At 44.3% G+C, this 144179-nt stretch overlaps 2 protein-coding genes across 2 annotated transcripts in view; one reads left to right on the forward strand and one right to left on the reverse strand.

Moving 5' to 3' along the window:
* Positions 1–50866: 50866 nt before the first annotated feature.
* Positions 50867–89181, reverse strand: si:dkey-238o13.4 (uncharacterized protein LOC560780 homolog). The gene is made up of 6 exons (XM_034175567.1): positions 89072–89181; positions 88203–88310; positions 83273–83412; positions 68906–69002; positions 67007–67131; positions 50867–51109 (listed from the first exon to the last, which is right to left on the reverse strand). The coding sequence occupies exons 1-6, from the start codon at positions 89154–89156 to the stop codon at positions 50933–50935; spliced, it is 732 nt and encodes a 243-aa protein (XP_034031458.1). The 5' UTR covers positions 89157–89181; the 3' UTR covers positions 50867–50932.
* A 9845-nt stretch (positions 89182–99026) lies between these two features.
* The window catches only part of spata2l (spermatogenesis associated 2-like), a 51978-nt gene continuing 6825 nt past the window's right edge, over positions 99027–144179 (forward strand). The window contains exons 1-3 of the mRNA XM_034175671.1: positions 99027–99165; positions 114466–114831; positions 124285–124575. Of these exons, the coding sequence (XP_034031562.1) occupies positions 114484–114831; positions 124285–124575 (639 nt within the window). The 5' untranslated portion in view covers positions 99027–99165; positions 114466–114483. The remainder of the gene's footprint in view (positions 99166–114465; positions 114832–124284; positions 124576–144179) is intronic.

Consider the following 144179-nt stretch of genomic DNA (forward strand, 5'->3'; position numbering starts at 1 on the left):
AGAAGGGAGCCTGTCGCCAGGAGCGGCTGGGCCCGCAATACAGACTTGCAGACTAGGCTTAGGTGTGGAGGAAATCATGGTCTTTAATTCAGGCTTGGGTTTGGTACATAAGTAATCAGTCAGCGCTGCAGAGGTACAAACAGGGTCAGGCTGAGACGCAGTCATACACAAGCAGGGTTCCGAGCCACAAGTAAACACCGACATCTGGGAGGAGGCGAGAGGCATGGTCGAAGAATACAGAGCAAGGATCAGAACATGGCAAGACAAAAATCAGGACTGTGAATGGGCGCTGGAAAGTGTACGAAGACAACAATCTGGCGGGGAAGTGAAGGACTGTGGGGTTTAAATGCATGTCGTCTAATTAGTGTGGAAGAGGGACAGGTGGTGTAAATGAGGTGCACGTGAGGAACTATCTAGAAGGGGGTGTGGCTAGTGAACAAAGATAACACACAGTCAAGATTGTGAGGAGGGGAGTGCAAAAACTGAAGTGATGTAATAGACAAAGATAAGTGAACAGGTGCCAAGAGCGTGAGTGAATGAAAACACAAAGCAGACAAAAACAAAGAAAGACAAAGACATGGAGCAGGTGCAGTGAAGTGAACATACACTCAACAAAAATATAAACGCAACACTTTTGGTTTTGCTCCCATTTTGTATGAGATGAACTCAAAATCTAAAACTTTTTCCACATACACAATATCACCATTTCCCTCAAATATTGTTCACAAACCAGTCTAAATCTGTGATAGTGAGCACTTCTCCTTTGCTGAGATAATCCATCCCACCTCACAGGTGTGACATACCAAGATGCTGATTAGACACCATGATTAGTGCACAGGTGTGCCTTAGACTGCCCACAATAAAAGGCCACTCTGAAAGGTGCAGTTTTGTTTTATTGGGGGGGGGATACCAGTCAGTATCTGGTGTGACCACCATTTGCCTCATGCAGTGCAACACATCTCCTTCGCATAGAGTTGATCAGGTTGTCAATTGTGGCCTGTTGAATATTGATCCACTCCTCTTCAATGGCTGTACGAAGTTGCTGGATATTGGCAGGAACTGGTACACGCTGTCATATACGCCGGTCCAGAGCATCCCAAACATGCTCAATGGCTGACATGTCCGGTGAGTATGCCGGCCATGCAAGAACTGGGACATTTTCAGCTTCCAAGAATTGTGTACAGATCCTTGCAACATGGGGCCGTGCATTATCCTGCTGCAACATGAGGTGATGTTCTTGGATGTATGGCACAACAGTGGGCCTCAGGGTCTCGTCACGGTATCTCTGTGCATTCAAAATGCCATCAATAAAATGCACCTGTGTTCTTCGTCCGTAACAGACGCCTGCCCATACCATAACCCCACCGCCACCATGGGCCACTCGATCCACAACACTGACATCAGAAAACTGCTCACCCACACGACGCCACACACGCTGTCTGCCATCTGCCCTGGACAGTGTGAACCGGGATTCATCCGTGAAGAGAACACCTCTCCAACGTGCCAAACGCCAGCGAATGTGAGCATTTTCCCACTCAAGTCGGTTACGACGATGAACTGGAGTCAGGTCGAGACCCCGATGAGGACGACGAGCATGCAGATGAGCTTCCCTGAGACGGTTTCTGACAGTTTGTGCAGAAATTCTTTAGTTATGCAAACCGATTGTTTCAGCAGCTGTCCGAGTGGCTGGTCTCAGACGATCTTGGAGGTGAACATGCTGGATGTGGAGGTCCTGGGCTGGTGTGGTTACACGTGGTCTGCGGTTGTGAGGCTGGTTGGATGTACTGCCAAATTCTCTGAAACGCCTTTGGAGACGGCTTATGGTAGAGAAATGAACATTCAATACACGAGCAACAGCTCTGGTTGACATTCCTGCTGTCAGCATGCCAATTGCACGCTCCTTCAAATCTTGCAACATCTGTGGCATTGTGCTGTGTGATAAAACTGCACCTTTCAGAGTGGCCTTTTATTGTGGGCAGTCTAAGGCACACCTGTGCACTAATCATGGTGTCTAATCAGCATCTTGATATGGCACACCTGTGAGGTGGGATGGATTATCTCAGCAAAGGAGAAGTGCTCACTATCACAGATTTAGACTGGTTTGTGAACAATATTTGAGGGAAATGGTGATATTGTGTATGTGGAAAAAGTTTTAGATCTTTGAGTTCATCTCATACAAAATGGGAGCAAAACCAAAAGTGTTGTGTTTATATTTTTGTTGAGTGTAATAAGCTGGATGTGATGAATAACTGAGACAATAGCAGGTGCAGGACTATGGAGTGAGAACATAAATAACAGGGCGTGAGGTCAAACAAAGAACAGAGCTAACACAGAATGTAAAATTACAAAAAACAGGAACTGAAATCAAACATGAAAACAAAAACTACATGGGAACTGAACAGGAAAGCAATACTAAAGCAAAATCTAACCAGAAACAGACTAAGAAATTAAAACCTGATATAAAAGTACAACCGAAACAAGAACAGCAAAAATAAGCAGATGTTAACTGAAAGATAAACAATGAAAACACAGACTGGCTGAACAAAACCAGAATGGAACTGAAACATGGCTAAAGTATAAAAGCAACAAAGAAAGAAAGTGATAAAGCAAAAACAGAACATAGAATAAACACATGATGAAAATAACTAATAAATCAGGAACAGAAGATGCAGCAAAGAAAGGGGCAAAAAAGGGATCAAAGCCTGGATCAGGGCCAGGCATGACACAAAGAGTACTTTGCAAAAGAAAAGATTTACTTTTAAGGACAAATAAAAGTGCTGCACTGGGGATGCCTGCAGAATGGACACTTAGCCTGCTCTGGGCGGTGAAAAGAGGGAGCTGCAGTTTCCCAAGCCAGTCTTGAAGGAGAACTGAGAGCTGGTGTTCAGGGACCAGGACCAGGTGGGATGCACAAATCCGAGACCAGGAACTGAAGGAACGAAGACACAGATGGTGAGTGATTGCACTTGTAACACTGGAAGCCTTAAACCAGAGGTCTCAAACTGGTTCCAGAAAGGGCCGAGAGGGTGCAGGCTTTCTGTGCAACCACCCACTCCAGCAGGTGATTTCACTGATTAACATCACTTTGAGCAGGTGAAATCAGTTAATCAGTGAAATCACCTGCTGGAGTGGGTGGTTGCACAGAAAGCCTGCACCCTCTCGGCCCTTTCTGGAACCAGTTTGAGACCTCTGCCTTAAACGATTCACAGCTCTCAGAAGGCTTACAATAGAATTGTTCACAGTTCTGGAAATAATGTTCTTGTCTTAGAAAATAAGGTTTACTGTTCAGAAAGAGTTCACAGTTCATAAATTGTCTCCAGAGGTCAAGTACTGCATGTTTGTGATGCAGTTACAATTAAGCAGGACTTAGACAGCTGCGCTCTTAATTGTTCAGAATTTATACAGTTCTTAGCGCAGTCAGTGAGAACAGAATCCCACTGAGATGAGAAGGAGCTTAACTGGCGTGAAGCAGAGCCACGCTCTGGGAGCCACTCAGGAAGGTGTCTGGATCACCAGGAAAGACAGTTCACTCTAATACGGAAATTAGAGAGTTGGCCAGGTTACCTTGAGTTTAGCTGCAGAGTTTCTTTCTTTTTTCTTTTTAATATTTATTTCATTCATTTAAAAGAAAAACAGAAAAGCAAAAAACAAAAGCACCACAATACCAGAATGAAAAGGAGCAGAAAGAAGAACAAGTCTTATGATTTCTGCCCCTTTTAACAATACAATCTTTCAATATACAGCATCATAGTCAACATTATTTAACAGATTGCATTTCTTTAACTTGTCACATACCACTGACCCATTTCATAATTATGACCATTAATTAATAGATTACATCACTGACAGGTTATATTTAAACTTAAGACACTCCAAACATTATTAACAGTTTACTTTTTTTTTTTTTTTTGACTTTCTTGCAGCCCACTGACTTACTTCATAGTTTCATACTTACTTAATACATCTAATTTAATATGTTTTTTAAATAATTTAAGTGACCTTAATTCTTTAATTTCTTTATTAAGATTGTTCCATAATTTGACACCATTTACTGCAATACTCCTTTCCTTTACTTTGGTTCTAAATCTTGGTTTTTTAAAGACTTCTATTCCTTTCAATTTATAACTACTTACTCTTTTTTCAAACATATTTTGAATGTTTGTTGGTAAAGTATTTTTATTAACTTGGTACATCGTTTGTAATATTTTCAAATAAACTAAATCATGAAATTTAAGTACCCTATACTTAATAAACAATGGATTAGATGGATCTCTAAAACCACTGTTACTAATCACTTTTAAAGCTCTTTTCTGCAAAATAAATAAAGGTTGTATATAGGTTGTATATGTTGATCCCCAGATTTCTACACAGTAAGTTAAATATGGGACAATCAATGAATTGTACAATGTTAATAAACCATAACTATTTAATGAATATTTTACTTTATGCAAAACAGCAATGGCTTTCGCTATTTTTCCTTTTATGTAATTTATGTGTGACTTCCATGTAAGATCTTCATCAATTATGACTCCTAAAAATTTCATTTCTTTTACCCTTTGTATATCCATTCCATCTATTTGTAATGACACATTATTTTCTTTTGCTCTATCATTAAACAATATGAAATTTGTCTTATTAATATTTAGTGACAATCTGTTTATATCAAACCAATGTTTAACTTTTTCCAACTCTGTATCACTTGTGCTACTTCCTGTATATCTGATCCAGAGTAAAACAGCGTTGTATCATCAGCAAATAAAATGCTGCCAAGCACATTGGATACATTCACAAAATCATTGATATACAAAATAAACAGTTTGGGTCCAAGTACCGATCCTTGTGGTACTCCATAAATAATGTTACACAATTCTGATTTGGTATTATTTATCTGAACAAACTGTTTTCTATTTTCTAAGTAGCTTTTTACCCACTGATGTGCAACACCTCTTATTCCATATTGTTGTAACTTGTGGAGCAATCTTGAGTGGTCTATAACATCAAAAGCCTTTTTCAGGTCAATAAAAATACTTACAAAATAATCCTTATTATCTATTGTTGTTGATATTTTCTCTATTAGTTCCATAATTGCCATAGCTGTCGAATGTTTTGTTCTGAATCCATACTGAGCATTATTTAAAATATGATGTTTCTCAATAAATTTATCCAATCTTGTTACAAAAACTTTTTCCATAATTTTAGAAAACTGTGGAAGCAATGATACTGGCCTGTAATTAGAAAAATTATGTTTGTCTCCATTTTTATATAATGGGACTACCTTAGCAATTTTCATTTCATCTGGAAAAACCCCAGTTGACAGAGACAGATTACAAATATAAGTAAATGGTTCAATAACAATTTCTATTATACTTTTTACAGTCATCATGTCTAAATTTTCATGGTCAGTTGATCTTTTGCTTACACAGTTTTTTACAATATTTCTTATTTCATCTTTTTCCACATTGTCCAGGAAAATACTATTGACCGTATTTACCAATGTACATAATTTATCTTCTATTATTGGTTTATTTCCCACCAGACTTGACCCTACATTTGAAAAATAATCATTAAACCCATTTGCAACTTCTTTTATATCATATATCTCTTTATTTTCCTTAACAAAGTAATTTGGAATAGTTTCTTTCGTTCCATCACTATCAATCACACTTTTTATAATTCCCCATGTTACCCTCATATTATCTTTACTGTTATTTAGTTTTTCACTGTAATAATCTTTTTTTTGTTTCCTAATTATTGTTAATAGTTTATTTTTATATTTTTTGTATTTATGTTCTGATTCCTTTGTTTGCAATTTTAAAAAGCACCTGTATAAATAGTTTTTCTTTGCACAAGCATTTTTTATTCCCTTTGTCAGCCATGGTTTATTTACTCTTTTCTTACTAATTTCAATTAATTTACAATTTTTATTGTATGATTTCATCAATATTTTCATAAATGAGTTATATGCTACATTAACATCACTGACATAAACTTCTTCCCAGTTTTGATTTTTAAGGTCATATTTTAATGCCTCTAAGGCTTTTACTGACTTATCTCTTTTAAAGTTTATATCAGTTTTTTTGTTGTACCTATTTTTATATTTAAATATTGAAAAAATTGGTAAATGGTCGCTAATATCTGTCATGAAGATCCCATTCTTGATAATTTCATCTGTTCTGTTTGTAAATATATTATCAATTACCGTTGCACTTTGCGATGTAATTCTGGTTGGTTTTGTTATCAAGGGGAATAACCCCAAACTATACATTGTATTCACAAAATCACTTGATCTTTGGCAGCTGGAGCTTTCTATGTTAATATTAAAGTCCCCACACATAAAAAGCGTTTTGTTTTTAATTTGATGGAATAATTCAATTATTTTATCTGTAAATTTCACAACACAAGAATCTGGTGCTCTGTATACACAACTGATTAAAATATTCTTAGATGTTTCATGTACAAGTTCCACTGTTACAATTTCTATGACATCATTCATAATTGTCATTTCTTCTACAATTGTACACATCAGATCTGTTTTTGTATACAGAGCAACTACCACCGCCTTTTTTATATCTTCTGTTTACAAAATACAGCTCATATCCCTCCATTTGAACTTCATCCATGAGATCATCTTTAAGCCAAGATTCAGTGATTGCAACAATACTAAATCTATGTTTAAACTGATTTAAATAATCTTTTATTTGTGACATTTTACAATACAAGCTTCGACTGTTTATATGTAAGAGTGACAGGGTATCTTCTGCAATTTTTTCACTATTCAGCTGTTCTACTGTATAATACTCACAACCAATCGTTTTTAAGTCAAATATACTTTCATCAATATTAGTGTCTATGTCATATATTTTATCCTCTGTTTCCATGTTTGATCTGATTTTTTGTTGGTCCAATTACCAACAGATGTTATATTTGATTGTCTATTCAGGTCTGTATTTCGTAAGGTCCTCCATGTTTTTGATTTGTATACCGTTTGTTCCTTCTTTCACTCTAATCCACACCCTACAATTCCAGACCCATGTAGCAACAATATGTTTCTGTTTTCTTAGTAGTCTTGCTTCCCTAGCAATATCTGCATTTTTTTTGTTAGATGCTCATTTATATAGACACTCGTTCCTTTCAAATTCTTTGCCTGTCTTAATAACTCATATTTATATTTTCTGCTTGTAAATCGTATAACAATGTTAGATAGTTTATTTTTTCTATCTTTAGTTGGAATAGTATAACAGTCTGATATTGTGTCTTGATGGATGACAACACCTTTTTGATATAAAAAGTTTGTAACTTGTTGTTCCAATGATTGTCTTTCTTCAGGTGGTGCATTCTCCCCACTGGTTACACCAGAATCCACCACCCTTGCATATGTCCGATGCCTTGTTTCTAGTCCAGATATTATAACGTCATCTTTTCTAGTAAATTGTTCAAGTTCATCTACATGTTGCTCAAGTTTCTTAATGATCTTGTCCTTCTCTTTAACCAGATTTTGGAGTTCTTTAATTTCCACCATCAGTTTGTCTAGATTAGACATGTCTTTTGATATATGGTTTAATGAGGTCTTTATCTCCTCTATATCTTCCTCGAGTTTATCTGTTTTCCTGGGTGGTGCCATGCCGACTGTCGTGGCTCAGTATGGCCACTATTGATTACAAAAACAATTCTCACCAGTAGCCTCCACCACCACAGGTCCGGTAGCCGCACCCCAACCCTCCCCGTTGCTAACCTCGTTCACAGCCGCCCCAGCCACGGTCGTAGCCGCCGCCAGCCCTGGACGTAGCCGCTGTTAACCTCGGATGTAGCCGACGCCTCGGGCCTGGATGTATCGCCGCCACCGATGCCTCGGGCCTGAATGAACCGCCTCCACCGATGCCTCCGCTGCTAGCCTTGGACGTAGCCGCTGTTAACCTCGGATGTAGCCGACGCCTCGGGCCTGGATGTATCGCCGCCACCGATGCCTCGGCCTGGATGAACCGCCTCCACCGATGCCTCCGCCACCAGCCACGGATGTAGCCGCTGCTAGCCTCGGACGTAGCCGCTGTTAGCCTCAGATCTAGCTGACGCCTCGGGCCTGGATGAACCGCCTCCACCGATGCCTCCGCTCTTTGCTTGTGAACCTATAGAAGCCAGTTCCGACGTTGTAGGCGCAATGGAGCAGCAAGAAGACGCGGTCAAGGTTACAGAGAGGAATTGGGCTCGGTCCACAGAATCATGGAAGCACCTGGAATCTCTGGGAAGAACCTGGCTGTGGGATGTCATGCAAGAATCTTGTGTAAGAATCTGGCAACCACTGATCTGAAAGTCTGAGTTTAAATGGACTGCCGCTCATCAGTCGTTTCTTCACAGCAGGTGTGGAACTAACCCGAGGGTGCCACCTGGAAGGAAAAACTCACACATGACAAGGTTAAAAACAGAATAAAACCAGGGGTCAGGGAGAACCATGACACAATTACTCTTAATTGAGAGCATGCACAGTACAGTTTGCTTCAATGGCGCAACATAAGAGGCCTTCCCAGTTAGCAGTGGGGTGAAATGGCTGTGTCCTTGCACTGATGTTCTTTGGAATCTTCTTCTTCATTCTCCTCTAGTACACCTTGAAAGATTGCAGCGAGGGAGTGTACATTCACACCAGAACCGATGGCAAGCTCTTCAACATCGCCCGACTTCACGCCAAGACCAAGGTTGTGGAGGTACTCATCCATGAGATCCTCTTTGCCAATGATGCAGCCTTGACATCACACTCCAAAGATGTTCTGCAGCAGCTTGTTAATCACCTCTCACACCTGCAAGGAGTTTGGACTGACCATCAGTCTGAAGAAGACAAACGTCATGGCGCAGTTGCTCCTTTGAACATTGAACATGGGTACAGCCTGGTAGTTGTGGAGCACTTCACATACTTTGGGTCAGCCATCTCTCACTCTCCATTGATGCAGAGATGAACAGCAGGATTGCGAAGCCAGCAGCAGTTATGGCAAGAGTAAGCCACAGAGTCTGGAACAACTCCAGCCTCTCAACAGCTCAACAGCTATCATCTGAGGTGCCTTAGATGAATTCTGCACATCAGATGGCAGGACAAGGTGCCCAACACAGAGGTCTTGGAATGCGCCAACATGAGCAGCATGTTCATCATTCTTGGCGAAAGGTGCCTTCGCTGGCTTGCCCATGTCAGGAGAATGGATCCCTAAAGATCTACTGTACAGTGAGCTGGCAGAGGGCACTCGTGTGGCTGGTTGACTATGCCTGCACTTCAAGGATGTCTGCAAGAAGGACATGAAAATGTGCAGCATCAATGTCAACACGTGGGATCAGAGTGCAGAGGACCGTACAGCCGGGTGCCTTACTGTCAGAACAGGTGCACAGAGGGCTGAGCAGGAGAGGAACCAAGGTCTCGCTGAGCAACGAGCGAGGAGGAAGGAGTGACAGCGATAGCCTCAGCAGGCGTCACAGCACATGTGCAAGAAATGCAGCAGAGATTGTCACTCACACATTGGACTGATACAGTAGTGTTAAGAATAATAGTAGTGCTATGTGACTAAAAAGATTAATCCAGGTTTTGAGTATATTTCTTATTGTTACATGGGAAACAAGGTACCAGTAGATTCAGTAAATTCTCACAAATCCAACAAGACCAAGCATTCATGATATGCACACTCTTAAGGCTATGAAATTGGGCTGTTAGTAAAAAAAAAGTAGAAAAGGGGATGTTCACAATAATAGTAGTGTGGCATTCAGTCAACGAGTTTGTCAATTTTGTGGAACAAACAGGTGTGAATCAGGTGTCCCCTATTTAAGGATGAAGCCAGCACCTGTTGAACATGCTTTTCTCTTTGAAAGCCTGAGGAAAATGGGACGTTCAAGACATTGTTCAGAAGAACAGCATAGTTTGATTAAAAAGTTGATTGGAGAGGGGAAAACTTATACGCAGGTACAAAAAATTATAGGCTGTTCATCTACAATGATCTCCAATGCTTTAAAATGGACAAAAAAAAAACAGAGACGTGTGGAAGAAAACGGAAAACAACCATCAAAATGGATAGAAGAATAACCAGAAGGGCAAAGGCTCACCCACTGATCAGCCCCAGGATGATCAAAGACAGTCTGGAGTTACCTGTAAGTGCTGTGACAGTTAGAAGGCGCCTGTGTGAACCTAATTTACTTGCAAGAATCCCCCGCAAAGTCCCTCTGTTAAATAAAAGACATGTGCAGAAGAGGTTACAATTTGCCAAAGAACACATCAACTGGCCTAAAGAGAAATGGAGGAATATTTTGTGGACTGATGAGAGTAAAACTGTTCTTTTTGGGTCCAAGGGAGAGAGAAAACTGACCCACCTTTCGTCAAAAAAGTGACAGCTGCCAATCAAAATCGACTGTCACTAAGCCCCGCCCCCTCTATGACGTCATAGCCAATCAGAATCGATGACGTCACTATGTCCCGCCCCTAAGCCCCTCCCCTAGTCCCGCCTCCAAGCCCCGCCCCTTATGACATCACAGCCAATCCTAATCGATGACGTCACTATGCCCCGCCCCTAAGCCCCGCCCCTAGTCCCACCTCCGAGCCCCCGCCCCTTATGACGTCACATCCAATCAGAGTCGATGACGTCAGTATGTCCCGCCCCTAAGCCCCGCCCCCGACTCCTCCCCTAGTTCTGCCCCTGGCTCCTCCCCTAGCCCCACCCCCCAAGCTCCTCCCCTAACCCCGGCCAAGCACCGCCTCCAAGCCATACCTCCCCTCCCACCCAGGGTCTAATATTTTAATGTCATTTTATTTCATGAATTAAAGAACGATTAAAAATACCTAGATCTTTTTAATGTATTAAAGAATTAACTAATTCTGAAATAATTAAACATAAATCAGTGTCAGTGTCCCTTTAATATTTTTAATTCTTAAATTATTACGTTTCCTTTTCTGTTTTTTAATTTGTAAATTAAAGAAGGGAAACAAATAGCCGTCTCTCGGCTGTAAGTCTTTGCAGCAAGACGGTCAAATACCCACGCATAGAGCCGCTCGCGGAAACATGACCCCACGGCTGTAAAACCTGTTGCAGACGCTAACTGTGTCTGTGTGAGTGCGTGTGTGTGGGTGTGTGCGTGTGTGTGTGTGTGTGTGTGTGTGTGTGTGGCGGGACACCCGCTGAGCGGAGATGCTGCCCCGAGGTGATGAACCCGAAGAACAATAAACAATGCTCCTTATCACTCACGCCAGATGATGTTTTCTTTTAAGATATTAGCCGATCGATCATGGGGCGCGGGACACCCGCTGAGCGGAGATGCTGCCCCGAGCCCGAACAATCAACAATGCTCCTTATCACTTACGTCCCTGGGAACGAGTCAGCGAGCATTTCCACTACGACCGGTGAAGAGTGAAGATGCCTGGACCCCCAGCTATGGGTATAAAATAGAATAAATTTGCGGAAAAAATCCTGGAAAACCATGTTGTTTAATTAAGTTTTCTTGTCTTCGAGCAGAGTGCGAAAACCGCATCAGCTTTCAGGGTAAGTGATTTAAGTAATCTGTTTTGATAGAAATGAGTGTTTTTAAATGATGCACGCCGTCTGAAACTGTCTTTTTTTTTTTTTTTTTTTTAGACAAAACCACGCAGACGGTCCAGAGCGCGTTCGGACCCGTCCTCGGTAATATATTTGAAATAGTACAGAATATCCGCTTGCGAGGGTGATGCTTTGTATTCATTTATTTATGTTAATTCTAGAAATCAAGTCAGAGCCCCCTGAAGAAGTTCGAAGGCTGGAAGCCCCGACTTCACCACGCAGATGTAAGTACAGCGATCGAGATTAAATCACGATTAAAACTCTGGAATAACCCGATTTTTTCTGTCACAGCCCATGGAGAAGCGGGTCAGTGGGAGAGACCCGTAAAACGATCCGCGGATGTACACGGTAAGGAGTCGGAGTTTATGTATTTATTTATTTTAAATAGTTAATAACTAACGATTTTCTCTTTTTTCAGCACGCGGTGGAGGGAGACCGTCTATTTTCCACCGACACGCAAGGCTCGAAGATATTCTGAGCTGGGATTAACCTCGTCACGCAACTTTCTTGAAAATGTGTAGTCTGTTTTTATTTTTTTATTTTTTCTCTTATTCCGATGGAACGGGAGAATTCATTTTGAAGAGGTATATTAACTGAATTTCTTGAGGTAGATTCTTCCTGCTACAGATTTTAAAAGATGGAAGGAGAGAATTCACATCGGGAAAATAACTTTGGACGTGTATTGGATTTAAACGCTTCAATAATCGACTCAGCAGGGAGCGCTCCTGGAGCAGATGGTCCATTACCCGAGGCGTTAAATTCGCCGCCTCAAAATAGCATCGAGTCCGGAGAGAGACTTTTAAGTCGTGTTCGTTTAACACCGTTAAATGAGGCTCTTAACAATTTAGCGGCTGAACGAGAATCGGAAGAAATTAACCCCTACATCATTTCTGTGATTAACACTATAAATTCGACGGTCCAGTCTGATACTGAAGAGCCCCCTGACCCCCCGCACACCTCACCTCCAGACGAGTCCGGTCCCGCGGCGTTGAACCAGGTACGTCTGACTCCGTTAAATAACGCCGTAAACCTCCTCGCGTGTGAAGTTAATCCTCACGTCCAATCCGCGGTGGATGAATTAAATCAAACGCCTAACGACGCTCGCGCTTTTTCACCTTTAAGAAGTCCCTCCCCGCGCAATGCGCGCGGAGAAGAGATTTTAAACAGAGCTTGTTTAACCCCGATAAACGCGGCGATCTCTGTTTTGATGGAAGACGGGGATGATGCACGACCGGGACCCAGCCGACACTCTCCCATGACGGGTGGTGGGGCTGCTAACGTCATCAGGAGACCTGCTTTTAACAATATCGAAATCAGGCTGCCTCTCAATTTCCAGCGCGCCGACGAAATTCCCGACTACGCGGAATTTTACCGTAACGTCGTTGGGGCTCTTCATAACTCGGTCGAAAAGGCTTTAACACACGCCAGGGCCGGGGACTTTATCCAAATGGAGATTCGTGGGGACTGTCTACAACGAGGCCGCTTTGATCAGCTCATATAACGACGCTGGTGATGTGACGGGCTTCCAAAATCTGTTAGAACGATTGATACAATCGAATTCCAACGTTTTATCCGACGAGTCTCTGGAATTAGTGGTTCAAGTCATCCGCAACCAGAACGGCGCGGGGAAGCGCAGAATAGATGACCTCCTCCATCACGAGGTTCTGAGGAAAAAATCCAAATGCCTTAATATCGTGTATAATCCTGACAACAGTTTATGTTTCGCGATAAACCTCGTTCAGTTATTGAATCCTCATCTGACTACGCACGAGGCGGAGCAGCGCGGACTGGCGTTACAAAATAGCGTCGGATTAACGGAAGCTACGCCGGTATCTTTAGAGCAGGTGGGAAAATTTGAAAACGCTCTGGGTTGTAAAATTGTGGTGTTTTTCAGAGCCGAAGGGGAGAGAAAGCTGACAAAATTCCAGACAGGAATACCAGCGCAGCAGAAAACTCTTTTCGTTTTTCTGTTTAATAATCATTTTTACGGAATCACCGATTTAAAGAGATTTTTGGGAGTGAAATATGTATGTAAGTTTTGCTTTGAGGGGTACAATAACCACGCCTCCCATAATTGTCCGTCATATTGTAAAATTTGTGAATCCACGCAGTGTTATGAGAAAAATAGCCCTGTATTCTGCAGCGAATGTAACAAGGAGTGTCGCTCTCCCACCTGTTACAGCCTGCATAAACAGCCGAAGTATCGTCCTTCCGCCGGTAAGTTCGTTAATGTGTGTGATAACAGAAAAAAATGCTCTCGATGTAAACGTGAGTATTACATAGCGTTTTCTAAAAACAGCGCTCCACACGTGTGTAAGCAGAAGAGGTGTCATATATGCGGCGAGGCTCTCCAGGAGCCGAGCGAGGGTCACCTCTGCTATATGACCCCGCTCAAAGCTGAAGAGACGCATTCAGAGAAATCTGTTTTTTATGACTTTGAAACGTATGTCGATAATAACGGGGAACACGTACCATTTTACGTCAGCGCTGTAACAAAGACGGGTGATTTTTGGAGCGCATGGGGGACAGACTGCGTAGCCCGCTTCTTTAAACGTTTTAGAACGAGAAAATTCAAAGAATACGTGTTCATCGCTCACAACTCAAAAGGTTTTGACGGCTATCTGCTTCTAAAGTATTTAGTCCAGCAGGGCGTAACCCCCGCTGTGATTATGACTGGGAGTAAACTATTACTCATGACAGACGCCGCCTTTAAACAGAAATATATAGATTCGTTATCTTTCCTTACAATGCGCTTATCTCAGATGCCTAAAGCCCTGGGAATCCGGCTGAAAGACGAAATCGTCCGCAAAGGTTACTTTCCGCACCTGTTCAGTTCAGAAAAAAATCTGAACTATGTCGGCTTACGGGGTCGCAAATATGTCAGAGGGAGAAAGAGAGGAATTTAACGCGTGGTACGTGCGGGAAAAAAAACGCAATTTTCGATTTTAAAGCCGAGGCCGTTATGTATTGTGATAACGATACAAAAATCCTGGCTGCAGCCTGCTCCAAATTTATGTCTGAATTCATCGCTGAAACACTCGTGGATCCTTTTACCTGTGTTACAATCGCCTCGGCGTGTATGAAAGTCTTCCAAACTAACTGTCTTGCTCCAAAAACGCTGGCGATCCCCTCCGCCGACAATTATAGAACGAAGCATAAAAAATATTCGGACGTGGCCGTGCAATGGTTAGAATGGGTTGCTGAGACGCAAAACATTATCATCGATCATGCTCTAAACAGGGGCGAGAAAAAAATAGGAGGTTATTATGTAGATGGGTATGCCCGGATTGACGGCCGGATAAAAGTGTGGGAGTTTCTCGGGTGTTTTTACCACGGGTGTGCAAGGTGTTTTACACAGCACGAAATAAACCCTCTCACAAACACCTCATTTGGAGAGCTCCACACAGCGTGTCAGAAAAAAATAGCCCTTCTGCGGGCTATGCCGGGCGTCACCCTCAGCGTAATTTGGGAGCATCAGTGGCTTGAAATGAGGCTGAGGGATGAGAGCGTTCGGTGTTTCCTCGCCCGCAGGGGGTTACCGCCGCCCCTCGAACCTCGCGACGCTTTATACGGCGGTCGGACTTGCGCGGCCCGTCTGAGGTACACGGCTGAGCAAGATGAGAGGGTCTATTACGTCGACGTGACCTCGCTGTATCCTTACGTTAACGTAAATTTCACATATCCCACGGGGCATCCGGAAATTATCGAGAGAAATTTCCGAGACCCCAGGACTTATTTCGGGCTCATCAAAGCCATCGTGTACCCGCCCTGGGGGCTAAAATTCCCCGTCCTCCCACACAGAACTCCTCACGGTAAACTGGTGTTTACTCTGTGTCGCACCTGCGCTGATGAAAATAATCAAGCTGGAGCGTGCACACACAGTCAGCAGCAGAGAGCTCTGTCTGGGACTTGGACGACCCCGGAATTCCACAAAGCTCTGGATACAGGCTATGCTGTAGCTAAGATTTTTGAAGTCTGGCATTTTGAGGAAAAAAGTGATAAAATCTTTGAGGGGTACATAAACACCTTCTTAAAACACAAGCAGGAAGCCTCTGGTTTCCCTCCCGAATTTGATAAAGACCCCGAGAGCAGAGAAAAATATATCACGGACTACTGGCTGAATCAGAAGATTCGTTTAGACCCAGAAAAAATCAGTCACAATCCGGCAAAACGACAGATGGCTAAGATCTGCCTCAACTCCTTCTGGGGGAAATTCGCCCAGAGGGCAAATCTGATGCAGACCGCTCTCGTTAAAAACGCTGACGATCTGTTCAGGTATCTGTTTTCTGAAGAGTACGAGGTCACATATCTAACATTCCTCAGCAGTCAGGCGGCTATGGTTCAATGGAGGTACGGCCCGCGGCACGTCAGCCGACCGGGTAAAACCGTCAATATTTTCATTGCGGCGTTTACAACGGCGTACGCGCGTTTGACCTTGTACGGTTTTATGGAGGCTGTGGCAAATCCTGACAGGATTCTGTATTATGATACCGATAGCCTGATTTACGTTTGTAGGCGGGGTGAAACCCTGCTGCCTACCGGTAATTATCTGGGGCAGCTCACCGACGAGTTGAACGGCGACGTCATCACAGAGTTTGCAGCGGCGGGACCTAAAAGTTACGCATATAAAACCGCACGAGGTAAAACGGTCATGCGTGTGAAGGGGATCACTCAAACCCACGAAAGCTGTCAGAAAATAAACTTTGACAGCGTCAAAGATCTGGTCGAGGGTTATATAAAAGATCCCGCCCTCGCTGCATCTATCATAACGCCGCAGCAGGGAATTAAACGTCATAAAAGCAGTTTCAGTTTGACAAACGTGTCATTTCAAAAATCCTTCAGGGTGGTGTATGACAAGCGGTGTCTTTTAAAGGACGGGGAAACCGAACCGTTCGGATTTTGAAACATGTCTCACTCGGGAAATACGGTGGAGTTTGACCCCAGACTTCAGCTCCCATTCTCCTGTCTCATCGTTGGACCGAGTGGTTCGGGAAAGACTGTGTTTGTGAAAACATTGCTGGAAAATTGTAGCCACGCTATGAGATATGTGCCTGACAACATTGTATGGCTGTATACGTCTGAACAACCTCTGTATTCTGAACTGAAGAATAAAAATATTAAATTTGTAAGAGGACTCCCTGACTCATTTCTGGACGACAGCCTTTTCCCTGAAGGTCAGAGCCATCTGGTTATTTTGGACGATCTCATCTTTCAAGCAACGGATCATCCTGAAGTTGTAAGAATTTTCACCCAGTACAGACATCACCGGAATATGAGCGTCATCATGATCACACAGAACGTGTTTCATAAAGGGAAATACAGTCGAACCATCAGTTTGAATTGTAATTATATGGTGCTGTTTAAAAATCCCAGAGACAAGTTACAGATGAACATTCTGGCTCAGCAAATGTTTCCCGGCAGAAAACAATTTTTTTTGGAGGCACTTGATGATGCTACGAGCGTACCTTACGGGTATTTATTACTGGATTGCACGCAGGAGTGTCCAGATCAGTTCAGACTGAGATCGGGATTACTCCCGCACGAGTGGCCCACAGTTTATTTACAGAAAGATAAACGGACATGAGCTCTCTTTTAAAAAGGAACGCCCCCGCTCTTAAAGCGCTAATCAGAGCCGGGGCAGGGAGCGTCACTACAGCCTGAAGACCTGCAGGCCGGAGCTTCTGAAAACTTTATCCGAGATCGCTTTGAATATATTAAAGGGGAATATCGCCTTGAGCGACTCTCAATTCCGGGCCTTGAAAAAACGAAAAAGAGTTTTACGTCTTCTGGCCGACAGAAAAACCAGTTATAAAAAGAAGCGGGGAGCGCTGATTCAGACGGGCGGCTTTCTCCTGCCTCTGCTCGCCGCGGCCCTGCCCGTTATAACGAGTCTAATAGTACCCAGAGGATAATGGCCTTCAAAGCGGCGCAAAAGATGTTTTTACTCACTCCACAGCAGATGCTTCAACTCGGTCATTCCGTTCCGCCGAGCGGAAATAACATCAGACAAACGGCGGAAAATGATTTAGACTCGCGAATGCGAGGTATACTGGAAGAACGTACTCACTCTCCTTATGAAAAAATTAAAAAGTATGAGGCTCTGCTGCAGCGCTATTTAACCCTGATCAAGCAGGGGGAACTCGAATCACGCGTTTCACCCCCGCAAGAGACTCGCGTCGCTAAGCAACCTGAGGAGGAGGGGGTGGAGGAGGAGGAGGAGGATGAGACTGTCACAGAGGTCCTGAAGAATATCCCCTCCAGAGAGCGTAGAAACGCTGAATATATTATGAGGAAATTATCGAAGGGTGATACGCGCTGGAGTCCGTCGGGGGAATTTATTTACAAGGGGAAAGTCGTGAGGGGGTCTCACGCCATAGATCTTATGAAACATCTCGGATCCTCGTTCAAGAAATCGAGCCCCCCTACAGGCTGGGTGAAGTTCCTCAATATTTTACAGGAGCGGAACATTCCGGTGGCGTGCGGATCAAACCCGCAAGCCCGCGAGCAGTTTCAGAAGCTTAAAAAAGGCCGGAGCAGCTCGCCGGATGAAACCCTTCTTTTAACCGATTCGCCGGCCAGGAAGAAACTTAAGAAAAAAAAAGACTTCCAACGCTGGGAAGGTTTCTCACCATAAAAGGAGGGTATCGAATTAAAAACTGACTGGATATTATGATCAAGATTCTTTAAAATACATCGCAGTCAGTCACGTTTTTGTATATTGTTACTAATAAAACACCGACTGAAACTCATCTCCGGCCTTCATCACTTTTACAACTTTCAACACTTCTCTACTTAATAACAACGATGCAAAAACATTAAAGGTATGATCAGGGGTGCATTTTCTACACATTCGGAACATTTTTCACAAAAAACACATAAAAAAAAATCAAAGGTCAAAGGTCAAAGCTTCTTTCTACGTTTAAAAACGGGGGTTTACATCATGCAAACGCGATAAAACTTTAAAGGTATGATCGGAAGGCTGCTCTCACACATCCACCCCGTTTTCAGGCGAAAAAAAAACACATAAAAAAAATCAAAGGTCAAAGCTTCTTTCTACGTTTAAAAACGGGGTTTACATCATGCAAACGCGATAAAACTTTAAAGGTATGATCGGAAGGCCGCTCTCACACATCCACCCCATTTTCAGGCGAAAAAAAACATAAAAAAATCAAAGGTCAAAGCTTCTTTCTACGTTTAAAAACGGGGGTTTACATCATGCAAACGCGATAAAACTTTAAAGGTATGATCGGAAGGCCGCTCTCACACATCCACCCCGTTTTCAGGTGAAAAAAACACATACAAAAATTAAAGGTCAAAGGTCAAAGCTTCTTTCTGCATTTAAAAAACGGGGGTTTAAATTATCCAAACGCGATAAAACTTTAAAGGTATGATCGGGAGAGCGTTCTAAGACGGGGGTTACATTTTCACACGGAAAAACATAAAAAAATAGGAACGCCGGTTAACACAAGCCGTGACAATATTTAAACTCATGCAGAGGCCCTGCTAGCTGGTTACAGGAGGTATTGCAGCTTTTCTTAAGGCAATAACGATATCTTTTCACAAAATCAGCAACCAAATCATCGTTCGCGATAGTATTTTCAGAGTATAAAGACACCACGTCCCGGTACGACTTCCCACTGGCTCTGTTATACAGATAATACACGCAGTGTTGTCCGCATACGTCGGATAACTTGTGGTGAAGCTGTTTGTTGTGATACAGAATGTTTTTAACATCTGGGAGATTCTCCAGATATCGCAGGATGCTTTTAGGGTAGTAATCAAAGTCAGGGCTGAGGCCGAACGAGTCAAAAAATGTGGCTCGACCATTTTTTTCAACGGTGAGCGCTAACCAGTGTTCTCCCGGTAAATGTCTAGGGTGGGTGTTTACAATGAAATATACGGGAGGGCCCGGCTTGATCTGGAATAACTCGTCAGACGCAAAAACACCGGCAAACAGGTCTCCTATTAAGCCCCTCATAACAGCGTCCAATTCCAGGGTGTTCCTCAGTAAAAATCCACAAGGACCTGTCGCTTGGAGTTAATCTCCAGGAGAGAATCATAACACGCGTACACTATCAGCGTGGTGGTATGCGGAGTCGCGACTCTGAATCTCATTTCAAGTCGCAGGGTGCCTGTGGAGACGTGGCTCAGAGCGCCGCTGTCCTCCTCCGGGTTTAAATTGAAGACGTACAGCGCGTAGCCGTGCGCAAAATCCTCCCGGTCTATACAGAGAGGCTGGTCTTTGAGGTGTCGTCCGGTCGCGGTGTAGAGATTGTAAAACTCCCTGACAGAGAGTTCGTTGTTAAATTCAGGCTGGAAAGCTTTAGCCGGCAGCTGTCTCCCGTTTTGACTGAGTAGGAGGTACTCCAGGTCATAGTGTGCAAATTCAAACGGGGACAGATCTCTTCTCCCACTGAATGCATTGTGATTCACCATACCCAGAACCACATATTTGGGCATGGTTCCTAAAAACAGGTTCTCCTGGTTGCATATCCTGGAATGGCTGGGGATCACGTAAGTCTTAACGTTGATTCGTGATAACGGGTACACGGCGTTCCCTTTCATGAGAGCCGCGGAGTGGCCCAATCTCACTGCAGGGGATACGGTGACTTTCTTAACGAATAGGGACGCGCCCAGAATTTTCAGCTTGAAAGTGGAGGCCGCCAGCCCCATCAGGCAGAAAGCATCGCTGGCTCGAATTAATTTAACTCTTAGATCAATGTTATTCAGAAGAAGCCTCTCGCAGAAAAATATGTCCGCGTGCAGCGGACCCTGAACTTGAAATTCATGCGATTCGGCGCTAAAGCGCGCTCTGCTCACGAGGCCTTTATTCGGGCCCGCGTCATCCACAGCGGTTGAATTGTGCTGACCCGGGGTGTCCTTGTAAAATAAACCGCCCGTGAACTGCGATTTCAATGAAGCGGGGGAAAAGTTCAGCAGCGTCTCAATCATTGCCCTGTACGGGTGCGTCGCGCTGGACTGGGAAATCAGCCGGTCACCCAGAGTCACGTCGACTTGTGAGAAAATCGTATTGAGAGGATAATTTATGACGCCCACGCGGGCGTCATTAGCCAGGTCAGTCCCGTCGGCGTTTGTAATTTTCATTCGCAGATAAAGCAGCGTATTATTGAGGTCTAAATACCTCTCACCGTCTCCGGGGATAAAAAGCTCGATAGGGCCCATGTCCGTCAGGGCTGATAACGGGCTGACTTCAACGTATTGGCTTTGCTCGATGGACAGCTGGGTCCCGGGGACGGCGAATAAATCCAATTCGCTCATGGTGCATTCGGGGGAATTATTTCGCAAAAGAGACATTGTTTAAGAGAAAATATCCCCGGACAACCTCCTCTTCTTATGCTTCCTTCGAACTGTTCTGCTTTTTCCGGGGGTCTTTCGCTTTTTAACCGTTTTGACCCGTTTCCCCGGGGGGCGTTTCCGGGGCCTTCTTGAGAGCACCATGATCCCGGACCCCCGCTGCTGCTCGGGCTCCTGACTCCGTCCGGCCCTCTCAACAACGCGGCTCACTACGTCGGAAGCGATGCTTCGGGCTGCGTTTTTCAGGTGAGTTTTGGCGATCGTGTATCCTTGTTTAATCAGCGGCGACACAAATTTGAACAGTTTCGAAAATATGTTCCCGAGCCCGCGCCCGTACATAACAGGAGCGCCGTGGAAGCCGTGAAGGCCGTTCCCGACTTGATTTTCATAGTAAGGCACAAATCTATAAATGTCGGCTTTGTGCGCTGCCCCAGCCATTTTTTTTTTATCCCGCCGGTTTAAAATGTAATGTGACAACCACTTTACCGTATCTGAAATCCACCGTTTGATCTTGATCGCTTTTGATTTCGATGCGTATTGTCTCAATATGTCTTTTGGAGACCGGGATGTAATAAGCGGGGTTGAATTTCTTTGTAATTATTTCCCCGAAACGGCCTCCAATTTCGAACGCTCGGAGGAGAGGAGCAAAAGCGTCACCCACCGCCTGAGGCTGTACAACGTCTGTATAACAGAACAGGTGATACATCCCTGCTTTTATATTGGGGTAGCGGGGACAGCTCGTGACCCCGGGTCCGCATCTCAGCCATTGATTAGGGTGTATCCCCAGCATGCACGCCGTCGGGGCTTCAAAATATACCTGGCTGGTACCGTCTCCTTCCCACAGAAACTTTTTCTGGATATCGTCATATTTTAAAGTCAGCTTCGGATCTATAGTCTTCAAACGAGGGTTTATCAGCCCTGCAATAACCTCAAAGTTATCATAATATCCCGTGTCAAAATATCGCGAGTGAACGGCGAGTTTGTTCTTGCCCGTAATTTTCATCACCTGGAACGTACAGGAAGGCTTTTCCGGGATATTTAACCAGGTGTGCGGATAAGAAATTTCCGTCAGTGCCACATCCCAGTCACCCTCTAGATCCAGGTGTCGAGCCAAGTCCACCTGGTAGCATGAAATTGTGTTGTCCGGGAATACTTTTAGGCTGGCGTTTGAAGGCAGAGTCATATAAAACCCGTGTTTCAGATCCCGATCCATTTCTCATATGTCGGTTGAAGATGGAAGTTCTCATATTTATACGGCCATCAGCTGGTCCGCGGGAACCCAGGAGTTAAATTTCTCGGGCCAATTTTTCCATCTGACAAATACAAATTTCTTTCCCTTGGTAAAACGTTCACGAATAATTTCTTGAACCTGATACGGTCTGTCTTTTGCTATTTTAACCTTCTGCAATTCTGGTTCATAGAATGAACCTTCAATGATCTCGCCGTCATAATCTTTCAATTTATAAACGGGCGGCGTACGTTGTATACATTCTGACACCGTGAACATTTCATCCGTAAAACTTTGTTCATATTTTTTATCAAAAACTCCCCTGAGCTTGGAGACCCTGACTATATCTCTGACCTTATATTTACACTTCGCAGGCCTCCTGCGTAGGGTGGATGCCCCATACAAATTTTGAAACACTTGATCGACATTTCGATCATTAACCTCATTCGGCCTCATCTTAATGCTTTTATGATAACTCTCGTTATAAGCCGTGAGTAAAGACGGTAGGACGTCGATGTATCTTCTCGTGTTTTTAGCAGTAAAATATCTCCACATTCTCGTCTTTAGCGTGCGATTAAACCTCTCGACAACCGAGGCTTTCAGATCACTTGCGGTGGCAAAATGTAGAATCCGGTGTTTTTTCATTAAATCCTTGAACGGTTTGTTAAAAAACTCTTTCCCGGCATCAGTCTGCATCTTCAGAGGCACCCCGCTGTGCTTTAAGAGCGAGGCAAAGGCCTGTGAGACTTCGCGCCCTTGCTTTGACTTCAGAGGTCTGGCATACGCTTTTTTTGAGAAGATATCGATAACGGTCAGCAGGTACTTGTACCCGTCGTTAAAATATGATAACCCCTGCATGTCGCATAAATCCGCCTGAAATTGGTTAAGCGGGTTTGTGACAAATACTCTATTTCTTGGAAAATGCGTCCTGGCAGGTTTGTGTAATGTGTATGCATCTTCCCCCGACAGGAAATCTCTGATATGCTTCATACGAATTTTAGAGCTGTGTTGATCATGCAGAGCCCTGCGTAAACGCTCCGGCCCTCCAAAACTCCCCGGATTTACCGGACTATAATATACATCCTTCATTAAACCCTCATCACCCATCTTTTAAGACGGATCTCTTCAGAATGATGAACCGGATAGTCCTTTTGCATTTTTATATGTTTTAGCGACCATAAATATTAGTCTTTTGTTTTAAAGTAGGAGCTCTTGGAAACGTTAAATTGAACTCTGATTCAGCACCGCGGAGAGCGCTCACAGATCAGCCTCGACCTTTTAATGAGACCGTGTTAAAACCCCTCATTAATTCATACGAGCACCTTTTTTCCACCAAAACCTCGTTTGTATGACTCTGTCTTGCAATATGAAGCGCCTTGAGGCAACTGTTTTGTTGTGGTTTTGGCGCTATATAAATTTGATTTGTAAAACATTTCACCCTTTTTCAACAATATTATAGGAAAGAACACAGGCCGTATAAGGTTTAGAATATATGCTTTATTACATTCATTAAAGTCACACAGAGAAAAAAGCAATTGTTCATGTTTATTAAACACAACATGCGTGAAGGAAAAAAGTATACGTTTTAAATAGGAGCTCTTGGAAACGTTAAATTGAACTCTGATTCAGCACCGCGGAGAGCGCTCACAGATCAGCCTCGACCTTTTAATGAGACCGTGTTAAAACCCATCATTAATTCATACGAGCACCTTTTTTCCACCAAAACCTCGTTTCTATGACTCTGTCTTGCTATATGAAGCGCCTTGGGGCAACTGTTTTGTTGTGGTTTTGGCGCTATATAAATTTGATTTGTAAAACATTTCACCCTTTTTCAACAATATTATAGGAAAGAACACAGGCCGTATAAGGTTTAGAATATATGCTTTATTACATTCATTAAAGTCACACACAGAGAAAAAAGCAATTGTTCATGTTTATTAAACACAGCATACGTGAAGGAAAAAAGCATACGTTCACGTACAAAACTGGAAAACTCTCAGTAATACATCTCCCCCGCATTTACGGTTTATTTCAGTATTCAGCTGTAAAAGTGTAGGAACAATCTCCCCTCTGGACACCCCCATCTGTTTCACCCGGCACGCTATCACATCCACAAACAGAGTGTATAATGTAAGCAGATGCATCGTATTACACCGTGTAAAATCATCAGTGGTCAAAACAGATATTTTCAGTAATACGTTGTACAGAGATTTTTCAGATGAATGGAGAGCCGCGCTGTAGATATGATCTGTCCAGACTCCGGGCCTGGGTCGACGTCTGATAACGTCGAAGACCCTCTCCAAAGCGCATGAAGGCGGGGCGTCTGGGATCTCCAGCCTGCGAATGACTACCCGCTCCAGCTTATACGAGAGTCCACGTATAATATAAACTTCCCGCAAGCTTTGAAAGAGAATCATCACACAATTACCCATGACTGTAAAACAATATAATGATATTTAAAAAAAAAAAAAAAAAAAGCAGGTTTTTCTTCAGTCGTCTGGGTTATAAACGGCTACCATCCCCTCCAGGTCGAGATCTGCGTCTTCACCGAAACATGTGTACAGTTCGTTGATCTTTGCTTCAAAATTATCAGTGTATTTCAGCTCAGTGAGGATGTTTTCTACCACCCCCTGAACCCTCGCAGCCGATGGGTTGAGGAAGCGCTGGGCTAGGAGCTTTACCACAGCCGGGATGAAGGTCGGTCTCCAAAGTCTCACCATTAATCTCTCAAAATGTCCGGTAAAGAAATATTCATTTAACGGGTCCAGGCATTCGTGCTGGCGCTGGCTGGGCTGATCGATCTCACACCCGTAACAGAGTTTTTGTCTGTAACTTTTGATCACAGCCAAAAGTAAGTGTGCCACGCCGACTTTCACCGTTTTCAGGAATTCCTCTGACAGGAACTTGTCAGGCCGGTCAGATGCGAAAGATGTGGCGTATTTCTCAGCCGGTTCGAGGTCTTGTACCTCCCGCGGACTCGCGGCCTCCGTGACAGCGGGAAGAGACCCCACGCCTCCCGGGCTGGAAAGCGCGTGAGAAGGATGGATCTCGCCCCAGACCGCCTCGAGCTGAACTCCCCACGGGCTCTCGTACCCACCGCGGGTCCGTGAAGCCTGGCTCAGGGAGGGCTGGTCTCTTCCACAGTCGAGCGCGCAGTCACAAGCGATGTCGTCGGCCGCTGCAATGGGAGAGGTTGAGGAGCTCATGCTGGTTCGTCGTCCGATGCTTGAATGAGATGTGGTCCCCTGGTTTTTATAGAAATCCCCGTGCATGCGGGGAGGAGCTACGTCAGAGTTTTTTTAATTTTTTTTTATTTTATTTTTTTATTTATTTTTTTAAGTAAAAAGAGGGGCCAAGTTTTTTCGGACTTCGATAACGTCCCTCCAGGCCAGGCACCTTGTAAAGAGGCCCGTAATCCTGTCGTTGCAGGTGTTGAACATCTCATGCCAGCTCTCAGCCGCAGCTGTGACGCTTCTGACGTGGCCGCTGGCACTAACCCGCTCCAACTTAATTTCACCCTCAGAGACAGTGTCAGGAGGTCCACGCTGGAATATCACCCTATAGCGAGGCCCCTGGGCGCTGAGCCAGGTGAGTTGGAAGCGTGTTTTCTTCTTTTCCGGCGTCCGATCTCCTGGAGGTTCAGGGTTGACCGTGTCGCGAATCATCGAGCCCGCCGCCGCGGAGAAGACACCCCAATCGGCGGAAGTAAGCGCCACCCGTGGGGTTCCTCGAGTGGCAGTCTCACCCTCGGCCAGAGTGAAGAAACTTACTTGGGCATAATACGGGTCGAACGTGTAAGTTAAACGTTCGTGCCCCTCCAGGCTGTACGTCAGATCTTCCTCCGGTATCGGCTGGCTCAGACGGCTGACGTACATCCTCGCTTTTTTTTGAGCGAGCGAGCCTTCTGTTGTCATGGTGATGTTAACCGGGGTCTCGCAGATGTAGCGGAGGATCGGAGTTCGTCTCGCCATGGTGAATGCTGTATGTCACTCTGTCGTCGGAAAGGGGATTTTTAAACCCTTCTTCGTCCGCGGGGCGTAATTCCTCACCTTTTGCTCTAAAAACACCGTTTGGCGTAAGTGATAAGGAGCATTGTTGATTGTTCGGGCTCGGGGCAGCATCTCCGCTCAGCGGGTGTCCCGCGCCCCATGATCGATCGGCTAATATCTTAAAAGAAAACATCATCTGGCGTGAGTGATAAGGAGCATTGTTTATTGTTCTTCGGGTTCATCACCTCTGGGCAGCATCTCCGCTCAGCGGGTGTCCCGCCACACACACACACACACACACACACACGCACTCACACAGACACAGTTAGCGTCTGCAACAGGTTTTACAGCCGTGGGGTCATGTTTCCGCGTGGGTATTTGACCGTCTTGCTGCAAAGACTTACAGCCGAGAGACGGCTATTTGTTTCCCTTCTTTAATTTACGAATTAAAAAACAGAAAAGGAAACGTAATAATTTAAGAATTAAAAATATTAAAGGGGAATTAAATAATAGACACTGATTTATGTTTAATTATTTCAGAATTAGTTAATTCTTTAATACATTAAAAAGATCTAGGTATTTTTAATCGTTCTTTAATTCATGAAATAAAATGACATTAAAATATTAGACCCTGGGTGGGAGGGGAGGTATGGCTTGGAGGCGGTGCTTGGCTGGGGTTAGGGGAGGAGCTTGGGGGGTGGGGCTAGGGGAGGAGCCAGGGGCGGAACTAGGGGAGGAGCTGGGGGCGGGGCTTAGGGGCGGGACATACTGACGTCATCGACTCTGATTGGATGTGACGTCATAAGGGGCGGGGGCTCGGAGGTGGGACTAGGGGCGGGGCTTAGGGGCGGGGCATAGTGACGTCATCGATTAGGATTGGCTGTGATGTCATAAGGGGCGGGGCTTGGAGGCGGGACTAGGGGAGGGGCTTAGGGGCGGGACATAGTGACGCCATCGATTCTGATTGGCTATGACATCATAGAGGGGGCAGGGCTTAGTGACGTAGTCAATTTTGATTGGCAGCTGTCACTTTTTTGACGAAAGGTGGGTCAGTTTTCTCTCTCAAGGGCCGCAGACAGTTTGTGAGACGACCCCCAAACTCTGAATTCAAGCCACAGTTCACAGTGAAGACAGTGAAGCATGGTGGTGCAAGCATCATGATATGGGCATGTTTCTCCTACTATGGTGTTGGGCCTATATATCTCATACCAGGTATCATGGATCAGTTTGGATATGTCAAAATACTTGAAGAGGTCATGTTGCCTTATGCTGAAGAGGACATGCCCTTGAAATGGGTGTTTCAACAAGACAATGACCCCAAGCACACTAGTAAACCAGCAAAATCTTGGTTCCAAACCAACAAAATTAATGCCTCATAGATGTGAATAAATCATGAAAAACTGTGGTTATACAACTAAATACTAGTTTAGTGATTCACAGGATTGATAAAAAAGCAGTTTGAACATAATAGTTTTGAGTTTGTAGCGTCAACAGCAGATGCTACTATTATTGTGAACACCCCTCTTTACTACTTTTTTTACTAATAGCCCAATTTCATAGCCTTAAGAGTGTGCATATCATGAATGCTTGGTCTTGCTAGATTTGTGAGAATCTACTGAATCTACTGGTACCTTGTTTCCCATGTAACAATAAGAAATATACTCAAAACCTGGATTAATCTTTTTAGTCACATAGCACTACTATTATTCTGAACACTACTGTAAATCATTTGCGCAGGTGCAGATAGAAACAAAAGAAAAAAATTTCCTGTATATTTGTATTGACAGCTGTCTGCATCATGGCCCAAGCAGTGGGTCGCCCCTTTGAGTCTGGTCTGCTTGAGGTTTCTTCCTCATATCATCTGCACAAACTGTCAGAGGGAGAGGGAGTTTCTTACCACTGTGGCCTGTGTTCTTGCTCTGGGGTTGGTAAGATTAGACCTTACTTGTGTGAAGCGCCTTGAGGCAACATGTTGTGATTTGGCGCGATATAAATGAAATAAATTGAAATGAAATTTAAAAAGTGTAGGAAAAAAACAAACAAAAAGCAAAAAACAAACTGGACACTACACCGTCATCTCCCACAGACAGACTGATGCCAGGAAGACTCTTAATGGTACTGCTTATCAGTCCAGAGCTTTAAAGGTATTCTGATCAGAACTTTAGTTTTGAGGAACAGCACTCTGTCTCTCACACTCCTCACTAATGGAGTCCATCATTGAAAGATGACCGAGTTCAGCCCCATCCTGAAGAGATTATTTTATATGAGGTCTGTGATGAAAAAAGCAATCCTTTTTATTTTTTGAAAAAAATAAAAAGGATTTGATTCATATGTTTTTACGTCAGACAAGCTTGAACCCTCGTGCGCATGCATGAGTTTTTTCACGTGTGTTGGTGACGTCATTCTCCTGTGGGCAGGCCTTGAGTGAGGAGTACTCCACCCCGCCCGTCGGAATCTCTTTGTCTGAATAGCCGCTGCGGACGGCGCGCGTTGCTTTATCAAATTTTTTCTGGACCTGTGAGGAATATCCGAGTGGACACTATTTGAGAAATTAAGCTGGTTTTCGGTGAAAAGTTTAACGGCTGATGAGAGATTATGGGGTGTTTCTGTTGGTGTAAGGACTTCCCACAGAGCGGGACGTCGCGCAGCGCTTCCAGGCGCCATCGTCGACCTGTTTTGACCTGAAAACATCCTAATTTAAGGCTTAATTCACCCAGGATGTTGTGAGAGAACAGAGAAGATTCAGAAGAGGCCGGCATGAGGACTTTATGTGGACATTCCACTGTTTAAGGACATTTTGTAATGAAAGATGTGCGCGCAAATTCACCGAGTCGTTTCCGTGACGACTCGGCAAATCTGTGTGCGCCGCGACAGGAAAAACACCTCCGTGTTGAAAACCATTTGTAAAATTCAGGCGGCTTTTGATGGCTTTCAACAAGTGAGTAACTGAGAAATTGTTTAACAGCTTGGGCATGTTCCAACTTGTCCGTTAAGGTTTCCAATGGAGGTGTTTTTCCTGCCGTGACCCCCCGCGGTCGGGTCCAGCCCGACACGCGACTCTGCCCGCACGTTCTTTCATTACAAAATGTCCGTTAACAATGGAATGTCCGAATAAACTCCTCATGCCGACTTCTTCTGAAAGTTCTCTGTTCTCTGACGACTTCCTGGATCAACAGAGCCTGAAATGTGGAATTTTTCAACTTGAAACGGTGAGACGCTGCCGCCTCGAAGCGCAGATCGCCGTCAGGCGCCGTGGGCCGTCCTTAAAGCAACACTACCAGACCAAAATCTCTCATCAGCCCTTAAAATTTTTACCGAAAACCAGCTGAATTTATCAAATGGTGTCCACTCAGTTGTGCCTTACAGTTTTGAAATAATTTTGATCAAACAAAGCAGCAGTCTCTGAGCCATTCCTAAACAATGAAAAAATCAAGAGGGTGGACGACTCCTCACTCAAAGACTGCCCACAGGCAAATGACGTAACCGACAGGCGTGATAAAACTCTCGCATGCCCACGAGGGTTCAAGCATGTCTGATGTAATCACACGTGATTCAAATCCATATGGTTTTTGAAAAAAATAATAAGGTCGGATACTTTTCTAATAGACCTCGTATAACGAGTTGGAGTAATGTAAATATTTTATTGTGACCGAAAAGTACAGGATAAGAAAATGAGTCAAGTCAAGTCTGGGAGCATGCGCTTTGCTGCATCCTTAACACCACATCACTGCCTTGGATCCTGGATGGCAACCACTGAGGCAGACATTCTCTAAAATAACCATCTATCTCCAGGTACTGGGGTCCTCGACTCTCAGGCACCTGCACATTGAATCATGCACAGAGAAACAGGCCACGTAGCCAGAAGGTTGAAGCTTACGCTCCCTCACAATGCAAGTCATCCTCCTCATCTCAGTCTCACTAAATAACCACACCTTTAAACAAAGTAATTCCGGTGGGATCCAAGGATCCTCCAAAGAGTGCCAAAGACATCCAGTCATTGCTTTATGTCACTGTTTAGTAGCCAAGTCTCACAACCATACAGCACAAGAAGCTCCAGGACCCTCAAGACTCTGACTTTTGTTCTCCTGTAAAGATATTGGCCAAATATTTCTGTCCACTGACCTCGTGACTCCATAAGCTCTCCCAGACACCTCTTGATCTCAAAGTCCAAAGACCCAAAGACATGAATGTCACTGATGAGATCAGTGAATGTCTCTACAAGTTCAACTCTTTCACCACATACAGAAGCACTTCTGATGGCAGAGTCAAGGAAGTCAGCAAAAGCCTGGATCTTAGTCTTGAACTAGGATAAGCTCAAACCCCGACACTCTGATTCCTCACTCAACTTCTTAAGTGCTGCAACCAGACAATCAGTTAATTACTCAAAGATCACAGCATCATCCACAAAGTCAAGGTCATAAGATGTTTCCTCACCAACAAAAACACCTAAGTCACTGGTTTCCACAAGCTGATCCAACACCCAGTCCAAGCAGGCACTGAACAGTGTAGGAGACTGTATAAACTCAGTACATATGAGCGAGTGAACAGACAACCTGGACCAGATTTCAGCACCTTCTTCTTTGATCTCAACTCTGAGAACATGGATTTGTCTTTACACATCTTCTGTTGGGTTTGTGTTTTTTAATTGGAAAGAATTAGAGATCCTCTCAAAGATAAATGTGTCATGCTCTGTGGTTGCTCGTCTCTTCTGCCATGTTTTATGTTAGTATTTATTTGGTGATTATGTCTTCTGTGTGCCTTCCCTGTCTCTTGGTGCTGGGTGATGGACGTGGCACAGTCTTGACCACACCCACTTCTGGATCCTTCGGCACAGGTGTTTCCTATCAGCAGCTCATCACCTAGGTGTATACAACCCCTGGCAATAATTATGGAATCACCGGCCTCGGAGGATGTTGATTCAGTTGTTTAATTTTGTAGAAAAAAAGCAATGAGATTTATAAAGATGACTGCCTGAAGAGAACATGTACATTTCCACAGTCATTGATGATATGGGGCTGCATGTCAGGTAAAGGCACTGGGGAGATGGCTGTCATTACATCATCAATAAATGCACAAGTTTACGTTGATATTTTGGACACTTTTCTTATCCCATCAATTGAAAGGATGTTTGGGGATGATGAAATCATTTTTCAAGATGATAATGCATCTTGCCATCGAGCAAAAACTGTGAAAACATTCCTTGCAAAAAGACACATAGGGTCAATGTCATGGCCTGCAAATAGTCCGGATCTTAATCCAATTGAAACTTTTTGGTGGAAGTTGAAGAAAATGGTCCATGACAAGGCTCCAACCTGGAAAGCTGATCTGGCAACAGCAATCAGAGAAAGTTGGAGCCAGATTGATGAAGAGTACTGTTTGTCACTCATTAAGTCCATGCCTCAGAGACTGCAAGCCGTTATAAAAGCCAGAGGTGGTGCAACAAAATACTAGTGATGTGTTGGAGCGTTCTTTTGTTTTTCATGATTCCATCATTTTTTCCTCGGAATTGAGTGATTCCATATTTTTTTCCCTCTGCTTGGTCTAAAAAAGTAACCATTACTGACTGCCACAATTTTTGATTTCTTATAGTGTTTCTTAAAGCCAGAAAGTTGCCATTTGAAATGACTTTAGTTTTGTGTCATGTCTGTGATCTGCTTTTTTTCTACAAAATTAAACAACTGAATGAACATCCTCCGAGGCCGGTGATTCCATCATTATTGCCAGGGGTTGTATAAGTCTCACTGGTTGCACTAGTTATTCGCTCAATCGGTGCGCCTTGTGCCCTCGCTTCTGGCTCTGAGTTGTGTGTATCTTCCAAGTCCTGTTTCCACGTTGTGTATCTGACCACCTGCCTGTTTGTACCAACCACGCTTTTGCCTGATGATCCTGTGTTGTTTGCTTGTTTTGGACTGCCTTATTGTGTACCGAACCCTACTGAGTTTCTCAGTAAACGCCTTTCTCAATCAGAGCTATTGTGTCGAGTCCTGCACTTGTGTCCAACCCTTCCTGTCTGACGCTCCTGATAAAATGAGCTGTTTCAAGAAGTGTGGGGACAATATATACAACAAGAACAGCAAGGTAAGAGCTTGTTTAATGACCGGAGGAGGTTAATTACACTCTTTGCACAGTTGTGGTCATATAACCTTCAAAACTGGAGGAGCAGCTTAACTTGTGTCTTTACTCAAAGTTACCCTTTATTCACTGTGTTTTATGTGTATAGTTTGTGTATCTATGGAGACAAATGTGTGTAATTTTGTATTTGTATTTTGACTTTTTTATAAAAAATCTGAAATCCAATTATGTTAATTTAAAAATACATACATGTTATTACACAAAATGGAATGGATGGATGTTTTTCATAAAAGGAAATTTCAAATCCAAGAAACACCCAAACCTCTGTAAGCTGTGAGTCATCACTCAGCTGCACTCAAAAATAAATACATTTTAAAAAGACCATCAGACATTTTTTCCATCACCTCAAAGGTTTGATTTTGTCACTTTAGCAGCTTTTCCATCTTCCTGTCTGACCTGTTTGTGGATTTGCTGAGACTCATGTAGGACACTGTGGCCTCTCATCAGCCCGCAAACAAAAGCCAGTTTTCTTTTCCTATGACAGTGACACAAGACACTGTTAGCGGATCCACACCGCCGTCTGTATTCGTGTGTTCGACTGTGTTCGTCCCCCTCAGGGCAAAAACAAAGGAAGAGGCAGGAAATGAGTCTCCATGTTTAATTGTCACACTGATTTAATGAGCTGACAGATAATAAATCCGAAACAAACACTTTAGACGCTTCCTGACCCGAATCCCCGTCAGCGACATCCAGAGCGGACCTCCTTTATCAGCATGGACCCTGTTATTGTGAAGATGATTAAAGGACAAATCATGGAGTCCCCAGTGTCTGTAGCAGGAGATGTTTCATATCTGAGGACACTCTAAATATCATCCAGAGGTTCTAGGCTGTCGAGGGAGCTGAGAAGGTGTGATGGACCTGACAGTGAACAAGGACGTGCTTGTTAGAGGAATCTGTGATCACATCATTTGTGGTCTAGTAACTCTTGGCCTGCTCACAAAGGAATCAAAGCACTTTGTTCCCTCATCCTGCTGCAGTGATGGTGGAAGGTGGTTCAGTTCTGACTGAATCCTCTGCTGTACTCTCACATTGGACCGGCTACTTTGAGTGGCTGAATAAGGCTGATCCTCCTGCTGAGCCGTTGGTCATCTTCAGCACCAGGGTTCTTGTGGCTGATTATAGAGTCAACAGCAAACCACTAAATGTTGGAGAGATAGCAGAGCCTGTGAAACAGGTAAAGCTCCAGGGATTTGCAGCCATGGAGCCAAACTCCTCCAGGAAGGTGGAGATGCTGTCCTCCTGACAGACAGGAATCATTCCAACAGACTGGAACAAAAAACTTTAGTTACAATCCGGAAAGGAAAGGGTGATCACCTGGATTACAACCACTACAGGGGTATCACACTGCTCTCTTGCAAGGATTGTTGTTGATAGTATTCAGTTCCACACACGGTGCATCTGGAAAGTATTCACAGCGCTGCACTTTTCCCACATTTGGATTTGTTACAGCCTAATTACAAAATTTTTGTCCCCTCAAAATTCTACTCATAATACCCCATAATGACAACATGCAAAGATTTTTCTTTTTGCAATTTCTGCTAATTTATTAACAATAAAAACCTAATAAATCACATGTCCATAAGTATTCACAGCCTTTGCTCAAAACTTTGTTGATGCACCTTTGGCAGCAATTCCAGCCTCAAGTCTTCTTGAATATGATGCCACAAGCTTGGTGCACCTATCTTTGGGCAGTTTGGTCCATTCCTCTTTGTAGCACCTCTCAAGCTCCATCAGACATTTTGGTCTAGGGACAACACCCTCGTGGGGGGCTCAGGGGGTAAAACCCCCCGAAGCAGAAGCTTTTTGGGGATTTCGAGGGGTAAAAAGCTACATAAATTTCATTTGAAAGCCAAAATGCATCATTTTAGGAAATACATTTTTATATACAAATAGTCCTTGCTTGGGATTGGATCAGTTGCCATAAGAACCATCCAGGAAGAACCAAGATAACATTAATGCAAACTTTATACCTGCCTGTCGGTTGCAAATGATGCAACCGACAGGCGTGAAAAAACTCACGCATGTGCACGAAGGTTCAAGCTTGGCTAATGCAAGCGCACATGATTCAAATCCATATAGTTTTTGCAAAAAATAAAAAGGTCAGATAGTTTTCTAACAGACCTCGTATTTAGCGGTACTAATATTTGCGTTTACATTATGAATATGTACGTATATGTACGTTATGTATTAAAATAGCGGTATTTAATTTGGCGACCTTGTTTAACTCGTGAAATTCGCATAATAAATCCCACACGAATATTTGCACCTTTACAGTATTTGCAACAGGAAGGAGAAGCTCCCTTTATTTCTCAGCTTATACATACAAACATGTTTTTACAAACCAGACAAGTGTAATTGTGTGTCTACGTGGGTATTTACAAGCCTACTAATCTGTTTGATATCCGAGGAGGATAGGGACCAGGGAGCAAAAATTCTCAACCCCCATGGGAAAAGTTTATCTAGCAGTTTCCCCTTTCATCACTTAAGGGATTATTCTGGCAGAGGAAATTGAAACTTGAGGCTGTGTGATAATAGCTGTGTAATAGTTAGTGCTTGTTGCTTATTATCAATGAAAAGAAAATAGATAACATTGATATCCAGATCAGAAAACAATCAGCAGAATTCTCGGCGGGGGTTCACCCCCTCTATATACGGGCATGGGTCTGGGCTCTGGCTGGACCACTCAAGGACCTTCACAGAGTTGCCCTGGAGACACTCCTTTGATATCCTGGCTGTGTGTTTAGGGTCATTGTCCTGCTGAAAGATGAACCACTGCTTTGGAGCAGGTTTTCATCCAGGATGTTTCTGTACGTAAAGTCATCCATGGAGAAATTGGGGAAACCAGAAGAAATGGTCCAGACTGTCTGTGATTGGACAGTTCAGTCTGTTTATGTTTACTGATCAAAATGTGGACAAAGAGCCTCGTATCATCATGTGAAAGAAAGAAATTTAAAGTTCCAGAATCCAGATCAAAGCAAATCATTTAACAGGCTCCGAATGCCACCACATCCATTGACCTTGGACAAGGTCCTTAATCCCAAAGGTGCTGGTGGTGCACAGGTATGACATCTGTGTGTGTGTGTGTGTGTGTGTGTGTGTGTGTGTGTGTGTGTGTGTGAATATGGGTGACTTTGTGAGGGGGGGGTGACTGTGTGTGTGTGGGTGTGTGTGGGTGACTGTGTGTGTGGGGGGGGTGAATGTGGGTGACTGTGTGTGGGGGGGTGAATGTGGGTGACTGTGTGTGTGTGTGTGGGGGGGGGTGACTGTGTGTGTGTGTGGGTGGGGGGTGACTGTGTGTGTGGGGGGGTGAATGTGGGTGACTGTGTGTGTGTGTGTGGGGTGACTGTGTGTGTGGGGGGTGAATGTGGATGACTGTGTGTGTGGGGGGGGGTGACTGTGTGTGACTGTGTGTGTGGGGGGGGGTGAATGTGGGTGACTGTGTGTGTGGGGGGGTGGGTGAATGTGGGTGACTTTGTGGGGAGTGAATGTGGGTGACTGTGTGTGTGGGTGTGTGGGTGACTGTGTGTGTGTGGGTGGGTGAATGTGGGTGACTGTGTGTGTGTGTGTGTGTGTGTGGGTGAATGTGGGTGACTGTGTATGTGTGTGTGGGTGACTGTGTGTGGGGGGGGTGAATGTGGGTGACTGTGTGTGTGTGGGTGGGTGAATGTGGGTGACTGTGTGTGTGTGTGTGTGTGGGTGACTGTGTGTGGGGGGTGAATGTGGGTGACTGTGTGTGTGCTTGGGGGATGAATGTGGGTGACTGTGTGTGTGTGGGTGGGTGACTGTGTGTGTGGGTGGGGGGGTGAATGTGGGTGACTGTGTGTGTGTGTGGGTGGGTGAATGTGGGTGACTGTGTGTGGCGGGGTGGGTGAATGTGGGTGACTGTGTGTGTGTGGGTGACTGTGGGTGACTGTGTGTGTGTGGGGGGTGAATGTGGGTGACTGTGTGTGTGTGGGGGGTGAATGTGGGTGACTGTGTGTGGCGGGGTGGGGAATGTGGGTGACTGTGTGTGTGTGGGGTGACTGTGGGTGACTTGTGTGTGTGTGGTGTGGGGGTGAATGGGGTTGACTGTGTGTGTGTGTGGGGGAGCGGTGAATGTAGGTGACTGTGTGTGGGTGTTGGTGGGGTGAATGTGGGTGACTGTGTGTGTGTTGGTGGAGTGAATGTGGGTGACTGTGTGTGGTGAATGTGGGTGACTGTGTATGTGTTTGGGTGACTGTGTGTGTGTGTTGGTGGGGTGAATGTGGGTGACTGTGTGTGTGTTGGCGGGGTGAATGTGGGTGACTGTGTGTGTGTTGGTGGAGTGAATGTGGGTGACTGTGTGTGTTGGTGGGGTGAATGTGGGTGACTGTGTGTATGTGTGTGTGTGACTGTGTGTGGGTGAATGTGGGTGACTGTGTGTGTGTGTGGGTGAATGTGGGGGACTGTGTGTGTGTGTGTTGGTGGGGTGAATGTGGGTGACTGTGTGTGTTGGTGGGGTGAATGTGGGTGACTGTGTGTGTGTTGGTGGGGTGAATGGGGGTGACTGTGTGTGTGTGGGTGGTGGGTGAATGTGGGTGACTGTGTGTGTGTGGGTGTGAGTGTGGGTGACTGTGTGTGTGGGTGTGTGTGTGGGTGGGTGAATGTGGGTGACTGTGTGTGTGTGGGTGGGTGAATGTGGGTGACTGTGTGTGTGTGTGGGGGGGGTGACTGTGTGTGTGGGGGGGGTGAATGTGGGTGACTGTGTGTGGGGGTGACTGTGTGTGTGTGTGGGGGGTGACTGTGTGTGTGTGGGGGTGAATGTGGGTGACTGTGTGTGGGGGTGACTGTGTGTTTGTGGGGGGTGGGTGACTGTGTGTGTGTGTGTGTGTGTGTGTGTGTGTGTGTGTGTGTGTGTGTGTGTGTGTGGGTGACTGTGTGTGTGTGGGGGGGTGGGTGAATGTGGTTGACTTTGTGGTGGGTGAATGTGGGTGACAGTGTGTGTGGGTGTGTGTCTGTGTGTGACTGTGTGTGTGTGTGGGGGGTGAATGTGGGTGACTGTGTGTGTGTGTGTGTGTGTGTGTGTGTGTGTGTGTGTGTGTGTGTGTGTGTGTGACTGTGTGTGTGGGGGGGGTGAATGTGGGTGACTGTGTGTGTGTGTGTGTGTGTGGGTGACTGTGTGTGTGGGGGGTGAATGTGGGTGACTGTGTGTGTGTGGGGGGGATGAATGTGGGTGACTGTGTGTGTCTGTGTGGGTGACTGTGTGTGGGGGGTGAATGTGGGTGACTGTGTGTGTGGGGGGTGAATGTGGGTGACTGTGTGTGTGTGGGGGGGGGATGAATGTGGGTGACTGTGTGTGTCTGTGTGGGTGACTGTGTGTGTGTGGTGGGTGAATATGGGTGACTGTGTGTGTGTGTGTGGGTGACTATGTGTGGGGGGGTGAATGTGGGTGACTGTGTGTGTGGGGGGGTGAATGTGGGTGACTGTGTGTGTGTGGGGGGGGATGAATGTGGGTGACTGTGTGTGTGTGGGTGGGTGACTGTGTGTGTGGGGTGGGGTGGTGAATGTGGGTGACTGTGTGTGTGTGGGTGGGTGAATGTGGGTGACTGTGTGGTGTGTGTGGGTGACTGTGTGTGGGGGGGTGAATGTGGGTGACTGTGTGTGTGTGGGGGGGGGATGAATGTGGGTGACTGTGTGTGTGTGGGTGGGTGACTGTGTGTGTGGGTGGGGGGGGTGAATGTGGGTGACTGTGTGTGTGTGGGTGGGTGAATGTGGGTGACTGTGTGTGTGTGGGTGACTGTGGGTGACTGTGTGTGTGGGTGACTGTGTGTGTGTGGGGGGGGGTGAATGTGGGTGACTGTGTGTGTGTGTGGGGGGGTGAATGTGTGTGTGAATGTGGGTGACTGTGTGTGTGTGTGGGGGGGGTGAATGTGGGTGACTGTGTGTGTGTGTGTGTGTGTGTGTGTGAATGTGGGTGACTGTGTGTGTGTGTGTTGGTGGGGTGAATGTGGGTGACTGTGTGTGTGTGTGGGGGGGTGAATGTGAGTGACTGTGTGTGTGTGTGTGTGTGTGAATGTGGGTGACTGTGTGTGTGTGTGTTGGTGGGGTGAATGTGGGTGACTGTGTGTGTGTTGGTGGAGTGAATGTGGGTGACTGTGTGTGTGTGTGAATGTGGGTGACTGTGTGTATGTGTGTGGGTGACTGTGTGTGTGTGTGTGTTGGTGGGGTGAATGTGGGTGACTGTGTGTGTGTTGGCGGGGTGAATGTGGGTGACTGTGTGTGTGTGTGTGGGTGACTGTGTGTGGGGGGGGTGGGTGAATGTGGGTGACTGTGTGTGTGTGGGTGACTGTGTGTGTGGGGGGGTGGGTGAATGTAGGTGACTGTGTGTGTGTGGGGGGGTGAATGTGGGTGACTGTGTGTGTGGGGGGGGTGAATGTGGGTGACTGTGTGTGTGGGGGTGAATGTGGGTGACTGTGTGTGTGGGGGTGAATGTGGGTGACTATGTGTGTGGGGGAGTGAATGTGGGTGACTATGTGTGTGGGTTACCGTTTGTGGGTGACTGTGTGTTTGTGACCGTGTGTGTGGGTTACCGTTTGTGGGTGACTGTGTGTGTGGGTGACCATGTGTTGTAAAGCCCTTTGAGTTTCTGATTCAGATGGAAAAGTGTGACACACAGTTACACCGCAGTTCTGCCTTGTGTCCTGGATGGCAACCACCCAGTTAGTTCCCAATCCATCCCCATGTCTCACAAGTAAACAGCTGACCACATGATACCTGTTCACTGTGATTGGCTGTCGCCATGTTGTGTTGCTCAGCATTTGCATAATATTGACTTCTAGTCTATTTTGGCTCCCCTCACTGGTGGCCTCCTCCCACTCTGATTGAAAGTGAACGGCAGGTTGTCGTCACGGCAGGTTGTCGTTTTGTCTCTGTCTCTTGGTGTCAAATGCGACTGTGACAAGTGAAATGTGGGCGTGTCCTTAGCCTACTCCAGCTGCTGGGATCCTCAACCTGGAGTCACCTGCGTGCTGGATCATGTTGGCATTTCTTTACCATCAGTCTCCAGAGGTCTCTGCTCATTTGACAAATGTCACATCCGGATCCTCTGAACTGACCTCCTCCCAATGGCATCCAGTCATAAAATACCTTCTGTCTCCAAACACCTCTGCCCACTGACCTCACGACTCCACAAGCTTTTTCTAGGTATCTCCTGATGTCGAAGGTCAAGGAGCCAAGAGACGCAGGTGTCACCCTCAAAATGTCTCTACAAGTTCAACATTTTCACAGCAAACAGACACAGCTGACGGCTGCGTCCAGGACGTCACCCCGAGGACAAATCCCACAGCAAGAAACCACAGACTCACTGATGTGGAACATGTGTTTATTGATACGAACTCTCAAACTCTACAGTCACTCATTTTCTCACAACTAAAATGATACACGTGAAGAGTTCATGGTGCACGTTAAAGACGTCATAAAGACGTCATCCTCAGAGAGTCGGAACAGCAGTCTCATGCTTCATATCAGATGCCTGACTTCCCCGTCATGCTCTGGACTCTTTGCTTTGTGTTTTGTTTTGCCATGTTTAGTTTAGGTTCTAGTTTTGTTCTGCCTCATTTATGTTTTGATTTTTTTGTCTGAGTGTGATTTCTCTTTCTGGGTTTTTCCTGCTTGGGCTTTGTCTGTCTCTATCTCTTGTCCATCTCTCTTGGTGTTTGGTGGTGGGTGTCACACTCTGTTTGGGCCACACCCTGTTCTGGATCTTTCCACACACCTGTTTCTAATCTGCAGCTCATCACCTGGGTGTATTTAAGCTCCACTGGTTGCACGAGTTCCCTGCAAAAGATTGTTGCGCCTTGTGCCTTCCCTTCCAGGTCTGTGTTCTATGTTTCGAAGTGCGGCTACCACATTATGTTTCGACCACCTGCCTGTTTGTACCAACCACGCCTTATGCCTGATGTTTTGGATTTGTTTGCTCATCTTTGACTGCCTCGCTGTGTACCGGACCCCACTGAATCCTTCAGTAAACGTTTTTACTAACCAGAGCTACTGTGTTGAGTCCTGCAATTGTGTTCAGACATTTCTGTCAAACCTAATAGAACGATCTGGCCAACCAAGGACACAGCGGACTCAAGTGCATTCCAGCTAGCGGTACGCCACCATAGCCGCCAGCTAGCACAACAAGAGGGCCATCTTACTGCACTAAGCTCCGGTATGAGCGACCTCGCTAAGCGGCAAGATGCCTTCATGACTTCCGTGAGTTCCCAGATCAAGCAACTTCTTGCTAGTTTCTCATCATGCCTCCACTGACTCTGCACCCACCTCAACCAGTCAACAACTTCTGGGGTTGAGTGCAGCCCCACTGGCATCTGCAGCTGTGCCTATATTCTGCAATCAGCTGTCACAACCAGAGCGATTCTCTGGGGAAACCGGAGACGCCAAGCCTTTTCTCACTCAATGTGAACTGCATTTTGAGTTAATGTCAGCAATGTTTCTGTCCTACCAGACGAAGATAAGATAACTCACCTGACCGGCCAGGCAGCAGCATGGGCGTTGGCAGAGTGGAGCAGGCAGTCACCATCATACAGCTTGTTCCAGGCTTTCAAGACCACGCTTCTGCAAGTATTCAAGCACACATCACCAGGGCCCAAGGCAACCCATTCATGATGCGGCTGAAACAAGGCAGCAGACAAGTTACCGACTTTGCCATTGACTTCCTCATCCTGGCTTCAACGAGCGAGTGGAACCCGTCCACGCTCCAGGATGTGTTCTTCCAGGACCTGTCCGAGCAAATCCAGAACCAGCTCATCGCCATTGATCTCTCCAAAGATCTGGAGGACCTCATTGCTCTTGCCATCCGCACTGACTGCGGTTTGGTGGACCAACGTCAACGGGACACTCGCCTTCCAGCTCAGCATTCTACTTCGCCTCCTGCTCGACCCACCATTCCGTCTCATCTTGGCTCCAGCTCTCCTCGTAATTCCTTGGAGGAACCCATGCAGCTGAGTCACACTCGGTTGTCTATGGAGGAACGGCAGTGCCATAAAGACCAGGGTCTGTGTTTTTACTGTGGGCAGGCAGGTCATGGATTGCCAGTCCATGGGTGCTCCTGTGCGATCTAAACCAGTACTATGGGTGAATCAAAGCTCCATTTCTTCTGAAACTCCTCAGAACGTAATCTCTGTTGAATTCATCTCTAGGTATTCTTCTTGTTCCGCTCCAGTATTTATTGACTTGGGCTCTGATGCTAATCTGTTACTATCTTCTCTTGCCAGGTCCCTGCACCTTAAATTATATTGTCTCTCATGCTCTCTGGTGGTGCGTGCTGTGGATGGCCATGAGCTCAGTCAAATCAAAACTGTGCACAGTCAGTTCAGCTAATAATTGCAGAGAATCATTGCGAGACAATACGTTTTCATGTATTTGATAAGATGACTCATTCGGCAATCTTGGGGAACCCCTGGTTAAAGAAACATAGCCCACAGTTTGACTGGTCTAAGGGACAAATTAGGTCTTGGGGACTCGTCTGGTCATTGTTTAATCAAGTCCGCTGATACTGATACCTACTCCTTCCTGACACCACCCGACAGTTCATGGTCAAGGTTGATGCTTCCAACATAGGCGTTGGAGCAATCTTGTTGCAAATTGCCCCTGCCGACAACAAGTTACACCCTTGTGCTTATCTGTCAACGAAATTAACTAATGCAGAATGTAATTCTAACATCGATGACCGGGAACTGCTGGCGGTCAAAGTGGCCTTGGAGGAGTGGCGCCATTGGTTGGAGGGGACACAAGTGCCATTCTTAATGTAAACCGATCACAAAAATGTGGAATACCTGCGCACAGCTAAACGGTTAAATTCTAGGCCATCTGGGCTATTTTCTTTAACTGTTTCAAGTTTGTACTTTGGTATCGTCCCGGCTCCAAAAATGGCAAACCGGATGCACTCTCCTGACAGGGAGACACTTCTATTGTTCCATCTGAGCCTAGTACAATCCTTCCCACTTCCTGTTTCATTTCTGCCATCACCTGGGACAACTGGGAGGTGATGGTCTAGTGGTTAAGGTGTTGGGCTTGAGACCAGAAGAGCCTTGGTTCAAATCCCTGCCTAACTGGAAAATCGCTAAGGGCCCTTGGGCAAAGTCTTTAATCCCCTATTGCTCCCGGTGTGTAGTGAGCGCCTTGTATGGCAGCACCCTGACATCGGGGTGAATGTGAGGCATAATTGTAAAGCGCTTTGAGCGTCTGATGCAGATGGAAAAGTGCTATATAAAAGCAGTCCATTTACCATTTATAACTGAGACTAAAGTTCGTTCCGCCACTCGTGACATTCCCGTCCCTCCTGGGTGTCCTAAAGGGAAACTACCTGATTCACTAAGAGGGGAAGTCATATGCTGGGGACATGATAGCCGGTTTTCCTGCCACCCAGTCATCAAAAAAACCATGCAGATCATCCAGGAGAGGTTTTGGTGGCTTCGCTTGTTTTCCAATATTACCGATTACATTAAGGCTTGCCAAACTTGTGCTATGTACAAATCCTCCACTCACTCACCGTCCGGCAAACTTCAGTCTTTACCTGTTCCAATGAGACCATGGTCACATATTTCCCTCGACTTTTTTACAGGTCTTCCGCCCTCTAAGGGAAATATGGTAATACTTGATGTATACAAACAGAAAGAGTTAACCAGGAGTTGGAAAAGGGCCTACGAATCTCAGCACCCGGACATCTGGGCCTCTCAGTTAGTATGGATTGAACTTGTGCATAACTGCTTGCTGTCTGCATCCACAGGTTACTCCCCGTTTCATGTGTCACACAGATTTCAACCATCTTTGTTTCCCTCCACAGACTTGAACTCTCATGTGCCCTCTGCCTTGTCCCTCATCCTTCTCTGCCGACAAACCTGAGAGTGGGCCCGGTGGGCACTCCAGCATGCTTCATCTGCCTATAAAGTTGCAGCTGATAGGAAGAGGTCTTCAGCGCCTGCTTACACCCCTGGTCAGAAGGTGTGGCGCTCCATGCATCACCTGCCCATCTAAGGACTGCCCAGAAAGCTCACTCCAAGGTTCATTGGTCCATTCCCCATTGTCAAAGTAATTAATCCTGTTTCTGTCCATCTACTTTTGCCCAGGTCCATGAGAATTCACCCCACTTTCCACATCTGCCATGTGAAGCCTGTCCACACTAGTTCTTTGTCTGTCGCTATCTCTCTTGTCCGTGTCTCTTGATGCCTGGTGTCACAGTATGTTTGGGCCACACCCTGTTCTGGATCTTTCCACACACCTGTTTCTAATCTGCAGCTCATCACCTGGGTGTATTTAAGCTGCACTGGTTGCACGAGGTCCCTGCAAGATTGTTGCGCCTTGTGCCTTCCCTTCCAGCTCTGTGTTCTATGTTTCAAAGTCCGGCAACCACATTATGTTTCGACCACCTGCCTGTTTGTACCAACCACGCCTTACGCCTGATGTTTTGGATTTGTTTGCTCATGTTTGACTGCCTTGAATCCTTCAGTAAACATTTTTACTAACCAGAGCTACTCTGTTGAGTCCTGCAATTATGTCCAGACGTTTCTGTCTGTCAAACCTGACCCCCCCCCCCCCCCCCCCGACCTCACAGACCTGAAGGTCAAACTGCTGATATGTAGTATTGAGTAAATTATTTATTGATCTGATTATTTGTATGTTTTCTGGCCACCTGATCAGGCCCACCCTGCTCGTCCCGGGTTGGACCCCTGTCATGTACAGATCTCTCTTAATTTCTGGTGATAGAGACTCAACAAGGTGCTGGAAACCTTCCCGAGAGACTCTGACCCCTACTGACTTGATGACATCCTACATTTGCAACAAGTTACACCACCACAAGGAGAGATGGATCCATGCTTTCAAACTTTGGAATCCAGCCTCATCCAACCAGACAACTCACACTCATGCACAGAAAATGCACTTCATGACAGAGACTACAGCAGCCGCTGTCGAGACCAAAAGAAGAGGTGGCAAATTTATCACTTACAGTTAGAAAACTAATATTCACAATGTGTTAATCGCGAAACTATTTTCTTTTTATTTCTGCAGCAACACTGTTTGAACGCCAACAATCCAGCAACTGAAACAGAGCAGGTAGCTTGTTAGTTTTCCAAAGTTAGCTTCCTGGCACACACAGCCTACAGTCTCTCCAAAAAGTTCAGTTTTTGCCCCATGGGAGGGCGGAGCATCACACATACAGCACATTGGACATCACAGAGGCTTCCACAGCAATGAACAGGAATGTGGTCATCATGGCTACGCTGTGCGGAAACAAGGTGTAAGCGCCATGTGGCTGCATTTAGTTTAGTCCAATCTGTTGCTCTTTTCATACACTCAACAAAAATATAAACGCAACACTTTTGGTTTTGCTCCCATTTTGTATGAGATGAACTCAAAGATCTAAAACTTTTTCCACATACACAATATCACCGTTTCCCTCAAATACTGTTCACAAACCAGTCTAAATCTGTGATAGTGAGCACTTCTCCTTTGCTGAGATAATCCATCCCACCTCACAGGTGTACCATATCAAGATGCTGATTAGACACCATGATTAGTGCACAGGTGTGCCTTAGACTGTCCACAATAAAAGGCCACTCTGAAAGGTGCAGTTTTGTTTTATTGGGGGGGATACCAGTCAGTATCTGATGTGACCACCATTTGCCTCATGCAGTGCAACACATCTCCTTCGCATAGAGTTGATCAGGTTGTCAATTGTGGCCTGTGGAATGTTGGTCCACTCCTCTTCAATGGCTGTGCGAAGTTGCTGGATATTGGCAGGAACTGGTACACGCTGTCGTATACGCCGGTCCAGAGCATCCCAAACATGCTCAATGTGTTGTATGGCTGGGGGGCCTGGCTGCCTTTTTGTTTCTGTCTTTTGTTTTTCCTTCCAGGTGGCTTGCATTTGGGACTGAGTGGCTGTGTTGCTGAGGTTATCAGGACCTCACCCTGATCACCTGCGGCTCGTCAGGACTCACAGCTGTGGTGCATCTATATGGATTGGAACATGGTGGCATTTAAGACTGGAGTATACAGTGTGTATTTGCCAGAGACCCGACCTTGTGACCAGACGGGTGAGATCGTCGTCTCGGGAGCCATCTCATCATCAGTGGATGCAGAGAACGTCCAGGGTTTGATGCACGGTCTGTGAAAGAGGAGGGGGTGAGGTCTCACGCTCGTCAGCACACTTCCTGAGGTACGTTAGATTTTGTGACTAACGTTTATACAGTCAGTAAATGTGGTGTCCCTCACACCTTATTATATTGAGCTGTACGTTAGTCATGTATCGGCTTCCACTGCAGTGGAGTTTTGTGAACTGGATGTTCCATGCCTGCAGGTTGGGAAGCTGATTAGTAATTAAGCCAGGAAGTGTTTGCTGTTTATGTACACCTTTGAGTGGTCTCTCTGTGTGTAGAGTGTGGACTCACATAATGGTTCCTTCTTTCACAGACTCGGTTTGTTGCGGCCACCTGGGGGGTGTCGGCGGGGTCCTTGGGTCCGAACGGCTACTGGCTCCGGACCGTTAGCGCTGTTGGGAGTGCACCGTATCACCACCACGCCAGACCGCACATTCTTTTGTTGTTTTGTATCACATCACTGTTATGTATTAATTTCAGTTAGCCTTTGTACCGTGCTCTGCTTATTTCATACTGGGTCCTTCAAACGCTGGTCGGTTCTCCGAGCTGCGTCCGACACATAACACTAGTCTCTGGCCAAACATCACGGACCCAGCGGTAGCAGAGATGGTAATGCGCCGGGAAGGCGGCAGCAGGCGTTCAGTAGTTATCCGGATCAGTTGCGGGTGCTCTCCGCCCGGATGGTGCATGTTTGAGACCCATTGCTGAATACTGATTTGTGCTCTCTTGCAGCCGTGTTCCTGTGTTGTGCCTTATCCGTGGGTCGTGGTGGAGTGTGACTGGCGACGGCTTCGCGTCACGCTCCGACCGGATAAGAGGTTTAAACAGGAGCTGCAAGAGTGTGTCTGTAATGGGTGCACGCGCACGGCGGAGCTCTGTGGCACGGGTCGCTGAGCTTCCTGTGTTACAGTTGTAGCCCCGTTTCCCCAGATAAAGATAACTACTGCGTCTGTTGTATCAGCTCCGGCGTTATTTAGTTGAGCACATTTTGGTTGTGTGTTGCACACAGCTGCGCACGGAGATGCAGCTCGTTTGTTTTCTGTCACCAAAGGGGTTTTTTTCATTTTTAGCACTTTGGCTCCATCTTTTGGTGACTTAGTCACATTACCGTTAAGCTCTTAAGTTAGAACAGGTGTGTTCGATTTGTTTGAGCTTAACGGTATACGTCACTGATTTGTTTTGTGTTAGTTCATTTCGTGTGGGTGTTTTTTGAGTTGGTTTTTGTGTGGGATTTTTTTTTTTTTTCCACTGTTTGTGTCTGGGGTTGTGACCCTGCAGCCTGTCTAAGAAAAAAAAAAAAAAAAAAATGGACCCAAACAACTGTATGTTGGTCTGTTAGTCTTTCTTTTTATTTCTTTTTGTTTCACCTCCCCAGGGTTTGATGGGACGGTCCCCTGGGGGGTGATGGGGTGGTACTTGGGTTTTTTTTCTTTTTTTTTGTTTTTTTTTGTTATGCCCTCTCTTCTCCTCTGACTCCAGCCGGGTGAGCCGTAGTGTCGGCGTTGCTGGAGGGGTGCAGTTTGGTTGTGCTGGGCATTTCCCAGGTAGCCTCTGCACCCGGGAGGGGGGGGGGGGGTTTGGGGTATTTTCTTTTTCTTCCCTCTCTTCTCCTCTGGCTCCAGCCGGGTGAGCCGTAGTGTCGGCGTTGCTGGAGTGGTGCAGTTTGGTTATACTGGGCGTTTCCCGGGTAACCTCTGCACCTGGGGGGGGGGGGGGGGGTTTGATTCCCTGTTCCACCTCCGGCTTCAGCACGCCTTTGGCCGTCTGCCATCGGCGTGGCTGAGGTTTGGGGCAGTGGGATATACCCGCAGCTAGTGGCTGGTGTAGAAGTCGGAGGAGTGGCGCCGTTTTGTGCCGTTTGCCATAACCGCTGTTCCACTCCTCCCGGTTGGCTTCTGGGGTATAGTCACGGTTGGTGACACTGGACGTGCTTCCAGTTTCCACTGCGCCAAGGGGGTGGGGTTGGGGTCGTTTTGTTTGTATGTTTTTTTTTTTTTCTCTTCTTGTTTTTCCCCCCAGTTTCCGCCCTCAGGGTTTGACTGTGGTGTCCTCTGGGGGGGAAAGGGCTGTGGGTCCATCTAGCCATAGACGGCCGGGGCTGGGTCCGTTGGTCATGAGGGGAGGCGTCTCCTGGGGTTGACGAGTGGTCCTCTGGGAGGCGCTGGGAGTCCCCGTGGGTGACGTTGGATCCCAGAGGGACCTCGGCTGTGGTTATTACTCCTGGAGCTGGCAGGAAGTCCTCTGGGGGGTGTTGGTCCCTACATGTCGTTTGGGGGGGGGGGGGGGGGTTTAGCACTTTTATTTGTAAGCTTAAGTTTGGGGTTGTTCTTTTCTCCTCTTCCCGGGGTTTGATGGGACGGTCCCCTGGGGAGGGGGGGTGTTTTGGTTGTTTGTGTTTGTCTTTTTTGTTTTATGACTAATGACTGCACATGGTTGGATAAAGGCTAACCGCACAGGTTTAAGAACTCCTGGCCACACCTGTGCTAAGTGACTGACTGAAACAAAGGCAAGGATGCAGCCAGAGGAGAGGACATCAACCATTCTGTTGGAAGACGAATGCAGATGCGGTTTCCAGCCATGGTCCCTGGAGGGGGGTGTTTCTCCCGGGCCAGGTTTGTGTGGTCGCGGGGAGGCTTCCCGTGAGGGTGGGGTACTGTTGTATGGCTGGGGGGCCTGGCTGCCTTTTTGTTTCTGTCTTTTGTTTTTCCTTCCAGGTGGCTTGCATTTGGGACTGAGTGGCTGTGTTGCTGAGGTTATCAGGACCTCACCCTGATCACCTGTGGCTCGTCAGGACTCACAGCTGTGGTGCATCTATATGGATTGGAACATGGTGGCATTTAAGACTGGAGTATACAGTGTGTATTTGCCAGAGACCCGACCTTGTGACCAGACCGGTGAGATCGTCGTCTCGGGAGCCATCTCATCATCAGTGGATGCAGAGAACGTCCAGGGTTTGATGCACGGTCTGTGAAAGAGGAGGGGGTGAGGTCTCACGCTCGTCAGCACACTTCCTGAGGTACGTTAGATTTTGTGACTAACGTTTATACAGTCAGTAAATGTGGTGTCCCTCACACCTTATTATATTGAGCTGTACGTTAGTCATGTATCGGCTTCCACTGCAATGGAGTTTTGTGAACTGGATGTTCCATGCCTGCAGGTTGGGAAGCTGATTAGTAATTAAGCCAGGAAGTGTTTGCTGTTTATGTACACCTTTGAGTGGTCTCTCTGTGTGTAGAGTGTGGACTCACATAATGGTTCCTTCTTTCACAGACTCGGTTTGTTGCGGCCACCTGGGGGGTGTCGGCGGGGTCCTTGGGTCCGAACGGCTTCTGGCTCCGGACCGTTAGCGCTGCTGGGAGCGCACCGTATCACCACCACGCCAGACCGCACACTCTTTTGTTGTTTTGTATCACATCACTGTTATGTATTAAATTCAGTTAGCCTTTGTACCGTGCTCTGCTTATTTCATACTGGGTCCTTCAAACGCTGGTCGGTTCTCCGAGCTGCGTCCGACACATAACACAATGGGTGACATGTCCGGTGAGTATGCCGGCCATGCAAGAACTGGGACATTTTCAGCTTCCAAGAATTGTGTACAGATCCTTGCAACATGGGGCCGTGCATTATCCTGCTGCAACATGAGGTGATGTTCTTGGATGTATGGCACAACAATGGGCCTCAGGATCTCGTCACGGTATCTCTGTGCATTCAAAATGCCATCAATAAAATGCACCTGTGTTCTTCGTCCATAACAGATGCCTGCCCATACCATAACCCCACCGCCACCATGGGTCACTCGATCCACAACATTGACATCAGAAAACCGCTCACCCACACGATGCCACACACGCTGTCTGCCATCTGCCCTGAACAGTGTGAACCGGGATTCATCCGTGAAGAGAACACCTCTCCAACGTGCCAAACGCCAGCAAATGTGAGCATTTGCCCACTCAAGTCGGTTACAACGGTGAACTGGAGTCAGGTCGAGACCCCGATGAGGACGACGAGCATGCAGATGAGCTTCCCTGAGACGGTTTCTGACAGTTTGTGCAGAAATTCTTTGGTTATGCAAACCGATTGTTTCAGCAGCTGTCCGAGTGGCTGGTCTCAGACGATCTTGGAGGTGAACATGCTGGATGTGGAGGTCCTGGGCTGGTGTGGTTACACGTCGTCTGCGGTTGTGAGGCTGGTTGGATGTACTGCCAAATTCTCTGAAACGCCTTTGGAGACGGCTTATGGTAGAGAAATTAACATTCAATACACGAGCAACAGCTCTGGTTGACATTCCTGCTGTCAGCATGCCAGTTGCACGCTCCCTCAAATCTTGCGACATCTGTGGCATTGTGCTGTGTGATAAAACTGCACCTGACTGCACACGTGTTGCTATAAAGGCACCGTCACAATGAATTTGTTTTTGTTAATATGAAACATTTTCATTCCATCAACGTTCAAATCATATGTGATGCGCAAATGCCCCTCTGGCACGGTGCACGATGGATGGCTGCTTGGTAGTTTGTGTAATTGTTCTGAATGAAAACCAATGTGGGCACATTCTAATAGGTTTTCATTTATTCATTTTTATTTGTTTTGTGTTTTGCCGGTGAAACTTGAGCTGCAGAACAAACTCCAACACCGACTAAGAGAGGCGGAACAATGAACTCCAGTCCCGCGGAGCAGGACTGGAGTCCACCGGGCCCACTCGGGCAGCCAGGCGGTTGTCAGCAGCTGGCATAGAGACGCGGGGCCAGCCGGTGAAACTTCACAGCTGTGTGTACTGTGAGCAGCATGTTCTATGACCCGTGTCCCCGGGTTGCCCCCCTCCGCTGAGAGCTGTGTCACCCACTATCACGGTCACGTTTTTGTCAAAGGTGGTGAATTCCTCCACTCTGTCCCCTTCTTTGGAATCCTCCGTCTGACTGTTTCTTTCTTATTTCAGTGTGTGTGTGTGCTGCTCTGAGCCTCAGTGTTTATTTAACTACACACACACTCATTTGTTATTTTCCTTTCACAATGCAGCGAGCCGCGGTGTGGGGGAATGAAAACCGAGCCGCAGCTTTCATCTGTTCTGGTCTCTGCCTCTACAAATGCTTTAATTTTTACACAGACGACATAGAGACAATGAGGGACGTCAATGGTGCCGTCAGAACGACACAACCAAACCATCTGAAAACATTTGCATATTCAAATGGAGGCGTGGTCAGGGAGGAGTTTGATACATCTGCATGTGTGCTCAATTCCATGTTCAGTGGGATTTACAAACCAAACGTGCTTGGATCCATACGTACACACACTTTGATACATCTGAATATTTTTGTGCGTACGCCATGTTTGAGGAGGAAATCCACGCAAGTCTTTGTCCACGAGGCCTCTGGTGTCTTCATGTCCGTGGCTGAACTGTGAACTGTGTGTGTCTGTCAAACTTAAGGAGATGATACATATTTGGGGATTATTTTCTCCAAATTAATTCACATAATAACACATGCAAAAAAACAAAGGAGCAGCTGGCTGTGAACACACAGACAGCATGAAGAATGTCACTGTTCTTAGTGAAGTAGGAAGGAAAGCACAGTGATAGAACCCAGAGAGGGTATGCCAGGCCTACAGGCTCCTCTCCACAAGGACGGTCTTCAGGTCTTCAGGACGGTTGATGGTGAAGACCACATGAGACGTATCTGGTCTCTCTATGAGGGCAGCAACAGCCTGACCGAGGTCCAGGTGGTCCAGGTAGCCTGGTGCTAGCCGCTCTGGAGTGGCTACACCCGTGTTGATCTTCACCTTCCAGGACCAAGCAGTGACATCACAGCGACACGTGGTGGGAGGAAGAAACAAAGACAAGAACAGTCGTGAGTGATGGACAATGAAATTAAAAACATCTCCAGTTTACCTCCTACAAAGTGCTTCTATAACTGACTGAGGTCCAAACTCCTCACGGTTCTGATGTAGACATCAATCTGGATATCAAAGAAGCACATGAAACATTTCAAACAGTTGCACCTCGGTGTATCAGGTGTAACCCCTTTAACCCACAGCTCAGCTCCACAGACCCGCCCTGATGCCGGACCCCTGACAGTGGGCGTGTCACTATCCCCTGGGAGGGCAAAGCTTCCACCCAAACTAAAACTGTGATTATCAGGAGCAAGACTATGAAAAATGAACCAAATCATATGAATGCAAGATCAACCAGAGCATCGCATCATCGAGCGCAAACCTCCGCCAACACGAGTCTCCAATTCCACAGAATTTACCTTGGAAAAAATTTTCAAGGTCAAAGTCCTGTTAGAAGTGACTTTTCATGAGCTAAATTAGATGTGATCAAATGTCAACAGGATGTATTTAGTTCTTCTTCTTCTTCTTCTTCTTTTTCGTCTTTCGGCTGTTCCCGTTAGGGGGCGCCACAGCAGATCAATCGTTTCCATCTCACCCTGTCCTCTGTATCTTCCTCTGTCACACCAACCACCTGCATGTCCTCTCTCAGCACATCCATGAACCTCCTCTTTGGTCTCCCTCTTCTCCTCCTGCCTGGTGGCTCCATCCTCAGCATCCTTCTCCCTATATACCCTGGGTCCCTCCTCTGCACATGTCCAAACCATCTCAATCTCGCCTCTCTGACTTTGTCTCCAAACCGTCCCACCTGAGCTGTCCCTCTGATATGTTCATTCCTAATCTTGTTCATTCTTGTCACTCCCAAAGAGAATCTCAACATCTTCAGCTCTGCCACCTCCAGCTCTGCCTCCTGTCTTTTTGTTAGTGCCACTGTCTCCAAACCATACAACATAGCTGGTCTCACTACTGTTTTGTAAACTTTCCCCTTCACTCTTGCTGATATTCTTTGGTCACAAATCACTCCTGCCACCTTTCTCCACCCACTCCACCCTGCCTGCACTCTCTTCTTCACCTCTCTACCACACTCTCCATTACTTTGAACAGTTGACCCCAAATATTTAAACTCATCTACTTTCACCACTTCTACTCCTTGTAACTGCACTATTCCACTGGGCTCCCTCTCATTCACACACATGTACTCAGTCTTGCTTCTACTGACTTTCATTCCCCTTCTCTCCAAAGCATATCTCCACTTCTCCAGACTAGACTCAACTTGCTCTCTACTCTCACTACAGATCACAATGTCATCTGCAAACATCATAGTCCATGGGGACTCCTGTCTGATCTCCTCTGTCAACCTGTCCATCACCACTGCAAACAAGACAGGACTCAGAGCTGATCCTTGGTGTAATCCCACCTCCACCTTGAATGAGTCTGTCATTCCGACTGCGCATCTCACCGCTGTCACAGTATTCTTGTACATGTCCTGCACTACCCTAACATACTTCTCTGCCACTCCAGACTTCCTCATACAATGCCACAACTCTTCGCTTGGCACCCTGTCATAAGCTTTTTCTAAGTCCACAAACACACAATGTAACTCTTTCTGTCCTTCTCTGTACTTTCCAACAGTATTCTCAGAGCAAACATTGCATCTGTAGTGCTCTTTCTCGGCATGAAACCATATTGCTGCTCACAGATCTTCACCTGTTTTCTAAGCCTAGCTTCTACTACTCTTTCCCATAACTTCATGCTGTGGCTGATCAGCTTTATGCCTCTGTAGTTACAGCAGCTCTGCACATCACCCTTGTTCTTGAAAATAGGAACCGGCACACTTCGTCTCCACTCCTCAGGCATCCTCTCACTTTCCAATATTTTATTAAACAATCTGGTTAGAAACTCTACTGCCATCTCTCCTAGACATTTCCATGCCTCCATTGGAATGTCATCTGAACCAACTGCCTTTCCACTCCATCCTCTTCATAGCAGCCCTCACTTCTTCCTTGCTAATCTCTTTTACTTCCTGATTTACTCTCACCACATCATCCAGCCTTTTCTCTCGCTCATTTTCTTTATTCATTAACTCTTCAAAATATTCCCTCCACCTTCTCAGCACACACTCCTCACTTGTCAGCACATTACCATGTGCATCTTTACCACCCTAACCTGCTGCATATCCTTTCCAGCTCTGTCCCTTTGTCTGGCCAATCGGTACAAGTCCTTTTCGCCTTCCTTACTATTCAACTTCTTGTACAGCTCGCAATATGCCTTTTCCTTTGCTTTTGCCACTTCTCTTCTCGCCTTACGCCGCATCTCCTTGTACTCCTGTCTACTTTCTTCATCTCTCCGACTATCCCAAAACATTTTCGCCAACATCTTTGTCCTTATGCTTTCCTGGACCTCTTCATTCCACCACCAAGTCTCCTTATCTTCCTTCCACTGTCCAGATGTCATACCCAGTACTGTCCTAGCTGTCTCCCTCACCACATCTGCAGTACGTTTCCAGTTGTCCAAAATTGCTTCCCCTCCAACTAGTGCTTCTCTCACCTGCTCGCTAAATTTCACACAACAGTCTTCCTCCTTCAGCTTCCACCATCTGATCCTTTGTTGAGCTCTCACTCTCTTCTTCTTCTTTACCTCTAAAGTCATCCTACAAACAACCATCCTATGCTGTCTAGTGACACTCTCTCCTGCTACCACCTTACAGTCTGTGATTTCTTTTAGTTTGCATCTCCTATAAAGAATGTAGTCCACCTGTGTGCACCTTCCTCCACTCTTATATGTTACCCTGTGCTCCTCCCTTTTCTTAAAGTAGGTATTCACCACAGCCATTTCCATCCTTTTTGCAAAATCAACTACCATCTGTCCTTCCACATTCCTATCCTTGATACCATATCTACCCATTACTTCCTCATCACCTCTGTTCCCTTCACCAACATGCCCATTGAAGTCTGCTCCTATCACCACTCTTTCATGCTTAGGCACACTCTCCACCACCTCATCTAACACACTCCAGAAATCTTCTTTCTCCATCTCACAACCTACCTGTGGGGCATATGCACTGATGATATTCATCATCACCCCTTCAATTTCCAACTTCACACTCATCACCCTGTCAGACACTCACTTAACCTCCAACACACTTTTAACATACTCTTCCTTTAAAATGACCCCAACACCATTTCTCTTCCTGTCCTCACCATGGTACAACAACTTGTACCCACCGCCAATGCTCCTGCTCTTACTTCCCTTCCACTTGGTCTCTTGCACACACAATATGTCTACCTTTCTCCTCTCCATCATATCAGCCAGCTCTCTCCCTTTACCAGTCATACTACCAACATTCAAAGTCCCCACTCTCATTTCCACCGTTCTAGTTTTCTTCTTCTCCCGCCGTTCGTGGCAACGTTTTCCTCTTCTTCATCGTCTTCGCCCAGCAGTAGCCCAATTTCCACCGGCACCGTGTTGGGCAATAGCACCGGTGGCGGACGTTGTTAACCCGGGCCGCGACCGATCCGGTATGGGAATTTGATTCTGAGTCTGCATAGTTGGGTTGGCTTGTTTTACGCCGGATGCCCTTCCTGACGCAACCCTCATTTATCCAGGCTTGGGACGGGCACTCAGAATGTACTGGCTGCACACCCCATGTGGCTGAGTTAGGATGTATTTAGTTCATGGACTTAAAGGTTTTTTTGTGGTGTTGTCAGGTTTTTTCTTCAACTTTTTCAGTTTCTGAATTATTTTAAAGATCATTTTCATAGAACACTGGTTTTCTCATTTTGTTGTGCTTTTTGGCACTTGGTTTCCGACTGATAGCTGGAGGACAAACGGGCATAAAACTGGAACCTCTATCCAGTTTTGGTGGTGAAGGTAAATCCAGAAGAGAAAAATGACAGTGACTGAGGCACTTTTGATTGAGATATAATGCAAAATGTACATTAAATGGGCGTTTCGATATTAAATTCAAATGTCCACAAAATCCACAATCCAGATCAGATCCAGATCAAACTGTGTCAGTCGATAAAGGACACAGTCCTACATAACGCTCTCAAATATTAAATAAATTTGATCCTTTGTGTCAGAGTTATGAATTTTTGATTTTTTTTTTCAATGTTGAAGGATAGAGATTTCTTCCAATATTTTTCCTGACTTTGACCTTGAAAATTTAATCAGTTCTTGCCTATGAGGATATGAATCTTCTGTGAAAGCTTCATGATAAATAAATAAAAAAAAAAAATAAAAAAAAATCCAGAAATCACAATGTATGATTTTTAAATAATTAATTTGCATTTTATTGCATAAAATAAGTATTTGACCCCCAACCAACCAGCAATAATTCTGTCTCACACAGACCTGTTAATTTTTCTTTAAGAAGCCCTCTTATTCTGCACTCTTTACCTGTATTAATTGCACCTGTTTGAACTTGTTACCTGTATAAAAGACACCTGTTCACACACTCAATCACACTCCAACCTGTCCACCATAGCCAAGACCAAAGAGCTGTCTAAGAACATCAGGGACAAAACTGTAGACCTGCACAAGGCTGGGATGGACTACAGGACAACAGGCAAGCAGCTTGGTAGAAGACAACAACTGTTATGATTATTTATTAGAAAGTGGAAGAAATACAAGATGACTGTCAAGCTCCCTCCGTCTGGGATTTCATGCAAGATCTCACTTTGTGGGGTAAGGATGATTCTGAGAAAGCTCAGAACTACACAGGAGGACCTGGGCAATGACCTGAAGAGAGCTGGGACCACAGTCACAAAGATTACATTAGTAACACATGATGCTGTCAAGGTTTAAAGTCCTGCAGGGCAGCAAGGTCCCCCTGCTCAAGCCGGCACATGTCCAGGCCCGTTTGAAGTTCACCAGTGACCATCTGGATGATCCAGAGGAGGCATGGGAGAAGGTCATGTGGTCAGATGAGACCAGAATAGAGCTTTTTGGTATCAACTCCACTTACCATGTTTAGAGGATGAGACCAACCCTGTTGTGAAAGTGTCGTGACACAGACCCACAACAGGGGGCGGTAATGAACGGACAATGGATAAGCCAAAAAGTAACAATTTAATGTTGTGAATCGCACAACGAAGTACAGACAATAACAATATGGTGGAATGTCAATTATACACAAGGTGACATGTGGGCAGGCTCGAAGATAGAAGACGTCTGGCGAGAGAAGAGCCGGATCCCACACAGCTTCCACCACCAACGGATCTGAAGAACACCGGAGCTGCCAAGCCCTGCGCCCCAGGTGGCCACTGTCTTCAGCAGTCAGACCCGATACTGCTGGCAGAGAACAGAAACAGTATTGATGAGTGCGAGTTCGCACACTCAGTAATCCCACAGTCTGTGTTTAGTTAGGAGGGAGCACCTCCACCTCCAATCACACACTCGTGCAGCTCCTGTCTAACCACTTATCTGGTTGGGGTGTGAAGCAAAGCCGTCGCTGATCACACCAAACGCCACTCCTACAGATAAGGACACACCACAGGAAAACGGCTGCAAAAGAGTTCAGACTATTATTCACTTTTAAGTCAGCAGAGAAGTTACCTGAATGGTAGCTGATTTCTCGGCGGGGAGGTGGAGTTGCAGGCCGGCCTTTATGGTGGTGGTGATGTGAATGAGTGACAGCTGGTGCTGATTACGAGTGACAGCTGTCACTCCCGGTTGCTATGACGCCCTCTCATGCTTGTAGCCCGCACTTCAAGCAGGGCGCCATCTGGTGGTGGTGGGCCAGCAGTACCTCTTCAGCGGCCCACACAACAAACCCCAAGAAAACCATCCCAACCGTGAAGCATGGGGGTGGAAACATCATACTCTGGGGGTGCTCTTCTGCAAAGGGGACAGGATGACTGCACCGTATTGAAGGGAGGATGGATGGGGTCATGCATCAAACAACCTCTTTCCATCAGTAAGAGCATTGAAGATGGGCCATGGCTGGGTCTTCAGCATGACAATGACCCCAAACACACAGCCAGGGCAACTAAGGAGGGGCTCCGTAAGAAGCATTTCAAGGTCCTGGAGTGGCCTGGCCAGTCTGCAGACCTGAACTCAATAGAAAATCTTCGGAGGGAGCTGAAACCTGAAAGATCTGGAGAAGATCTGTATGGAGGAGTGGACCAAAATCCCTGCTGCAGTGTGTGCAGACCTGGTGAAAAACTACAGGAAACGTCTGACCTCTTTAATTGTAAACAAAGGCTACTGTACCAAATATTAACATTGATTTTCACAGGTGTTCAAATACTTATTTGCAGCAGTAACATACAAATAAATTATTTAAAAAAATCATACATTGTGATTTCCGTTTTTTTTTTTTTTTTTAGATTATGTCTCTCACAGTGGACATGCACCTAAAAACACTTCAGACCCCTCCATGATTTCTAAGTGGGAGAACTTGCAAAACTGCAGGGTGTTCAAATACTTATTTTCCTCACTGTATATGAAAAATTGAGGGTTCCTATCTGTTCACAAACAGACAAACAAACAGGGGAGAAAACAACGTCCGCCAAGGAAGTGGCCGTGCTGAGAGCTCCGCCTGAGCTGATTCACAGCAAACTCATTCATACATAAAGAGGTGGGGTGATGGGTCCCCGCTCGATCACAGAGCTCACACCGAACATGGAGCTTACTTTTGGAATTGGGCCCAGTCAGTGGGTATGCCTTTCGTCCAGCACATACTTATACTTGATATGTTTGGCTTTCTTTGGTGAAGGGCTGCTGTCAGAATCATTTCTCCTGCTGTCACACTCAAAACAACTAAACAGGGTGGTGGGTCAGCGCTTAGTGCGCTCTTTTCCAGTGCAGAAGGTTTGTGGTTCACTGCCAGTGCCACTCCATTTCTCCATGCAATGTGGAGTTGTATCAGGAAGGGCATCCGGCGTAAAACTTGTGCCAAATCAACATGCAGATCCACTTTGGATGTCCTGTGATGACTCCAAGTAAACCAGGGGAGCAGCTGAAGGGACTCACTACGTGTGTGTACATTTCTATATTGTAAATGTGTGAGAAACTGCGTGTGCTGCATGAAAGTGTGATTTGTGACAAAAATGCACGAGTCTCACACCAAGTGCATGAGAGGTGGCAGGAATAATGCACGCTTCTGATGTCTGAAGTCATTAGTTTAGTCTTGATCCAGTACAAATGCAAACCCAGACACTGATTCTTCACTCAGCCGGACCATCATGACCGCACAGCAGAGGAACCCGCCAGGACAGAACCGTGTTCTGTCATAACTCCAAACCTACGTCTCAGGTTTGGAGGAACAAAGTGCTTTGATTCCTCTGTAAGCAGGCTGAGGGTCACTAGACCACAGACGGTGGATGACCTGATCACAGATTTGTCTCACTGAGCGGGCCATCATAGCCTGTGAGACATCATCTGAATCCCCAGGACGCCACAACGAGTCTGTGGTCAGAATTCACAAACTGGGGACTTCTGTAGACCCGACAGCTCAGCAGAATTCTCCAGTATTTTTCCACATGGACATGGTCTATGTTAGGGGTGGGCAGCGAGGGCTGAGACACTGTAGGTTTTCCTTGCAACCATTCACCTCAGCAGGTGGGTTGCCGATAAGCTTCTCCCCTGAACATAAACACCTGATCGTCAATGAAATCACCTGCTGAGGTGACTGGTAGTCAAGAAAACCTGCAGTGTCTCGACCCTTCATGGCACATGATTGCCCACCCCTGGTCTATCTCCTTGGTAACACCTTTGCTATTAGAATATCATCTCCAGTAATGTATTTTGTAATGGATGTTGAAACCAGGATCCAGAAACTCTGAACCACCAACTTTTTACAAAGTCAAGGAGCATTGCTCCATTTTCACCATGCTGAGCAGAACCACGCGGCCCAATGCAGTCCACATAATCAGCCCTGTTCACAATGATCACCCTGAAATCACCCATGACTCAGAACGTCTCCTCTGGGGCGGTCCTCAAGCTGCATCAAGCTGTGAAAAAAAGTCTCCGTCACAGAGACGTCACTCACCACAGTAACCATGTAGACTGAGACAACAGACACACTGACTAACGGGGTAACATGCCCCTCCCTCAGTCTGCTCACCAATGGGGCAACCAGACCATAGGTTGGTGTGTCCACCCACAAATATCTGGCCACTTCCAGGTCTTTGCAGTGTCCAAACTCCCTCGACAGCAGCGAAAGCGGGTCGTTCTTAGTTAGAGAGAGGAAGGTTTTCCACCATCGCCTTCAGCGTGTGCCTGTTACCTTCTGATGGAAGGCAGCTGGAGAGCGACTCAATGAGAGCAAAGACAACAAATCTTTCACTTTCAGCTTCTCACCTTGTGGGGCATTTTTATGGCGGCTTAAGTGCTAATCCCGTTGCCCACCCCACAAATTAATATCATCATAATTAATGTGATGTAATTAATATGCAGTCTGGTTCCAAACTTTATTATGTCTTTTAATGTCAAAGTCATGAATTTTTTTTAAGTAGAGCTGGACCTAATGATTATTTTTAATTGAGTAATCTGTTTTTTTTTCACTTAAACAATTATTTTCATTACTTAATGATAATAAATTTACCAGAATTAAAATTTAAAAGCTTGTCATTTATATATTGACTGTAATCTGTCTTTTACATTCTGATATAAATCTCTCCATAATAAAATTCATGAAAGAGCTTGTTTCATTCAAGTAAAAGGAATGTCGAGCATTATGTAGCTTATCAGTCCAGTACTGTAGTGTTTTTGACCACAGGGTTAACAGGTTTTGTCTTCAATCTTCATGATCCTTTGTTCATGTGAATTGTGTGCTTCACATTCTGTGTACGTATACGGTGTATCCAGAAAGTATTCACAGTACTTCACTTTCTCCAAATTTTATGTTACAACCTTATTCCAAAATGGATGAAATTAATTTTTTACTCAAAATTCTACACACAATACCCCATAATGACAATGTGAAAGAAATCCCATGTGCATGACTATTCACAGTCTTTACCATGAAGCTCCAAATTGAGCTCAGGTGCCTCCTGTTTCCACTGATCATCCTTGAGATGTTTCTACAGCTTCACTGGAGTCCACCTGGGGTAAATTCAGTTGACTGGACATGATTTGGAAAGACACACACCTGTCTACATATAAGGTCCCACAGTTGACAGTTAGAGCACAAACCAAGCATGAAGTCAAAGGAATTGTCTGTAGACCTCAAAGCCAGGACTGTCTCAAGGCATAAATCTGGGGAAGGGAACAGAAACATTTCTGCTGCTTTGAAGGTCCCAATGAGCACAGTGGCTTCCATCATCTGTAAATTGAAGAAGTTCAGATCCACCAGGACTCTTCCTAGAGCTGGATGCCCGTCTAAACTGAGCGATTGGGGGAGAAGGACCTTAGTCAATGAGGTGACCAAGAACCCAATGGTCACTCTGTCAGAGCTCCAGCATTCCTCTGTGGAGAGAGAAGAACCTTCAAGAAGGACAACCACCTCTGCAGCAATCCACCAATCAGGCCTGTATGGTAGAGTGTCCAGACAAAAGCCACTCCTTAGTAAAAGGCACATGGCAGCCCACCTGGAGTTTGAGTAAAGGCACCTGAAGGACTCTCAGACCAGGAGAAGCAAAATTCTCTGGTCTGATGTGACAAAGATTGAACTCTGGCGTCATGTTTGGAGGAAACCAGGCACCATCCCTACAGTGAAGCATGGTGGTGGCAGCATCATGCTGTGGGGATGTTTTTCAGCAGCAGGAACTGGGAGACTAGTCAGGATTGAGGGAAAGATGAATGCAGCAATGTACAGAGACATCGTGGATGAAAACCTGCTCCAGAGCACTCTTGACCTCATACTGGGGCGACGGTTCATCTTTCAACAGGACAATGACCCTAAGCACACAGCCAAGATATCAAAGGAATGGTGTGTTGTGAGTAGAATGAATGTGTGAATACTTTCTGGATGCACTGTACACTGGGTTTCCAGACTTGGATGCCAACTGGTGATCAAAGGTAACAACTGGATGTTTTTGTCCTAGGTGTCTTGGGAGATGCTTGGGTATGGATGCAATGTCCAGCCCTTGTCCAGGAGTATGGTTCCACAGCCCCTGCTCTGCGTGGATATCAGCCAAACTATTTCTAGTTGGTATCTCTGAACCTCCTGCACAAACTCAGGCTGCCCCCCACCAAAAAAAAGAGGTAATGTTCCACATTCTCCAGTTCCATCTCGTTCTGTTCTGTCCCATCCCATAACGGAGTGTCAGTCCGTGTTGGCATTTGTCCCTGTCCACTGCCAAAACAACAGTGCACCAGAGCCTCTACGGACTCTCTGCAGGAGGTGAGCCCACATGGAGACAACCTTCTCTTTCAACAGATTATACTTACTTCTTAAATTGATCGTGTGCATGTTTTGGGTGTAGCATGAAATAAAGATTGTCATCTGTCATTCACGTTCAAAGCCACATCGACATTTAGATGGAGGACTCAAAAGGAAGGTTTTTTGATGAGCTAACAGACCCGTGTCAAAACCAGTGAGCAGCAGCATCCACCAAAGCTCCCTGAGGGAATGCAGTGAGACCAAGTTGTGTATCCCTGTGTCTGAATATTGTGCTGTCCAAGTAATTTAATTAATTAATTTAACTCAACTCATTTATATAGCACCAAATCACAACAAAGTTGGCTCAAGGGGCTTCACACAAGTAAGGTCTAACCTTACCTTAAGTAGATTAGGATTTTGCTGGTGTACAGCACAATCACTGTATATTCATTTTGTGAACTGTTTTTGTCAATTGTGTCTGTAACATGGTCTAACAGAGGGTCACCCCTTTGAGTCTGGTCTGCTTGAGGTTTCTTCTTCAAATCAGAGGGAGTTTTTTCTTACCACTGTCACCTGTGTTTTTGCTCTGGGGGTTGGTAAGTTAGATCAGATCTTTGCTCTTGCTTGCCTCTACTGGTGGTTGGCTCTCACTGCGGTATTGTATCACTTCCTGTTCCGGAGCACAGCGGTGTTTTTCTGTATCTGTTAGCTGTTTAATCTGCGCAGTTAGATTGATCTAGTTATCTAGATTACGATTTGTTTCCCAGTGTAATCTTTACGTGCCTTAACTAAAGCACTCCTTCTGCTGAATCACCTCTAAATTATTTACACATTATTCACTTTGCGTGTTTTTAGGAATACGCTAGCTTAGCGCAGCTACTAGCTCTTAGCCGGTTTAGCATGGCGGCTTCTCCTGTCTCTCCCGCACTTTTCTGCTCTGGGTGTGAAATGTTTAGTTTTTCCTCGGCCTCCTTTAGCAGTAATGGTACTTGTAATAAGTGTAGCTTATTCGTAGCTTTGGAGGCCAGGCTGGGCGAATTGGAGACTCGGCTCCGCACCGTGGAAAATTCTACAGCTAGCCAGGCCCCTGTAGTCGGTGCGGACCAAGGTAGCTTAGCCGCCGTTAGTTACCCCCTGGCAGATCCCGAGCAGCCGGGAAAGCAGGCTGACTGGGTGACTGTGAGGAGGAAGCATAGTTCTAAACAGAAGCCCTGTGTACACCGCCAACCCGTTCACATTTCTAACCGTTTTTCCCCACTCGACGACACACCCGCCGAGGATCAAACTCTGGTTATTGGCGACTCTGTTTTGAGAAATGTGAATTTAGCGACACCAGCAACCATAGTAAATTGTCTTCCGGGGGCCAGAGCAGGTGACATTGAAGGAAATTTGAAACTGCTGGCTAAGGCTAAGCGTAAATTTGGTAAGATTGTAATTCACGTCGGCAGTAATGACACCCGGTTACGCCAATCGGAGGTCACTAAAATTAACATTGAATCGGTGTGTAACTTTGCAAAAACAATGTTGGACTCTGTAGTTTTCTCTGGGCCCCTCCCCAGTCGGACCGGGAGTGACATGTTTAGCCGCATGTTTTCCTTGAATTGCTGGCTGTCTGAGTGGTGTCCAAAAAATGAGGTGGGCTTCATAGATAATTGGCAAAGCTTCTGGGGAAAACCTGGTCTTGTTAGGAGAGACGGCATCCATCCCACTTTGGATGGAGCAGCTCTCATTTCTAGAAATCTGGCCAATTTTCTTAAATCCTCCAAACCGTGACTATCCAGGGTTGGGACCAGGAAGCAGAGTTGTAGTCTTACACACCTCTCTGCAGCTTCTCTCCCCCTGCCATCCCCTCATTACCCCATCCCCGTAGAGACTGTGCCTGCTCCCAGACTACCAATAACCAGCAAAAATCTATTTAAGCATAAAAATTCAAAAAGAAAAAATAATATAGCACCTTCAACTGCACCACAGACTAAAACAGTTAAATGTGGTCTATTAAACATTAGGTCTCTCTCTTCTAAGTCACTGTTGGTAAATGATGTAATAATTGATCAACATATTGATTTATTCTGCCTTACAGAAACCTGGTTACAGCAGGATGAATATGTTAGTTTAAATGAGTCAACACCCCCGAGTCACACTAACTGTCAGAATGCTCGTAGCACGGGCCGAGGCGGAGGATTAGCAGCAATCTTCCATTCCAGCTTATTAATTAATCAAAAACCCAGACAGAGCTTTAATTCATTTGAAAGCTTGACTCTTAGTCTTGTCCATCCAAATTGGAAGTCCCAAAAACCAGTTTTATTTGTTATTATCTATCGTCCACCTGGTCATTACTGTGAGTTTCTCTGTGAATTTTCAGACCTTTTGTCTGACTTAGTGCTTAGCTCAGATAAGATAATTATAGTGGGCGATTTTAACATCCACACAGATGCTGAGAATGACAGCCTCAACACTGCATTTAATCTATTAGACTCTATTGGCTTTGCTCAAAATGTAAATGAGTCCACCCACCACTTTAATCATATCTTAGATCTTGTTCTGACTTATGGTATGGAAATATAAGACTTAACAGTATTCCCTGAAAACTCCCTTCTGTCTGATCATTTCTTAATAACATTTACTCTGATGGACTACCCAGCAGTGGGGAATAAGTTTCATTACACTAGAAGTCTTTCAGAAAGCGCTGTAACTAGGTTTAAGGATATGATTCCTTCTTTATGTTCTCTAATGCCATATGACAACACAGTGCAGAGTAGCTACCTAAACTCTGTAAGTGAGATAGAGTATCTCGTCAATAGTTTTACATCCTCATTGAAGACAACTTTGGATGCTGTAGCTCCTCTGAAAAAGAGAGCTTTAAATCAGAAGTGCCTGACTCCGTGGTATAACTCACAAACTCGCAGCTTAAAGCAGATAACCCGTAAGTTGGAGAGGAAATGGCATCTCACTAATTTAGAAGATCTTCACTTAGCCTGGAAAAAGAGTCTGTTGCTCTATAAAAAAGCCCTCCGTAAAGCTAGGACATCTTTCTACTCATCACTAATTGAAGAAAATAAGAACAACCCCAGGTTTCTTTTCAGCACTGTAGCCAGGCTGACAAAGAGTCAGAGCTCTATTGAGCTGAGTATTCCATTAACTTTAACTAGTAATGACTTCATGACTTTCTTTGCTAACAAAATTTTAACTATTAGAGAAAAAATTACTCATAACCATCCCAAAGATGTATCGTTATCTTTGGCTGCTTTCAGTGATGCCGGTATTTGGTTAGACTCTTTCTCTCCGATTGTTCTGTCTGAGTTATTTTCATTAGTTACTTCATCCAAACCATCAACATGTTTATTAGACCCCATTCCTACCAGGCTGCTCAAGGAAGCCCTACCATTATTTAATGCTTCGATCTTAAATATGATCAATCTATCTTTATTAGTTGGCTATGTACCACAGGCTTTTAAGGTGGCAGTAATTAAACCATTACTTAAAAAGCCATCACTTGACCCAGCTATCTTAGCTAATTATAGGCCAATCTCCAACCTTCCTTTTCTCTCAAAAATTCTTGAAAGGGTAGTTGTAAAACAGCTAACTGATCATCTGCAGAGGAATGGTCTATTTGAAGAGTTTCAGTCAGGTTTTAGCATTCATCATAGTACAGAAACAGCATTAGTGAAGGTTACAAATGATCTTCTTATGGCCTCGGACAGTGGACTCATCTCTGTGCTTGTTCTGTTAGACCTCAGTGCTGCTTTTGATACTGTTGACCATAAAATTTTATTACAGAGATTAGAACATGCCATAGGTATTAAAGGCACTGCGCTGCGGTGGTTTGAATCATATTTGTCTAATAGATTACAATTTGTTCATGTAACTGGGGAATCTTCTTCACAGACTAAAGTTAATTATGGAGTTCCACAAGGTTCTGTGCTAGGACCAATTTTATTCACTTTATACATGCTTCCCTTAGGCAGTATTATTAGACGGTATTGTTTAAATTTTCATTGTTACGCAGATGATACCCAGCTTTATCTATCCATGAAGCCAGAGGACACACACCAATTAGCTAAACTGCAGGATTGTCTTACAGACATAAAGACATGGATGACCTCTAATTTCCTGCTTTTAAACTCAGATAAAACTGAAGTTATTGTACTTGGCCCCACAAATCTTAGAAACATGGTGTCTAATCAGATCCTTACTCTGGATGGCATTTCCCTGATCTCTAGTAATACTGTGAGAAATCTTGGAGTCATTTTTGATCAGGATATGTCATTCAAAGCGCATATTAATCAAATATGTAGGACTGCTTTTTTGCATTTACGCAATATCTCTAAAATTAGAAAGGTCTTGTCTCAGAGTGATGCTGAAAAACTAATTCATGCATTTATTTCCTCTAGGCTGGACTATTGTAATTCATTATCATCAGGTTGTCCTAAAAGTTCCCTAAAAAGCCTTCAGTTAATTCAAAATGCTGCAGCTAGAGTACTGACGGGGACTAGAAGGAGAGAGCATATCTCACCCATATTGGCCTCTCTTCATTGGTTTCCTGTTAATTCTAGAATAGAATTTAAAATTCTTCTTCTTACTTATAAGGTTTTGAATAATCAGGTCCCATCTTATCTTAGGGACCTCGTAGTACCATATCACCCCAATAGAGCGCTTCGCTCTCAGACTGCAGGCTTACTTGTAGTTCCTAGGGTTTGTAAGAGTAGAATGGGAGGCAGAGCCTTCAGCTTTCAGGCTCCTCTCCTGTGGAACCAGCTCCCAATTCAGATCAGGGAGACAGACACCCTCTCTACTTTTAAGATTAGGCTTAAAACTTTCCTTTTTGCTAAAGCTTATAGTTAGGGCTGGATCAGGTGACCCTGAACCATCCCTTAGTTATGCTGCTATAGACTTAGACTGCTGGGGGGTTCCCATGATGCACTGAGTGTTTCTTTCTCTTTTTGCTCTGTATGCACCACTCTGCATTTAATCATTAGTGATTGATCTCTGCTCCCCTCCACAGCATGTCTTTTTCCTGGTTCTCTCCCTCAGCCCCAACCAGTCCCAGCAGAAGACTGCCCCTCCCTGAGCCTGGTTCTGCTGGAGGTTTCTTCCTGTTAAAAGGGAGTTTTTCCTTCCCACTGTAGCCAAGTGCTTGCTCACAGGGGGTCGTTTTGACCGTTGGGGTTTTACATAATTATTGTATGGCCTTGCCTTACAATATAAAGCGCCTTGGGGCAACTGTTTGTTGTGATTTGGCGCTATATAAAAAATTGATTGATTGATTGATATAAATGAAATAAATTGAAACTGAATTGAATCACTTCCTGCTGCCTCCTAATTCCGATCTGCCTGCCCCTATTCACAACTCATTTTAAAAAACAACACACACACATGGGCACAAGGATGAGGAGCCTCTCGTTAAAATAAATAATGTGGGTGATGGGTGTGACAATAAAAACACTGTTTGACAGAATAAAAAAAAATGCACTTTAAGTTATCATTTTCAGTTAGTATTTGTCAGTTTTATGCAATAATTATTTGTAATTGAATAGAGAGAGAGAGAGAGATAAAGTCCTCCTGTGTAGTGGTCAAAGTCTCACCTGATTAAGTTTGCAGGGTACCTCAGGGTACTCCTCTCGTAGTACCTGGCAGAAGGCCAGTGCGCTGGCAGCTCCGACTGTTAGGAAGCCAGTTCCCGGCATCAGCAGCTTCTCACCTGCTCCTCCTGACAATCAAAAGCAGGAAGTGTGTAATAAGTTCTGCTGCAGTCCAGCACACAGGAGCTGCAGGAACTCATGCTTTGTTCAGAGACTCAGATCAAATTGCATAGCAGATTCAAAGCTGGTCCACATTATATACAGCAAATGACCAGATCTGATCTGTGGGTCCATGTTACAGTCCTCATCTGCCACAGGGAACATTCTTTGGAGTCAGACCTTGGACAAGTTCAAAGATGGCTAACCACATTCTGTTTCATATTTTTATACCATGAATCATGCAAATCTGCTTTTTTTGGGGGGGTGACAGCCAATCAGAGTAGAGAGGCACTGTGACATCACTGGCTGGTCTCTCTGGCTGCTGAAACTGCTGCATTTCTGTGTAAATATAACATATTTCTCATCTATTATGTAAAAGCCAGAGAAATAAACATTTCTAAAACTGAAGATGTCGTTTTTGTAACCTGATAACACCTCTGGAGTGATTTAAAAGATATGTCGCGGATGTCAGCGTGCACGCGCATCACATGCAGTCAAAGGTAACATCTACTCTTCAAAAGCTCATGTACGCGCACATGCACGCCCTCCTGTTAAAAGGTATGTGTTCATAAGACCGGGGGTATTTTAGCACTGTGTTATGTTCTATTTTTAAGTTTATATATTATAAAACAGTTGACACAAGACGTGTTGTCAGGTGAGGGTTGATCAGGCAAACAAGCTGGTTAATAAAAAAATGTGTGCGTGTCCAAATGTGTGTGGTGTGTGTGAGGTGCACGTCTGACACGACGTACAGTGCGTTTCGGGCGTCAAATATAATAGAGATGCCCACAATCAGCTCTGAGCATTCACATCAAAATGGGTTTGCAAAAAAATGATTTGAATCACATTTCAAACTAAGTAGAAATGAGTCTTGAAATTAATTTGGAAAAAATGGATTTCATGCTGCTTTTGTTTGTTCAGATTTACAGCATAAAATCAGACTGAAATCAGATATGGACATCAATCAGATTCTTACTGACAGTCTGACCAAGGCCTTCGTGAAGTGGTTCCTAACAGCTGTGTATATAATTAAGATGGGGTATAATCAGCCTTCTGAGGTCTTTCATATATTATGGAACTGTGCAAGTTAAAAGTTGTCATCATCGTCTAAAACAGGAGGTTCTCTGGTCCTCAGCTGCATCCACCAGAAAACAAATTTACAGAGCTGAATATTCTGTCATTTCTATGGACTTGGAGAAATTTTGCTGACACACTGGCTGCCTGCCTACGTGAATCCTAAACTCGGCCTCCTAACTGCAGGGTCCGAGTGCACGCTGCACCGCTCACTAAATACAGTGTTTCTTTCCCAGTACTTTGCTTTCATGTGGTTTCTGTTCTATTCTGGCAGAGACGTCACAGTCTGATGTCTTGACTTTAGACTTCATGAATCCATCACGGAGACTTGACAGTCCCAAAGCCTGACATCAAAGATGAAGGCAGTGGTTCCCAAACCTTTTCTGCAGGGCCCTCCTTTAGTAGATAATAATATTTTAAATCGTGTTTATAATGAAAATGAGACATTATGTCATCTATTGCACCAAAGCTGGAAATGTTTATCCTCAATTCTAACAGAATTCAGCAGCTTTTGTGTTGAACCTTGAAGGCTTAAACACACTGATAAGCAGCTGAGGGTTGTCATGGTTACAGGCAGACACGCATGTCACCTGTCTGTGATGTTTGTTTAACAGATAACACGCCTGTGGTTGTCTGGGAGAAACCAGCTGCTGTTCCTGCAAAGCTCACCTGTGATGAACGTGTAGGTGCAGTTGGAGTTGTCCCTCACCAAAGGGAAGAAGGTTTTCCATGACACGAATGTGCTGAACAGCAGCGTTTCAATTACCTGCACAGGTGAAGTCAGAGATGATACAAACATCCTGTGATCAATACAAGAAATACAAAATTCAGCCGAGCTGAGCCACAGGATCTGACATCTGCAGATGTTCACATGTATCACCGTAACCAAAGATGATGGCGACGACTCTGTTCCCAAACCGATACAGGAGTGGCCCTCACCCCGCCCTCCCAGAATATACTGTGTGCCACATGATTGGTTGAAACTCTTGTGTAAGTGAGCCCCGTCTCCCCCTCCTCAACAACAGGGGGGTGATTTTGACGATTACTGCAGACGACGTTGCTGCCTCCTTGTGGATGACAGAAAATAAATTCAATCTTATTTAGCGTATTTAATGTGGTAATCCTATATTTATCTCCACCAAGGAGGTTATGTTTTCGATCGGGTTTGTTTGTTTGTCTGTTTGTCAGCAGGATAACTCAAAAGGTTTGAACGGATTTTGATGAAATTTTGTGGAGTGGTTGGAAATGACAAGAGGAACAAGTGATTAAATTTTAGTGGCGATCTGGATCACGATCCAGATCCTGATGCTAACGCGTTAGCATGTCTATGGCATTTTCAACGTTAAAAGTTAGCATTAAGCAGTTGCAGCTGTCAACACGTTCGGGTGCATTTGTTTTCAAATTGTAATATTTCTTAAATTTATTTTTGTTTATATATTAATAATCTAATGATTATTATATACAATTTTAGAGAAACAGACAAAAAGAAATAGATCACTGTGCCAAGGAGGGAATCTCTTTAGGGTCAGTGACCCTATGGCCTTGTGTATCAAATCAAATCAATATTATTTATATAGCGCCAAATCACAACAGTTGCCCCAAGGCGCTTTATATTGTAAGGCAAAGCCATACAATAATTACGGAAAAACCCCAACGGTCAAAACGACCCCCTGTGAGCAAGCACTTGGCGACAGTGGAAAGGAAAAACTCCCTTTTAACAAGAAGAAACCTCCAGCAGAACCAGGCTCAGGGAGGGGCAGTCTTCTGCTGGGACTGGTTGGGGCTGAGGGAGAGAACCAGGAAAAAGACATGCTGTGGAGGAGAGCAGAGATCAGTCACTAATGATTAAATGCAGAGTGGTGCATACAGAGCAAAAAGAGAAAGAAACACTCAGTGCATCATGGGAACCCCCCAGCAGTCTAAGTCTATAGCAGCATAACTAAGGGATGGTTCAGGGTCACCTGATCCAGTCCTAACTATAAGCTTTAGCAAAAAGGAAAGTTTTAAGCCTAATCTTAAAAGTAGAGAGGGTGTCTGTCTCCCTGATCCGAATTGGGAGCTGGTTCCACAGGAGAGGAGCCTGAAAGCTGAAGGCTCTGCCTCCCATTCTACTCTTACAAACCCTAGGAACTACAAGTAAGCCTGCAGTCTGAGAGCGAAGCGCTCTTTTGGGGTGATATGGTACTATGAGGTCCCTAAGATAAGATGGGACCTGATTATTCAAAACCTTATAAGTAAGAAGAAGAATTTTAAATTCTATTCTAGAATTAACAGGAAGCCAATGAAGAGAGGCCAATATGGGTGAGATATGCTCTCTCCTTCTAGTCCCCGTCAGTACTCTAGCTGCAGCATTTTGAATTAACTGAAGGCTTTTCAGGGAACTTTTAGGACAACCTGATAATAATGAATTACAATAGTCCAGCCTAGAGGAAATAAATGCATGAATTAGTTTTTCAGCATCACTCTGAGACAAGACCTTTCTCATTTTAGAGATATTGCGTAAATGCAAAAAAGCAGTCCTACATATTTGTTTAATATGCGCACTGAGTGACATATCCTGATCAAAAATGACTCCAAGATTTCTCACAGTATTACTAGAGGTCAGGGTAATGCCATCCAGAGTAAGGATCTGGTTAGACACCATGTTTCTAAGATTTGTGGGGCCAAGTACAATAACTTCAGTTTTATCTGAGTTTAAAAGCAGGAAATTAGAGGTCATCCATGTCTTTGTTTGTAAGCCAATCCTGCAGTTTAGCTAATTGGTGTGTGTCCTCTGGCTTCATGGATAGATAAAGCTGGGTATCATCTGCGTAAAAATGAAAATTTAAGCAATGCTGTCTAATAATACTGCCTAAGGGAAGCATGTATAAAGTGAATAAAATTGGTCCTAGCACAGAACCTTGTGGAACTCCATAATTAAGCTTAGTCTGTGAAGAAGATTCCCCATTTACATGAACAAATTGTAATCTATTAGATAAATATGATTCAAACCACCTCAGCGTATTGCCTTTAATACCTATGGCATGCTCTAATCTCTGTAATAAAATTTAATGGTCAACAGTATCAAAAGCAGCACTGAGGTCTAACAGAACAAGCACAGAGATGAGTCCATTGTCTGAGGCCATAAGATTATTTGTAACCTTCACTAATGCTGTTTCTGTACTATGATGAATTCTAAAACCTGACTGAAACTCTTCAAATAGACCATTCCTCTGCAGATGATCAGTTAGCTGTTTTACAACTACCCTTTCAAGAATTTTTGAGAGAAAAGGAAGGTTGGAGATTGGCCTATAATTAGCTAAGATAGCTGGGTCAAGTGATGGCTTTTTAAGTAATGGTTTAATTACTGCCACCTTAAAAGCCTGTGGTACATAGCCAACTAATAAAGATAGATTGATCATATTTAAGATTGAAGCATTAATTAATGGTAGGGCTTCCTTGAGCAGCCTGGTAGGAATGGGGTCTAATAGACATGTTGATGGTTTGGATGAAGTAACTAATGAAAATAACTCAGACAGAACAATCGGAGAGAAAGAGTCTAACCAAATACCAGCATTACTGAAAGCAGCCAAAGGTAACGATATGTCTTTGGGATGGTTATGAGTAATTTTTTCTCTAATAGTTAAAATTTTATTAGCAAAGAAAGTCATGAAGTCATTACTAGTTAAAGTTAAAGGAATACTCAGCTCAATAGAGCTCTGACTCTTTGTCAGCCTGCCTACAGTGCTGAAAAGAAACCTGGGGTTGTTCTTATTTTCTTCAATTAGTGATGAGTAGTAAGATGTCCTAGCTTTACTGAGGGCTTTTTTATAGAGCAACAGACTCTTTTTCCAGGCTAAGTAAAGATCTTCTAAATTAGTGAGACGCCATTTCCTCTCCAACTTACGGGTTATCTGCTTTAAGCTGCGAGTTTGTGAGTTATACCACGGAGTCAGGCACTTCTGATTTAAGGCTCTCTTTTTTAGAGGAGCTACAGCATCCAAAGTTGTCCTCAATGAGGATATAAAACTACTGACGAGATAATCTCTCACTCACAGAGTTTAGGTAGCTACTCTGCCCTGTGTTGGTATATGGCATTGGAGAACATAAAGGAGGAATCATATCCTTAAACCTAGTTACAGTGCTTTCTGAAAGACTTCTAGTGTAATGAAATTTATTCCCCACTGCTGGGTAGTCCATCAGAGTAAATGTAAATGTTATTAAGAAATTATCAGAGTTTTCAGGGAATACTGTTAAGTCTTCAATTTCCATACCATAAGTCAGAACAAGATCTAAGGTATGATTAAAGTGGTGGGTGGACTCATTTACATTTTGAGCAAAGCCAATCGAGTCTAACAATAGGTTAGTGTCATTACTGCCGACGTGAATTACAATCTTACCAAATTTACGCTTAGCCTTAGCCAACAGTTTCAAATTTCCTTCAATGTCGCCTGCGAAAACTACAGAGTCCGATACTGTTTTTGCAAAGTTATACACTGATTCAAAAAATTCATATATTTGCAGTTTAGTTGAATAATAAATTGAATTTTGTCTCTTTTGTTTTTGTCTATAAGCACATGCAATATCAATATCAGTGCTCAGATGACAGTAGCTTCTGGGAAAGGTGCAAGTTGCAATAAACTGTGACGCCAAGTGCTAAGGATACATACTATCCAGTCACAGCAGATGAAACTTTTTTTTTTTTTTTACTACTGAGCAAACATCATTGTTAGACTTTTTTAGGTTCAATGATTCCACGGCGTGTAGATGTTATGGCGCCAGTGACCCCATGGCCTTGGCGGAGGTTTGCACTCTGAGTGCTTCTAGTCTATGCTTGTTTTGTGACTAATGTTCAGGGTCTGAGTCTGGTGCCGTTAACAGGAAGTGTGAGGAAATGAGTGACAGGTTGTTTGGTTTGGACACAAATGCAAGGCTCACTCAGGCAGCTCTGGTGGTTGACTTTAGTGATGAAAACAGCAAAGGTCGGTACACAAGAAGGCAGTCCAAAAAAAACATCAGGCTTAGACATGGTTGGAATAAACAGGCTGTAGGTCGAGAACACAATGAGGCTGGCAGAACAAGAGAATACAAAACCGAGAGCTGGAAAGAAGGCACAGGGAATCAATCTGGCGAAGAAACAGAGCAAAATGAGCAGTATATATACACATCCCACTGATTAGCAGCAAATTGACAGCAGGTGCACATGGAGGGGCCCAGAACGAGGGCATGGTCAGGAAAGTAGAGACACACCCACCACCAAGAGAGACAGAGAAACCAATGCAGGAAAAGATCAAACAGAGGAATAGACAAACAGGAGAGCAACCAAACAGATAAAGACAAAACAAAGCAAAGCAGAGCAACCTCACACCCTGACAGTACCCCCCTGCGCAGCCCAGGAGAGTCAGGGTGAGCAGCATGAAAAGCACGAATAAGACCGGGGTTCAAGATAACGTGGGAGGGGATCCACGACCACTCCTCAGGGCCATATCCCTCCCAATCAACCAAATATTGAAAACTGCACTGTGAGAGACCAGGAGCCGGCGCATGGAGAAATCAGGACCACCATCCACACACCGGGCGGCCAACAGGGGAACGGCAGGAGGGCACAAAACGCTCGACCGAACAGGTTTTACACAGCTGACATGAAAGGTGGGATGGATTCGCATGGACCGGGGAAGACGAAGACAAACAGACAGGATTAATTACTTTGGAGACTGGGAATGGACCGACAAACCTGGGAGCCCATTTCTTGGGCACGCCCCTGAGGGAAAGGCGACGAGTTGAAAGCCACACCTTCTGGCCCGCAACGTACGACGGGGCCGTGGACCTCTTACGGTCAATGGAGGCTTTATACGACACTGCAGAATGTAGCAGTATTTTTCATGCCCACTCCCATGTTCATCAGCAACGAAGGATAAGACTGAGTGCCGAAGCGACCAGGGAGTTAAGATCAACCGAGGAGAGGAGTGCAGGCTGATGACCAAAAACCATGCGGAAAGGAGAGTAACTGGTGGAAGCTGAGGGAAAACTGTTATGTGCGGGTTCTATCCAAGGGAGTTGACCTGACCAGGATAGGGGATGATGCGATGTAAGCAACTGAAGCCCTTTCTCCAACTCCTGATTCAACCGTTCCGCCTGCCCATTGGCCTGTGGATGGTAGCCCGAGGTTAAACTGATGTGACCCAGAGGAGACGGCAAAACTCCCTCCAAAAATGGGATACAAACTGCGGACCCTGGTCTGACAATGTCCTGAGGCAACCTGTGTAATTGGAAGATTTGATTTAACATTACATTGCAGTTTCCTTAGCTGACGGAAGTTAGAGGTATAAAATGAATCATTTTTGAGAAGCGATCAGCTACGGTCAGGACAACCGTATGCCCCTTAGAGGGTGGAAAACGTTACAAAATCCATTGCGATGTGAGACCATGGACGAATCGGGATTGGTAAAGGCTGTGAAGCGCCTGCAGGTGGGTGATTGGATGATTTGTACATCGCACATAACTGACAAGCGGACACATATTCAGAGACATCTCTGACTAACCCAAGCCACCAAAACCTCTGTTGCACAATGAATATGAACATATGAGTTTCATAACACCAGCAAATAATTTTGCCCCTGAGGGCCGGAGAAACAAAAAGCTTTCCCCACGGACACCCAGCAGGAACGGGCACATTCCCCACGGCCGATTTGATGCGGGACTCAATGCCCTAAGTTAGTGTGGCCACAAAACAGGAGGAGGCTAAGATCGTTTCGACTCTACGGGGTGCGTCAACCGGGTCCCCCTGATGGGATAATGATTAGATTAGATATACTTTATTGATCTCACAGTGGAGAAATTACGTTTACACTCCAGTTACCTCAGACAGCAATTAGTCCACAATTATTACTTGTTTACCGTAATAATGGCACACATCAGAATTAAAGGCAACACATACACATTTGACATTGTTTATGTGCACTAGGTTTGAAGAAGTCCGTTATCCGAATTGAGGCAAGTTGGGTTTACCATTGTTTGAGCCCGGGCGGTAGGACAGAGTGAAATTGAATTGACTAAAAAATACTGCCTGACGGGACTTAAGACATTTTGCGGTGCAGAGGTATTCAAGATTTTTATGGTCGGTGTAGATTATGAAAGGGTATTGTGCCCCCTTCAGCCAGTGCCGCCACTCCTCCAAAGCCACTTTGACCGCTAACAGCTCGCGGTCGACGATACCATAATTTCGTTCAGCTGGGGACAGCTTTTTAGACAAAAAGACGAACAGATGCAGACTGTTGTCAGAGGCACTTCTCTGAGATAAGACCACCCCCACACCCACATTGGAGGCATTGACTTCAACCCCGAACTGCTGAGCGAGGTCAGGAAGGAGCAGCACGGGGGCTGCGGTAAAGTGATTCTTTAGGACTCTAAACGCCTCGTTACACTCCAGTGTCCAGACGAACGGGCGGAGGGACGAGGTCACTGCATGAACATGCGGTAGAAGTGGGCGAAACCTAAGAATCTCTGAACCTCCTTGTGGGATGTGGGAACACACTCCCACGCCCACTCCCAAACCGCCGTCACCTTTGCGGGATCCATTTTGTTTTCTCACACTGAGATTACAAAACGTAGAAAAGAGATTGTGGATCTGTGGAAAAAGCCCGTTTTGCAACAAGGTTTGTAATACCAGATGGATATGATGTGTGTGCGTGACCAGATCATGAAAGAATATAAGGATGTCATCCAAATCAACAAAGACAAATTTATTAAGAAATTCCGATAACATGTCGTTGACTAGATTCTGAAATACAGCAGGCGCGCTCGTGAGTCCAAATGGCACTATTGGGTATTCATAATGTCCAGAGGTGGTGTTAAAGGCCGTTTTCCATTCGTCACCTTGTTTTATTCTGATGCGTTTAGCAGATCAAGTTTGGTAAAAATCGTGGCTCCATTTAACAACTCAAATGCGGAAGAGATTAGCAGGAGCGGGTAGCGGTTCTTTACTGTGATGTCATTTAAGCCACGGTAATTTATGCAGGGGCAGAGTGTCTTATCCTTCTTTTTCAATGAAAAAGAAACCCGCCCCTGCGGGCAATGACGAAGGATGATTCAAACCCGCTGCCAAAGACACCTGAATATACTCATTCATAGTGTGACATTCAGGAGCTGAAAGAGAAAAGAGCTTTCCCTGTGGCAGAGACGCCCCGGAGAGGAACTCGATAGTGCAATCATATTCACAGTGCGTAGGTAACGATTTAGCTTTGGCTTTACTGAAGACAACTGCCAGGTCGTGGTAACATTCAGGGACTCCCGTGCGATCTGGACTGGAACCCTGCGGAGTGCAGACGGATTTATGCAGACACACATTACATGCCGGGCTCCATGAAACAATCTCACCCAATCAAAGTTGTGCCCATGACGTTGTAACCACGGGTGCCCCAGTATGATCGGGTGAGTCAACTTATCCATTACATGAAAACTGATGAATTCTGAGTGTATGTGGGAGATTATCATTTTAATCGACTGAGTGTGGTGTGTAATTTGGCCCTAAACATGACCATCCACAGCATGTATCAATCAATCAATCAATTTTTTTATATAGCGCCAAATCACAACAAACAGTTGCCAAGGCGCTATCACCAGATGATGTGAGAGCTTATACATCTTAAGGTGAAGGGACCTGGCGAGAGAGGACAAAATCAAATTGGCATCAGAACCAGAATCAACAAAAGCCGATACGGCTATAGTGGAGTGGTCAGATGTTAATTTGGCTGGGATAATGTTTTGAGTCGAAACAGAAGAGATGGAATTAAGACTCACCCGCACTTCTGATCTTGGCCACACGGTGGCACCCCTGGCTTGACAACTGGATATCAAGTGACCTGATTGTCTACAGTAATAGCAGAGTCCACCCTCACGGTGGCGCTGTCGCTCCGCTGGTAACAGGTGTGTGGGTTCCAACTGCATGGGTTCCTCTGAGCTGTGTGGAGGAGGGTTGAGCCGAGCATGAGAGGAGGAGGAAAGCCTGCTTGGAGGCGTGTCGGTACGCTGATCCGGATAACGGCTCCCACGTCGCCGTCAGTCCTGCAGGCAACGATCTGTGCAGATGGCCAGCGCTATCAGACCATCCAAATTGTTTGGCAAGTCGACGGCTATGAGCTGATCCTAAATGTCAGCGGACAGACTCTGGAAGAAGACGTCAAGAAGAGCCGCTGGGTTCCATTCACTTTTGGCTGCAAGAATGCAGACGTCTATGGCATAATCAATGACCCAGCGGCTGCCCTGCTTCAGCCTCATGAGCGAGCGCGCTGCTTCGCACCCTGGAGCCGTGTGCTGAAAAACGTGTTCGAGAGCAGTGGTGAAAGCTGGGAGAGAAGCACAGGCTGGTGACTGATGACCCCACTCAATAGTGACCGGACAGGTGAGTAATCATATAAGCAATCTTTACTCTGTCGGTCTGAAACATTGCTGACATCAGCTCGAAGTGGAGTTCACCCTGTGTAATGAAAGGTCTGATGTCTCCGGTTTCGCCTGAGAAGCATTCAGGTTGCGACAGCTGATTGCACACCACTGGCGCTGATACAGAAGCTGGTGAGGCGGATATCGGCATCGGTGGAGGTGGGCTGGAGGCACCGGTGGTCGCAACTGACGAAGCCTGAGGGGTGAGTTGCGTCAGTAACTGACTCATCTGCGCGTTGACTGATGACATAAATGCGTCCTGGCGTTTAGCGAGTTTGCTAAACCCGGAGCTGAGCATAGCAAGCTGATCTTGCTGCGCAAGCTGCCGACTGGTGACGTACCGCCAGCTGAAAGGGATCTGAGCCTGTTGCATCCATTGTTGGCCCGACTAATCTGACAGGTGGTTTGGTTTGGACACAAATGCAAGGCTCAGTCAGGCAGCTCTGGTGGTTGAAAGACTTTAGTGATGAAAACAGCAAAGGTCGGTACACGGGAAAGCAGTCCAAAAACACAGCAGCATTACAAAAAACATCAGGCTTAGACATGGTTGGAATAAACAGGCTGGAGGTCGAGAACACGATGAGGCTGGCAGAACAAGAGAATACAAAACAGAGCTCGAAAGAAGGCACAGGGCGCATCAATCTGGCAAAGAAACAGAGCAAAATGAGTAGTATACTGTATATACATTTCACTGATTAGCAGCAAATTGACAGCAGATGCGCGTGGAGGGGCCCAGAATGAGGGTGTGGTCAGGAAAGTAGTGACACACCTACCACCAAGAGCGACAGAGAAACCAACACAGGAAAAGATCAAACAGAGGAATAGACAAACAGGAGAGCAACTAAACGGATAAAGACTAACAAAGCAAAGCAGAGCAACCTCACACGCTGACAGTGAGATGGAACTAGAATCTTGCAGGGGACACGTGAAAAGAGACCCATTATAAAGGATGTCCATCCATCATGGGTGGAAGTACAGATGTCAGAATTTGGAAAATTTAACCATGGAACGAGCGGCTATGACAAAGAATAACACCACCTTCTATATGGACATCACTGGACGTTCTGAAAAACCAGTACACTAGAGGAACCGAAAGAGAAAGTGGAAGCGGGGGTGGAGCCAGAGGCCACAAAACCACACCCATGTGAAACCAAGCCACATATTAAACAATATGGGGAAACCAAGAAACACTGATGCTAACAAAACCCAACCAGAAACTAGACAGTATCAGGCTCAGTGGTGCGAAGTAGTAGGACACAATTGCTGGATGCAGATATCATTTTGACAGGGTTTAATGACAGTTCGAGCAGGGTTCGGTACACAAACAGGTTGGCCATTACAAGCAAAAGTATCCAAAACAGTAGGCAGAGAACAGGGTCCAAAAAACAGAGAGGCAGGTCAAAAACACATTACCCTGACCTCTAGTAATACTGTGAGAAATCTTGGAGTCATTTTTGATCAGGATATGTCATTCAAAGCGCATATTAAACAAATATGTAGGACTGCTTTTTTGCATTTGCGCAATATCTCTAAAATTAGAAAGGTCTTGTCTCAGAGTGATGCTGAAAAACTAATTCATGCATTTATTTCCTCTAGGCTGGACTATTGTAATTCATTATTATCAGGTTGTCCTAAAAGTTCCCTGAAAAGCCTTCAGTTAATTCAAAATGCTGCAGCTAGAGTACTAACGGGGACTAGAAGGAGAGAGCATATCTCACCCATATTGGCCTCTCTTCATTGGCTTCCTGTTAATTCTAGAATAGAATTTAAAATTCTTCTTCTTACTTATAAGGTTTTGAATAATCAGGTCCCATCTTATCTTAGGGACCTCATAGTACCATATCACCCCAATAGAGCGCTTCGCTCTCAGACTGCAGGCTTACTTGTAGTTCCTAGGGTTTGTAAGAGTAGAATGGGAGGCAGAGCCTTCAGCTTTCAGGCTCCTCTCCTGTGGAACCAGCTCCCAATTCAGATCAGGGAGACAGACACCCTCTCTACTTTTAAGATTAGGCTTAAAACTTTCCTTTTTGCTAAAGCTTATAGTTAGGGCTGGATCAGGTGACCCTGAACCATCCCTTAGTTATGCTGCTATAGACTTAGACTGCTGGGGGGTTCCCATGATGCACTGAGTGTTTCTTTCTCTTTTTGCTCTGTATGCACCACTCTGCATTTAATCATTAGTGATTGATCTCTACTCCCCTCCACAGCATGTCTTTTTCCTGGTTCTCTCCCTCAGCCCCAACCAGTCCCAGCAGAGGACTGCCCCTCCCTGAGCCTGGTTCTGCTGGAGGTTTCTTCCTGTTAAAAGGGAGTTTTTCCTTCCCGCTGTCGCCAAGTGCTTGCTCACAGGGGGTCGTTTTGACCGTTGGGGTTTTTTACGTAATTATTGTATGGCCTTGCCTTACAATATAAAGCGCCTTGGGGCAACTGTTTGTTGTGATTTGGCGCTATATAAATAAAATTGATTGATTGATTAGTAGGCAAAAACAGGACTAGACACTACAAGCCCCAAAGAGGCACAAGGCACAACAATCTCGCAAACAGGTGCAACTAATAAAGAGGGAATGATTAGGAGGAAATGCAGGACAGGTGTGGAAAAAGGATCTGGAACAGGGCGTGGCAAGCAGGAGGGAGGACAGGAGGGAAATTCCCAACAGCAGACATGAAAATTGCCAACACAAAGCCTAAGCAAGTAAAACACAAGGATATACATATACACACAATACATACAATAACAAACCCCCCAACAAAGCCCACCATCCCTCCAAGGTTGACCTCCAATGGCCCAGGAGCCCCAGGGTGTAAGGCGTGAAAATTCCAAATCAGACCAGGGTCCAGAATAAATCGGGACTGCACCCAGGACCATTCCTCTGGACCCTACCCCTCCCAGTCCACCAGCTATCCCATGGCCCTGCCAATCAGAAGACAGAAGTCGGCAAATGGTAATGACAGGGCCACCATTCACAAACTGGGCAGGTGGAGGGGGCTTGGCGGGGTGGAAAAGCCGGCTGGTCTTCATAGGCTTAACACGACTCATGTGGAATGACAGGTGGATCCGCAGGGCTCTGGGCTGCCGGAGGCAAACCACCTTGATCACCTTGGAGATAGGAAGTGACCGATTAACCTCGGAGCAAGCTTGCGGACTAATGTCTGGAGTGGCAGGTCCCGTGTCAATAGCCACACTCTTTGTCCTGGTGCATATAATGGGGCATGAGTACGTCGGTCCACTGCCATCTTGTAGGACGAGGATGTCTTCTGAAGGACATGATGAGCTCGCTCCCAGGTCCTCCTACACCACTGAATCAGAGCCAGAGCAGATGGGACTGTTGAGTTTGAGGGCATAAACAGAGAAGGTTGAAAACCATGTACAACATGGAATGGAGAGATTCCGGTAGATGAGGTAGTTCAATTATTTTGTGCCACTTCAATCCAATGAAGCTGTGCATTCTATGAGACTGGATTTTGAGATGCCATTATGCGGAGCCCTTTTTCCAATTCTTGATTTATTCGTTCGGCCTAACCGTTGGCTTGAGGGTGACAAGCTGACATGAGGCTGGTGGTAGCGCCTAGAAGCTTGCAGAATTATGCCCAAAAGTGGGAGATGAACTGTGGCATGTAGTCTGAGATGTCATCCTGAGGAACTCCGTGTAACTTAAATACATTCATCAGAAGTGCATCGGCCATTTCCTTGGCCAAGGGCAGCCTAGGTAGTAGAACAAAATGACACATTTTAGAAAGTCTATCCACTACACAAAGAATTAGCGTAAATCCCTGCAACTCTGGGAGGCCAGTTACAAAGGCTACCAAGATGTAAGACCAGGGACACTTGGGGACAGGTGGAGGGAGTAATTTGCCACAAGGTCTCTACTTCGATGACTTGTGGGCCACAAACACTTGGTATGCAATATCTTTATTCATGTGAAGCCACCAGAACCACTGGAGAACCAGTAACATGGTCTTTTTAATTCCAAGATGGTATGTAAATGGACTGTTGTGAGCCCACTGGATGACCTGAGAGGCCGGGACTATCTGCTGGGCACACTGGAGGCACAGGCTCTCCTCTAGAAGCCGATCTAACCTTAGTCTCTATGTCCCAGGTGATGTGGGCAGACTTGTTTGGGGTTTGGTCCAGTAAACCTTGGGATCGAATTTGCGTGACAGTGAATCTGGTTTATACCATTCGCGGAGGAAGGTCGGTAGGACAAAACAAAATTGAACTGGCTGAGAAACACTGACCAACAGACTTGTGCAGCATTGAGTCTCTTAGCTGTGTGCAAATACTCCAAGTTCTGTGATCTGTCCAGACAAAATGCAACTATGGTCCCTCTAACCAGTGACGCCACTCCTCTGAGGCCACCTTAACGGCCAGCAGTTGGCAGTCACCAATGTCGTCATGATGTTTGGTGGGAGAAAACTTCTTTGACAGAAATGCACAGGGGTGCAATTTACTATCAGAAGGACCGACTTGATAAAAGGGCCCCCATGCCTGACCACAAACTGCCGACCAGGGTCAGGGAGAAGAAGCGCTGGGGGTGGCTTAAACATCTCTTTAGCTCCAGAAAGGCCTCTTCATACTCATGTGACCAGACAAACGGCTGGTGGGTGGAGGTAAGGTTGTGCAATGGAGCCGCCACGGTGCAGGAATTCCTAATGAATTTTCTATAGAGATTAGTGAATCCAAGGAACCGCTGGACCTCCTTATGACTTCAAGAAGCGGCCCGCTCCACCACTGCCCCCACCTTGGATGGTTCCATCGGAATCTCCCCCTCAGCCATCACAAACCCCAGAAAAAACTGACAACACACCCCAATCATGATTCACAGGGGACTAAACCAAAGCTTACCGCTCACTGGACACAAGCAAAATCAGCCCACAAAAGGGACATACTGGAAGAGCAACAGTTACTTTTTACCATGATATGAAGAGAATTCAAAAACAGAAATAGAAAATGTTTTCGGTATGACTGCGTAATGGTTACGTCTACTTCACAATATGGATGTGTGCCATGGACGTTGCACATTACAATAAGTCCTGTGCGCACCCCAAATGGGATGCACTGGTGGTGCTGTCCGGGACATGCCAGCAGGATTTGATGTGCCTGACCATGGCGAATGACTCTCGAGCGTGATCAGACTGTTCCAAATGCTGCTTTGATGCCGTGAGAACATTTAGAACACAGTCAGAATTTTTCAACCTTGAATGCACCCCGAGAGTTGAGAACCTGTGCTCTACATTCGGGCTGGTTGTACCACTGTGCCTGACTCTTTGGAGTGCACTCAGACTGCTGTTGGAGGTTTTCAATTGCGCCTCGACTTTGCCCGAATGGAAGTCGAATTTTCTTTCTGGCTCATTCGGCCTCTAGTGTGACGGGGTACAAGGCACGCCTGCCACTGACCACCTCAGAAACAAGAACAGGAGAGGGGACTCAGCAAATATCTGTCTACAAACTTTAATATTTGTTTTTGAGGAACCTGGTGACTGAGGAGGGACAAGACAGATCAAACTGATCCTGTCCGTATTAACTTTCTGAAATGTGTATCATGTGACATGTATAAAAGAAACATGAAATTCTCTCTTGCTGATGAACCGAAACAGGTCATGATGTTCTCATGTTCTCACCCAGTGTAGGTCTTTGAGGGACTGTGTGTGGGGGGGTCCGCCCTGCCACCAGCTGAAGCCAAGAGAGGATACGATGTCGGTCACTTTTCCCACTGCCTTCAGCAGGTCCTGCTTTGCCTTTTCTGCTCCTTCCTCTGAGCCTGGATCACAAGGAGGATTCACTCAGCCGCTAGACGTACTTTTGAAACAACACCTCAGATCATCATTTGGACTGTGGTTGAACGTGAAGGATTTACTGTAAAGACACCATCTTCACATAAACTGGTTCATGACAGTTTTGGTGACCTCCTGGCAGATTGTCTGATACCACCAGCCACCAACTTGGCAAATGTTCCATCACTGACAAAAACTGTTGAACACAAAGGCACAATTTAAGTGGAAGTCATGGTTTTTTTTTCATAAATCCCAAGGGAGCACATGCTGATATTTTGACCTTTCCTGTAATTACATGACATCCATACAACTGATATTTTATTCAAAGTAACTCACAAGTGAGGAATTACAGTCAACATAGAGTTTGAAGGGGAGCATCCGCTTAACGACAAATATCATCTTTACAGTTCAAAGGAGATAATGGTAAATACCAGGAGTGCACATAACTGGTATTCATGGTGCTTGTGTGTGTGAAACATCATTGTTGTGCAGCAGAGGGAAACACTTTTCCTACAATCAGTCATTGCTTTCTTCTTATGAAGCGCTTCCCTTGCGTTTTCTGCTGCGCATCATTTATTGTTAGCATGCACACGCACCATGAGTACCAGTTATGTGCATGCCTGTGAATACCATTTGAACTCATACATCACCCAGTGCTGCTTCTCCTTCATAAAATAAGCATTCACCACATAGTCCATGATCCAGTCATGAATGAAAACTGAAATCGACCTTTCTCACCATTTTTGCTGTTTTGACCCCATAACATTCCGTCATAGATAGTCCAAATTATACCTTTTTGGAATAATGTGATATAGTTTTCAACATGATTAGAGCATTTTTAAAGTTTGACCTCTGTGTAATTCTGCATTGACCCCTACCTGGCCACAGCTACCACCCTGGGATGTTTATCATACATTTTTGTGTAGGCCATGATACACTGAGCCTGGATTCTAAGTGTCATTTTGCCCCCTTAAGTGGTACCAAAAACCTGCTTGGCCCATGGACTAACAGCCATTTTCAACCTTTTTGCAAAAATCTACCATCACCTTTTCTTCCACATTCCTGTCCTTGATACCATATCTACCCATTACTTCCTGTTCCCTTCACCAACATGCCCATTGAAGTCCGCTCACTCTTTCATGCTTGGGTTCACTCTCCAACACCTCATCAACCTCACTCCAGAAATCTTCTTTCTCCTTCATCTCACAACCTACCTGTGGGGCATATGCACTGATGATATTCATCACCCTTTCAATTTCCAACTTCGCACTTATCACCCTGCCAGACACTCGCTTAACCTCCAACACACTCTTAACATACTCTTCCTTTAAAATGACCCCAACACCATTTCTCCTCCCATCCACATCATGATACAATTTGAACAGACTGATGTTGTCCGTGTGATCAGACAGATCAGACCAATCCTGTCTTTGTGATCAGACCAATCCTATCTGTATGAACAGATAGATCTTGACCGTGTGATCAGACAATCCTGTCCATATGATCAGACCGATTCCATCCGTGTGATCAGGCTGATCCTGTCCACATGGCCAGACAGATCAGACCAATCCTGTCCTTCTGATCAGATGGATCTTGCCCATGTGATCAGACCAATCCTGTCCATTTGATCAGACTGATCCTGTCTGTGTGAAAAGGATAGTCCTCTCCGTGTTATCACACAGATCCTGTCCATGTGAAAAGACCAATCCTGTCCTGTAATCAGACTGATCCTGTCCATAGGTCAAGACAGATCAAACCGATCCTGTCCATCTGATCACACAGATCAGACCAATCCTGTCTGTATGATCAGAGATATCCTGTTTGTGTGATCAGACAGATGTTGTCCATATGATCAGACTGATCATGTGTTTGGTCAAACTGATCCTGTCCATATGGCCAGACAGATCAGACCGATCCTGTCCGTGTGATCAGACAGATCAGACCAGTCCTGTCTGTGTGATTAGACTGATTCTGTCCGTGTGATCAGAGCGATCAGACCGATAGCATCAGTGCGATCAGACGGATCTTATCCATGTGACCAGACCTATCCTGTCCTTGTGATCAGACCGATACTGTCCATATTATCAGACAGATCCTGTCCGTGTGATCAGACCGATCCTGTCTGTAGGATAAGACAGATCAATCTGATCCTGTCCGTATGATCAGACAGATCAGACCAATCCTGTCTGTGTGATCAGACCTATCCCTCTGTGTGAAAAGACTAATCCTGTCCATATGATCAGACAGAACAGACTGACCCTGTCTGTGTGATTGGAAAGATCCCGTCCGTGTGATCAGACCGATCCTGTCCATGTGATTAGACCGATCCTGTCCGTACGACAAGAAAGATCCTGTCCATATGACCAGACAGATCAGACCAATACTGTCTGTGTGATCAGAGAGCTCCCGTCTGTGTGATCAGACCCATCCTCTCGTGTGATTCGAACAAACCTGCCCGTGTAATTAAAGTGATCAGGCCAATCCCATCCATGTGATCAGACGGAACTTGTCCATATGATCAGACAGCTCAGACCAACCCTGTCCACGTAATCAGACCGATCCCGTCTGTGCGAACAGACCTATCCCGTCTGTGCGAACAGACCTATCCCGTCTGTGCGAACAGACCTATCCCGTCTGTGTGACTAGACAGATCAGATTGATCCTGAGTATGATCAGACCAATCCCATCCATGTGATCAGACCAATCAGACAGGCCCTGTCCGTGTGATCAGACCAATTGTGTCTGTGATCAAACAGATCCAGTCTGTACGACAGGACAGACCAATCCTGTCCGTGTGATCAGACCGATCCGACTTATCCTGAATATGATCCCCAGATCAGACCAATCCTGTCTGTGTGATCAGACCCACCCTGTCCATGGGATCAGACAGATCTTGTCCATGTGATTAGACTGATCCTGTCTGTAGGACAAGACAGATCAGACCAATCCTGTTTGTGTGATCACAGAGATCCCGTTTGTGTGATAGACTGATCCTGTCCATATTCTTGGACAGGTCAGACCGATCCCATCTGTGTGACCAGATGGATCTTGTCCAAGTAATCAGACAGATCCTGTCCATGTGATCAGACCGATTCTGTCCATGTGATTGGACCGATCCTGTCTGAGTGATCAGACCAATCCAGTCCGCGTGAAAAGACAAATCCTGTCTTTGTGATCAGACAGCTCAGAACAACCCTGTCTGTGTGATCAGACCGATCTTGTCCATATGATCAGACAAGACCAGATCAATGCTGTCCGTGTGAACAGATGATCCTGTCCATGTGATCATACCAATCAGACCGATCCCGCTCATGTGATCAGACCAATCAGAACAATGCTGTCCGTGTGATCAGACAATCCTGTCCATATGATCGGACAGTCCCACCCTTGTTATCAGACTGATCCTGCCCATATGGCCAGACAGATCAGAACGATCCTGTCCTTCTGATCTGATGGATCTTGTCCATGTGATCAGATTGATACTGTCTGTGTGGAAAGACCGATCCTGTCCATGTGAAAAACCAATCCTGTCTCTGTGATCAGACGATCCTGTCCATATAATTACACAGATCAGACTAACCCTGTCCATGTGATCAGACTGATCCTGTCCTTAGGACAAGACAGATCAATCCGATCCTGTGCGTATGACCAGACAGATCAGACCAATCCTCTCTGTGATCACAGACATCCTGTCCATGTGATAACATCCTTCCCATGTGATCAGAGAGATCCCATCCATGTAATCAGACCGATCCTGTCCGTGTGATTACAATGATCCTGCCCATATAATTAGAATGATCCTGTCCGTGTGATCAGAACAATCAGGCCGATTCTCTCCGTGTGATCGGACAATACTGTCCATATGACTGGACAGGTCAGACAGATTCCATCTGTGTGATCACACGGATGGAATTGCACTGTGTGTGAAGGGGCCCTGAATGTTGCCATGGATATAGTGATTGGCCTTGCCCATAAGTTATTACTTGGGATAAGAGATCGACCTTGACCTTCAGGGTTAACCTTGAAGTTAAACATGAGCGAAAGTAGGTCAAATTCCATATTTGAGTAAAACACCAAATTAAAGTGCTTGATAAGAAAATCTACAATTTATCAAAAGTTTTAAGTTATGATGTCATCACACCAAAAACTTGCAAAATTTAGATTTTTTTTTTTAATGGTGTCACAAAGCGTGCAAATCATTATTGCAGACTCACGGAGCAGTCCTATGGAGATACCGTTCAGCACACAAAAGGGTCAATATCAAGGTCAAAGGAAGATCAAACACTAAAATCCTTTGCTGGTCGTACTTTTTTGCCTCCAAATTTGGCATGAATATCGTATATTCCCTTGCCCGTCAGTCCCTCTTCATGGTGGTCCTTCCTCATGGTAGTCTCCTTTGTTCACCTTTTGGCAAGTGACAGTTTTCTTTTTTGGCTTGTAAGAGTTGTAGTGATGTGGTATTTTAACTTTATCATTTGTTTATGATCAGTGTTTGAATTTTTTATCTTATTGGTTGTGTTGTTTATGTAGAACACTTTGAAAATTTATGTCTGAAAGTGTTTTTAAATACAACATGAGCAATCTGAGATTTCTGATGTCCACCAATCCAGATCACCTCTGAAATTTAATGGAGTCTTTCTTGGTCTAATATCGATCTGTGGTGCAAATTTCGCCAATAGTGTTGACATAATCCTGCTGACAGACAGACAAATAAACGCCGATGATTTTATTACATCGTTCAGGGACGTAATTATTCTTATTGTGACAGACTCCTTACCCACATTGCCCACTATAGTGGTGAGGTTGTCTTTCGTGTCAGGAGAGACAAATGAGCGGAGTCTCTCCAGACGACTGGTGTCACGAGAGATCACAGCTACCTGGAACCCTACACACACACAGGCACACACACACACAGACATGCAGGCACACACACGCAGGCGCACACACGCAGGCGCACACACGCAGGCAGGCAGGCAGGCACACACACACACACACACACGCAGGCGCACACACACACACGCAGGCACACACACGCAGGCACACACACAGACACGCAGGCACACACGCACACACGCAGGCACACACAGACACACGCACACACACGCACACACAAATGTAGGCACACACAGACACACACACGCACACACACATGCAGGCACACACAGACACACACACGCACACACACATGCAGGCACACACAGACACACACACAGACACACACGCGCACACACACACATAAATGCAGGCACACACAGACACAGACACACACGCGCACACACACACATAAATGCAGGCACACACAGGCACACACACACAACAGACAGGCGCACAAGATATATACACACACACACAGGTGCACAAGACACACACGCGCGCGCGCGCGCGCACAAGACATACACAGGTGCACAAGACACACACACACACACACACACACACACACAAAGGGAAAGACAATGTCAGACATGTTCTCAGTCATATTAAAGTCAAACTGCAAACAGAACCATCAGGACACTCTGCAGGAAAAGGACACTGACGTTATTTAGAGACTAACGGACCGTCTGAGCCACTTCAGAAGAAGAAACTCAGGCCAAGTGGAGTTTTGTCTCCAACTTTGTCCTCATCAGTGATTTCACTTTCTTTTCTTACCTTTGTCCAGCAAGGCTTTGACGATCCCGGAGCCCACCGTGCCCGCTCCGCCCAGAGCCAGAACTACCCGGTCCGCGTGCGACATACTGCTGCCGCTGCAAGGGCACACGTGCACACAACACCGTGCACGGCCGCGGAGCCTTAAAGCACCGGGATCAACAGCTCCGCCCTTCTCTCGGAGTCACTGAAGCCACGCCCACACCGTGCACCACGCATGCAGTGCGCGCGCTGTGATGACACCAGTCCTTGATGTCACAGACGCCTCAGTGACGAAATCAAATCAAACCGTACAACGTTTGATAAAGATCAACAAGGTGGAAACAGAGAAAGACTTGGAAATAGTTTTTGAAGAGAACTTTTAATAAACATAGATCTGAAATGACTCAGAAGACATCATCACAAATGATGGGTGTCATCAAGAGAACTTTATAGAACTACCAACACGAGGAGACCCAACGAAGGGATCTGATGGAGGTTCATAAAATTTCAATAATATTTTTGACAGTGGCTAAACTCCTGATCTACCAGTAGGGGTCACAGCGAGACACTTTTTAATAAAAGGTCTCATCTGTGAGGAGGTTTTCGCTTCCATGGGAGTGGTGGAGGAACCAGTAGAAGAACCAGAACCGAGTGTCATCAGTTTGAACAACCGATCAGACAAACATCAGAGAATGATGGTCGTGAATTCCCCACGAACGTTAGATCACCCAAATCAATCAATCAATCAATCAATCAATCAATCAATCAATCAATCAATCAATCAATCAATCAATCAATCAAGTTGAAATTGCAGCACTAAACAGGTTCCTTCTTAAGGACATACCTGCATCCAGAACTGTAACTTTATGGAGGCAAAACATCAGACAACTGTAAAATCAAAGCATTCAGATGTTCCATTAATAAATAGAGAGGAGCAAAAAAATTAAATGAAAAAAGAATGTTAGTTTTACTGGTTTTACACTGCACAAAGAAAAATGTTGTTCATATTGTGCATGATGAGGTGGTAAGGAGAAGGAGGGGAGTAAATGAGAATTAGGTAATGAGGATGGAAGGAGAAGGAGAGGAGGAAATGGGGATTAGGTAATGAGAAGGTAAGGAGAAGGAAAGGAGGAAGTGAGGATTAGATAATGAGAAGGAGAGGAGGAAGTGAAGATTAGGTAATGAGGAGGTAAGGAGAAGAAGAGGAGGAAGTGAGGATGAGATAATGAGAAGGAGAGGAGGAAGTGAAGATTAGGTAATGAGGAGGTAAGGAGAAGGAGAGGAAGAAGTGAGGATTAAGTAATGAGGAGGTAAGGAGAAGGAGAGGAGGAAGTGAGGATTAGATAATGAGGAAATACTGAGAAGGAGAGGAGGAAGTGAAGATTGGTAATGAGGAGATAAGGAGAAGGAGAGGAGGAAGTGAGGATTAAGTAATGAGCAGGTCAGTGTTGTGTGGGCCGCCAGAAGAGGATGTACTGCTTGCCCACCACCAAAGGGCGCCCTGCCTGAAGTGCGGGCTTCAGGCACGAGAGGGCGCTGCCGCCACGGACACAGCCGGGAGTGACAGCTGTCACTCATTAATTCCTGACAGCTGTCACACATTCTTCATCATCGCACTCCAGACCAGACGTCATCTCCACCTCATCGCCGAGATATCATACTTCATTGGAGGTAATATCCTCAGCCGTTTGTGTCTTTTGCAATATATCTGTATATTGTGAGTGTTTGCAGGAGTACCGGTTCCTTTTTCTGTGGAGGCTGAGTCAGTGCAGGACGGCACTCTTTTCCCCTGAGGAATCACTGCGGTACTCTGCAACATATTGAGTGAGAGGTGGAGGTGGCATTCCCACCGCTGTTGTTACTGGGTGTACACACACCCACACTTGACTGTCTTTGTTCTTCGCCAGCAGTACCAGATCCGACAGTCGGGGACGGTGATCACCTGGGAATTCGGGACTTGGCGGCTCCAGTATTCACCAGGTTCTGTGGGTGTGGAAATCGTGTGGTTCCGGCTCTTCTCAGGACAGACGTCTTCTATCCTCGAGCCTGCCCACACGTCACCTTTGTAATTTGACTGTAATTATATTCTGAGATTGTCTGTATGTTCGTTGTGCACGTTTCACAACATTAAATTGTTACCTTTTGGCTCATCTATTGACCGTTCATTTGCGCCCCCTGTTGTGGGTCCGTGTCACTACACTTTCACAACAGGATATCTCGGCCAGCGTCATGGACTCCGAGGGGCGTCACCCGGCTGTTGAACGACCAATGGGAGAGCAGGGAGCGCAGGCGTCTGCAGGAGGCGTGATTGGTGAGCTACAGCACATTCTCACCGCCTTTACGGCTCGGTTGGACCAAATGACCGAGCAAAACATCCTCCTGAACCGCAGGGTGGAGGCTCTCTCCGCACAGATGGCGGCGAGCGCTCAGGGCGCTGCTGCAGCTCGTCCTCCTGCCGACCCTGTGCAGAATATGAACGTTCCAGTGGTGGTTCAACAACCCCTCCCACCATCCCCTGAAGCATACATAAGCCCTCCTGAGCCGTATGGAGGTTGTGTGGAGACGTGCGCAGACTTTCTCATGCAATGTTCACTCGTCTTCGCACAACGTCCCGTCATGTACGCGTCAGATGCTACTAAAATAGCTTATGTGATTGCTCTGCTTCGGGGTAAGGCACGCGCCTGGGCTACGGCGCTCTGGGAACAGAACTCACGGTTGTTATCAGCATACGCTGGGTTTGTGGGGGAGTTCAGAACAGTGTTTGATCACCCTAACAGAGTAGAGACCGCTTCAACCGTGCTGCTGTCAATGAGACAGGGACGCGAGAGCGCAGCCGCTTATGCAGTCAACTTCCGCATCGCGGCTGCGAGGTCCGGCTGGAATAACGTTGTGCTCCGCGCCGCCTTCATAAACGGACTGTCGTTGGTTCTGAAGGAGCAGCTGGTAGCTAAGGAGGAACCGCGGGCTTTAGATGGGCTTATCGATCTCGTTATACGGTTAGACAATCGGTTGGAGGAACGCCGTCGAGAGCGAGGCGAAGGACGTGACCGGATACGCGCCGCCCCTCTCCCTTCCGGGTTCGAAAAGGCACCGCCCTCCCCACGCTCCACAACCACAGCGCTCCGTGGGGTAACAGCTCCCCCTGCTGACGTTGTTAGGGAAACGCACAGGGCCAAAATGAGGAGGCTGATCCGCGGGGAGTGTTTTCTCTGCAGCTCAAAGGAGCACATACAGAAAAACTGCCCCAAACGGCCAAAACGACAACACTCGCCCTTAGAGACTGGGCTAAGGGGTGGTCAAAACATTCAATTGAGACACACACAGATTGCCACACGACTCCCAGTCACAATCCTGAGCGGGGATTTAACCCTTCAAGCCCCAGCACTGGTGGACACGGGGTCAGAAGGGAATCTGCTAGACAGCAGATGGGCAAGGGAGGTAGGGCTCCCTCTGGTGGCGCTTCCTTCGCCATTACAGGTTCGGGCACTAGATGGCACCCTCCTCCCTTTACTCACACACAAGACACAACCAGTAACTCTGGTGGTGTCTGGAAACCATCGGGAGGAGATTTGAGTTTTTTGTAACTCCTTCTACCTCCCGCTTGATTTTGGGCTTCCCATGGATGTTGAAGCACAATCCCCGGATTGATTGGCCGTCTGGGGTGGTGGTTCAGTGGAGCCAAAGCTGCCATCGGGTGTGTTTAGGATCCTCGGTTCCTCCCGGTTTACAGGCTAAGGAGGAGGTCAAAGTCCCTCCCAATCTGACGGCAGTGCCGATTGAGTACCACGATCTTGCTGACGTCTTCAGCAAGGATCTGGCACTCACCCTTCCCCCGCACCGTCCGTACGATTGTGCCATTGATTTGGTTCCAGGCACTGAGTTCCCATCCAGCAGGCTGTACAACCTCTCACGACCTGAGCGCGAATCAATGGAGACCTACATCCGGGACTCATTAGCTGCCGGGCTGATCCGGAACTCCACCTCCCCGATGGAGGCAGGTTTCTTTTTTGTGGGCAAGAAAGATGGCGGACTCCGTCCATGCATTGATTACAGGGGGCTGAATGAGATTACGGTTCGCAATCGATACCCGTTGCCATTGTTGGATTCCGTGTTCACCCCCCTGCATGGAGCCAAAATCTTTACTAAGCTGGATCTTAGAAATGCGTATCACCTGGTTCGGATCCGGAAGGGAGACGAATGGAAGATGGCATTTAACACCCCGTTAGGTCACTTTGAGTACCTGGTCATGCCGTTCGGCCTCACCAACGCCCCCGCGACGTTCCAAGCCTTGGTTAACGACGTCTTGCGGGACTTCCTGCACCGATTCGTCTTCGTATATCTGGACGATATTCTCATCTTTTCTCCGGATCCTGAGACCCATGTCCAGCATGTATGTCAGGTCCTGCAGCAGTTATTAGAGAACCGACTGTTTGTGAAGGGCGAGAAGTGCGAGTTTCACCGCACGTCTTTGTCCTTCCTGGGGTTTATCATCTCCTCTAACTCCGTCGCCCCTGATCCGGCCAAGGTTGCGGCGGTGAGAGATTGGCCCCAACCAACAAGCCGTAGGAAGCTGCAACAGTTCCTCGGCTTCGCTAATTTCTATAGGAGGTTCATTAAGGGCTACAGTCAGGTAGTTAGCCCCCTGACAGCCCTGACCTCTCCAAAAGTCCCCTTCACCTGGTCGGATCGGTGCGAAGCCGCGTTCAAGGAGTTGAAACGACGGTTCTCTACTGCGCCAGTTTTGGTGCAGCCCGACCCTAGCCGCCAGTTCGTGGTTGAAGTGGACGCCTCTGACTCAGGGATAGGAGCCGTGCTGTCCCAGGGCGGAGAGACCGATAAGGTTCTTCACCCGTGTGCCTACTTTTCACGCAGGTTGACCCCGGCTGAACGGAACTATGACGTCGGCAGTCGAGAACTCCTTGTGGTGAAAGAGGCTCTTGAGGAGTGGAGACACCTGTTGGAGGGAGCGTCTGTGCCGTTCACGGTTTTCACTGACCATCGGAACCTGGAGTATATCAGGACCGCCAAGCGGCTGAACCCCAGGCAAGCCCGCCCGCTGGTCACTGTTCTTCGGGCGTTTTGACTTCCGGATCACCTATCGCCCCGAGACCAAGAACCAGAGGTTGGATGCCTTGTCCCGGGTACACGAAGAGGAGGTCAAAACTGCACTGTCGGATCCACCGGAGCCCATCCTGCCGGAGTCCACTATCGTGGCCACCCTCACCTGGGACGTGGAGAAGATCGTCCAGGAGGCCCTGGCACGGAGCCTGGACCCAGGTACAGGTCCGAAGAACCGTTTATATGTCCCACCAGAGGCCAGAGCTGCAGTCTTGGACTTCTGTCACGGTTCCAAGCTTTCCTGTCATCCAGGGGTGCGAAGGACCATGGCAGTTGTCCGGCAGCGCTTCTGGTGGGCGTCTATGGAGGCCGACGTCCGGGAGTATATCCAGGCCTGCACCACCTGTGCCAGGGGCAAGGCTGACCACAGGAAGGCCCAAGGACTACTCCAACTGCTTCCTGTGCCTCATCCCCTCTGGTCCCACATCAGCCTGGATTTCGTCACGGGCCTCCCGCCGTCCCAGGGCAACACCACCATCTTCACGATAGTGGACCGATTCTCCAAGGCGGCCCACTTCGTGGCCCTCCCGAAGCTCCCAACAGCCCAGGAGACAGCAGACCTCCTGGTCCACCATGTTGTCCGTCTGCATGGGATACCCACCGACATCGTCTCAGATCGTGGTCCCCAGTTCTCCTCACACGTCTGGAGGAGCTTCTGCAGGGAACTGGGGGCCACCGTGAGCCTCTCGTCCGGGTACCATCCACAGACGAACGGACAGGCAGAGTGGGCCAACCAGGAACTGGAACAGACCCTCCGCTGCGTCACATCCGCGCACCCGACGGCCTGGAGTAACCATCTAGCCTGGATCGAGTATGCGCATAACAGCCAGGTGTCTTCCGCCACCGGCCTCTCCCCATTTGAGGTGTGTTTGGGGTATCAGCCCCCGTTGTTCCCTGTGGTGGAGGGAGAGGTCGGTGTGCCCTCGGTCCAGGCCCACCTGCGGAAGTGCCGTTGGGTGTGGCGCTCCGCCCGTTCTGCCTTGTTGAAGGCCCGGACGAGGGCGAAGACCCATGCAGACCGCCGGCGATCCCCGGCCCCTGCTTACCAGCCCGGGCAGGAGGTGTGGCTGTCCACGAAGGACATCCCCCTCCAAGTGGACTCCCCCAAGTTGAAGGACCGATACATTGGACCTTTCAAGATCCTCAAAATCCTCAGTCCTGCCGCAGTGAAGCTCCGACTCCCAGCTTCACTGCGGATCCACCCGGTTTTTCATGTGTCCAGACTCAAGCCTCACCACACCTCACCCCTCTGTGCTCCCGGTCCGGCGCCGCCTCCTGCCCGGATCATTGACGGGGAGCCGGCTTGGACAGTGCGCCGGCTCCTGGACGTCCGTCGAATGGGCCGGGGGTTCCAGTATTTGGTGGACTGGGAAGGGTATGGACCCGGAGAACACTCCTGGGTGAAGAGGAGCTTCATCCTGGACCCGGCCCTCCTGGCTGATTTCTACCGCAGACACCCGGACAAGCCTGGTCGGGCGCCAGGAGGCGCCCGTTGAGGGGGGGGTCCTGTTGTGTGGGCCGCCAGAAGAGGATGTACTGCTTGCCCACCACCAAAGGGCGCCCTGCCTGAAGTGCGGGCTTCAGGCACGAGAGGGCGCTGCCGCCACGGACACAGCCGGGAGTGACAGCTGTCACTCATTAATTCCTGACAGCTGTCACACATTCTTCATCATCGCACTCCATAAAGACCAGACGTCATCTCCACCTCATCGCCGAGATATCATACTTCATTGGAGGTAATATCCTCAGCCGTTTGTGTCTTTTGCAATATATCTGTATATTGTGAGTGTTTGCAGGAGTACCGGTTCCTTTTTCTGTGGAGGCTGAGTCAGTGCAGGACGGCACTCTTTTCCCCTGAGGAATCACTGCGGTACTCTGCAACATATTGAGTGAGAGGTGGAGGTGGCATTCCCACCGCTGTTGTTACTGGGTGTACACACACCCACACTTGACTGTCTTTGTTCTTCGCCAGCAGTACCAGATCCGACAGTCGGGGACGGTGATCACCTGGGAATTCGGGACTTGGCGGCTCCAGTATTCACCAGGTTCTGTGGGGGCGGAAATCGTGTGGTTCCGGCTCTTCTCAGGACAGACGTCTTCTATCCTCGAGCCTGCCCACACGTCACCTTTGTAATTTGACTGTAATTATATTAAATTGTTACCTTTTGGCTCATCTATTGACCGTTCATTTGCGCCCCCTGTTGTGGGTCCGTGTCACTACACTTTCACAACAGTCAGGAGAAGGAGAGGAGGAAGTGAGGATTAAGTAATGAGAAGGTAAGTAGAAGGAGAGGAGGAAGTGAGGATTAGGTAATGAGGAGGTAAGGAGAAGGAGAGGAGGAAGTGAGGATTAGATAATGAGGAAGTACTGAGAAGGAGAGGAGGAAGTGAAGACTGGTAATGAGGAGGTAAGGAGAAGGAGAGGAAGAAGTGAGGATTAAGTAATGACCAGGTCAGGAGAAGGAGAGGAGGGAGTGAGGATTAAGTAATGAGAAGGTAAGTAGAAGGAGAGGAGGAAGTGAGGATTAGGTAATGAGAAGGAGAGGAGGAAGTGAAGATTAGGTAATGAGGAGGTAAGGAGAAGGAGAGGAAGAAGTGAGGATTAAGTAATGAGGAGGTACGGAGAAGGAGAGGAGGAAGAGATGATTAGATAATGAGGAAGTAATGAGAAGGAGAGGAGGAAGTGAAGATTGGTAATGAGGAGGTAAGGAGAAGGAGAGGAGGAAGTGAGGATTAGATAATGAGGAAGTAATGAGAAGGAGAGGAGGAAGTGAAGATTGGTAAAGAGGAGGTAAGGAGAAGGAGAGGAGGAAGTGAGGATTAAGTAATGAGCAGGTCAGGAGAAGGAGAGGAGGAAGTGTGGATTAGATAATGAAGAGGTAAGGAGAACGAGAGAAGGAAGTGAGGATTAGATAATGAGGAGGTAAGGAGAAGAAGAGGAGGAAGAGAGGATTAAGTATTGAGGAGGTCAGGAGAAGGAGAGAGGGAAGTGAGGATTAGATAATGAGGAGGTAAGGAGAAAGAGAGGAGGAAGTGAGGATTAGATAATAAGGAGGAGGTAAGGAGAAGGAGAGAAGGAAGTGATGATTAGATAATGAGGAAGTAATGAGAAGGAGAGGAGGAAGTGAAGATTGGGTAATGAGGAGGTAAGGAGAAGGAGAGGAGGAAGTGAGGATTAAGTAATGAGGAGGTAAGGAGAAGGGGAGGAGGAAATGAGGATTAGATAATGAGGAAGTAATGAGAAGGAGAGGAGCAAGTGAGGATTAAATAATGAAGAGGTAAGGAGAAGGAGAGAAGGAAGTGAGGATTAGATAATGAGGAGGTAAGGAGAAGGAGAGAATGAAGTGAAGACCAATAGCGTATGTCTTATGTCGTTAAATGAATATTGACGGGTCGAAGGTCCCAGAAACAGATGCTACTGGAGCAGCTTTTCTTCTCCAAGGAGGGAATTTTGAGTAATGCCAGAGAACATCAGACCTCCTGAATGTCTACACAGTGGAGTTATTGACTGTTCTAATGTCAGTCCAGTGATCAGCACAGATTTATCACTGTAAAGTGTTGGTGTGTAGTGACTCTGTCTCAGTTATCTCATCCTCCGAGAAAGCATCAGGATGGACCATGTTTGGAATGTCCACAGCCAGACACAGTGCAGCATGTCCTCATGTCCTGTAATAAATATTCTAGAGAAAGACAAGAGCTTCTCTCATAATTTAGAAGAACAGCCCTGAAAGAAGTGTCTGTAGGATGTATTTTAGACACAAGCTCAAATGGGAGGGGGAAGTGTTGGCTTTTTAAAGACCTGAAAGACACTCAAGGGAGGTGGTGGTGTAATTTTTTGCACAATGGACTGGGATGCCAGCGACCCCAGATCATCCAGGTTCGCTTCCCCATCACAACCAAGCTCCCAATTGGCGCCATGAACAGATGTGCTGGGAGGAATAACAGACACGTGCCGTTGGCCCTTCTGGAAATAAGCTGCTTTTGTTGGTTACTCACATTAAGACATGGTTCAAGTACTGAGTTACATTTTACTGACATCGAAGCCAAAAAATAAACTTTCTTATGCCACAATAAAAATACTGTTTCAACAAAATACTCATCAATAGATAATCGAAAGAATTAATACAAAATCTTTATAAAAAACCTTATGTGAACTTAACCAAAGCTATAGCTCACCTTGGCAGTAACTAAGTTTTACAGACCTATGAGACTTCAAACTAAATTCATCAACACATATGAACTTATTTTCTTGAAATTCTACAATATTCTTAACATTTTACAGTCCTGTCCTGTCTCAGACAGTGCCATATGGCCGAGGTGCAATGTATTGTCATTGCGAGAAGCCCTGCTTGCATCAACTCTATTCTCAGCTCGGAGATCAACATTTGAAGACCTAATCCTGCTGAAGGTTCCATTTCCATACCACTGCACAATGACAGTATCATTGGTTGACCTGAGCAGTGTGCTTTTTCTGTAGTGAGCAGGAACATCATTCCTGGTGATAGATATATCTGTTTCAGAAATAGATCTAAACTCTCATGACATACACCATGTTTTCAAAAATACTTTTTTTTAAACATAAACAAACATATTTTCATGACTACAGAAAGGTTATAGATCGAAAGCCAACTATTTTCTGCTAATAATGCCACAAAAATGAAACAGATATTTAAAAAAAAATGGTTTCCTGAGATTTTTTCACGTCCATGTCAGTAAAATGTAACTCAGTGTTTGAAGCTTGTCTTAAATAACGGACCTCTTCTATTTCGTGGAGGATTCAGTACTGCTATAACGGACTGATGCAGAAGGTGGCAGCAATGCAACAATAAGGATGCTGGCTGCCGTTAATGCCGGAGAAGAAGAAAATACCATAGAAGAAGAAGGAACTGGAAGCTCCGAAATTTTTGAGCCAAACACGTCAAATATTGTCGATACGTGACAATGTTGAGGTTTTTCCCCTCCCTGTGTTCTGTTTATTAAGAAGCCACTCTGACGAGGTGAGTTTGTGGTTTGACTTTTGGTTGGTTTTCGCTGTAAGGCAGTTCCGAGTTGTTCACATCCACACATTTGTTTATGCTAATTTAGCGTTTTTGTTTCCGCAAGTTACTTATAAATCCCACATTTACTGTATTTACTTCTCTCTTTCTATCTAAACTCTCACTTAAAACACCTCATAACGTGTATTTCCATTCATAGCGTGAGTTCTCAGCACACCAGCAGTTAGTCGGTGCCTGGAACAGTCTAATTGTTGGCAGTGTATGGTGAACATAGGTTTATTTCAGTTGAACCAGGATTCGTTTTATGTTCTTTAACGACAGCAGAACACTTTAACTTAGCACAGCTTTGCTGAAGAGGAGTTAATGCTAACCTCAGACTGAGCTGGTTTTTAAAATGCTGACATATTCTTTAAACATTTAATAACTTTTGATGTTCGAATCTCTTATTTTTGACCAGTTGTTTTCCTTCCTCTCAGTTAGTAGTAGCAGCTGGTTTAAGTTTCACTTTCTTTAATAAACAGTGGCGATACTACGCCTGTAGGGGGCTTATCTTTAAATTAAGAATATCTTACAAACAGGTTTAAGTTGACGTTTTGTTACCAGTTTGACAGAAGAACATGTATCTACAGTTACACACCTATTGGCCTCTGTGTACTTTCTTATAAAATAAAGGCTGTTGTTGGCTATTCCCTTGTTTTCACTCAGGGCTGCCACCTCTGATGTTGATTTGGAACAAATTTTACACCAAATCAGAACGTTTTAAAAATCTTATTTTCTTAGAAACATGCAGTTTCTTAGAAAATAAGATTAAAAAAAGTTCTGATTTTAGATTTAGTTGAAGGCTGTTGTGCTCTGCGCCCGAATGACGTGCTTCCGTGTACCTCGTGTCCGCACTGAAGCAGAAAAGAAAGCTTTTTCTGCTCCATCTGATTTTGGAATGGCCTCCAATCCAAATTGAAACTGTCTGGCTTGACTTCTTTGAACACCTCTGCTCCATCTTAAGAGCTTGCAAACAAAATTCTTTAGCACAATGCCCGTGTTTCTAAATTCTAATTTGTTTTAGACTATCCATTGTTACAATTTACTATTACCAAGATGATTGTATTTTTGTATGTTATTTGTTATTAATGTTCTCATTAGAGCCCGACCGATATGGATTTTTTGAGGCCGATGCCGATAACGATATTTGGATGAAAAAAATGCAGATAATCGATAAATCGGCTGATTTGCTGATAGCTGATAAATCAGACGGTTATTTTTTTTTTTTTGAATGAATAAAATGTTCTTTTTGGACCCTTAACAAAAAAGGTATGAGCTAAAAGCTGAAGCTTTGTCCTCATATTGATTAACTTTATAACAGAGAATAATTTTCAAGTTCAAAAAATGCAATTTAAGCAGAGGTATAAGCAGCTCTCAGTTGAATGGAGTCAGAGCTCCATCTATTGGACAAACAGTGCAAGGACATTTTACATTGCCGACACAAACATTATTTCATTAACTATTCTGTTTATGAGATATTAACGGCGTTCTATTGGCAAAATTTCGGCCGATAGTGAGTACTTTGAAAAGGGCTTATATCGGCCGATAATATCGTCCGGACTCTAGTTCTCATGATGATGATGATGATTTGACCATGATGACGTGTGCTGCTGCCTTTCTTGGCCAGGTCACCTTTGTAAAAGAGGTTTCGATCTCAGTGGGCTTCTATCTGGTTAAATAGACGTGGTGGTGGTTGTTGTTGTTATTGTTATTATTATATTCCAACATAACCCTGAGTTTTGAGCTTAATATTCCTATGTTACGTCCTGTACAGCTTTGACACCATGAAGTCCCTGTTTATCTCGCGGTAATCAGCGTAATCTCTTATTGGATGCCATTCGATCACAGCGGTTTGTTACCGGGCGCCATACCAAGTGGTGGAATATGGCACTGTATCAATATCCACTTGTAACATTTAAGTGAACATGATTTTTAGGCATGTCACAATTCAGTTATGATTGAGGGGGCTTCCATTTGATTATAAACTATCAGTGCATCTTTTTTTTAATACAGGATTTCTTTTTCTCACTGTGTGACTACTTGTTACTTTTTAAATCAATGTATTTGTAGTGATCTAGAGCTGTAGCTATCGATTATTTTAGCAGTTGAGTATTCTGTCGATTTATTCTGGTGATTGATTGAGTAATCGGATAAAAAGTGCTTTTGCATATTTAAACAACATTAATAGTCCAGGGTTCACCCTAAGCAATGGCACAATGTCACTGCACCATCATGCAGATTATCAAATTTAGTGTATCCCTTTCTGTTTCCTTGGGTAATTATTTATTTTTTCACTTCTTTACAAGTTTTGGGTCTTTCCCGGTGTCAGGAGCTCAGCACTCCCCTGACACCGGACCATCAATGCAGGTGGTCGGTGTCATCCTCAGTCAATCAGGCTGCACATGAACGTGAGCACAGCCTGTAAAGAACTGGGCTCAGCTTTTCCACAAAAGCCACACTGATAAATCCGCTCTGCACCCAGTCAATTAAAACCTGACTTAAAGCGCACAGAGCAGAGCGCAGCCAGCGGACCAAACCGTGTGTTACACTGCTTCACTTTAAATGTGCAGTCAGTCTATTTCAGATGATCAGCGTGGACCCTCTTTCTCTCAAAAGGCTTTATTTTTCTCAATGTGTCGCATTGGAAAGCGGTAGCTTTTCGTGCTACATTGATTAGTATTTAGATGGCTTATGTGCATGCTCTAGTCTTCTGTTTTTTTTTTTCTTTCTGGGGACACTACAGTGCCACACACATGCCTGGTATATGTACTACAACATTAAATGGAGCTTCAAAGCACAGAATTTGCCTCAAACATTTTTTGTAATTGAATTGAGTTACTTGACTAAATCGTTTCAGCCCTACAATCTAATCCACTTTATTTATATAGCACATTTAACAACAAAGATGTTCCAAAGTGCTGCACATAGAATCAAGATATTGTATTGTATCACTTCCTGTTCCGGAGCACAGCGGTGTTTTTCTGTATCTGTTAGCTGTTTAATCTGCGCAGTTAGATTGATCTAGTTATCTAGATTACGATTTGTTTCCCAGTGTAATCTTTACGTGCCTTAACTAAAGCACTCTTTCTGCTGAATCACCTCTAAATTATTTACACATTATTCACTTTGCGTGTTTTTAGGAATCCGCTAGCTTAGCGTAGCTACTAGCTCTTAGCCGATTTAGCATGGCGGCTTCTCCTGTCTCTCCCGCACTTTTCTGCTCTGGGTGTGAAATGTTTAGTTATTCCTCGGCCTCCTTTAGCAGTAACGGTACTTGTAATAAGTGTAGCTTATTCGTAGCTTTGGAGGCCAGGCTGGGCGAATTGGAGACTCGGCTCCGCACCGTGGAAAATTCTACAGCTAGCCAGGCCCCTGTAGTCGGTGCGGACCAAGGTAGCTTAGCCGCCGTTAGTTACCCCCTGGCAGATCCCGAGCAGCCGGGAAAGCAGGCTGACTGGGTGACTGTGAGGAGGAAGCGTAGTTCTAAACAGAAGCCCCGTGTACACCGCCAACCCGTTCACATCTCTAACCGTTTTTCCCCACTCGACGACACACCCGCCGAGGATCAAACTCTGGTTATTGGCGACTCTGTTTTGCGAAATGTGAAGTTAGCGACACCAGCAACCATAGTCAATTGTCTTCCGGGGGCCAGAGCAGGCGACATTGAAGGAAATTTGAAACTGCTGGCTAAGGCTAAGCGTAAATTTGGTAAGATTGTAATTCACGTCGGCAGTAATGACACCCGGTTACGCCAATCGGAGGTCACTAAAATTAACATTAAATCGGTGTGTAACTTTGCAAAAACAATGTTGGACTCTGTAGTTTTCTCTGGGCCCCTCCCCAATCAGACCGGGAGTGACATGTTTAGCCGCATGTTCTCCTTGAATTGCTGGCTGTCTGAGTGGTGTCCAAAAAATGAGGTGGGCTTCATAGATAATTGGCAAAGCTTCTGGGGAAAACCTGGTCTTGTTAGGAGAGACGGCGTCCATCCCACTTTGGATGGAGCAGCTCTCATTTCTAGAAATCTGGCCAATTTTCTTAAATCCTCCAAACCGTGACTATCCAGGGTTGGGACCAGGAAGCAGAGTTGTAGTCCTACACACCTCTCTGCAGCTTCTCTCCCCCTGCCATCCCCTCATTACCCCATCCCCGTAGAGACGGTGCCTGGTCCCAGACTACCAATAACCAGCAAAAATCTATTTAAGCATAAAAATTCAAAAAGAAAAAATAATATAGCACCTTCAACTGCACCACAGACTAAAACAGTTAAATGTGGTCTATTAAACATTAGGTCTCTCTCTTCTAAGTCCCTGTTGGTAAATGATATAATAATTGATCAACATATTGATTTATTCTGCCTTACAGAAACCTGGTTACAGCAGGATGAATATGTTAGTTTAAATGAGTCAACACCCCCGAGTCACACTAACTGTCAGAATGCTCGTAGCACGGGCCGGGGCGGAGGATTAGCAGCAATCTTCCATTCCAGCTTATTAATTAATCAAAAACCCAGACAGAGCTTTAATTCATTTGAAAGCTTGACTCTTAGTCTTGTCCATCCAAATTGGAAGTCCCAAAAAACAGTTTTATTTGTTATTATCTATCGTCCACCTGGTCGTTACTGTGAGTTTCTCTGTGAATTTTCAGACCTTTTGTCTGACTTAGTGCTTAGCTCAGATAAGATAATTATAGTGGGCGATTTTAACATCCACACAGATGCTGAGAATGACAGCCTCAACACTGCATTTTATCTATTATTAGACTCTATTGGCTTTGCTCAAAATGTAAATGAGTCCACCCACCACTTTAATCATATCTTAGATCTTGTTCTGACTTATGGTATGGAAATAGAAGACTTAACAGTATTCCCTGAAAACTCCCTTCTGTCTGATCATTTCTTAATAACATTTACATTTACTCTGATGGACTACCCAGCAGTGGGGAATAAGTTTCATTACACTAGAAGTCTTTCAGAAAGCGCTGTAACTAGGTTTAAGGATATGATTCCTTTTTTATGTTCTCTAATGCCATATACCAACACAGTGCAGAGTAGCTACCTAAACTCTGTAAGTGAGATAGAGTATCTCGTCAATAGTTTTACATCCTCATTGAAGACAACTTTGGATGCTGTAGCTCCTCTAAAAAAGAGAGCTTTAAATCAGAAGTGCCTGACTCCGTGGTGTAACTCACAAACTCGTAGCTTAAAGCAGATAACCCATAAGTTGGAGAGGAAATGGCATCTCACTAATTTAGAAGATCTTCACTTAGCCTGGAAAAAGAGTCTGTTGCTCTATAAAAAAGCCCTCCGTAAAGCTAGGACATCTTTCTACTCATCACTAATTGAAGAAAATAAGAACAACCCCAGGTTTCTTTTCAGCACTGTAGCCAGGCTGACAGAGTCAGAGCTCTATTGAGCTGAGTATTCCATTAACTTTAACTAGTAATGACTTCATGACTTTCTTTGCTAACATAATTTTAACTATTAGAGAAAAAATTACTCATAACCATCCCAAAGATGTATCGTTATCTTTGGCTGCTTTCAGTGATGCCGGTATTTGGTTAGACTCTTTCTCTCCGATTGTTCTGTCTGAGTTATTTTCATTAGTTACTTCATCCAAACCATCAACATGTTTATTAGACCCCATTCCTACCAGGCTGCTCAAGGAAGCCCTACCATTATTTAATGCTTCGATCTTAAATATGATCAATCTATCTTTATTAGCTGGCTATGTACCACAGGCTTTTAAGGTGGCAGTAATTAAACCATTACTTAAAAAGCCATCACTTGACCCAGCTATCTTAGCTAATTATAGGCCAATCTCCAACCTTCCTTTTCTCTCAAAAATTCTTGAAAGGGTAGTTGTAAAACAGCTAACTGATCATCTGCAGAGGAATGGTCTATTTGAAGAGTTTGTCAGGTTTTAGAATTCATCATAGTACAGAAACAGCATTAGTGAAGGTTACAAATGATCTTATGGCCTCGGACAGTGGACTCATCTTTGTGCTTGTTCTGTTAGACCTCAGTGCTGCTTTTGATACTGTTGACCATAAAATTTTATTACAGAGATTAGAGCATGCCATAGGTATTAAAGGCACTGCGCTGCGGTGGTTTGAATCATATTTGTCTAATAGATTACAATTTGTTCATGTAAATGGGGAATCTTATTCACAGACTAAAGTTAATTATGGAGTTCCACAAGGTTCTGTGCTAGGACCAATTTTATTCACTTTATACATGCTTCCCTTAGGCAGTATTATTAGACGGTATTGCTTAAATTTTCATTGTTACGCAGATGATACCCAGCTTTATCTATCCATGAAGCCAGAGGACACACACCAATTAGCTAAACTGCAGGATTGTCTTACAGACATAAAGACATGGATGACCTCTAATTTCCTGCTTTTAAACTCAGATAAAACTGAAGTTATTGTACTTGGCCCCACAAATCTTAGAAACATGGTGTCTAATCAGATCCTTACTCTGGATGGCATTACCCTGACCTCTAGTAATACTGTGAGAAATCTTGGAGTCATTTTTGATCAGGATTTGTCATTCAAAGCGCATATTAAACAAATATGTAGGACTGCTTTTTTGCATTTACGCAATATCTCTAAAATCAGAAAGGTCTTGTCTCAGAGTGATGCTGAAAAACTAATTCATGCATTTATTTCCTCTAGGCTGGACTATTGTAATTCATTATTATCAGGTTGTCCTAAAAGTTCCCTAAAAAGCCTTCAGTTAATTCAAAATGCTGCAGCTAGAGTACTGACGGGGACTAGGAGAGAGCATATCTCACCCATATTGGCCTCTCTTCATTGGCTTCCTGTTAATTCTAGAATAGAATTTAAAATTCTTCTTCTTACTTATAAGGTTTTGAATAATCAGGTCCCATCTTATCTTAGGGACCTCGTAGTACCATATCACCCCAATAGAGCGCTTCGCTCTCAGACTGCAGGCTTACTTGTAGTTCCTAGGGTTTGTAAGAGTAGAATGGGAGGCAGAGCCTTCAGCTTTCAGGCTCCTCTCCTGTGGAACCAGCTCCCAATTCAGATCAGGGAGACAGACACCCTCTCTACTTTTAAGATTAGGCTTAAAACTTTCCTTTTTGCTAAAGCTTATAGTTAGGGCTGGATCAGGTGACCCTGAACCATCCCTTAGTTATGCTGCTATAGACGTAGACTGCTGGGGGGTTCCCATGATGCACTGTTTCTTTCTCTTTTTGCTCTGTATGCACCACTCTGCATTTAATCATTAGTGATCGATCTCTGCTCCCCTCCACAGCATGTCTTTTTCCTGGTTCTCTCCCTCAGCCCCAACCAGTCCCAGCAGAAGACTGCCCCTCCCTGAGCCTGGTTCTGCTGGAGGTTTCTTCCTGTTAAAAGGGAGTTTTTCCTTCCCACTGTAGCCAAGTGCTTGCTCACAGGGGGTCGTTTTGACTGTTGGGGTTTTACATAATTATTGTATGGCCTTGCCTTACAATATAAAGCGCCTTGGGGCAACTGTTTGTTGTGATTCGGCGCTATATAAAAAAATTGATTGATTGATTGATTGTTAAGACCCCAATAGTCATGAAATAAATTAAAAACAAGTAAAATAACAATAAAAATAAATAAAACATGCAAAGTTAAAAAAAAAAACTAATAAAATCAACAGAAATAAATAAATTCAGCATACAAAAGATAAAACCAATAAAATCAACCTGGATAAAAAAACAGTAAAAACCAAACAATAAAATAGGACCACACAACTCACGTGGTGTTTAAAACCAGAGAATAAAAGTGGCTCTTCAGATGAGATTTAAAACACTCCGCTGTGGGGGCTGTTCGGATGTGGAGAGGCAGTGCATTCCAGAGTCTGGGACCAGCCACAGAGAAAGCCCTGTCCCCCCTGTTTTTAAGTCTCATCTTAGGCACCATGAGCTAGAAATGGCCCTCAGACCTCAGAGCACGCGCTGGAGAGTAAGTTTGTAGGAGGTCATTGATTTATTGAGGGGCCATTCCATTCAAAGCTTTAAAAACAAACAATAAAAAACTTAAAATCAATTCTAAAATTAACAGGAAGCCAGTGCAAAGATGCAAGAATTGGGGTTATGTGATCCACGCTTCCAGGCCCCTGTTAAGGCCTCGTTCAAAAATAATCAAAATGTGACATAACCATCAAAATTTAAAAGTGGTATTTTTTGTCAGTCATTGCTAGAAATTATCAGTGCACATATACTATAATGTGCTAGAGCGTAACGCTTGTGACAACAGTTGGAGGTATCTTCGTTAGTCTGCAGAAACCAGAAACAAAGAAATTCTCTCCATTAGTTCCTGGTATTATTGAACAAGTAATATAATTATTTTGTTGAAGCAGAGTAGGAGATACACAAATAAATCAAGGACTTATTCTCAGCATTACGCTTGTGACAGTTTTACCTTGCTTTAGAAACATGTTTTTTCTAGGAAATGACATTTCTACCTTTACAGAAATGTATTAGTGTGTTAGTATGAAGCACAAACAAACAAACTGACAAAATGCAAGGTTATTTCTTTAACATTCAACTTTAAATGATAATGCTAAATATCATTGTCACACAAAATTGATGAAAAAAAAAGGGTGCTATTTTTTGGGGTAAATTTCGTGCATATCTCTGGAACCGTGTGGAATTTTTCCATGAAATTTTCAGTACCTGTCAAAGAGACTATAGGCAACTCACAGATAAATCTGGATAGTGCTAAATAAAATAATGGCTTGTTCATGATGAATGCAGTGCAAATCAGCAGTTAGGCTTCATTATTTTTGAACTAGGCCTTAAAAGATGCGCTGCAGCATTCTGGACTAACTGCAGACGGGAAAGAGCTTGTTGGTTGATGCCAAAATAAAGTGCATTACAGTTGTCCGGACGACTTGAAATAAAAGAATGCACAACTTCTTCAAAAAGGTTAAAAGATAAAAATGGTTTTACCTTTGATAAAAGATGGAGATGATAAAAGCACAATTTCAAAACACCATTAATTTTTTTTTTTTTTTTTTATGTTTGTCAAATTTAAAATTGCTGTCTATGGTGATGCCAAGGCTGGTGACTTTGGGACGTACAAAATCCTTGAGAGGTCCCAAATCAGCGAGGGCACTTCCAAACAACATAACCTCTGTCTTGCCCTTATTACGTTTTAAAAAATTCTGTGATAACCAAGACTTGATGTCACAGACAGTCGAGTAGGGGTGTCAGGGGCAAAGGCTGTTTTTAGCGATAGGCATGTAGATTTGACAGTCATCAGCATAAAAATGTTAGGCCATGTTTTTTAAAAATCTCTGAGTGGGAGGAGATATAGAGCAAAGAGGATGAGTCCCAGGATAGAACCCTGGGGGACTCCACACTGAAGAGGGGCTAAAGACGAGGTGGAGTCCCCCAGCCTGACGGAGAAAGACCTCTCCGACAGGTAGGACCTAAACCACTCTAGAACAGTCCCCCTGACACCCACACAGTCTCTCAGGCAGTCTGAATGAATTGTGTGGTCGACTGTGTCAAAAGCTGCAGTGAGGTCTAAAAGCACTAAAATGGCTGAACTGCCAGAATCAGTTGTTAAAAGGACATCATTAAGAACCTTTAAAAGTGCAGACTCGGTACTGTGAAATGCTTTGTACCCCGATTGAAATGGATCCAATGTGCCATTTTTATCTAAAAAAGGCTGCAATTGTGCAAAGACACATTTCTCTAAAATTGTCAACACAAGCGGTAACTTGGAGATAGATGGATAATTTGAAGAAGCCGTGGGATCCAAACTAGGTTTTTTTGATCAGTAACTCCACAATAGCTTTTTTTTTTTTTTTTTTTTTTTTTTTTTTACAAAAAGAAGGCACAATTCCACAAGACAGACTACTATTAATAATTTCTCTGACAAAAGAGCCAATGGTGTCCCAAACCTCCTTTAAAAAAAAAAAAAAGCGAGGGGGGACTGGGTCAGTGGAACAGGAATCAATCAATTCAATCAATTTTATTTATATAGCGCCAAATCACAACAAACAGTTGCCCCAAGGCGCTTTATATTGTAAGGCAAGGCCATACAATAATTACGTAAAAACCCCAACGGTCAAAACGACTCCCTGTGAGCAAGAACTTGGCGACAGTGGGAAGGGAAAAACTCCCTTTTAACAGGAAGAAACCTCCAGCAGAACCAGGCTCAGGGAGGGGCAGTCTTCTGCAGGGACTGGTTGGGGCTGAGGGAGAGAACCAGGAAAAAGACATGCTGTGGAGGGGAGCAGAGATCAATCACTAATGATTAAATGCAGAGTGGTGCATACAGAGCAAAAAGAGAAAGAAACACTCAGTGCATCATGGGAACCCCCCAGCAGTCTAAGTCTATAGCAGCATAACTAAGGGATGGTTCAGGGTCACCTGCTCCAGCCCTAACTATAAGCTTTAGCAAAAAGGAAAGTTTTAAGCCTAATCTTAAAAGTAGAGAGGGTGTCTGTCTCCCTGATCCGAATTGGGAGCTGGTTCCACAGGAGAGGAGCCTGAAAGCTGAAGGCTCTGCCTCCCATTCTACTCTTACAAACCCTAGGAACTACAAGTAAGCCTGCAGTCTGAGAGCGAAGCGCTCTATTGGGGTGATATGGTACTATGAGGTCCCTAAGATAAGATGGGACCTGATTATTCAAAACCTTATAAGTAAGAAGAAGAATTTTAAATTCTATTCTAGAATTAACAGGAAGCCAATGAAGAGAGGCCAATATGAGATATGCTGTCTCCTTCTAGTCCCCGTCAGTACTCTAGCTGCAGCATTTTGAATTAACTGAAGGCTTTTCAGGGAACTTTTAGGACAACCTGATGATAATGAATTACAATAGTCCAGCCTAGAGGAAATAAATGCATGAATTAGTTTTTCAGCATCACTCTGAGACAAGACCTTTCTAATTTTAGAGATATTGCGTAAATGCAAAAAAGCAGTCCTACATATTTGTTTAATATGCGCTTTGAATGACATATCCTGATCAAAAATGACTCCAAGATTTCTCACAGTATTACTATCAATCAATCAATCAATTTTATTTATATAGCGCCAAATCACAACAAACAGTTGCCCCAAGGTGCTTTATATTGTAAGGCAAGGCCATACAATAATTACGTAAAAACCCCAATGGTCAAAACGACCCCCTGTGAGCAAGCACTTGGTGACAGTGGGAAGGAAAAACTCCCTTTTAACAGGAAGAAACCTCCAGCAGAACCAGGCTCAGGGAGGGGCAGTCTTCCGCTGGGACTGGTTGGGGCTGAGGGAGAGAACCAGGAAAAAGACATGCTGTGGAGGGGAGCAGAGATCAATCACTAATGATTAAATGCAGAGTGGTGCATACAGAGCAAAAAGAGAAAGAAACACTCAGTGCATCATGGGAACCCCCCAGCAGTCTAAGTCTATAGCAGCATAACTAAGGGATGGTTCAGGGTCACCTGATCCAGCCCTAACTATAAGCTTTAGCAAAAAGGAAAGTTTTAAGCCTAATCTTAAAAGTAGAGAGGGTGTCTGTCTCCCTGATCCGAATTGGGAGCTGGTTCCACAGGAGAGGAGCCTGAAAGCTGAAGGCTCTGCCTCCCATTCTACTCTTACAAACCCTAGGAACGACAAGTAAGCCTGCAGTCTGAGAGCGAAGCACTCTATTGGGGTGATATGGTACTATGAGGTCCCTAAGATAAGAAGGGACCTGATTATTCAAAACCTTATAAGTAAGAAGAAGAATTTTAAATTCTATTCTAGAATTAACAGGAAGCCAATGAAGAGAGGCCAACATGGGTGAGATATGCTCTCTCCTTCTAGTCCCCGTCAGTACTCTAGCTGCAGCATTTTGAATTAACTGAAGGCTTTTCAGGGAACTTTTAGGACAACCTGATAATAATGAATTACAATAGTCCAGCCTAGAGGAAATAAATGCATGAATTAGTTTTTCAGCATCACTCTGAGACAAGACCTTTCTAATTTTAGAGATATTGCGTAAATGCAAAAAAGCAGTCTTACATATTTGTTTAATATGCGCTTTGAATGACATATCCTGATCAAAAATGACTCCAAGATTTCTCACAGGGGCCAAGTACAATAACTTCAGTTTTATCTGAGTTTAAAAGCAGGAAATTAGAGCTCATCCATGTCTTTATGTCTGTAAGACAATCCTGCAGTTTAGCTAATTGGTGTGTGTCCTCTGGCTTCATGGATAGATAAAGCTGGGTATCATCTGCGTAACAATGAAAATTTAAGCAATGCCGTCTAATAATACTGCCTAAGGGAAGCATGTATAAAGTGAATAAAATTGGTCCTAGCACAGAACCTTGTGGAACTCCATAATTAAGCTTAGTCTGTGAAGAACATAAAGAAGGAATCATATCCTTAAACCTAGTTACAGTGCTTTCTGAAAGACTTCTAGTGTAATGAAACTTATTCCCCACTGCTGGGTAGTCCATCAGAGTAAATGTAAATGTTATTAAGAAATGATCAGACAGAAGGGAGTTTTCAGGGAATACTGTTAAGTCTTCAGTTTCCATACCATAAGTCAGAACAAGATCTAAGATATGATTAAAGTGGTGGGTGGACTCATTTACATTTTGAGCAAAGCCAATTGAGTCTAATAATAGATTAAATGCAGTGTTGAGGCTGTCATTCTCAGCATCTGTGTGGATGTTAAAATCGCCCACTATAATTATCTGAGCTAAGCACTAAGTCAGACAAAAGGTCTGAAAATTCAGAGAAACTCACAGTAACGACCAGGTGGACGATAGATAATAACAAATAAAACTCGTTTTTGGGACTTCCAATTTGGATGGACAAGACTAATAGTCAAGCTTTCAAATGAATTAAAGCTCTGTCTGGGTTTTTGATTAATTAATAAGCTGGAATGGAAGATTGCTGATAATCCTCCGCCTCGGCCCGTGCTACGAGCATTCTGGCAGTTAGTGTGACTCGGGGATGTTGACTCATTTAAACTAACATATTCATCCTGCTGTAACCAGGGTTCTGTAAGGCAGAATAAATCAATATGTTGATCAATTATTATATCATTTACTAACAGGGACTTAGAAGAGAGAGACCTAATGTTTAATAGACCACATTTAACTGTTTTAGTCTGTGGTGCAGTTGAAGGTGCTATGTTATTTTTTCTTTTTGAATTTTTATGCTTAAATAGATTTTTGCTGGTTATTGGTGGTCTGGGAGCAGGAACCGTCTCTACGGGGATGGGGTAATGAGGGGATGGCAGGGGGAGAGAAGCTGCAGAGAGGTGTGTAAGACTACAACTCTGCTTCCTGGTCCCAACCCTGGATAGTCATGGTTTGGAGGATTTAAGAAAATTGGCCAGATTTCTAGAAATGAGAGCTGCTCCATCCAAAGTGGGATGGATGCCGTCTCTCCTAACAAGACCAGGTTTTCCCCAGAAGCTTTGCCAATTATCTATGAAGCCCACCTCATTTTTTGGACACCACTCAGACAGCCAGCAATTCAAGGAAAACATGCGGCTAAACATGTCACTCCCGGTCTGATTGGGGAGGGGCCCAGAGAAAACTACAGAGTCCGACATTGTTTTTGCAAAGTTACACACCGATTCAATGTTAATTTTAGTGACCTCCGATTGGCTTAACCGGGTGTCATTACTGCCGACATGAATTACAATCTTACCAAATTTACGCGTAGCCTTAGCCAGCAGTTTCAAATTTCCTTCAATGTCGCCTGCTCTGGCCCCCGGAAGACAATTGACTATGGTTGCTGGTGTCGCTAACTTCACATTTCTCAAAACAGAGTCGCCAATAACCAGAGTTTGTTCCTCGGCGGGTGTGTCGCCGAGTCGGGAAAAACGGTTAGAAATGTGAACGGGTTGGCGGTGTACACGGGGCTTCTGTTTAGGACTACGCTTCCTCCTCACAGTCACCCAGTCGGCCTGCTTTCCCGGCTGCTCGGGATCTGCCAGAGGGAAACTAACGGCGGCTAAGCTACCTTGGTCCGCACCGACTACAGGGGCCTGGCTAGCTGTAGAATTTTCCACGGTGCGGAGCCGAGTCTCCAATTCGCCCAGCCTGGCCTCCAAAGCTACGAATAAGCTACACTTATTACAAGTACCATTACTGCTAAAGGAGGCCGAGGAATAACTAAACATTTCACACCCAGAGCAGAAAAGTGGGGGAGAGACAGGAGAAGCCACCATGCTAAACCGGCTAAGAGCTAGTAGCTGCGCTAAGCTAGCGGATTCCTAAAAACACACAAAGTGAATAATGTGTAAATAATTTAGAGGTGATTCAGCAGAGGGAGTGCTTTAGTTAAGGCACGTGAAGATTACACTGTGAAACAAATCATTATCTAGGTAACTAGATCAATCTAACTGCGCAGATTAAACAGCTAACAGATACAGAAAAACACCGCTGTGCTACGGAACAGGAAGTGATACAATACCGCAGTGAGAGCCAACCACCAGTAGAGGCAAGCAAGAGCAAGGCAAGCAATCGGTACTGTTCCAGGAAGAGGGTTTTAGTTTACAATGGTGACAGAACACAGCTCTGTGGAGCCCCTGTGGAAGAAAAAGCTTGAGATGTAGCCTAAAATTCAGGAATCTTTGGGCCAGGGGGAGATGTTGTATTTAGCCAGGCGAAGACTTGCAGGAAAGTGATTTGGTCTCGTGTGTTCGCGTAGGTCCCCAATAGTGTTTTCACTGATGCCAGCATTATGCACGTGACCCAGATGTTTGGCCATCTCAGAGACATTGACAACTAAACAACAAAAGTGTACATTCTGCTCTCTCACATGAGTGAAAGATGAGTAGTTATTTGTATGGTGAAAACTCTGAAGTCTGAAAATTTAAGTGTGGAAAAAGTCTGAAATTTTGACATAGAAAGTGTGTAGGACCCTGCAGGCTGTGTGAGCGTGCAGCTACAGCGGGAGCTACAGGCTCTCTGCAAGGCAGTTTTTAAGTCATTTTTTTTAATATTAGGCTGTATGAGCCAGAGCAGTGGTATTTCTACCACTCACACTGTGATTTTTACCACAAGTGCATCAAAATGAACACGGTTAGCACTTTTAAAATCGTTACCATGACACAAAATCACACTTAGGTGAACTTTGCAATCGGTCTGCGGGAACCAGTCTGTACGGACCACAGGTCAACTGTGATCCAGTACACCACTACCACTGTCAGAATAATTAAAACAGGAATACATGTTCTGATAATTGCAGACCTTTCTGTGCAAGTGCATGAATGCGATGGTGGAAAAGTGCGTAAAGTCCAGTAACTCTGCTGTTTGTCTCCTTCAGTTCCAGTGAAGTGAGAAGATGAGCATCTCCAGGCAGAGAGCAAGAGAGCTTGTGGCCAGTTATGATCTCACGTTGGAGCGGCAGATTGTGGAAGGAGGCTCCCCCCTCGTGTGTAAGGATGAAAACCTGCGGGCGCAGGTGCAGGCGTTGCTGAAGGACGGGGATGCCCAGGATGGCCACTGCCTAGGTTTGGATCCGCTGCAGGTGATGGAGAAGTCACTCAAAGCTGAAGCAACAAAGACAGCGTCCTGTGGAGGAGGAGCCAGAGGTGGTCTGCGAGGGCTGGCTAAAGCTTTTGAAGTCCTGGAACAAGCAGCCCTAAACTTGTACCTCGGACCCTGGAGGGAGGAGTACAAATTTGTGAAGGTTGGTTTATAAAAGAATATGAAGTGGGTACTTCTAGAGGAAAATGTCCCATTAAATTTCAGTACTAAGAAAGTAGTAAGGGGTCATTGTCCTTATCATTGTAAGGTCTTCATTGTTATTGTTGTTCGACCTTTGAGTGAATGTCCACAGCACTAATAATCATATCAAGATTTGTGTGTGGTATGCTGTGACATGATTTTTCTGAAAACTGTTTAGATTTTCTTAAATTTGGTACAAACATCCTTGGGGGACTGTCTGTCTGGTCATGGTCAGTTGGACTTTCTGATTGAAACCCTGTTGGCACTGCAGAGCTCACAAGAAGAGTAAAAAAGGCCATTTTCACACTGTTCCATTTGTTACAAAAAAAAACCTATTCAGTAACTTTTCTGTAATTTTACATAAAGATTCTTTCTGAGTCTGCTGATAACCCAGAATATGTCACTGCCCTTAAATCATTCCACGAGCTCCCAGAGTGACCAAGAATGATATTTAGCACACTTCTCAATTGATTTCTCAATAATTCTGCATGCATATACTTGTAGATTCCTGTTATCAGTGTCAACTTACGCAAAGATTTTTTTTTTCGTTGACCTTGAATCATGTTAAAGATTCCTGCGGCCCTCCAGAAGGGTAGAAACAAAAATAAATGTCTGCTGATTTCCTTTTATGAAATTTTGCACAGTCATGTGGTTATGCTTGGACATTCCATTGGAATCCCCGTGCATCTGTGATGGTATGGGGGTGTGTTAGTGCCCATACATTGGGTCCCAGAGAAGGCAGTGGTGTTTCTGGATGTTGTTGATGTATGGCTTTCGCTTTGCCTGGTAGAGTTTTAACTTGCACGTGTAGATGTAGTGACGAACTGTGTTAACTGACAATGGTTTTCTGAAGTGTTCCTGAGCCCATGCGGTAAGATCCTTTACACAATGATGTTGGTTTTTAATGCAGTGCTGCCTGAGGGATCAGAGGTCATGTGCATTCAATGTTGGTTTTGGCCTTGCCGCTTACGTGTAGAAAGCTCTCCAGATTCTCTGAATCTTCTGATTATAGTATGGACTCTAGATGATGGAATCCCTAAATTCCTTGCAATTGAATGATGAAACATTGTTCTTAAACTGTTGGGCTTTTTTTTTTTTTCATGCAGTTGTTCGCAAAGTGGTGATCCTCACCCCATCTTTGCTTGTGAACGGCTGTGCCTTTTAGGGATGCTCCTTTTATACCCAATCATGACACTCACCTGTTTCCAATTAACCTGTTCACCTGTGGAATGTTCCAAACAGGTGTTCTTTGAGCATTCATCAACTTTCCCAGTCTTTTATTGCCCCCATCCCAGCTTTTTTTAAATGTGTTGCAGACATCAATTTTAAAATGAGCAAATATTTGTACAAAAACAAAAAAGTCTGAGTTTGAACATTAAATATCTTGTCTTTGTGGTGTATTCAATTGAATATAAGTTGAAGGGGATTTGCAAATCATTGTATTCTGTTTCTATTTACATTTCACTCAAGGTCCCAACTTCATTGGAATTGGGGTTGTACCTGGAGACGTGTAAAAGAGGACGGGCTAACTCCAAAATAAAGTGCATTACAGTAATCCAGCCGAGAGGTAATGAAGGCATGGATTACTGTTTCAAAGTGCTGATGTGTGAGGAAAAGCTTCACCTTAGCAAGCTGACTAAGGTGAAGGAAACTTGACCCAACTACTGCACTAATTTGGTGATCCATTTTAAAATCACTGTTTTAAAACTGTTTCAAGCGCCTTGGGGCAACTGTTTGTTGTGATTTGGCGCTATATAAATAAAATTGATTTGATTTAAAACCCAAATTTGTAACAGTACTCTTTGCATAAGATCCCAATGGACCCAAATCAATAGGGGAGGATACACAGGGGCCACAGGGCCAAATACAATCACCTCTGTTTTCTTATCATTAAAATTTAGGACATTTACTTAATATTCTCAAGACTTGACAGCAGGGGTTTGAGAGAAAAGGCATCACTTTTCCTCAGTGGGACATACATCTGGCCGTCATCAGCATAACAATGAAAAGTGACACCATGTTTTCTGAGGACAGACCCTAGGGGAAGCATGTACAAGGAGAAAACCAAGGTTTCTAAAATTGAACCCTGTGGGACCCTGTGTAAGAGTGGAGCGGAGGATCCACAAACCCCAAGACCAACGCTCATAGTCATGTCTGTTAAGTAGGACATGAACCAGTCCAGGGCACTACCACTAATGCCCACTAGCTGCTGCAGATGATATAACTAAATGCTGTGGTCTACAATGTCAAAGGCAGTAGTCAAGTCAAGCAGGACAAGAACAACATAGTTGCCATTAAAGTGTCATTAAAAATTTTAAAAGGGCAGTTTCCTTACTATGCAACATTTTAAAACCAGACTGAAAAACCTCCATAATGTTGTGTTCATCAAGGAAAGTTTTTAGTTGTGCATAGACAATTGTCTCCAGATATTTAGAGACAAATGGCAGCTTGGAGATTTGCCTGAAATTTGCTAAAACAGTGCTTTCATGGCCAGTCTTCAGCAGAGGTTGTATTACCGCATGTTTGAAGCTTACAGGGACGACACCAGAGGACAGGCTGCTATTTATAATAGTCTCAGAACCGACTGCCCTAAGATAGAAAAAAAACATCTGAGGAGAACCTTGGTGGTTTTATATTGTCCACCACATCCTCCAACAGTGACAGAGTCACTGGTTCAAATCCGTTAAAGACCGCTGGGCAAGGAACAGAGGCGGGGGGGGGGGGGGGGGGGTCAGTGGGTAGATAAATGAGAGCTCTGGCAGAAGCAACATACCAAATGGAAAAAGTGCAGAAAACTATTGCACACATCAATGGATGTTTCCAAACCTATGGGCTGTGGGACATTCAGGACAGAGTCAACTGTTCTGAAAAGTACACGAAGGTTCTTGTAGTTTTCTGTGATTATGCTTGACAGATAATCTCTTTTGGATTCCTTGACACTGTTTTGATAAGAGCACCAGCGGTCCTTTAAAATTTGAAATGAAACCTGCAGTTCAGGACAAAGTCAGAGGAGGGCGTGAGATCCAGACTCTGTGGTGGGTGGGCTAAGATTTGAGCTGCTGTAATCCATCCTGTGTTTGTTTGGATGACCATCATCAGGGTGAAGAACTGCATCTTTTGCAGGATAAACCCACTTCAAGTCTGTGCACAGAGTTGTGTTGCCATATTCCCAAAATTCTGGATTTTTGTTGTTCTGATCCAGATTTTGAGTATATTTCTTATTGTTATATGGGAAACAAGGCACCAGTAGATTCAGTAGATTCTCACAAATCCAACAAGACCAAGCATTCATGATATGCACACTCTTAAGGCTATGAAATTGGGCTATTAGTAAAAAAAAAAGTAGAAAAGGGGGTGTTCACAGTAATAGTAGCATCTGCTGTTGACGCTACAAACTCAAAACTATTATGTTCAAACTGCTTTTTTAGCAAGCCTGTGAATCACTAAACTAGTATTTAGTTGTATAACCACAGTTTTTCATGATTTCTTCACATCTGCGAGGCATTCATTTTGTTGGTTTGGAACCAAGATTTTGCTGGTTTACTAGTGTGCTTGGGGTCATTGTCTTGTTGAAACACCCATTTCAAGGGCATGTCCTCTTCAGCATAAGGCAACATGACCTCAAGTATTTTGACATATCCAAACTGATCCATGATACCTGGTATGTGATATATAGGCCCAACACCATAGTAGGAGAAACATGCCCATATCATGATGCTTGCACCACCATGCTTCACTGTGAACTGTGGCTTGAACTGTTGCTGTTAGATCTCAGTGCTGCATTTGATACAGTGGATCATCATATTCTACTTGATAGGCTGGAAAATCATTTTGGGATTACTGGGAGTGCCCTTGCATGCCTCACGTCATACTTGACCAGTCGTTCTCACTGTATTTTGTACAGTAACACTACCTCTAACCTTAGTGACATGAAATTTGGGGTTCCACAGGGGTCTGTCTTAGGCCCCCTGCTTTTCTCCCTTTATATAGCACCCCTTGGGCACATATTGCGGCGTTTTGGGATTACCTTTCACTGCTATGCAGATGATACTCGGTTATACATGCCGATAACTGCTGGTAATCTCGTTCACGTAAAATCCTTGGAAGATTGCCTTGCAGCAGTGAGAAGTTGGATGTCTAGAAACTTCCTACTTTTAAACACTGATAAGACTGAAACGATGGTTCTTGGTCCAGTGAGACATCGGCATCAATTTGACCAGTTAACTCTTAGCCTCGGCTCGTGTGTCATACATCACACTGACAAAATGAGGAACCTTGGGGTAATTTTTGATCCTTCATTGTCCTTTGGCCTCCACATTAGGAATATTACAAGGACTGCTTTCTTCCACCTGCGAAATATCGCAAAGATTCATCCCATCCTGTCTATGGCTGATGCTGAGACCCTGATCCATGCGTTTATCTCTTCTAGATTGGACTACTGCAATGTTCTATTTTCTGGTTTACCGCAGTCTAGCATTAGGGCTCTCCAATTGGTTCAAAATGCTGCAGCCAGACTTTTGACATGAAGCAGAAAGTTCGACCAAATTACACCCATTTTGGCATCCTTTCACTGGCTTCCTGTCCCAGTGAGATCAGATTCTGCTACTAACCTATAAAATTATTCATGGACTGGCACCTCCCTACCTAGCTGACCTAATTAAACCTTACGTACCGGCCCTTGCTTTACGTTCTCAGGACTACTTTGTGTCCGTAAGGTGAATAAGGAGTCTGCGGGTCACAGAGCTTTCTCTTATTGTGTGTTCTGTGGAATGAGCTCCCTGCATCAATAAAACAGATTCTGTGGAGATTTTCAAGTCCAGACTTAAGACGCACTTATTTTCCCTTTCATATGGCTAGCATACTGGTACAGTTTTGTTTTCCGCTTTTTACTCTTTTAATTCATTTATTAGTAATTGGGGTGGGCTGCGGCCTCAACTTTACCTAAATTCTGGGTCTTTTAGTAGAGTTTAGGGCTAGTGGCCGGCGATCACCTTAGTATTTCTGTTTTTCTTGTTGTTTAATGCTGACAAATTATACTTTATTTTTTGTCTTTCTGATGCCTGATTCTGTTTTCTCTCTGTTTTAAGGTGCAGCTCCATCCAGAGATGGGAGTTGTATTCGTGTTGGCGATCCTCCTGTCCTGTGCACCAACAGCATTTCTTGTATATTTGTCTGTGAATTGTTCTGTAATTTATGTTTGTAGCATGGCCCAAGCAGAGGGTCACCCCTTTGAGTCTGGTCTGCTTGAGGTTTCTTCCTCAGAGGGAGTTTTTCCTTACCACTTTTACTCTGGGGGTTGGTAAGGTTCGACCTTGCCTGTGTGAAGCACTTTGAGGCAACTCTGTTGTGATTTGGCGCTATATAAATGAAAATAAATTGAAATTGAATTCAGAGTTTGGGGGTCGTCTCACAAACTGTCTGCAGCCCTTGGACCCAAAAAGAACAATTTTACTCTCATCAGTCCACAAAATATTCCTCCATTTCTCTTTAGGCCAGTTGATGTGTTCTTTGGCAAATTGTAACCTCTTCTGCACATGTCTTTTATTTAACAGAGGGACTTTGCGGGGGATTCTTGCAAATAAATTAGCTTCACACAGGCGTCTTCTAACTGTCACAGCACTTACAGGTAACTCCAGACTGTCTTTGATCATCCTGGAGCTGATCAATGGGTGAGCCTTTGCCATTCTGGTTATTCTTCTATCCATTTTGATGGTTGTTTTCCATTTTCTTCCACGCGTCTGTTTTTTTTTTTTTGTCTATTTTAAAGCATTGGAGATCATTGTAGATGAACAGCCTATAATTTTTTGCACCTACGTATAAGTTTTCCCCTCTCCAATCAACTTTTTAATCAAACTACGCTGTTCTTCTGAACAATGTCTTGAACGTCCCATTTTCCTCAGGCTTTCAAAGAGAAAAGCATGTTCAACAGGTGCTGCCTTCATCCTTAAATAGGGGACACCTGATTCATACCTGTTTGTTCCACAAAATAGACAAACTCACTGACTGAATGCCACACTACTATTATTGTGAACATTCCCTTTTCTACTTTTTTTTTTTTACTAATAGCCCAATTTCATATCCTTAAGAGTGTGCATATCATGAATGCTTGGTCTTGTTGGATTTGTGAGAATCTACTGAATCTACTGGTACCTTGTTTCCCATGTAACAATAAGAAATATACTCAAAACCTGGATTAATCTTTTTAGTCACATAACAATCAATCAATCAATTTTTTTATATAGCGCCAAATCACAACAAACAGTTGCCCCAAGGCGCTTTATATTGTAAGGCAAGGCCATACAATAATTATGTAAAACCCCAACGGTCAAAACGACCCCCTGTGAGCAAGCACTTGGCTACAGTGGGAAGGAAAAACTCCCTTTTAACAGGAAGAAACCTCCAGCAGAACCAGGCTCAGGGAGGGGCAGTCTTCTGCTGGGACTGGTTGGGGCTGAGGGAGAGAACCAGGAAAAAGACATGCTGTGGAGGGGAGCAGAGATCGATCACTAATGATTAAATGCAGAGTGGTGCATACAGAGCAAAAAGAGAAAGAAACAGTGCATCATGGGAACCCCCCAGCAGTCTACGTCTATAGCAGCATAACTAAGGGATGGTTCAGGGTCACCTGATCCAGCCCTAACTATAAGCTTTAGCAAAAAGGAAAGTTTTAAGCCTAATCTTAAAAGTAGAGAGGGTGTCTGTCTCCCTGATCTGAATTGGGAGCTGGTTCCACAGGAGAGGAGCCTGAAAGCTGAAGGCTCTGCCTCCCATTCTACTCTTACAAACCCTAGGAACTACAAGTAAGCCTGCAGTCTGAGAGCGAAGCGCTCTATTGGGGTGATATGGTACTACGAGGTCCCTAAGATAAGATGGGACCTGATTATTCAAAACCTTATAAGTAAGAAGAAGAATTTTAAATTCTATTCTAGAATTAACAGGAAGCCAATGAAGAGAGGCCAATATGTCCCTATGTTCTAGTCCCCGTCAGTACTCTAGCTGCAGCATTTTGAATTAACTGAAGGCTTTTTAGGGAACTTTTAGGACAACCTGATAATAATGAATTACAATAGTCCAGCCTAGAGGAAATAAATGCATGAATTAGTTTTTCAGCATCACTCTGAGACAAGACCTTTCTGATTTTAGAGATATTGCGTAAATGCAAAAAAGCAGTCCTACATATTTGTTTAATATGCGCTTTGAATGACATATCCTGATCAAAAATGACTCCAAGATTTCTCACAGTATTACTAGAGGTCAGGGTAATGCCATCCACAGTAAGGATCTGGTTAGACACCATGTTTCTAAGATTTGTGGGGCCAAGTACAATAACTTCAGTTTTATCTGAGTTTAAAAGCAGAAAATTAGAGGTCATCCATGTCTTTATGTCTGTAAGACAATCCTGCAGTTTAGCTAATTGGTGTGTGTCCTCTGGCTTCATGGATAGATAAAGCTGGGTATCATCTGCGTAACAATGAAAATTTAAGCAATACCGTCTAATAATACTGCCTAAGGGAAGCATGTATAAAGTGAATAAAATTGGTCCTAGCACAGAACCTTGTGGAACTCCATAATTAACTTTAGTCTGTGAAGAAGATTCCCCATTTACATGAACAAATTGTAATCTATTAGACAAATATGATTCAAACCACCGCAGCGCAGTGCCTTTAATACCTATGGCATGCGCTAATCTCTGTAATAAAATTTTATGGTCAACAGTATCAAAAGCAGCACTGAGGTCTAACAGAACAAGCACAGAGATGAGTCCACTGTCCGAGGCCATAAGAAGATCATTTGTAACCTTCACTAATGCTGTTTCTGTACTATGATGAATTCTAAAACCTGACTGAAACTCTTCAAATAGACCATTCCTCTGCAGATGATCAGTTAGCTGTTTTACAACTACCCTTTCAAGAATTTTTGAGAGAAAAGGAAGGTTGGAGATTGGCCTATAATTAGCTAAGATAGCTGGGTCAAGTGATGGCTTTTTAAGTAATGGTTTAATTACTGCCACCTTAAAAGCCTGTGGTACATAGCCAACTAACAAAGATAGATTGATCATATTTAAGATCGAAGCATTAAATAATGGTAGGGCTTCCTTGAGCAGCCTGGTAGGAATGGGGTCTAATAAACATGTTGATGGTTTGGATGAAGTAACTAATGAATCGGAGAGAAAGAGTCTAACCAAATACCGGCATCACTGAAAGCAGCCAAAGATAACGATACGTCTTTGGGATGGTTATGAGTAATTTTTTCTCTAATAGTTAAAATTTTGTTAGCAAAGAAAGTCATGAAGTCATTACTAGTTAAAGTTAATGGAATACTCAGCTCAATAGAGCTCTGACTCTTTGTCAGCCTGGCTACAGTGCTGAAAAGAAACCTGGGGTTGTTCTTATTTTCTTCAATTAGTGATGAGTAGAAAGATGTCCTAGCTTTACGGAGAGCTTTTTTATAGAGCAACAGACTCTTTTTTCAGGCTATGTGAAGATCTTCTAAATTAGTGAGACGCCATTTCCTCTCCAACTTACGGGTTATCTGCTTTAAGCTACGAGTTTGTGAGTTATACCACGGAGTCAGACACTTCTGATTTAAAGCTCTCTTTTTCAGAGGAGCTACAGCATCCAAAGTTGTCTTCAATGAGGATGTAAAACTATTGACGAGATACTCTATCTCCCTTACAGAGTTTAGGTAGCTACTCTGCACTGTGTTGGTATATGGCATTAGAGAACATAAAGAAGGAATCATATCCTTAAACCTAGTTACAGCGCTTTCTGAAAGACTTCTAGTGTAATTAAACTTATTCCCCACTGCTGGGTAGTCCATCAGAGTAAATGTAATTGTTATTAAGAAATGATCAGACAGAAGGGAGTTTTCAGGGAATACTGTTAAGTCTTCTATTTCCATACCATAAGTCAGAACAAGATCTAAGATATGATTAAAGTGGTGGGTGGACTCATTTACTTTTTGAGCAAAGCCAATAGAGTCTAATAATAGATTAAATGCAGTGTTGAGGCTGTCATTCTCAGCATCTGTGTGGATGTTAAAATCGCCCACTATAATTATCTTATCTGAGCTAAGCGCTAAGTCAGACAAAAGGTCTGAAAATTCACAGAGAAACTCACAGTAACGACCAGGTGGACGATAGATAATAACAAATAAAACTGGTTTTTGGGACTTCCAATTTGGATGGACAAGACTAAGAGACAAGCTTTCAAATGAATTAAAGCTCTGTCTGGGTTTTTGATTAATTAATAAGCTGGAATGGAAGATTGCTGCTAATCCTCCGGCCCGGCCCGTGCTACGGGCATTCTGACAGTTAGTGTGACTCGGGAGTGTTGACTCATAACACTACTATTATTCTGAACACTACTGTAAGTAATGCGTTTGTGAGCAGTGACTTCATGTTTTCACCTCCTAGATGTATTCTGGTGTGTTCACACACTACATCAAACCAGTTCTCACCCCCCCGCTGATAGAGAAGCTGTTCGGCCTGCTGGGGTACCGGCCGTGTCTCGGACCACATGAGCAGCTGCAACTGCAGTCCAGAGTTGGTGCCAGCTCTTTGGACAGTCTCTTGTCCTTGTCCTGTGCCTTCTTCTTGGCCCGCTGTGAGTGTTGCCTCCTGCTGGCAGCACTGGGAAAGCACAGTGGTGATGCTCGGTGGGAGCTGAGCCTGGTGATGGAGCGGCAGCAAGGACGCAACCTACAGGTACTTGTGTTTAAGATCAAGTGTGTCCAATGTTTAATCAATACCGTCTGTCCATCTGTGTGCTAAACCTGCTTATTCAAAAAAAAAAAATCTAAATCTAATGAAACTGATAAAGTCCCCAGACTGTGGACTGCTAAGAAAAGTTCATTTTTACATTGCCTTGGAAAAATGTTGCAAAGACAAGGGGTGTGTGTTATTTATTCACTGCACTTTTTAATGTTAGTCTTATTGCAAAATGGATAAAATTCTTTTTTTTCTTTATAGTTCTACTATGAGGGAAAAAAAAAAACCCTAGTTGAGCTCAGGCACATCCTGTTTCCACTGATCATCCTTGAGATGTTTCTACAACTTAATTGGAGTCCACCTGGAATAAATTCAGTTGATTGGACATGTTTTATATTATTTTATATTTATTATTTAATTTTTTTCATTTTATGATGACAGGTGATTCTTTTGAATTTACCTCTGCGCAGGAATTACAGCCTTTTCAGTACACCGAGGCATCATATACTACATCTGGAATATGAGATAGACCCGGACAATCATTTTTATTATTTTATAAATAGTAATTGTCATTATTATACAGAAGAACAATACAGCCACTGTATTACAAATGAGGGGAATTTCTCAATTCACTTTAACAGTAGGCGTTTGTACAAGAATCTTGGGAGTATAAAAGATATAAAACAATTTGGCCAAACTTTTAGTTTGCTATAACAGAAACTTGGCTTGCAGAAGTTGAAGATACAAACTATGAATTGGAGGGTTACGAATTCAGTCATCGGAATAGAAATGATAGAGGAGGTGGAGTGGCTTTGTATGTTGATAAAAGGCTTAAATACAAAATTAAAGATCAAATGACAATGGCTGTGGATAATTTTTTTGGTTTGTATTAGAATTGAAATATGTATGTAAAAATATAATTATTAGCTGCATATATAGAGCTCTGGTCTCTAAAATGGAAGAATTTCAAGATTGGATAGAGAAGCATTTATCTCAGATGGGTAATAAGTGTGTATTTGTCTGTGGAGATATAAATATTCATCTCTTAAATCCATATCAACATAAAATGACAGAGGATTTCATTAATTCCATGAAAATTCAGTAAGGTATATCTTATATATTATATTCCAATTCTAAGGTGGAACTATGCCGGTATATCTAAAAAGGAAGAGTAAAATAGGAGAGTAGAAAAGAGTAGAGTAGAGCCACTTAGGTGCCTGGTCTTGAGAACCAGAGATGGTTAAATTTATATCCAAAAATTACTAGGCCTTCAAGAACTTCTCAGTCAGCTACTGTCATTGATAATATATTTACTAATGATATTGACATCAAAACATCAAGTGGATTATTGATCAGTGGTATTAGTGACCACCTGCCAATTTTTATAGTAATTGATCTAAAATTAAATAAAAAATGTGATGAGAAAATACAATATTGTACACGACTGCAAACTGAAAAAGCTATTACTGCCTTAAAAAATGATTTACGTGTGCAGGATTGGAATTCTATTTACACAGAGCATGATGCTAATTTAGCATATGCCGAATTTGAAAACATATTCCTTGATATATACAACAAAAACTGTCCAATTATACAGTACAGTGTAAATAATAAATACAAGGATTGTCCATAGATAACAAAGGCTGCAAAGGGCTTGCAAGAAGAAAAATATGCTATATAGAGAGTTTATTAGAAATAAATCAAGAGAGCCTGAGATTAAATATAAGGACTATAAAAATACATTAACAACCATTATGCGGAACTGCAAAAAAAATCATACTTTGCAAAAATACTAAACAATAATAAAAATAACATAAAGGAAACATGGAAAATACTGAATAGTATTATAGCAAATAAACCAAAGGCAAAGAACTGCCCAAAATACTGTACTTATCCTGTTGTTAAGTGCTGACGTAACACATCATGTGATAAATCTGTTTTCGGGTCCAAAGACCTCCAAGTTTACAATTAAAGTTACTTCTGTTTGATCATTTTAAGGATTTACAGTTTAAGTTTAGTTTGTGTTTACATTGTGCGCAAACCTCCGTCCCTGCCTTCTCCGCCTCCACCTCCGTTAACCGCATTCTTCTGGTTCTGTGGTCAGAACACTTAATAAAACTTTTTTTTTTCTTTTACTTTACATATTTTATTATGCACAGGTAAAATATACATGTCTGTTTGTTAATAAAAAATTATTTATTAAAATAAACAGGATGTTAAAGTGCAAACCACTTTCTCCCTGAACGACATGAACAGGAAGCGATCGCAGCTCGATCGCAGACTGCCCACAATAAAAGGCCACTCTGAAAGGTGCAGTTTTGTTTTATTGGCGGGGGATACCAGTCAGTATCTGGTGTGACCACCATTTGCTTCTTGGAGTGCAACACATCTCCTTCGCATCATCCGTGAAGAGAACACCTCTCCAACGTGCCAAACGCCAGTAAATGTGAGCATTTGCCCACTCAAGTCGGTTACGACGACGAACTGGAGTCAGGTCGAGACCCCGATGAGGACGACGAGCATGCAGATGAGCTTCCCTGAGACGGTTTCTGACAGTTTGTGCAGAAATTCTTTGGTTATGCAAACCGATTGTTTCAGCAGCTGTCCGAGTGGCTGGTCTCAGACGATCTTGGAGGTGAACATGCTGGATGTGGAGGTCCTGGGCTGGTGTGGTTACACGTGGTCTGCGGTTGTGAGGCTGGTTGGATGTACTGCCAAATTCTCTGAAACGCCTTTGGAGACGGCTTATGGTAGAGAAATGAACATTCAATACACGAGCAACAGCTCTGGTTGACATTCCTGCTGTCAGCATGCCAATTGCACGCTCCCTCAAATCTTGTGACATCTGTGGCATTGTGCTGTGTGATAAAACTGCACCTTTCAGAGTGGCCTTTTATTGTGGGCAGTCTAAGGCACACCTGTGCACTAATCATGGTGTCTAATTTGCATCTTGATATGGCACACCTGTGAGGTGGGATGGATTATCTCAGCAAAGGAGAAGTGCTCACTATCACAGATTTAGACTGGTTTGTGAACAATATTTGAGGGAAATGGTGATATTGTGTATGTGTAAAAAGTTTTAGATCTTTGAGTTCATCTCATACAAAATGGGAGCAAAACCAAAAGTGTTGCGTTTATATTTTTGTTGAGTGTACAATAGTTTTATGTTACGATGTTAATGTAGTTGTCCGTGTGCAGCCTGATCAGATCGTCTCAGTGCAGTTCTCAGTGTTAATGACAGCGTGCCTTTTTTGTTTAGAGCCAGAAGTTGAAAATCACATTATGCGTTACATCACACTTAACAACCGGATAACAACATGGATGAATACAACATGAACCAAGTTGTGATATATGTGTATACGATAATATTTATTGGGAGATATCTGGTTGGGACTACAGTGAGGGCAGTTGTAGCCCCCACTCACGCCACTCCCTTCCCCCTTCTGGGTGCTGTGCAGTTTTAGCTGCTGTAGGTCCCTGTTCCCCCCCCCAAGCTGGCGGCGGCGCGACTACATGTTGCTGCGGCTCCCCCACACTTACATCGCCTCAATTCAGAAAATTTATTTTCAAGTTTAGTGCACATAAACAATGTCAAATTTATATGCGTTGTTTTAATTCTGATGTGTGCCATTATTACGGTAAACAAGTAATAGTGGATTAATTGCTGTATCTTGTCTGTGGTAATTTGAGTGTGGACGTAATCTCGTTGTTGTTGCACTTGTAATGACAATGACAATAAATCTCATCTATCCATCCAATAATTTATTTTGCTAATGTTGGGCCATATTTGGCACCTGACATTCCACACAGCTCATGGGTAAATCAATTGACAGAAATCCATGTACAATGTTTTTTGGCCCAGTTGATGAGAGGGAAATTATTAAGGTAGTCAGTACATGTAGGCCAATCTCCAACCTTCCTTTTCTCTCAAAAATTCTTGAAAGGGTAGTTGTAAAACAGCTAACTGATCATCTGCAGAGGAATGGTCTATTTGAAGAGTTTCAGTCAGGTTTTAGAATTCATCATAGTACAGAAACAGCATTAGTGAAGGTTACAAATGATCTTCTTATGGCCTCGGACAGTGGACTCATCTCTGTGCTTGTTCTGTTAGACCTCAGTGCTGCTTTTGATACTGTTGACCATAAAATTTTATTACAGAGATTAGAGCATGCCATAGGTATTAAAGGCACTGCGCTGCGGTGGTTTGAATCATATTTGTCTAATAGATTACAATTTGTTCATGTAAATGGGGAATCTTCTTCACAGACTAAAGTTAATTATGGAGTTCCACAAGGTTCTGTGCTAGGACCAATTTTATTCACTTTATATATGCTTCCCTTAGGCAGTATTATTAGACGGTATTGCTTAAATTTTCATTGTTACGCAGATGATACCCAGCTTTATCTATCCATGAAGCCAGACGACACACACCAATTAGTTAAACTGCAGGATTGTCTTACAGACATAAAGACATGGATGACCTCTAATTTCCTGCTTTTAAACTCAGATAAAACTGAAGTTATTGTACTTGGCCCCACAAATCTTAGAAACATGGTGTCTAACCAGATCCTTACTGTGGATGGCATTACCCTGACCTCTAGTAATACTGTGAGAAATCTTGGAGTCATTTTTGATCAGGATATGTCATTCAAAGCGCATATTAAACAAATATGTAGGACTGCTTTTTTGCATTTACGCAATATCTCTAAAATCAGAAAGGTCTTGTCTCAGAGTGATGCTGAAAAACTAATTCATGCATTTATTTCCTCTAGGCTGGACTATTGTAATTCATTATTATCAGGTTGTCCTAAAAGTTCCCTAAAAAGCCTTCAGTTAATTCAAAATGCTGCAGCTAGAGTGCTGACGGGGACTAGAAGGAGAGAGCATATCTCACCCATATTGGCCTCTCTTCATTGGCTTCCTGTTAATTCTAGAATAGAATTTAAAATTCTTCTTCTTACTTATAAGGTTTTGAATAATCAGGTCCCATCTTATCTTAGGGACCTCGTAGTACCATATCACCCCAATAGAGCGCTTCGCTCTCAGACTGCAGGCTTACTTGTAGTTCCTAGGGTTTGTAAGAGTAGAATGGGAGGCAGAGCCTTCAGCTTTCAGGCTCCTCTCCTGTGGAACCAGCTCCCAATTCAGATCAGGGAGACAGACACCCTCTCTACTTTTAAGATTAGGCTTAAAACTTTCCTTTTTGCTAAAGCTTATAGTTAGGGCTGGATCAGGTGACCCTGAACCATCCCTTAGTTATGCTGCTATAGACGTAGACTGCTGGGGGGTTCCCATGATGCACTGTTTCTTTCTCTTTTTGCTCTGTATGCACCACTCTGCATTTAATCATTAGTGATCGATCTCTGCTCCCCTCCACAGCATGTCTTTTTCCTGGTTCTCTCCCTCAGCCCCAACCAGTCCCAGCAGAAGACTGCCCCTCCCTGAGCCTGGTTCTGCTGGAGGTTTCTTCCTGTTAAAAGGGAGTTTTTCCTTCCCACTGTAGCCAAGTGCTTGCTCACAGGGGGTCGTTTTGACCGTTGGGGTTTTACATCATTATTGTATGGCCTTGCCTTACAATATAAAGCGCCTTGGGGCAACTGTTTGTTGTGATTTGGCGCTATATAAAAAAAAAATTGATTGAAATTGATGTAAAAGCAAAAAGTCAACAGATCATAATGATGTACGTATGTCCTTAGTAAAGCAAATAATTAAATTGCTAAACCGTTAACATTTACGAGGTCTATTAGAAAAGTATCCGACCTTATTATTTTTTTAAAAAACCATATGGATTTGAATCACGTGTGATTGCGTCAGACAAACTTGAACCCTCGTGCGCATGCGTGAGTTTTTCCATGCCTGTCGGTTGCGTCATTCGCCTGTGAGCAGGCTTTGAGTGAGGAGTGGTCCAGCCCTCTCATCGTTGTTTCATTGCCAGGAAATGGCGGAATGATTTGGGCTTTTTTTCCATCAGAATTTTTTCAGAAACTGTTAGAGACTGGCAGCTGGAAACCATTAGAAAAATTTATCTGGCTTTCGGTGAAAATGTTACAGGCTTGGTAGAGAATGAGTGTTACTGTCGCTTTAAGGATGGCCCCCAGCGGCTGTGGGGCGTGCCGCGCTCCGAAGCCGCCATCTGGATCCGTAACCATTGTGTGCCATTTCTCTGGTTATCACAAGAGCTGGACATCAACCATTTTCCGGCAGATTTCACTTTTAACAAGAGATTTTGTCATGGAAAGCCGAGCGGAGGCTTCGCGCGTCTCTATGGATTCACTACTGGAGCGAGACAAAACCACCTCTGCTTTGGTCTCACAGGACGGCTTTGAGATGGCGTTCAGACAGCTGTCGGTGGTTTTTCCATCGAGTGATTATCCGAGAAATTGTGGATGTGCCTGGACATGCCAGAACATGTCCCGTGAGGCTTCATCACGCGTTGCTTTGCGCCATGCGGCACCGCCGTGATGCGCGGAATTCCTCCGCACGTCTGTCTCAATGTGCCGAAAAAGTGTTGATGTCCACGTCTTTTCACAATTCCTGTGATAGTCAGACGACGTCCCGGATAAAACACAGCGTCCAGTTTGGAAATGAACGGCATATTCCACTATTACAAGAGTTTTTGTCATGGAAAGAGGAGCAGAGGCTTCGACAGCTGTCTGAACGCCATCTCAAAGCCGTCCCGTGAGACCAAAACGGAGGCGGTTTTGTCTCGCTCCAGTAGCGAAGCCATCGTGACACGTGAAGCCTCCGCTCAGCTTTCCATGACAAAATCTGTTAAAAGTGAAATCTACCGGAAAATGGTTGATGTCCAGCTCTTGTGATAACCAGAGAAATGGCACACGATGGTCACGGATCCAGACAGCCATCCGTTTAGAAATGAAATGGTCGTTCAGCCTGTCGATGGCGGCTTCGGAGCGCAGCGCGCCCCGCAGCCGCTGGGGGCCGTCCTTAAAGCGACAGTAACACTCCTTATTCTTTACCAAGCCCGTAACATTTTCACCGAAAGCCAGATAAATTTTTCTAATGGTTTCCAGCTAACAGTTTCTGAAAAAATTCTGATGGGGGGGAAAAAAAGCCCAAATCATTCCGCCATTTCCTGGCAATGAAAATCCGCCAAGGGGGGCTGGACCACTCCTCACTCAAAGCCTGCTCACAGGCGAATGACGCAACCGACAGGCGCGAAAAAACTCACATGCGCACAAGGGTTCAAGCTTGTCTGACGCAATCACACGGGATTCAAATCCATATGGTTTTTGAAAAAAAATAATAAGGTCGGATACTTTTCTAATAGACCTCGTATATTTAATAAATCATTTCAAACTGGAATTATCACAAATGGTATGAAAGCAAAAGTGATACCTTTATTCAAATCTGGTGACACATCTTTTTTTTCTTTTTTTTTACACTAACTACAGGCCTGTGTGTCACAATTTTCAAAGATATTGCACTTTGCAATAACAGATTGGATAAATTTATTGAATGACACAACTTGCTTAATGACAGTCAGTATGGTTTTAGAGCAAAAAGGTCCACAGTGCTGGTTTTGTTAAGTGCAATAGAAGAGATTAATAAACATGTGGACCAAAGGAAAATAGTAATAGGATTATTTATTGACTTAAGAAAGGCTTTTGACACAATCAATCACAACATATTATTTCAAAAGATGGGGCTTTATGAATTGGATTAAAAGTTATTTACAAACCCGGAAACAGTTTGTTAAACTTGGTGACTGCTGTTCTTCATATCTGGACATCGTTTGTGGGGTTCCTCAGGGTTCTGTGTTGGCACCAAAATTTATTTTGTATATCAATGATTTATGTAAAGTTTCAGATGTGTTTAAAGCAGTTCTCTTTGCAGCTGACACAAACCTATTTTGTTCAGGAGATAATTTCCAACAATTAATTGATTTGGGATCTGAAATGATAAAGTTGAAGAGTTGATTTGATTTGAACAAATTCTCATTAAATTGGTCTAAAACTACATTAATGTTATTTGGAAATCATAAAAAGATGAACAAATACAGTTAAACATACAGGGGGTAAACCTAGTATGTGTCAAAGAGAACAAGTTGTTAGGTGTGATTATCGATGATAAAATTAACTGGAAAGCTCATATTCAACATATTCAAAAGAAAGTATCAAAAAGTATTGCAGTATTAAATGGGGCAAAGCACATTCTTGATGGTAAATTAATACATCCTCTGTATTACACTTTGATTGCACCTTACTTGACTTATGGTGCTGAAGTCTGGGGCAATAACCATAAAACTACAGTGCAACCATTATTCATCCTTCAAAAAAGGGCATTAAGAATAGTTCACAGTGCAGGGTATCGGATCATACGAACCCCCTGTTTATTAAATCGAAGATTTTAAAACTATGACATGATTTCGTTTAAGACTGTTCAATTGATGTATAAAGTGAAAAATAAACAGTTACCATTTAGAATTCAAGAATATTTTATGCAAAGAGAAGGAATATATAATTGAAGGGGTTTGTATCATTTTAAAATTGCTGGTGTCAGGATGACCAGGAAATGCTTCTGTGTCTCAATTTGTGGCCCCAAAAATGGAATAAGCTACCTGAGAAACTCAAACGATGTCCAAATATCAACCGGTTTAAATATTTATACAAAGCAGTGGTGTTCTCTGGATATGTATCTGATGAAAAACATTGAGTTTGTGTTGTATGATGAATCTGCTTCATTTGAATTCTTAGTATTGAATATGTGCCGTGTTAACTATTAAAATATAGGAGCTGTGACATACTGACCTCCCTCAGCTGTAGTTATGACCTGCTACTGTTGAGAATTTGTTGGAAATGAACGTGCATGAACTGGCACATAGCTTGGGTTGATTTGACTGTACGGGTGGGTGGAGGCGTTGATAAGCGTTGCTTCTGCCTACACCTTTTGGGCACCATGTACATTTTCTTGTACTTTCTTTCCTGTAACTTTTTTTTTGTATTGATTTTGTGGTCTGTAAATGAGTCTTTTTTGTTTTGTTTTTTTTAAGCATTGGTGCCCAATAAAATAGAATTTACCCCAGTCCACCTGGGGTAAATTCAGTTGACTGGACATGATTTGGAAAGACACACCTGTCTACGTATAAGGTCCCACAGTTGACAGTCAGAGCACAAACCAAGCATGAAGTCAAAGGAATTGTCTGTAGACCTCAAAGCCAGTATTGTCTCAAGGCATAAATCTGGGGAAGGGAACAGAAACATTTCTGCTGCTTTGAATGTCCCAATGAGCACAGTGGCCTCCATCATCTGTAAATGGAAGACGTTCAGATCCACCAGGACACTTCCTAGAGCTGGACGCCCGTCTAAACTGAGCGATCGTGAGAGAAGGACCTTAGTCGTTGAGGTGACCAAGAACCCGATGGTCACTCTGTCAGAGCTCCAGCATTCCTCTGTGGAGAGAGAACCTTCCAGAAGGACAACCATCTCTGCAGCAGTCCACCAATCAGGCCTGTATGGTAGAGCAGCCAGACGGAAGCCACTCCTTAGTAAAAGGCACATGGCAGCCCACCTGGAGTTTGACAAAATGCACCTGAAGGACTCTGACCAAGAGAAACAAAATTCTCTGGTCTGATGAGATAAAGATTGAACTCATGTTTGGAGGAAACCAGGCACCGTCCCCACAGTGAAGCGTGGTGGTGGCAGCATCATGCTGTGGGGATGTTTATCAGCAGCAGGAACTGGGAGACTAGTCAGGATTGAGGGCAAGATGAATGCAGCAATGTACAGAGACATCCTGGATGAAAACCTGCTCCAGAGCGCTCTTGACCTCAGACTGGGGTGATGGTTCATCTTTCAGCAGGACAATGACCCTAAGTACACAGCCAAGATATCAAAGGAGTGTCTTCAGGACAACTCTGTAAATGTCCTTGAGTGGCCCAGCCAGAGCCCAGACCTGAATCTGACTGAACATCTCTGGAGAGATCTGAAAATGTCTGTGCACCGACACTCCCCATCCAACCTGATGGAGCTTGAGAGGTGCCGCAAAGAGGAATGAACCAAACTGCCCAAAGATAGGTGCACCAAGCGTGTGGCATCATATTCAAGAAGACTTGAGGCTGGAATTTTTGCCAAAGGTGCATCAACAAAGTATTGAGCAAAGGCTGTGAATACTTATGGACGTTTCATTTCTTAGGGTTTTCTTTTTGATATATTTGTAAAAATTTCAAGAAACCTTTCGTGTTGTCATTACGGGGTGTCGTGAGTAGAAGTTTGGGGGAAAAATGAATTTATTCCATTTTGGAGTAAGTCTGTAACATAACAAAATGTGGAAAAAGTAAAGTGCTGTGAATACTTTCCAGATACAGTGGGTGCAAATCTTTAGGCACCTCACAATTATGTTTCAGAGGGCTGTGAGTCGATGATTATTGATGCATTTTTACCCGAGGCTAAAATACGGCCATGCGAAGACTTTGCCGCCATCTGACTTTGCTCAGCATAAGTTCAGTCCTATTAATGCTCAGGTCTTGAGATTCACAGGAACCATTCTTGGGACACAGACCTTGGACAAGTTCAAAGATGGCTAAACTTGATGTATTCTAAGGGGTGAAAAGGTCACATTCTTTCTGCACACTCTTTCATTGATTGCATGCTTTTATACACTCAACAAAAATATAAATGCAACACTTTTGGTTTTGCTCCCATTTTGTATGAGATGAACTCAAAGATCTAAAACTTTTTCCACATACACAATATCACCATTTCCCTCAAATATTGTTTACAAACCAGTCTAAATCTGTGATAGTGAGCACTTCTCCTTAGCTGAGATAATCCATCCCACCTCACAGGTGTGCCATATCAAGATGCTGATTAGACACCATGATTAGTGCACAGGTGTGCCTTAGACTGCCCACAATAGAAGGCCACTCTGAAAGAATGACAAATATTCCAAAAATCAAAACCCAGATGCTTCCAAACTGAACAGTGTGACCTAGTGCAATGCTCTAGACTAATAAATGATACATTGTTTCACCTTTTTCATTTTCACAGAGAAGTTATTGCTAAATTTTGCTTTAATTTTTTTTTTACATTTGAGATGTAGCCATTGAAGTTTTTCTTTAAATTTTTTCTGTTAAAGGTCGAACAATGATTTGAACAGCAAAATAATTCTGATATTGTCTGCTTTCTGGTGATTATAATAATTAAAATCTCACAAACATACTTGTTTGGTTGTGTTCCATTTTAATTAAAGAAAAGTCAGTATGTGGAAGCATGTGTATGATGCCAGAGCAACCACAGCCAGCATCAGTACCTTGAGATACACGTTGTTCTGCCAGAAGCAGGTGAAACGTGAACCTCTGCCACCCACAAGAGGCAGCCTTGACCCAGGCATACATCTGGAAGCATGCACTGGAGCCTCGGCCAAGTCAGTCCTGTTGGAAGAAGAAAGTGGCTCCCTCACACCCTCCTGTTGACCACCCCACCTGCACCTGCTGCATGAACTGCACTGACCAGATGTGGTTGCTCTTCAGATTGTTCAAGAAACTGCAAGTGCAGAGAGCTTGGATTATCATGCCGTTGTTCAAACAATGGGTCCCGTCTACACATCCACTATGAAGTGACACTTTGCAGTGATTCAGATCAGGATTGACTAGGAGTTGCCGTTTTTGCAAAGTGTTTATGGTTTTACTGCTAAATGGTTTGTTGTGCCAGAGGTCACTGAAGATGTACCTTTGTTTTTTTGCTTGTGACAAATTACTGAGTGAAATTGAAAAGCAGGTGGCTGATCTTCAACTTGTTCTGCAGCATTACACATAATCTGCACTTCAGATAGTGGGTTAGTTGTAAACTGTTGTTAATAGTATAGTTATCAATCAATCAATCAATCAATCAATTTTTTTTATATAGCGCCAAATCACAACAAACAGTTGCCCCAAGGCGCTTTATATTGTAAGGCAAGGCCATACAATAATTATGTAAAACCCCAACGGTCAAAACGATCCCCTGTGAGCAAGCACTTGGCTACAGTGGGAAGGAAAAACTCCCTTTTAACAGGAAGAAACCTCCAGCAGAACCAGGCTCAGGGAGGGGCAGTCTTCTGCTGGGACTGGTTGGGGCTGAGGGAGAGAACCAGGAAAAAGACATGCTGTGGAGGGGAGCAGAGATCGATCACTAATGATTAAATGCAGAGTGGTGCATACAGAGCAAAAAGAGAAAGAAACAGTGCATCATGGGAACCCCCCAGCAGTCTACGTCTATAGCAGCATAACTAAGGGATGGTTCAGGGTCACCTGATCCAGCCCTAACTATAAGCTTTAGCAAAAAGGAAAGTTTTAAGCCTAATCTTAAAAGTAGAGAGGGTGTCTGTCTCCCTGATCTGAATTGGGAGCTGGTTCCACAGGAGAGGAGCCTGAAAGCTGAAGGCTCTGCCTCCCATTCTACTCTTACAAACCCTAGGAACTACAAGTAAGCCTGCAGTCTGAGAGCGAAGCGCTCTATTGGGGTGATATGGTACTACGAGGTCCCTAAGATAAGATGGGACCTGATTATTCAAAACCTTATAAGTAAGAAGAAGAATTTTAAATTATATTCTAGAATTAACAGGAAGCCAATGAAGAGAGGCCAATATGGGTGAGATATGCTCTCTCCTTCTAGTCCCCGTCAGTACTCTAGCTGCAGCATTTTGAATTAACTGAAGGCTTTTTAGGGAACTTTTAGGACAACCTGATAATAATGAATTACAATAGTCCAGCCTAGAGGAAATAAATGCATGAATTAGTTTTTCAGCATCACTCTGAGACAAGACCTTTCTGATTTTAGAGATATTGCGTAAATGCAAAAAAGCAGTGCTACATATTTGTTTAATATGCACTTTGAATGACATATCCTGATCAAAAATGACTCCAAGATTTCTCACAGTATTACTAGAGGTCAGGGTAATGCCATCCAGAGTAAGGATCTGGTTAGACACCATGTTTCTAAGATTTGTGGGGCCAAGTACAATAACTTCAGTTTTATCTGAGTTTAAAAGCAGGAAATTAGAGGTCATCCATGTCTTTATGTCTGTAAGACAATCCTGCAGTTTAGCTAATTGGTGTGTGTCCTCTGGCTTCATGGATAGATAAAGCTGGGTATCATCTGCGTAACAATGAAAATTTAAGCAATACCGTCTAATAATACTGCCTAAGGGAAGCATGTATAAAGTGAATAAAATTGGTCCTAGCACAGAACCTTGTGGAACTCCATAATTAACTTTAGTCTGTGAAGAAGATTCCCCATTTACATGAACAAATTGTAATCTATTAGACAAATATGATTCAAACCACCGCAGCGCAGTGCCTTTAATACCTATGCAAATGATGACAAGACTATGATTAATCCGTGAACATTCATCTTCTACTTTTACTGTAGTTTTATCCGTAGGCTGCACTTACAGCCGGTGGGTACGTCTGAATTGAGTTGCTAATTGTTGCAAATCAGAAATCTTATTTAACCGGGGTAGCTAAAGTAATACGAGGTCTTAGAAAAGTATCCAATCTTATTTTTTTTCAAAAACCTGATGGATTTGAATCACGTGTGCTTGCATGAGCCAACCTTGAACCTTCGTGCGCATGCGTGAATTTTTTCACACCTGTCGATTGCGTCATTTGCTTGTAAGCAGCCTTTGTGTGAGGATGGGTGGAGTCTCTCGTTTTTTCTTTGCAAGTAAATGGCGGAACGACTGGAGCAGCGCGACTGCATCAAATTTTGTCAGAAACTGACATCGTTGACGATCCTCTGGGCATCACACAGATTAAGGAGCAGTACAACTGGTTTAAAGACGGCTGCACAACGGTGGAGTGCGAGCCGCAGTCCGGGCGGCCATCAACATGCTGAAATGACCAGATCATTTCCAAAGTGAACACTGTGGTGATGTGGGACCGTCGTGTGACTATCCGAGAAATTGCGGAAGAGGTGGACATCAGCACTTTTTCAGCACATTCCGCTGTGACAGAAGATTTGGCCATGAAAAGAGTTGCAGCGAAATTCATCGGCACAAAGCTGATGGCAGAACAAAAATGCCTTTGTGTTGAAGCCTCACAGGACATGTTGTGACATGCCCAGCTCTTGCACCATTCGGAAGATTCAGACAGCTTTCGGTGGCTTTTCAGTCATGTGACTATCCAAGAAATTATGGACGAGGTGGACATGTCACAACATGTCCTGTGAGGCTTCAACACAGTTGCTGCGCCATCAGCTTTGTGCCGAAGCCTTCGGCATGAATTTCGCTGCAACTCTTTTCATGGCCAAATCTTCTGTCACAGTGGAATGTGCCGAAAAAGTGCTGATGTCCACCTCTTCCACAATTTCTCGGATAGTCACACGACGGTCCCACATCACCACAGCGTTCACTTTGGAAATGATCCGGTAATTTCAGCATGTTGATGGCCGCCTGGAGCGTGGCTCCCTCTCCACCGTTGTGCAGACGTCGTTAAACTGGTTGTACCGCTCCTTAATCTGTGTGATGCCCAGAGGATCGTCACCGAAAGCCGTCTGAATAATCCGAATGGTTTCCACCTGGCTGTTGCCCAGGTTCTGACAAAATTTGATGCAGTCGCGCTGCTCCAGTCGTTCAGCCATTTACTTGCAAAGAAAAAAACGACGAGAGACTCCACCCATCCTCACATAAAGGCTGCTTACAAGCAAATGACGCAACTGACAGGCATGAAAAAAAATCACTCATGCGCACGAAGGTTCAAGGTTTGCTCATGCAAGCACACGTGATTCAAATCCATCAGGTTTTTGCAAAAACTAAAAAGTTCGGATACTTTTCTAACAAACCTCGTATGTACTAAATTGTTATAGAGGCCCTGAAGCTGCTTGTTACTGTAAGACAGTATAATTCTGTGCATACAGTTATGCTCAAAAGTTTACATACCCAGGCAGAATTATTTTATTTCTTTTTGGCCATTTTTCAGAGAATGTGAATGATAGCACAAAGACCTTTCTTGTCACTCATGGTTAGTGGTTGAGTGAAGCCATTTATTGTCACACAACTCTTTTTTTTTTTTTTTTAAATCATAATGACCCTGACTATAGCCTAGTTGTTAATGCCATGTTTTCCTCTAAGATTGTTTAACAACATTCCACAATTCATTCACATTTCTTGGTTTTGCTTCAGAAACAGCTTGTATGATGTCACCACACAAGTTCTCAACTGGATTTAGGTCCGGGGATTGGGCAGGCCGCTCCAAAACATTAATTTTGTTGGTTTGGAACCAAGATTTTGCTGGTTTACTAGTGTGCTTGGGGTCATTGTCTTGTTGAAACACCCATTTCAAGGGCATGTCCTCTTCAGCATAAGGCAACATGACCTCTTCAAGTATTTTGATATATCCAAACTGATCCATGATACCTGGTATGCGATATATGCTGTACTGTGTGAAGAGAGGAAATAGGGCATTACAGTATTCCAGTCAAGAGAAGACAAAGATATGAATAAATGTTTCTGTACCAGCCACAGACAATATAGGACAAATTGTAAGGATGCAATAAAATCATCTGCATTTATTTGTTTGTCTGTTATCAGGATTACATCAAAACTACTTAACAAATTTTGGTGAAATTTTCACCACAGATAGATATTAGGCCATGGAAGACTCCATTAAATCTTGGAGGTGATCTGGATCCAGATTCTGGATCAAGATTTCATTTTATATAGGCTTTGAAGGATTATGTCAAAACAACTTCATGGATTCTCACGACATTTGCACCAAATGCACCAAAAATAGATACAGTAGTGTTCAGAATAATAGTAGTGCTATGTGACTAAAAAGATTAATCCAGGTTTTGAGTATATTTCTTATTATTACATGGGAAACAAGGTACCAGTAGATTCAGTAGATTCTCACAAATCCAACAAGACCAAGCATTCATGATATGCACACTCTTAAGGCTATGAAATTGGGCTATTAGTAAAAAAAAAAAGTAGAAAAGGGGATGTTCACAATAATAGAAGCATCTGCTGTTGACGCTACAAACTCAAAACTATTATGTTCAAACTGCTTTTTTAGCAATCCTGTGAATCACTAAACTAGTATTTAGTTGTATAACCACAGCTTTTCATGATTTCTTCACATCTGCGAGGCATTAATTTTGTTGGTTTGGAACCAAGATTTTGCTGGTTTACTAGTGTGCTTGGGTTCATTGTCTTGTTGAAACACCCATTTCAAGGGCATGTCCTCTTCAGCATAAGGCAACATCAATCAATCAATCAACTTTTTTCTTGTATAGCGCCAAATCACAACAAACAGTTGCCCCAAGGCGCTCCACATTGCAAGGCAAGGCCATACAATAATTATGAAACACAGTCTACGTCTAAAGCAACATAACCAAGGGATGGCCCAGGGTCACCCGATCCAGCCCTAACTATAAGCCTTAGCGAAAAGGAAAGTTTTAAGCCTAATCTTAAAAGTAGAGAGGGTATCTGTCTCCCTGATCTGAATTGGGAGCTGGTTCCACAGGAGAGGAGCCTGAAAGCTGAAGGCTCTGCCTCCCATTCTAGTCTTACAAACCCTAGGAACTACAAGTAAGCCCGCAGTCTGAGAGCGAAGCGCTCTAATGGGGTAATATGGTACTACGAGGTCCCTAAGATAAGATGGGACCTGATTATTCAAAACCTTATAAGTAAGAAGAAGAATTTTAAATTCTATTCTAGCATTAACAGGAAGCCAATGAAGGGAGGCCAACACGGGTGAGATATGCTCTCTCATGACCTCTTCAAGTATTTTGACATATCCAAACTGATCCATGATACCTGGTATGCGATATATAGGCCCAACACCATAGTAGGAGAAACATGCCCATATCATGATGCTTGCACCACCATGCTTCACTGTCTTCACTGTGAACTGTGGCTTGAATTCAGAGTTTGGGGGTCGTCTCACAAACTGTCTGCGGCCCTTGGACCCAAAAAGAACAATTTTACTCTCATCAGTCCACAAAATATTCCTCCATTTCTCTTTAGGCCAGTTGCTGTGTTCTTTGGCAAATTGTAACCTCTTCTGCACGTCTTTTATTTAACAGAGGGACTTTGCGGGGGATTCTAGCACATAAATTAGCTTCACACAGGCGTCTTCTAACTGTCACAGCACTTACAGGTAACTCCAGACTGTCTTTGATCATCCTGGGGCTGATCAGTGGGTGAGCCTTTGCCATTCTGGTTATTCTTCTATCCATTTTGATGGTTGTTTTCCGTTTTCTTCCACGCGTCTCTGGTTTTTTTGTCCATTTTAAAGCATTGGAGATCATTGTAGATGAACAGCCTATAATTTTTTGCACCTGCGTATAAGTTTTCCCCTCTCCAATCAACCTTTTAATCAAACTACGCTGTTCTTCTGAACAATGTCTTGAACGTCCCATTTTCCTCAGGCTTTCAAAGAGAAAAGCATGTTCAACAGGTGCTGGCTTCATCCGTAAATAGGGGACACCTGATTCATACCTGTTTGTTCCACAAAATTGATGAACTCACTAACAGAATGCCTCACTACTATTATTGTGAACACCCTCTTTTCTACTTTTTTTTTTTACTAATAGCCCAATTTCATAGCCTTAAGAGTGTGCATATCATGAATGCTTGGTCTTGTTGGATTTGTGAGAATCTACTGAATCTACTGGTACCTTGTTTCCCATGTAACAATAAGAAATATACTCAAAACCTGGATTAATCTTTTTAGTCACATAGCACTACTATTATTCTGAACACTATGTCCCATGCACAGATTCAGGGCTGATGAGTGCAAATTTTCCTCCAGTATTTTCTGATAACATTCTGCATTCATCCTGCCATCAATTTTGACCGTTTCCTGTGCCTTTTGAAGCTCATACATCCCCAAAACATCAGTGATCCACCTCTGTGCTTCACAGTAGGAATGGTGTACCTTTCATCATAGGCCTTTTTGACTCCTCTCCAAATGTAACGTTGATGGTTGTGGCCAAATGTTCAGTTATGATCTCATCACTCCAAATGACATTGTTGTCTGTGCTGTTTGGAGTATTGTAAGTGGGATACTTTGTGGCATTTGTGTAGTAATAGCTTGCTTCTGGCAACTCAACCATACATCCATTTTTCTTCAAGTGCCTCTTTATTATGCACCTCGAAACAGCCACACCACTTTTTTTTTCTCCCCCAGAATCCTGTATTTCAGCTGAAATTAATTGTGGCTTCTTCTTTACATCCCAAACAATTTTCTTGGAAGTTGTTGCTGAAATGTTTGTTGGTCTACCTGACCATGGTTTGGTTCCTACAGCAGCCCTCATTTCCCACTTTTAAATTAGAGTTTGAACACTGCTGATTGGCATTCTCTGTCCCTTAGGTATCTTTTTAAATATCACTTTCCTGTTTTATACAGTTACCTTTTCTTTGACAATTATTTATTTATTTATTTATTTTTACTTTCCCTTTGACTGAGAAACCAGAAACGTCAGTGCAGCACTGGATGAAAGATGCAGGGGTCTGTCAGGAGCCAGAAACTCAGTGACCTTTGTGCATACACTGATTACAAGCAAACAGATCACAGATGAGGACTGTTGCCTTTTGTAGCCATTCAAACCAGTTTGTGTCAACTTGTGTGCATGTTATCAGGCCAAAATCACCAGGGTATGTCATTTTTTGATCAGGGTCATTCGGTTAGTTTCTGTTGTCATTATGACTTAACAAAGAGTAAACACAGTTGTTGACAGTAAATGGTTTCACATGACAACCAACCATGAGTGGGGAAAAAAGTTTTATCATTCATATTCTCTGGAAACTGGCCAAAAAAAAAAAAGTTCTGCCAGGGTATGTAAACCTTTGAGCAAATGTTGCTTTAGACTCTTTACGGCACGGTGGCATAGTGGTTACCACTTGGTGCCTCACAGCAACAAGGTCGTGGGATTGCTTCCTGGCCTTTCTGTGTGGAGTTTGCATGTTCTCCCCGTGTCTGTGTGGGTTTCCTCCCAACATCAAAAACATGCTTATTTAGGCTCCGCTCTTTTCTCTGCCCCTGAGCAAGGCAGCATCTCCATGTTTGGAGTTGGTTCCTGGTTGCTGGACTGTGGCTGCCCACTTATGGAGCTAAATCCAGACCAAAAGTTTTGTAACCTGAAAATAAAAGATTGAAAAACTTAATTTTGAAACTGAAAATTCATTGTTTGAGCTTGAATTTTATAATCATTTAAAAAGTATTGTTAAAATAAAAATAAAGTGTAAGATATATATTTTTCAGTTTATATAAATTTTTGATTCAACTCTAATTATTTTGATCAAATTTATTTTCATTCATATTTCTTTTTTTCCACTTTCAGATCTTATTTTTTCAGTTTCAAACTTTTGGCCCCGTTCTGGCGTGGGAGGGCGTGGCTTTGATTGAGACGGGTGTGGAATTGTGAGTGACAGGAGAACAATCAGTCCTCACATGATGTTGCTTTCAGGAAACGTGGGTCCTTCGATAGATAATGACTCTGCTCCCGTCTCCGTCGTTTATTTGCTATGCGGCTGGCGCGTGAAAGAAAATGGAGAGAATGAAAGTTTTTTTATGAGGCTTTAAACCTTCGAGATAAAGCTGTTTATTGTGATTGATGTGTAGCAGTTAGTTCAGTGGATCCGTATGTTGTACAGGATAGTGA

This window comes from Thalassophryne amazonica, chromosome 8, assembly GCF_902500255.1.
Source record: "Thalassophryne amazonica chromosome 8, fThaAma1.1, whole genome shotgun sequence".
Classification (NCBI taxonomy): Eukaryota; Metazoa; Chordata; class Actinopteri; order Batrachoidiformes; family Batrachoididae; genus Thalassophryne; species Thalassophryne amazonica.

Coding starts and splice junctions, on each gene's coding strand:
- si:dkey-238o13.4 (XM_034175567.1), bottom strand. CDS start 89,156: ATGTCGCACGCGGACCGGGTAGTTCTGGCTCTGGGCGGAGCGGGCACG. Junction 88,311..89,071: donor CAAAGCCTTGCTGGACAAAG/GTAAGAAAAGAA, acceptor GTGTGTGTGTAG/GGTTCCAGGTAGCTGTGATC. Junction 83,413..88,202: donor CACTATAGTGGGCAATGTGG/GTAAGGAGTCTG, acceptor CTTGTGATCCAG/GCTCAGAGGAAGGAGCAGAA.